The sequence below is a fragment of the Phoca vitulina genome, unplaced genomic scaffold (genome assembly GCF_004348235.1).
Source record: "Phoca vitulina isolate PV1807 unplaced genomic scaffold, GSC_HSeal_1.0 scaffold12, whole genome shotgun sequence".
Taxonomy (NCBI): domain Eukaryota; kingdom Metazoa; phylum Chordata; class Mammalia; order Carnivora; family Phocidae; genus Phoca; species Phoca vitulina.
In genome coordinates this window covers 22,351,266-22,494,920 of record NW_022589715.1, presented here as the reverse complement: position 1 = coordinate 22,494,920, position 143,655 = coordinate 22,351,266, and the positions used below count along the sequence as shown (strand labels likewise).

General features: G+C 47.2%; 1 protein-coding gene and 1 pseudogene across 1 annotated transcript; one reads left to right on the top strand and one right to left on the bottom strand.

Moving 5' to 3' along the window:
• Positions 1-25,096: 25,096 nt before the first annotated feature.
• Positions 25,097-25,194, bottom strand: LOC116636485 (annotated as a pseudogene).
• A 38,870-nt stretch (positions 25,195-64,064) lies between these two features.
• HK2 (hexokinase 2) lies at positions 64,065-126,101 on the top strand. The gene is made up of 18 exons (XM_032410606.1): positions 64,065-64,557; positions 82,896-83,058; positions 98,898-99,046; positions 104,038-104,157; positions 104,800-104,895; positions 105,766-105,865; positions 106,186-106,369; positions 108,934-109,089; positions 110,320-110,553; positions 111,771-112,075; positions 113,828-113,976; positions 114,235-114,354; positions 118,106-118,201; positions 118,677-118,776; positions 118,873-119,056; positions 120,342-120,497; positions 121,880-122,113; positions 123,931-126,101. Exons 1-18 carry the CDS (start codon positions 64,495-64,497, stop codon positions 124,073-124,075), a joined length of 2,754 nt encoding a protein of 917 aa, XP_032266497.1. The 5' UTR covers positions 64,065-64,494; the 3' UTR covers positions 124,076-126,101.
• The last annotated feature ends 17,554 nt before the right edge of the window (positions 126,102-143,655 follow it).

Here is a 143,655-nt window from a genome sequence, read left to right as displayed (position 1 = left end):
ATATGTATATCTTTATATATATGTGTGTATATATATATATATATATATATATGTATAAAGATCATCTATAAAAATCCAGGGTTCGCAGGATCTTAGGGCATGTATATCTTCAGTTTAGTAGATAAACATTTCCAAATGGATTTTCCAAAATGAGTACCAAATGGAACCCTAAAGGGCAATAGCTGGAGCAAAAGTTTCTATTAACCGAAATACATTGCAAGGCCGAGCTTAGTTAGAAATTCTGAGATCAGAGGAGAGCAACTAGAGAAGACCCGGAAAACACCAGAAAGATGAGCGTGGCAGAGCGTAAGATAGGAAGGAGGAAATTAATGCAGTGAAATGGAAATAAAAGTTAAAAAGGATTAAAGAGAAAATAGTAAATGTAAGAAACAGTCAAAACAGATCCAGCAGAGGCATAATTGATTTCCCTGAAAAAGGAAATCAAAATAGTGTGAAAGAAAAAAAAACTTTAACTATAATAGAAGAAAAATAGGTGGTTTCTTATAAAGTTAAATGTACACTTACTATATGACCCAGCAATCCCATCCACTCTTAGATAATAATCAAGATAAATAAAAACACCTGCACCCCAATGTTTATAGCAGCAATGTCCACAACAGCTAAACTATGGAAAGAGCCCAGATGTCCATGGACAGATGAATGGATAAAGAAGGTGTGTATATATATATATGAATATTACTCAGCCATCAAAAAATGAAATCTTGCCATTTGCAATGACGTGGATGGAACTAGAGGGTATTATGCTAAGCGAAATAAGTCAATTAGAGAAAGACAATTATCATATGATTTCACTGACATGAGGAATTTAAGAAACAAAAAGGAGGATCATAGGGGAAGAGAAGAAAAAATAAAACAAAATGAAACCAGAGAGGGAGACAAACCATAAGAGACTCTTAATCTCAGGAAACAAACTGAGGGTTGCTGGAGGGGAGGGGGGGTGGGGGGATGGGGTAACTGGGTGATGGATATTAAGGAGAGCACGTGATATAATGAGCACTGGGTATTACATAAGACTGATGAATTACTGACCTCTACCTCTGAAACCAATGATACATTATATGTTAATTAATTGAATTTAAATTTAAAAAGATAAATAAAAACATATGTCCACATAAGGACTTGTATATGAATGCTCATATAGGATATGAATGCAGATATAGGAATTTTACAAAATGATTCTATACTTAATTCAAAAGAATAGATTTAAGATGGTCAATAACCTTTTTCCCTGCGGCCTCTGCTCCGGCAGGAGTGCCCTGGCGGAGCTCCAGACACGTGCGGAGGGAACAGCTGTGGGCTTTGGACAGAGGCAGCCCCAGGATGACTTGAAAGTGGGGCATCCTGGGTCCTCCTAAAGAGAGAAAATTAGTGGCTGGTGAACAGTCTGTATGGCATTCTCAGATGCCTTTACCCGAGTGGGAAATCTGCCTCCATCAGGGCCTCAGATGTCTGACAGCCCTATGTGACATCAGGATAGGAGTGTGGCACTCTACAACACTGACAGCATTTACTGCATGTTGATGTGCCAGAATTGAGAAAGAGAATGCAGGGTGGAGAGGGAGAGAATCTTAAGCAGGCTCTAGGCCCCTACAGAGCCTGATGCTGGGTCCCATCTCACGACTCTGAGATCATGACTTCAGTGAAAATCAAGAGTCGGACGCTCAACCGACTGATCCAACCAGGTGCCCCAAAGATTTACTTTATTATTATTATTTTTTAAAGATTTTATTTATTTATTTGACAGAGAGAGACAGCGAGAGAGGGAACACAAGCAGGGGGAGTGGGAGAGGGAGAAGCAGGCTTCCTGCTGAGCAGAGAGCCCGATGTGGGGCTCGATCCCAGGACCCTGGGACCATGACCTGAGCTGAAGGCAGACGCTTAACGACTGAGCCACCCAGGCACCCCAAAGATTTACTTTATTAAAGGATGGAGTAGAGTAGCATTCCCATTTTAGTTTTACATATATACTAGTACAACTGCTAAATTAGGGACATAAAAATGTTATAGATACATATAATAAACAGTTACATAATAATACAACACAGAAAAGTCATTCTGAGATTATTTCAATATATCAAGAATAATCTCCCTAGGGGCGCCTGGGTGGCTCAGTTATTAAGCCTCTGCCTTCAGCTCAGGTCATGACCCCAGGGTCTTGGAATCTAGCCCTGCATTGGGCTCCCTGCTTGGCGGGAGGCCAGCTTCTCCCTCTCCCACTCCCCCTGCTTGTGTTCCCTCTCTCGCTGTCTCTCTCCCTGTCAAATAAATAAATAAAATCTTAAAAAAAAAAAAGATGGTCAATAAGATTTTCACAGTGAAACTGGAAGAACTTTCACTCTCAGCACTTTAAACATATTTAAAATGTATGACACCATTGTAGAAACAGGGAGCAGATTAATAGAACAAAGTAGACAGCCTTTATATGGTGTGTGTATGTTTTGTATCTAGTAAGTGTGACAAATCAGTGGGAAAAAGCACTGGCTATTTAATATATAGACTAGAATAAGTATTAATGCCATATACCCGAAGCTGACAAAACTTTCCCTGTAAAGGGCCAGATAATAAATATTTTAGCCTTTGTGAGCTATATCATCTCTGTCATAACTATTTAACTGCCACTGTAGTGTGAAAGCAGGCAAAAGGACAATACATAAACAAATGAGTGTGCCTGTGTCTTGATAAAACTTTATTTACAAAAATAGGGGCGCCTGGGTGGCTCAGTCGTTTGGGCGACTGCCTTCGGCTCAGGTCATGATCCTGGAGTCCCGGGATCGAGCCCCGCATCGGGCTCCCTGCTCGGTGGGGAGTCTGCTTCTCCCTCTGACCCTCCCCACTCTCATGCTCTCTCTATCTCATTCTCTCTCTCAAATAAATAAATAAAATCTTTAAAAAAAAAAAAACTTTATTTACAAAAATAGGCGGCAGGCTGGATTTAGCCTGAGGGCTGTAATTTGTTGACCTATGTCATATACAAATGTAAATAAAACCACAAACACACTAGGAGAAAATTAAATGGATAACTTCATTATCTTGGGATGAAGAAGACTATCATAAGGCAAAAAAAACCCCCAAAAACGAAGAAAAATATTGATAATCTAATCATTTAAGAAAAATAAACTTTCCCACATTAAAAAATCGTTAACAAACATAAATAGCAAATGAAAAACTGGAGAAACATTTGTATATAGAAAGAGCTTTTATAAATCAATAAGATAAAGGTCCACTAATTGAGTAGAAAACTGAACATAAGCATTTTATAAAAGAAAAAATATAATTGACTTCAAATTCATTCTAACACCTTGGAAACAATAGAACACAGAGAATTGTATGAAATTTGAAATTAATACACTAACAAATATGGCCGCTTGCTTTTATTCAACTGACACCTGATAGTAGAATTAAATTGACCAAGAGAGATCACCAAAAACAGATTTTACCCGATTATTTAACATGGGTTAGGGTTGGGGTCAGGGTTAAGATGTGAAGCAAAGAAACAGAAATTGTGCTTTGGGCTGAGAATTTAAAAACTGTATAAAGAGACATTTTCTTTTTTTTCTTTATTTTTTTTTAAAGATTATTTATTTGACAGAGAGATAGAGAGAGAGCACAAGTAGGCAGGGCGGCAGGCAGAGGGAGAGGGAGAAGCAGGCTTCCTGCTGAGCAGGGAGCCTGATGCGGGGCTTGACCCCAAGACTCTGGGATCATGACCTGAGCTGAAGGCAGATGCTTAACCGACTGAGCCACCCAGGCGCCCTAAAGAGACATTTTCAATTAGGATTCTAACCCATAGCAAATGGAAATTTTCTGAAAGAGCTCATTCTTGTCTCTGGCTGCCTGAAGAGCTGTTCCCCCACTGAATGATCGCAAACAAGTGCCTTGGGGGCGCCTGGGTGGCTCAGTCGTTAAGCGTCTGCCTTCAGCTCAGGTCATGACCCCAGGGTCCTGGGATCGAGCCCCACATCGGGCTCCCTGCTCCGCGGGAAGCCTGCTTCTCCCTCTCCCACTCCCCCTGCTTGTGTTCCCTCTCTCGCTGTCTCTCTCTGTCAAATAAATAAATAAATCTTAAACAAACAAACAAACAAAGAAAAAACAAACAAGTGCCTTGTGGTGAGGTGCAGGTCTCAGGGATCCAGGTCACAATCTCTGATCTAGAATGTAAGAGTAAGAATATATGAAAATTGCTTTTGAGAGGAGCTGCTGAAGAAGTAACAGTTGGAAATCTGATTGTCCTTAATTACAATCTGTCAGCTTTATGTTAATAGCGTGCTCTAATCTCTAGGAAGAGCCAGTGAACCTTTCTGCCAAACCTTTTCACATACATACTGGAGGAGGAAAAGGAAGACCAGGAGGAAGAGAAAGAAGCAGAAGAAAAGAGAAACTTTGATATGGGTCAAAGCCAAGGAAACATTTGGGCCACAGTGGTAAAATCAATAAGGGATTAAAAGCTTTTCCGCATTAGTTCCTTTTTCCTGTTGATATTTCTTTAGGTTCTTTCTTTTGAGACCTCCTAGCTCTTGGCCCTTTTCCTCTATAGTAGCTGGATTAATGAAAAACTCTCTGCCTTGGGGTGAGCCCTGGTTGGCTCTGCTCTAGAATTTTAGAGAAAAACACTCTTACTTGGGTCAAGATTAAGTTTAGGCCAGGAATTAAGTTTGGGTCTGGAGTTAGTCCGAGCTTTGGGGTAAGGTGTCTAAAGATTCATGTATGGCCTGGCTGAGCTCACAAAATTTAGGAAATTCAAGTGGGGATTTAGGGCCAAAGTTCTCTTGTGAACTATATGTTTGCTTATTTTGTCAGGAATTTATGGAAGAGAAATGAGCAGCTGACCATAAATTTGGAGATTTGGTATTATAGGAATCTCTCTCTCACTTTCTGCTGGGGAAGAATTACACTATATGACCATAATAGTTTGCTGACTGTTGTCTTTGTTGTTGCCAAAAACAGATGGAGAGAATTATTTGAGAGAAAGGATCAAGAAAATGGATCCTCTTGAAGAAATATAAGAGAAGGAAGTCAATCCTTATTGACAACACACTTGACAGTTAAATTGACTTTGAGAATACACAAGTGAGTCTAGATAGTAGAAAAATACCAAAACCTATATGAAAATAATTGATACATGGGCAAATAATGCTCTCATGCATAACTTTCTTTGGGAAGCTGATGGACATAGTGTATATGATGGAAAACAGCCCTGAAAGCAGAGAGAAGCTGATGACCACAGACTACAAAGGGATCAATTGGAGAGAGAAAAACTAATCTGCTCTGGTGAATGAAGGTTGTGTAGAAAAGAAAGGGACATCCAAGGAGTTCCTATAATTATTCCTTCTCTCTCCTGAATAATCAGTTTCTCTTTCCATGCATCAATTCTCCCAATGTCATATGAGCATGCCATAGTGTATCTCTCATCTTAAAAACAAACAATAGCAAAATCCTCTTCCAGTCACTCTTTATGACATTGGTATACCATTTCTCCAAGCACTTGTTACTTGAAATGTTCTTATGTATGTAATTGTTTATATATTATTTGCTTCCCTGTTTTAGGAAATAATGTCTATGAGGACAGGGATCTTGTCTTTCTTGTTCACTGTTACATTGTCAGGGTCCTAGAATAGTATTTGGCACATAGCTGGGGCTCAATAAATATCTCTTGACTGAATATAAGAAGTTGAGTGGCATGGGTGTCCCTGGGTGACCTCTTGTCGCGTGGCCGCCTAGAGAGCACCCACGTCGGCATAACCCAGAAAGCAGCCCGAAAACTGGCAGAACAGACTCTCCGCAGCCCGGCACAGACAAGAGGCCACAGCGAAGCAGATCCATCCCCTCCGATCGCTCTTGGCAAGATCCCGTCAAAGCAGTGCCACAAGCCTGGCAGTGTGCGCGCGGCCCAGACAAGGGTCAGCACCACTCCAAAGAGACGGAGCTGACTTTCCTAACACAGAGAAACAGACAACACAAGAGACAGAATGAGGAGACAGAGGAATATGTCCCAAATCAAAGAACAGGACAAAATCAGAGTAGGAGACCTAAGCGAAACGGAGATAAGTAATATGTCTGATAGCGAATTTAAAGTAACGCTCATAAAGATGCTCGCTAGAATTGAGGAAGGACTGCAGGACCTCCATGAGACCCTCCACCAAGAGCTAGAAGACGTAAAAAAGAACCAATTAGAGCTATTGGACTCACTAAATGGAAATAAAAATAGAGCATCTGGAATAAATAGCAAGCAAGAGGAAGTAGAAAGGATCAGCCACCTGGGGGACAGAGTCATGGAAAGCAATCAAGCTGAGCAGATGAGAGGGGGGAAAAATACGCAAAATGAAAATAGACCCAGGGAACTCAGCAACACTGTCAGGCATAACAGTCGCATGATAGGGATCCCAGAAGGAGAAGAGCAAGGAAAGGGGGCAGAAGATTTGTCTGAAGAAATAAAAGCTGAAAACTTCCTGAATCTGGGGAAGGAAAGAGAAATCCAGATCCAGGAGGCACAGAGAGCCCCCAACACAACCAACCCAAAGAGGTCTGCGCCGAGACACAAAGTAAATAAGATGGCCAAAAGTAGTGATAAAGAGAGAATTTTAAAAGCAGCAAGAGAAAGGAAAGCAGGTACATACAAGGGAAACCCCATACAGCTATCAGTGGGTTTTTCAGCAGAAACTCTGCAGGCCAGAAGGAAACAGCATGATAAATTCCAACTGCTAAAAGGAAAAAATCTACAGCCAAGAATACTCTATCCAGCAAGGCTTTCATTTAGAATAGAGGGAGAGATCAAGTTTCCCAGAAAAACAAAAATTAAGAGCAAAATCAGCCACGTCCCTGTCACACATGATGCCATCGGCCTGTGGGTCCCAAATTCACGGTCCACCCGCCCTCCTGCCCGAGTCAGCGTGCACAGCCTGCCACCTGCTAAATGCCACATCAACATGCCTTCACCTCAGATTGCCAAGGGCTCAAATTGACACTGTTCCCCTCAAATTTCAGCCCCTGTGCCCAAGTTTGTGCACAAAAGTGGGAATAATTATAACAGCAGAATGAAGCAACCCAAACATCTATTTCTGTGGAATATAGAATGGATAAAAGGAGTGTGCTAGGCTGAGAACATCTCCAAAAAGCACATGGACAATACATACAGCATGATTCTGGTTAGTAAAAAAAAAAAAACCTGGGAAGAATAAAACAAGATGAAACCAGAGAGGGAGAAAAACCGTAAGAGACTTCTTAAGCATAGGAAAGAAACTGAGGCTTGCTGGAGGGGAGGTGGGGGGGGATGGGGTGACTAGGTGGTGGGCATGAAGGAGGGCACGTGATGGAATGAGCACTGGGTGTTGTATGCAATTGATGAATCACTGAACTCTACCTCTAAAACTAATAATACACTATATTGTTAATTAATTGAACTTAAAATTAAAAAAAAGGAAACCCAAAGAAGTTGAGTGGCATGAAGATATGGGATATAATTACCAGCTAAAAACAGATTTCTTTCAAAGGTAATTATTAGGTTCCAGGAAGAGAAACAATGGACTGAACTGTGACCCTAAAAATAATAAGAAAAGCAATTCCATAATATAGTTGGTTACAGACCAAGGATGACGAACACAGGGCATACCTGTTGCTACTTCTCATTCTGCTTTTAAGACAGACATTACTAATCTGTCACAACTCTTTTACTATAGAGTGTTTACTGCCTCTTGGATGATTGAATTCATAGTACAAATGGAAGGTGAGATTTTGCATAGAAAGATAGGTTTGGGGCAAGACCTCATCAATATGAAAGGCCAAGGTCCTTCTATAAGTAATGTTGCCTCACCATCAACTCTAGAGTGTGAATAAAGAAAAAAAAGAATAGTTGCACGTCTTAACTTTTTTCCTTCCTAAACAAACCAAACAGCACCACAATCTAATTACCCCACATACCCTGATCAAGGGGACCAATTGGAGAGCTCAGGATTTGGCTAAGGACAGATGCCAAAACCAAACCAGGAAAACCTGCCTGGTGACATCCAAAAGCACAAGACAGAGGTATTCCTCACTGGTCATGACTGGCAGCTGTAACTCATCTTCTTGGCGAGAAGCTGGCTCCAGAAAAATACCTGGATAGAGTAGAGAGAATGAAAGGAAAGCATGGGGGAGACTAAGAATGGGACAACTCTTACCCAGTTTCTGAATATTTTTATTTAGGGAAGGAGACAAAGGGGGGAGGGGACAGCAGCTGGGATGTTTCCTTTTATTAAAGTATCCATGAAACCAACCCTTGAACTGTAGAACTAGGACTTCCTACAACAAGCAAGAAGAGCCAACAAGTATTTATGAAGTCTACAGTGCCTACTGGGGATAAATGCCAAGAAGCAGAGAGTCTTTCCCATGGTTCTACGTCCTCTCTCTACCATACACCTAAAGCACTACTCTATATTTTGCAACTGTCACACGAGTTACCTCCAGAACATGAGAACAGTGTTCATGGTCATTGGGGGAAATATTTGGCTAAGAGACAGACTTCTGCCCAATAGAAGTGCCAAAAGGAACTTTGCAGAAATCTTGTCAAGATAGTTAACATGTCAAGCAAACAAATGAATAAGCAAAACCATAGAGAGTAGAAGCAAACTCCTTCTATTCTTTGCTTAGACTTCCTGCTGTTGTCCCTACTCCTGACCTCACAAAACACTGATGGGGTCCTGAGATGACTTGCCAAGAGAGGCTAGGCCAAAGGGCTTAGTTAGATCTTGTCTAGACACTGCCTTATCCGCCAGTGGGCCGTTCTGTGGGTGAATCATCTGAGGCAGGACCACATGAGACCAAGAGAATGGTTTGTATGTCTCCTCTGGGAGTGGCACTGGATACACAAAGGAGATGAAGGGTAGAAGTAGAGTGAGTATCAGGAGGGACCTATTTGCTCAGGAGATTCTGTGTGAGAGATGAATCACTCCTTGGATGTGCAAGGGACTGGGGAGAACATCTTCCAGGTGTGTCTTCTGGCCTGGATCATTTCCCCCCTTTGTCCTCCAGCCTCACCTGCTGGGTCTTCCTCTCCCCTTCTCATTCCTTTGTGCCCTTTCATACTTCAGGTGTCCTTATTCTTCAAGGAGCCATCCACTGTCCCCAATTCTTTCTCCATACATCACATCATCCTTTTCCACACCCAAACTGCTTCGGCTACATTGTCTATACTGGCCACCTCTTTTTAACATCTAGATTTCCAGGCAATTTATAGACATCACTGCCTTTCATCCTCTCAAAAACCCAACAATACCTCAATGAGTTAGCTATTATTTACTTTATGTTAGGAAGCTCAGAGACATTAAGTAGCTTTATCATAGTCTAAACTAGTAACTGGTTAGAGTTGGGATTCAAACCTAGTAGTGCTTTCCAAAGTGTGTCACTTAGAAGACAAGCATTCAGTGAGATTTAAATAGGAACACTGTGAAGGAATTTGAAAAATGTATACTTTGAAAATAAACATTATGTTCTTGCTCTTGTTATTTTGAAAAAAATCTGCCTCTAAAAATGATGTGTCATCTCTTGTACAACCAGTATTTCCCGATGGGGGTGCTGTTGGCCTTCAGTCGGAGTACGCACAGTGTAGCAGGTTAGCATCTCTGGTCCCCTCCAGGTAAATGCCAGTGAGGTCCTTGGTCAATGTGCAACCAAGAGTGTCCCCCTATGTCCACATGTCCCTTGAGGATATAGTTGTTACTGCCTCCAGCTGAAGATAACTAATCCTAAAGCATAATTATCATGAAGTCAGGGACCGTGTCTTTCTTGCTCATCCCTGCATCCCCAGCATCTGGCTCATAGCAGGCCCTTAGTAGGTGTCAGGGTCATCTAATGCACAGATGTATGACAATAGATGGGCAGCATTTAACCATCATGTAGGATGTTATCTCATCTGATCTCACTGGGCATATTGTCTATATAATCTCAATCATGCCTGTGATAGTATTCAATGTTTATTATGTATTAGACACATGAGTAAACTCTTTGTCATTTTTTGCAGCATTTAAGTTATCTATTTTATTTTATTTTAAAGATTTTATTTATTTATTTGAGAGAGAGAGGGAGAAAGCATGAGCGGGGGCGGGGGCAGAGAGAGAGGGAGAGGCAGATTCCCTGGTGAGCAGGGAGCCCGATGCGGGACTCGATCCCAGGACCCCGGGATCGTGACCTGAGCTGAAGCCAGACGCCCAACCTAGTGAGCCACCCAGGTGCACCTATCTGACTATTTCACTCCAAGCATGAAGTTTTCTATTGCGTGAGCTCTGGTTGCTGCCCATCCTACACTCTAAATTACAATAGTGTCTGACTTTTAAATGTTTGGGTCTGGCTATTTTATTCAGTCCTGCCTATTGACAGTTGCTAATCAGCAAAAAGCATCCAGTCTCTCTCACCCTCATGACCCCCTTTCATGAACAGTTCTGAGAACCCCATTGTCCTCTTGCTCTTCTCTTTATTCCTAATAGTGGTGTTTCCCCTACTTGCTTCCTCAGATAGTCCCCCTTCTCACGTTGAACTCTTCCTTCAGGAAAGCTCTTCTTCTCAAATCTAAGGACACAGCCTGAACAGAAGCACAGGTATGGATTAATAGTGGCCACTCATGTGCCCATGTGTTGCCAGTGGTTCATTTTTAATTTTGAATGATGACATCAACCAGCCTGTGGCTGGAGTTTCTTCTGGCCATTTCTTTGTCTCCCAAGATTCTGTTCTCCTGGTCTTTTCATTTTCTCACCCTCTCACTGGTTTTGATGTCTCTGGAAGACACAGGAATAGGCATTTCTGGAGGAACAGGTGGGAAAAGTGTGCAGTGCTAGCTCTAGAACTAGCCTGTGGGGAGGAACAGGCTTCAGGAGGATGGATTCAGCCAGAGAAGCTAGAGCAGAGCAGCAGGCTGCCAGACAAACTAAACTTACAGGCTAGGTGATCCAGGCAGGCTCGATGCCAAAAGGGAGTCTGATTGAAGGTGAGACATTGTGATGGCGGGGCTGAGATGAAGGAACTTGGAAACACAGACACAAAGCCAGCCACAGAGGCTATCCCAACTAGAGTAATCTGGGAAGGCTTTCAGAAGGAGTTGGGACTGGATTTGGGGCTTGAGGAAAGGGTAGGATTTCTAGAGTGGAGAAGGAGTATGATGAGCCACTTCCTGTGATGTGTGAGGTGAGGTCACACATCACTGGGTGATTTACACCTAAGCAGGGCATTTCCATGCTCTGATTGGCTGTACTCATCAATGGGCTAATGGGCCCGCCACCAGGCCAGGATGCTGACTCACCAGGGCAGCTGAGGCAACTTCTCCTGCAGGAATGTCACCTTGTACCTGATTTACACTTTGTGGGGGCTGTAATGGTTCCTATTTGTTCTAAACAAATCGACCAAATCCAATTCAGCAAGGGAGATGATCCCAAGCACAAAGTTTCTCTTTAAAAATGGTTGAAGGCACATGGGTACATATAGTGTTTACAAAGTCTAAGTACATTATACTTTAAATGAAGAGGGATTATGTCTGCATTCCATGGCCAAGTGTTAAATAAGAGGGGGATTTATTAGTCTGGAGCCATAAAAGCTATTGCCTATGGGAAACCTGAAATCAGAGGTCACAGCCTCAAGGAAGATAACATAAGGAATGAAACAAGACAAGTGTGATGCAATCGGAAATGGGGGCAGCATGGCTAACGGAGGGCACACACCCCATTTGGAGGACAGATGCTATTTTCTTTCCTGCTCTTTGGCTGTGTACGGAGAGCCCACTGTGGTTAGATTTTCTAATTCCTCAAGAGAAGCTGGAAATGCTGACTTTTTGTAAGAAATATCCCGATCTAAGGAATATTGCATGGGGTGTCTTCTGCCGTGGACTGCCAGTTTTCAATCTCTGCTCTAGAGGCCACCTACTTACAAAAGTCATTCATACCGTCCTCGTTCGTCCTGCAAGGAAGGGTAGACACCTGTAGGAAAAAGTCCAGTCCCTAGTCTGACATGAAAGACCCTTGCCTGTTTCTCCAGACTTATCCTTCCCTGGGCTCCCCTCATACTTTATGCTTCAGCCCTGCTGAGCTAACTGTAACTGTCTAATGTGCAAGGAACAGAGAGCCAATGTTAACCTTAACCTAAATCCTTGAGGAAAATGGAGTTTCAGGGGCGCCTGGGTGGCTCAGTCGGTTAAGTGACTGCCTTCAGCTCAGGTCATAATCCCAGAGTCCTGGGATCGAATCCCGCACCAGGCTCCCTGCTCAGCGGAAAGCCTGCTTCTCCCTCTCCCTCTGCCTGCCTCTCTGCCTACTTGTGCTCTCTCTCTCTCGGTCAAATAAATAAACAAAATCTTGAAAAAAAAAAAATGGAGTTTCACTGTAAGGCTGAGCTGAGCCTGTGTGGAAATTCCAACATATGTTGACAACCTTTTTCTATATTCCTTCCATTAGGTAGGGGGCTTGAAAATGGGTTGGGCTTTTGTGACACGTTCAATCAAGAGAGAATGTGACAGTAACACTAGGGGACTTCTGAGGCTAGGTCATAAAAGGTGATTCAGCTTCCGGAAATCTCCCTCTTGACTCCTTCAGTGGCCATGTAAACAGCTGACTGCCCTGGAGCTGCCATGATGTGGGGAAGCCCAAACTAGCTCATGCGGAGAGACACCATAGAGATATTCTGAGGTGATATAAAGAGAGCCAGGTGCCCAGCCAGTCCCTGGGTCATCCAGCTCCTTGCTGTTCTACCTCTTCTTGACCTGACTACAACTGCTGGAGACACTTTGAGCCAGAACCATTCAGTTGAGCCCTTCCCAGATTCCTGCCTCATGAAAATTGTGAGATAAAATGATGATGATTACAATAAGCCACTAGGTTGGGGGGGATGATTTATTATGCAGAACAGACTTGAAATGGAACTCAAAGTTTGGGCAGGAGCAGGGGCAGCGCTAGCTTGCCATGCCTAATCTAGTGTGGTGTCTTGCTTTTCTGAACTCGACTCTGTTCGCTTACTGGCCAAATACTTGCTATTCTTCTTTTTGAAATTGCAGAGGGAGCCAGGGCGACTGGCTGATTTAATTAATGTCACCTATAGTGAATACCTCACAGGACACTCCGGCCAGCCTGAGCCTTTGGGTCAGGTGCATACCCATCTGATCTTGTTGAAGACCAGCTATCACAGTTGGCCAGTTGAGGGGCTTGTGGGCATGGCACTTTCAGTCTGGAGAGGAAGTTAGAGTGGCAGGTGTCCGTGGACCTGTGTGGCATCTGGGCCTTCCTATCTTGCTATACTGTGCTCCATGCTTTAGAATCACCCCACTCCCAGGACCTTCTACTCATCTTTTGAGTCTCAGCCCAGCGTTCCTTTCCCCACAAAGTTTGGCCATTCTCCTTGGAGGCCCCGTCTGTGTCTTTGAGTTCCTGCCCCATTTGAGAGAACTCCTAGCTTCCCTATCCATTTCTCTCATGTGGCTAATTGCTCCTGGAAGGCTGGGCCCAGGGCTTGTTTATCTCAGCATCCCCAGCACTGACCTCTGCTGCCGGCTCGTAGCAGGGGCTGGTTGAATCCTTGTCCAATGAATAGATGCATTTAGTTAAGAGAGGGGGAAAGAAGCCATAATATTAGCTACTCTTGAACTTGGAATGCTTTTGATGTCTGGATTGAGAGGCCAGGTCCTGTGTCAATGCCCCTTGCAGCATTTGGACCCTGGCTCATTGGTTATGGTATTGTTACTTGCGGAAGGAACAGGTTGTGTCCTAAGTGTGTGGTCTGGAACTTAAAGCACATTCTCTTTCACAGAAATGATGTTGCAAGTCAGTGGTTTTCAAGTTAAAAATAAAACAAGCAAAAAGTCATGAAGCTCTCTTCAAAAGAAATTGTTCCTCATTGCCACCCTTGCTCACCACACCCATTTCCCCTACCCTGCCCCCAGCAGATCCCCAGGGGACTCCTAGAAGCTCAGATTTGAAGCATGGATGCGTGTTGGGCCCTAGTCCACCCTAGGAAGCGCAGTGAGCACCCAAAATAAAGGGCTGCAGCCACTGTAAACTGCCCCAAGCTTGCTGGAGGGAGAAGTGCCTCTGAAGTCCTACCCTGCCTGGGGGGTGGGAACATGGCCAGAGGTGGCAAAAGGGGTCGGTGGGAGTGGGGGCAATGAAATGGATTTCCCATTTCTTCAGTGCTCACTTCAGGTGCATTCCTTTGTTTAGTTCTCACAACAGCTCTAGAAATTAGTGCTACTTCTAATCCCCATTCTAGAGATGAGGAAACTGACCTCAGAGAGGTTAAGGGACGTACCAGGGTCCTGCAGCCTGCAAATCGCAAAACCAGGACTCAAACCTCAAAAACACTCATTTGCACCACACCGTGAGGCTGAGGTAATTCGGTGTGGCTGGGCGGAAGTGGATGCTCCTTTAGAGCCGTCCCATCACCCCGTGGGACAAATGCGGGAGGGGGAGAGGCTCCCCTCCCCCGAGGGCCAGCGTGGCGCGTGGCGCGTGGCTCCCTGGGTGGCAGGTGGTACTGAATGCCTAGGAGGGGGACACCCAAGGCATGATAATGCTTTCCATGCACTTAACACTTTCTGAGCGATACTCTCTTCATCTATAAAGTAAGGGAAATGATAAAAATCTACCTCGCAGGATATTGGGGATTAGAGATAACGCATGTAAAATGCTTGTGGGGTTGATTGTGTGGCTTTGTCCCCAGTCTGCCAAGACAGCGCACTCAGCCTGGGAGGGTTTTTCCTCTGGATTGCCGCGTGCTCATGGGGTTGGGGTCTCTAGCCGCAGGGCAGGCGGTGGGTGCCAGAGGGGTCCCGTTGATCAGTGGTCCAGTGTGAATGACTGTCCAGAAGGCATTTCTGAGCGGTTGTGGGGGAAAGATGACCGAACATCTGCTCTAGTGAGGGATGGCCAACTGAGGTCTGTAGTGTGGGGTGAAGCATGCCAACGGAGGAGCCAAAACTCTTGGGTCCAAATCTTGGCTTTTTCAATGACTATCTGTGCGCATCAGTGTCCTCGTCTGCTAGCAGATGATGCTGATGGTGGTGGAGCTGTTGTTTACGGTGACGACTGTGCTGACACCCACCTCCTCGGCTTCATGGAAGACTAAATGAAGCGATGCGCATAAAAAGAGAGCACAGTGGAACCATCCACAAATGTTAGATGGTGTTGTTACGCTTTTCCCTTTTGCTTTTTCTGCAGTGAGTGATGGAAGCATCAGGCCCTCCCACAAGAGTGCCTCTCACCCTTTCCTTTCCGTTTCTTAGCCGTCAGATGTTTTGCACCCCAGACCTACTGAAGCAGAGAGCCTGGGAAGGGGGCTGGCAATGAGACACCACATTAAAGATAGCATTATTTAAAATGTCTCTGGACCGCTTGTAAAAAGAACTTTGGGTCATATTACCTACTTCCCTTCTAAATTCTAAAACAGAAAGTACTTTCCTATAGTTGCCACTTACCATATCCAGTTTGTGCAGCCTGCTGCTCACCCATTCAGCTCTCTTAAGTATTGATTTGTCATCTGTCAGCTTATAGCGGTCCTTTGTGCATTAGGAAAGGATGGATCTGATTTTGTTTTCAGATTTTAAAAGAAGATTTATTTATTTGAGAGAGAGAGTGAGCGCACAGAGGGAGAAGGAGAAGCAGACTCCCCGCTGAACAGAGAGCCCAATGAGGGGGTTCCATCCCAGGACCCTGGGATCATGACCTGAACTGAAGGCGGACGCTTAACCGACTGAGCCACCCAGGCACCCCCAGATTTTTTTTTTTTAAAGATTTTATTTATTTATTTGACAGAGAGAGACACAGTGAGAGAGGGAACACAAGCAGGGGGAGTGGGAGAGGGAGAAGCAGGCTTCCCATGGAGCAGGGATCCTGATGTGGGGCTTGATCCCAGGACCCTGGGATCATGACCTGAGCCGAAGGCAGACGCTTAATGACTGAGCCACCCAGGCGCCCCCCCAGATTTTTTTTTTTAAGGGTAAGTATTTTTGATGACATTCGGAAGTTGATACTTGTAAAGAATTTGAGTGAGGTGGGAGAAATTTTCTCTAGCACTTTAAAAGTGTCTGGAGTCCCCTTGACCCTTTCTTCCATACTAGTGCCAAAGACAAGGGACAAGTTTCTAGGATTTTCCTGCTCTTTTTGTGTCTTAGACTCTGGGTGCAAAGGCATTATACCCCAGTTTCTGGGAGGTTTGCAGGATAGAGGGATGGCCCCAGTGATGCTCTTTGAGTTATTTTAGGGCAATGAGAGAAGTCGTGGAGGAAGAGGGTTAAATAAGTCATTTGGATGTTCAAGGGGGAAGAATGCTGCTTGCTCAAATACTGCTGGCCGAATTTGGCTTCAGTCCTACACAGGGTTCTAGACTAGATTATTTAAAATAAGTAGTAGTAGTAGTAAAGTTTAGAGGACTTTGGAAAAGCAACAATCACTGGCATACAGCCTGAGATTTTTAAAAACAAAATATGTCAGCTTGACCTTTTTTGTTCCTTAATATTATATCTATAATAAGATATCTATTAAGGAAATAGACACAGTCCTAATCATAATAGGGACTTAATCCATATCTGTTGACTGAACAAATGCAGGCTTTTGCAAGGCTTTTGATAAGGTCTTTCTGACCTGGTTGATAAAGTGCTAGCACAATGCAGACTGGAGGCAAGGGCTGAATTAGAATAACCCAGAAAATGCTCTTCATACCAGCCTGGAGGCAGAGTTCTAATCTGAGCCATCACCCCCCAGAAAGCTCTCCATGACATGGATGCAACATAGAGAACAGGCTCTTTGACCCACGCTGGGCAGGGCAACATATGTGCTGGGGGATGGAATCCGGAGCAGCCAACCGTACTTAGCAATTTTTTAAAACCTCCTTTGCCACCGCCCCATCCCTGAGTATAAGCAATACCTGCTCACTGTAGGCGATTTGAAAAATATAAGAAAGGCTAAGGAAGAATGAAAAAGGATTCGTGATCTCCCGAGGTCCCTAAATATAACCACTGCTAACACGTTAGTGCATTTCTTTGCAGTGCTTGTTCAATGCATACAGAGATTTAATCTAGATGAGTTAATTTTTATATCCTCTTTTTATTTAGCCTAAACATATATATATACATATATATATATATGTATATATATATATATTTTCCATCATCTCTCTTGGCTCTGCATGTGTTTATTTGTTGAATGGAAACAAATAATAGCAGCAAATATTAATACACTATTTTACTAAGGTCCAGGTAACTGTTCTAAGGACTTTATAAGCCTTTTTAATCCTCAAAACAATTCTATGAGGTGTTATTATTACTCCTATTGTACAGATGAAGAAACTGAGGTATAGAGAGTTTGAATAATTGCCTGAAATCACCCAAATACTAAGTGGTAGGGGCAGGAATTTTTCTTCTGAAGTATGTTTTGGTAGATTACATTCACTAAATGGTATTGGAATAATTAAATAGCCAATCTAGAAAAAAAAATGAGGTTGGCTTTCACTTCACACTTTACCTTAGTATAAATTCCAGATGAGTCAAAGACTTAAATATTTTTATATTTTATCTTATATAAAATATTTTATAATTTATCTTTTGATAAAATTGTAAATATGCAAAAACAATGGTTCTCCATGCCCCTTGAGCTTTAGAATCACTGGGGGTATTTATTTAGAATTACCAATGTTTGGGCTTCACTCCAAATTTAAATCAGAATCTCTGCAGGTAAGACCTGGACACCTGTATTTTTTTAAATTTATTTTATTTTTATTTATTTTTTTAAAAGATTTTATTTATTTGACAGAGAGAGAGAGAGAGAGAACACAAGCAGGGGAGTGGCAGAGGGAGAGGGAGAAGCAGACTCCCTGCTGAGCAGGGAGCCTGTGGCGGGGCTGGATCCCAGGACCCCCAGAATCATGACCTGAGCTGAAGGCAGACCCTTAACTGACTGAGCCACCCAGGCGCCCCTAGACCTGTATTTTTAAAAGCTCCCCTGGTGGTTAGAATGTAGCCATGGCTGAGAAGCACTGACCAAAATAAAAATGTAGAGATTTAAAAAAAAAAAAGAATCTGGGAAAAGAGAAACTCCAAAGTTCTAAAACAAAATGATGATAATTCAATAGAGGGGAGTTAGTTATTGTTTAATGGGTATGGCATTTCAGTTTGGGAAGATGCAAAGTTCTGGAGATAGATGGTTGCGCAACAGTGTGAATGAGTTTAATGCCATTGAGCTGTATACTTGGATTAAAATAATAAATGTTATGATATATATATTTTACCACAATAAAAAATTGCATTACAAAAAACATAGCACAATCAAAATATAAACCATAGGTTGAAAAAAATAAGGTAACCTACCATAAAAAGGGATTTATATATAAAGAGCTTCTGCAAATCAATAACAAAAAGAGAAGCCCACTGTAAAAATGGGTAAAAGATATGAACAGTTTACAAGAAAGAAAATATAAATGGTTCTTAAACACATGAAAAAAGACTATTCTCACTAATTGTAAGAGAAAATAAAATTAAAGCTACAATAAAATATAATTATCACTTAGACTGTGAAAAAAAAAAAAAGATTGGATAACTCATTTGTCGGTCAGGACCATAGGAAAAAGTCATCCTTGCTGGTGGGAATAAGATAAAATATAAAGTGGTATTTTACTGTGGTGGGCCTGTTTTTTGCATGATCAGTTGAAATTCCCAATGTTCACGCAATTTGATCCAGTAATTCCACACCTAAGAATTTATTCTATAGAAATATTGATATGTAGGGGCATCTGGATGGCTCAGTCGTTTAAGCGTCTGCCTTTGGCTCAGGTCATGATCCCAGGATCCTGGTATCAGACTCCACTCCCTGCTCAGTGGGGAGTCTGCTTCTCCCTCTCCCTCTGCCTCTTCACCTTGCTCATGCTCTGTCTCTCTCAAATAAATAAAATTAAATTAAATCTTAAAAAAAAGAAATATTCATATGCAAAATGATGTATGTACAAGATTATTAACTGTAATATTATTTGAAATAGCAAAAGATAGATCCAAACATCTGTCAATAGAAAACTTGTCACATTTTGACATGTCCATTATGTGTACTTTGGAGTACTCTGTGGCGTGTTCAAAAAAAATAAGGCCAATCCATATATGCTAATATGGAATGACTGTCCCCATGTGGAAACAGCAAGTGTAAAACAAGAGAAGGGGTATAAAACAGACCTCGTTCTGGGCAGGGAAGAGGCTGGTAGGAAAGGTGGCCCCTGGGAAGAGGACGGGCATAGAAAGAAGACATTTTTCACCACGTGCTTTTTAAATATTGATTTAGAAAAAAAAACCCCTGTGAATATTTAACCTCTCCAGAAGAATTCCTTCTTCTTTTAAAGTTTCTTTTTCGTGGGGAGGGAAAGAGCGATGTAAAATGGCATCAGGAAGGGTCAGAGGGTCAAGGATTTGTTGTTGTCTGCCCTGTGTTTTCACATAGCTGAGCAAGGGCTTGGCGAGTCCCTGTGACCAGGATAAGTGGCAGAAAGGAAAGGCTGCTGGGGCCAGTTATCAAAGGAGTGAACTCGGGATCAAGAGGGAGACCCCAGTTTTGGGCAGGAGCAAACACACCTCCTTGCTCGGACGGACACGATAAGGGGAGGATTGGTCCCTGGAGAGAAGAAACCAGGAGCATGGGGTTGGGCGAGAGAGCTCCAGCCTCAGGGCCTCTATATTCTCTGGAAAATAGGAGATAAGTTATCTGCTGCTCCTAAGGGAGCAGATGGTGGCCCAGGGGCAGGAGGACGGTGCTTAAAACTTAAAGTAGCTCTTGTGGGGAAAGCAGGCGAACATCGGGGAGGCCCTGAGGGTAGCGGGGTGGGCCGCTCTGAGGGTCCCATAGGCCCTCGGCGATGGCGGTCTGCAGGGCTGAGTCTTCAGCAGTTTTCAGCAACCCGGGCCCCTGAGCACAGGGCCTGCAGCAAGTGAAGGAGGATGAGGCCTGAGGCCACATGGGGAGAGGGTGAGCAGTTGTAGCCCCAGGCTGCCTTGCGTCTCCGCTGTCACTGGGACCCCCTTGCGCCCATGGGCAGGAGTCCCAGCCCAGCTCAGGCCTGCGGCTCCTGGGCCTGAGAGAAGGGGTTGGGGGGGTGCTAATCAGGGGACACACCCCGGAATATTTCCTCAATTATTCATTGACTCTGCAGAAACCAAAACAAACAAACAAACCCAAGTCTTTATCACTTTCTTACGGCCGAAAGGCGTCTTTTATCCCAAAAAGGTCTTAACCAGCTTATTTACCTACCTGGTTTACCAGACTTGTTTGCTGTTGTCAAATACGAAAACTACTCTCAAAGGAAGATATTTAAGATATGTGTTTTTAAATACACTCCAGGCTGTGATTATGATGGCAAATCACTTATTTGCATGACTTCAAGTCTTTCCTCCCCTTTCCTAAAAACATTTTCGTCACTAGTGCTCGAAACTCCACTCTCCGTGATCCACTGCCAGACACCTCTCTCCCAAAGTGCGTGTGTGTGTGTTTTGGGGGGTGGGGGAGGTGGTATGGGAATAAGGTTCTACAGAAGGAGGGGGGCCACAGGCCCCTGGGAGGGGTAACACTTGGTTACTATCTCCTTAGAACTGGTGGCTGGCAGCTCGGGGTGTAGGGCACAGCTGACGCTCAGTGTGTGGAGACTCTTAGAAGCCATTTGGAGACCAGCGTGTGCCCTCCATACCTGGGAAGGGCCGACCCTTCCTCCCCTCTGTGCTCTGCTGCATGCCCTGCTCTGGTTTTTTCTTTCTTTCTTTCTTTCTTTCTTTTTTTTTTTTTAACGATTTTATTTATTTATTCATGAAAGACAGAGAGAGAGGCAGAGGGAGAAGCAGGCTCCCTGCAGAACAGGGAGCCCGATGCAGGACTTGATCCCAGCATCCTGGGATCATGACCTGAGCCGAAGGCAGACGCTTAACCGACTGAGCCACCCAGGCGCCCTGCTCTGGTTTTTTCTAATCACAATGAGCAGAAGAGCTTCCCGAAGCCTCGAAGAAACTCACTGGTTCGGCCATTTAGCCAACAGTGTTTAAGCACCTGCTGCGTGCCAAGACCTGTAGCCGGAGGAGGAATGTAAAGGTGTCCACGTTCTGGACCTCTCCCTGGATGGTCTGCAGACAAGTGCCTTCAGCTCCCGCTGGTTCCAGGTCCCATAAATGCCTTGTATATTATTATCTGAATACCAGAATTAAAAACTCACTTTTGAACCCTGAGCGAGCAAGGGACAGCCGTGCCCTCCAGGGACCCGGCAGAGTGCACATGCCAGACAGCACGTAGCTGTCAGGGCAGGGATGGAGGCGTTGCTATGGAAACTGCCCAGGCAGCCTTTCCACTCAAAACCTCTAGGTTCCCTTTTTAGTGCCATTCCTTCCAAGGGACACACGCAGAGCTGTCTCTCCTCTTTTTTCTTATCTCTAGGAAGCTACAGAGTTGAGGGGGGGTTGTTGGCAAGCAGGGTGGGGAGAGGTTGAGCAGAGCCTGGTAGGAAAAGAGCTGCTGGGTGATGGGGCTCCCAGCAGACCTGTGGGGCAGGGCATGTTCGCAGCTCTACGCCGAGACTGGTGGCTGGTGAAGCCCCCTTACCTCTGAAGGCATTACACCACACCCACCGCCGCCCCTCTCCCTGCCCCCACAGGCTGCAAGACGTTTCAGGACAGGGCCAGGGATAGCCGGATTGCTGTAATTCAGCCTTGCTCGGTTTCCCTGAAGTCAGGAGCAATGGTGTGGGTCTCTGAGACCGTGCACTACAGCGGAGAGAGCGCTGGGATTGGAGTCAGCCGGCCTGGATTCTGGCCCTAATTCTGGCATGGTATGACTGTAGGCAAGTCATGTTTACCCTTCGGCCTCATGTTTGCTCATCTGGAAAACGAGAGGACTGGAATAGAGCAATGATTCCCAAGGGCTGCATCAGAATTATCTGAGATCTTTATTTAAAAATGCAGATTTTGGGGCGGCTGGGTGGTTCAGTCGGTTAAGTGTCTGCCTTCGGCTCAGGTCATGACCCCAGGGTCCTGGGATTGGGCCCTGAGTCAGGCCCCCTGCTCAGCAGGGGAGTCTGTTTCTCCCTCTCCCTTCCCTCGCTCGTGCTTTCTCTCTTGCTCGCTCGCTCTCTCAAATAAATGGGTAAAATCTTTAAAAAAAATAATAAAAGTGCAGATTTCCAAGCCCAATCCATAGATCCCTGTTCAATATGTCTGGGGTGGGCCCCGGGAATCTGTATTAAGGTGAATGTAAATTCATTTCATTTAGAGAGTCTGTTGATGTACTTGGGGTAGTTACAGGCACCTTGAGGGCAGTCACACCAGACGGTGCATCACTGAATTAGATGTAGGATGTCAAGTACACTCAGATATTGCAGAGAATATCCTAAGAGTATGTTATTTGATTAGCCCCAGGCCTTTATGGCGATGATGCCACTTACCTCATATGTAGTGCCTTTTAGTACAAAAAAGAAAGTGACCTTTACTGAAACCCTCTTACGTAAGCATAACTTGAAGGTGTACTTTAGAATCAGGAATGGACAGACATTCATACAGCCTCTCTTGGGTGACTGTCACCTACCAATTGCCACACCAATGCTGCAAGAGGTGTGGGGGGAAGCAAAAAATAGGATTCCTCATGCTTTCCTGAAACTTTCCTTCCTTCACTTTAGTAAATCCATTCCCTTGGTCTTTTCTGACTCTTTGATTTTTCATTTATTTATTCAACAAATACCGATCGAATGCATATATGCAGCCAGACTCTGTTCCGCATCGGGGCTACAAGAGAGGACAGGGTTATAGGCCAGTTACAGTATGGAGTCATGAGTCCTCATAGCAGGTGCTATAGGAGGACCTGGGGGGTACTCAACCAAGGCTGGCTCCATATATCTTCTTGCCCTTCTCCTGCTTCTACATATGGGCATTTTCAAATCTCACTTATACACAGACAGAATGGCATTTATTGGCAAAAGACTGGAGCAAAACAAGGTTGGCCATGACCAGCAGACCGGATGGATTGAGGAAAAGAAGGTTTCCTTGGCAGGAATAATCTCACAGTTAGTGATGAGATGTTTAGACTAGCAATCAATCAGCATCAAGAAGATGTGAATAGCTCAGACAAGATGAATATCCTGGTAGGTAGGTGAAAATTAAACACGTAGGTATGTATTCCATGAATTTGGCAATGGTTGTGTGGACTCACCCTTAGGATTCTGTGGCATAACTAGGGAGGTGCCTTGTCCTGAGGAAGTGGGAGACTGGGCAGGGCACCCAGGCATGGACAAAGACATGGGGCATGATGGCAGGTGGGAGGAGAAGGGGGAACAGCAATGAGAAATTGTCCGAAGAAATTATATTTGTGTTGAGATCTGAAGAATGAGTAAGAATTAAGCACACAAAGAGAGGAGGAAATTATTTTAAGAAGAGGAAGCAGAATGCAAGGGCCCTGCAGAAAAGAGGCTATCAATGCCTGCTACCTGAATAGAATCAACAGCTTCCCCTTCTGTGGAGAATGAACGAGAGCTCAAGAACCTTACATACCTGCAGAGATTGACCAGGCCCTGGAAGACTGGAGGATGCCTGCAAAGGGGACAGAATCTGAGAAGGAAGCTCCTTCCTAACTACAGAGAATATTAATGATGACCGTGTAGTTGATCTGAGGGTCTTGAGGTGGCCAGTTTGAAGGGAAGTTCTTCACCCCTTACGGACTGCTAGCTGGTGAGAAAGGAGACAGGAGGTGCTTGGATGTAATTAGATATTTTACTTCCACAAAGGTACACATCTAATAACGGATTATTATTTTTGCTTTGAACAATCAATTGTCTTTTAAAAGTTTAAGGGATGATAGAAAAAGTAGATTAAAAATATTTCCCCACTTATTTACCATTTTTTATGTTCTTTATAACTTTCTGTAGATTTGAATTTTCATATGGTATCATATCCCTTCAGCCTGAAGGGCTTCCTTGAATATTCCTCATATGTGGATTTACTGATGATAAATGCAGTTTTCGTTTACCTGAAATATCCTTATTTCGCTTTCAATTTTAAAGAATATTTTCACTGGGTACAGATTTCCAGTTTAACGGGGTTATTTTTTTTTTTTTTAAGATTTTATTTATTTATTTGACAGAGAGCTGAAGGCAGATGCCTAACAACTGAGCCACCCAGGAACCCCTAATGGGGTTATTCTTTCAACACTTTATAGATATCACCCTATTGTCTTCTGGTTTCTATTGTCTCTGGTGAGAAATTAGTTGTCATTCTTAACACTGGTCATCTATATGTAATGATTCTCCCCGTCTTGTGGCTTTTAAGATTTTCTCTTTCTTTGATTTTCCAAATTTAAATGATAATGTGGTTTTCTTTTATTTGTCCTACTCAAGTATTGCTGAACTTCTTAGGTCTATAATGTGATATTTTCAATAATAATTGGAAACAATTTTGGTCCATATTTCTTTAAAGTACATTCTTTCTGCTCAATTCTCTCTCTTGTCTCTTTCTGGGATTCCAGCCTGTGTGTTAGACTTCTTACTATTTCACAAATCATTAGGTTATTTTCATTTCTTTTAATCTTTTTTCTCTTTGTGATTCAGTTTGGATAATTGTTATTGATCTATTATTAGATTCACCAATTTTTTCTTCTACATTGTCTAATCTACTGTTAATCTTATTCAATACATTTTTAAAAGATTGTAAATATTAGAATTTTTAGTTTTATAATCCCCACTTGGTTATTTTTTAGGATTTTTATACCTCTCCTGAAACTTCCTATCCTTTCATCCATTGTATCCATCCAGAGATGCTTTAACATATTTATCATAGTGATTTAAAAGTCTTGTCTGCTAATTACAACATATGGATTGCTAATATGACTCTTTCTACTGACTGTTTTCTCATTTTCTCTTGATTATGGGCTATAATTTCCTGCTTTTTCATAAGTCTAATAATTTTTTTATTGTACATTCAGTATTGTGGATGTTACATTGTGGAGACTTTGAGTTTAGTTATTTTACTCCAAAGAGGGTTGAGTTTTGTTCTAGATGGCAGTTAAATTGCTGGTGGATGACTTTGTTCCCATGGAGACTTCATTCAGTCTCTGTTATAGCAAGGCTATTTTTCTCTTAATCCTAGGATTTAGCTTTAAGTCTTGGACAGAGGATATAGAGATATTAAACTGATAAGAACAGATACTACACTTGATCTTAGCCAGAAGGCTGAGAAGTGATGGCTCTTAGTCTCAGGATAGAATTCTTACTACTAAGATATGGCCCTTCAGGGGTTTTATTGGAAAACTAGCGTTCTCTAAATTGGTGGTATTAAACTTCAGACTCTGTTTCCTCAGTATCAGACAGCTGTTGAAAACTCTGCATGGACTTTCAGTCTTTAAGTTGTTGCTTTCAGCTGGATTTCTTGGATTCTTTCCCTGAACATATCCAGTTCAGAGTTGTCCAAGGGTTTGAAGGGAATTTTTACACAGATTTTGGGATTCCTCCTCTGTGACTCCCTCCTTTCCAAGATTTCCCCTCTTAAATGTCCAGCTGCTTTGGTAGCCCCAAACTCTGACCTCTGACTTAGCTAAGTAGGACTGATGCTTTCTGTTTGAGCTCTATTTCCATTCACCACACCACACCATCCTTAAGGAGAAGATTGGGTAAATACCAATCTAATCCAGTGTGTTTTCCTTCTTTTAAAAGTCAAATCCACTCCAGTTTCTGCCTGTCCAAAACTGATCTCCAGTGCCTTCAAACAGTTGTTTTTTTTTAAAAAATTTTTTTTCTAGGATCTTTAATTATCAACAGGAGGATTAATCCAATATCCCAACATATCACTGGGATAGGGATTGGTGGAAAGTGAGTTCATTCTCTGCATCTGACTTAAAAAGTTGTGAATCCAAAGGAGAAATGATAAGAATGACTCAGATGACTTATTTGGATCTAAGGGGAGTTTAAGAACCAAATATGAACTTTTCATAGAACCTAGAGTCAGCACTCAGAATTATGCTGATGGAGACCAGTTAGGAGGCTGAGATTTTTATGTAGGCATGCATTGAAGGCTCATTATACAGGGGTGGCAATGGAAACAAGAGTGGAGTTGGAAGACTTAGCTGGGCAAGTGGGAAGGAGGCAGAGGCAAAGGAGAGGGAGAAGTGTTGAACTTGGAAGATAAAAGAATGGCACTGCTCTTAAGAAAGGCAAGGTAATTGGGATGGGTTGTTATAGATGACAATACCTGTGAATAGTTCACTGGCAAGAGACATTGTTGGGGTTAGTTAGGGTAGAGTGGTGGTTCTTTGAGGGAGAAGTTGTAGAGAGAGACAAATGGAGATCCAGGGACTGGTCCTTGGCAAACACTGGCATTTAAAGGATGGGAAGAAAGAGTGGAGCCTTCAACAGATCCAGGGGAGGGATCAGAGAAGTGGAAAGGGATCTCCAAGAGAACCTGTTAAGGAGGGAAGTTTAAGAATAAGGGGGCTTAAAAAAAAGAATAAGGGGGCTTAGAAAGTGGTAAAAGCTCAGGAGGTGAGGCAAGGAAAGAGCATCATAAACGAGCTGGTGGTCAATGGTGACTTGGTAAGGATAGTTTCTGGAGAGTAGTGGGAACAGAAGACATCATGGGAGGTTACAGAGAAGTGAACTTAACTACTTAACAATGAAAAAGTTCTCTACCTTTAATACAGTCTTATTCCTCATCTTCCACTCTTCCAATCCCAGGTCAGGCCCTTAGTTGCCTCTGGTCTTCCCAGAGGTGGTTGCCGCTCTTCCCAAGTGGCTTTTAGTGGGTAGTTTCAGCCCTCTGGGGATTGACCATCCAGAAGGGGACTTGACTCTGAGGAGAGAGGGATGAGCACACTAGGTGAGCAGCCTAGCTTTCTCCTGTTTGGTAGATAAATGTATCCCATCCCAGAATTTTAATTTGGGCTTTCCAAACATTTAGCTAAGATGTTGGATAACACCTAATTGTACACCTGTCTTCCTCAAAGCGTTTGAACAAGGTTCTCCTGGGATCCAGATTGGCTGGAGATAAGACAGAAGGGAGCCTTTGTTCCTTAAGCACCATTTTGCCTTTTACAATCTTGGCACCAGCTTTTGGACCTGGTCTCAGGTGGAGTTAGCCTAGAGCTAGATGTGGACACAGCAGACTCTGGGCACTGATTAGTGTACCCCTCTCAAATGGATAGGCTAAAACATGGGTTAACTGTGGAAAGAAGATGGGTAGACAAGGGTGAGGAGGAGTTGAGGATGCTCCTTGGGGTCTGGTTTGATGAATGGAGAGTCCATTAAGCAAGATGCAGAATATAGGAGAAATAACGTGTTTGGGGAAGAAGATTTTGACCTCAGTTCTGAACTGTTTGTTTCGAGAGTCCTGTGAGATATCAGGTGCTGTCCAATAGTCATCGAGCTCTATAAGTCTAGGGTTCAGAAGAGAGTTCAAGGGTGGGAGTAAAGAGTGAAGAGCAACCGGGGTATAGGCCTTTGGGCACGGCACCCCTGGATGCTTGGTGGATTTGCTCTAGTTTTTCCAAAGTTCTTCCCACAGATTAAGGTATGCCCTAAAGAGACCTAGGTGGAGAACTACTCAGAGCAAAACTTTCCAGCATAGTATCACGATACCTCGCTTCCAATTCCAGTTCCACAGTAATTCTCTGGACAACCTGAGGCAAAGAGCTTGCTGTTTCTGGGACTCAGTTTTCTCAGTGTGAACTGAAGGGATTAGCTCTTGCTGTCTTCCTCCACTGGCACCTATGTTTCCATAGCAGTATCTTAAGTGGTCCTCCAGATGAGGTAGGTTAGGAGGAATGGGGACACCTTGACAAGATACAGTCAGGCCTCAGAGTTCTAGAAAGAAACTTGGATGGCCTCCTTGACAGCCATGGAAGGGAATAATCATTTTTACCAATTCACCAGGCACAGAGGAAAGCACTCTGCTTCACTCAGGTTGCTTGATCCTCACAGCACTCCCATTCCCATTTTCAGATGAGAAGCTGAAGCCTTGAGAGGTGAGACACTTCCCTGAGCTCTTATGCCTTACAGAGTGAAGGAATCAGAACTCAAATCCAGGGCTCCCTAATTCTGTACTGATGCCTGCTAACAACAGGTGTGAGTGAGTGCAAGGCTAAGAGGGGTAGTGGGGCAAAGGGGGAATTTGAGATAAAAACTTCTCTTTTACTCTGAGTTTTGTAAGCATGTTTTGATGTTGTGCAGGTAACTAGTGATAACAGAAACAAGATTTTTAAAAAGTCTTCTCAAAGATGTGCTCAGTAAATATTTAAAAATCCTTCTTGGGGCACCTGGGTGGCTCAGTCGTTAAGCGTCTGCCTTCGGCTCAGGTCATGATCCCAGGGTCCTGGGATCGAGCCCCGCATCGGACTCCCTGCTCCGTGGGAAGCCTGCTTCTCCCTCTCCCACTCCCCTTGCTTGTGTTCCCTCTCTCACTGTGTCTCTCTCTGTCAAATAAATAAAATCTTTAAAAAAAAAATCCTTCTTAAAAAAATTCCAGCTTTTTTCAGTTAAAGGAAAGGATCACTCGACTTAATTCCAGTATAATGACAGCTTCCAACTTCTAGGACCAATAGGGGTCCTGCCCTAATCCCTCTCCTCCCTCCTAGCCAAGCATAAGACAGCACAGAAATTAGGGTGGGTCTGAGCTGGTCCTGGGCAGGAAGGTGGTTAAATGCCCCAGTGGTGGACTGTGGAGGGCTGACTCAAGCATGACAGGGTGGGGTAGTTGGTGTTCCTGCGTGGGGAACTAGGCAGGTCCTTGCAGAAACAAATGCAAGATCCAGCACATAGTATGCACTTAATAAATGGTAGTTATTATTACTATTTGTACATTATTATTTTCAAAGTATTCTGCAGGCTAGAAATCCCAGACAATGCAAATGCTAATGAATATGAGAATGCAAATGGGTCTAGGATAGTAGGGACCACATCCATGGTGTCAAGGTGGGGAAGGGGAGGGGAGGGTACTTTTACCACCATATCCACAGGCCTGGCAAACTACCTAGCACATACTAAGTGCTCAATAAATATTTATTGGCTAAATCAATGAATAAATAAAATCAAGCCAAATCCACTTCTCAAATATAAAATCAACATGCTGGTTAAATACACAGACTTCAGAGCCAGACTGCTGGGGTTCCTGTCCTGGTCCTGACTGGCTGGGAGAGGTTGGGCAAGCTACTTAACTATTCCATGCCTTGGTTTCCTTACCTGAAAAAAAGGGGATGATTATAAAACTAACTCCTTCAGATAGTTGTGGTGAGGCTTAGATGAGCTAGTCTCTGGAAAGTGTCCAGAACATCCTCTGGCACATAGGGAGAACTAGATGGTGGTTTGCTATTATCTCTTGGAGAAGCATTTGTATTTTATTTTTAAGATTGTATTTATTTACTTGAGAGAGAGAGAGAGCGTACCAGCAGGGGTGCGACAGAGGGAGAGGGAGATATAGGCTCCCCGCTGAGCAGGGAACCCAAAACGGGGCTTGATCCCAGGACCCTGAAATCACGACCTGAGCTGAAGGCAGATGCTTAACCAACTGAGCCACCCAGGTGCTTGAGAAGCATTTGTATTTTTAACGGACTCTAAAAGCAGATGTATTAATGATTGCCTATAGCCCCAAAGAATGAATCATTAATGACTGAATTCCAACATCTCTCAAAATACACAAGAAAGGCAATGTTATCCAAGACCCTATTCAGGTTCTATTTTGCTGGGACAGAGAGGAGATTTAGGAATATTGCATCAGCAGGGTGGTTTTTGGTCCCAAGCAGCAATTGGAATCACTAACTTCTGTCTCCTGAGAGGAGAACCTCGGGGGCTGGCCACACCACCTCTCTGGGGAGGAAGGAAGGAGGTGGCTCAAAGGGGCTCAGAGCCCACCCACCCTTAACACAGCCTGCATCTTCCTGTTGGCCCAAGGCTTGAGAACTTTTCACAGCCCCAGAAACTTGCATAATTAGAGATGTTTCTTCCGCAGGTCAGAATCTAGAAATGAGGACAATTTTACTTAATAAAAATATTGCAGGCAGCCAATATCAGAAGTTAGGAGGTCCGGTTGAGAAGTGTTCTTTACTACTAACCCTACTTGCAGTGAAACGTGTTCCATCATTTGTACTGGTCTGAGCTCAATCAGGGAAGTTGAACGCAAGGAAGATTGTGGAGCAAGGAGCTTGGAGGAAGTAGATGGGTTCACAATTGCGGGAGAGACTGGGAGAGCACCAGCCTGAAAAGGAGATTTGAAAGCTCACAGAACAGTCACTAACCAGCCCTAGTGCTGGTAGATGAGTTGAAACTTGCAGGGAAACCTCAAAGTCTCAGTGGCTTACCATAAGGGTATTTCTGCTACTAGCAGTCCAAGCAGGTGATCTTAATGAGTGGGTGGCTCTCCTCCACAGGGTGACTCAGGGACCTGAGCTCTATTCCACCTGGTGGCTCCACTCCCAGTCAGCAGATGGGGGAAGACGAGGTGATGATGTGCTTGCTTCTCAACCACATCAGCCCAGAAGTGGTGCACACAGCTGGACCACATTTAGACATCAAGGGGTGTGTGGCTCTGTTGTGGAAGAGAGTGCCAGTCTGTGTTGGGTTCTCAACAACCCCTGCCACATACATGTTCTTGGGCAAGAACTTGGGTGTGGATAGGGATGCTGATTAAGGGTGACTCTGTGAACCAAGTTGAGAACAGAGAGGACATTCTTCTATGAAAATTAAAGCTACTAATCAGGCCATATGCTGGGCATATGGGGAGGGCCAAGATTTCCCTCTGGAAAGTATGCTGTGGATGTCAAATAGAAGCTCCACATGTAGATGGTGAAGGCCTCAATGTTCTTCACACAAATGCATGACTGTAACATAGTTTATCTGGAAAAGCTTCAAAGAATTTCGACCAATAGCATTAAAAAACCATTAACGAAGAACTCAGGGAACTTATAATATTAAGTAATGTAATCTCCTGTTGAACCTTCCAAAATACAATCATCTTAAAATGTATTTCCAGGTAACTCAAGGATTTTCACCTTTGTCACTCTTTCCATTTGGGGCCAAATAATTCTCTGTTGTGGGGGCTATCCTGGGCATTGTACATGTTAGTAGCTTTCCTGGTCTCTCCATACTAGATGCCAGTAGCATCCTCTGCCCCTCTCCCCACCTGTGACAATGAAAAATGTCTCCGGACATTGCCAAGAGTCTCCCGGGGCCAAACTGCCCTGGGATGAGAATCACTGAGGAACTGAATGAAAGAACTTACTGAATATGACTACTGAAAATGAGCCAACTAAATGTTGTAGGAGCAAACATAAATGACAATGTTGATCCTAGAAGGGTAGGTCTTGGGTCATGCTTTCTGACAACAATTAGGAACGGGGCTGATCTGTGAAGACCTCTTGGTAAAAGATGACACTTGATCAGCAGCATAGATTAGCATAGAATAGCTGCCTCCAATATGTTCCCTTCAATTCCCAGTAGGAGGAGGGCACTCAGCTACACATTCCAAAGTGGTTTCAGGTCAATAATTTAAAGTAAATAAAATATAGGGTAAGGGATTGAGGCTAAAATATGCCATAATTAACTTGCTTGAAACTATGTTCCAATCTGTCAATTTTTTCCTACCAACTTTGACCCTGGAAGGTGGTCACAGGTTCCAAATATACGAATACTGCCCAGAGCCCCCACCTTTACTGTTTTCTGGCTGCCATCTCAAAGGCCAAGATATGATTACTAAAGGCTGAAAGCTGAATCCATTTCTGAGTGCATGCTCTACAGAAGGATGGAGAATGCACTTAGCCTCACAGCTGAAACAAACAAATAAAAATGGTTAGTTATCTTTGTTGTTATTATTACTATCATTATTATGATAACAATGGGCAATGGCAGAGTAGCTTTGCCGAAAGCTATGCAAGCTGAACGTGTAGAATATCTCCCGCATCTTGTCCCGCTCTTCCCCTGGCTCACAGAACTCCACCCCCTGGGCTTTTTAAAGTTCTCCCATCTCTGCTGATCTGGCTTCAGGAGGTCTGAGGTGGGTCCAGGAACAGGTACTTTTTTAGGTCTCCCCTCCCTGCCCAGCCTTGGTTCTGATGGGGCCAACAGATTTGCAAGTTGGTACCATGAGTCGCATTTGGCTCACACCTCACCTGGCTCCAAAGCCCAGCAGTTGCCAGAAGAGGTAAAAAGAAGGTGCTCTTTGAGGCCAGGATGGGGAGGCTGGCATTTAGTAGCAACCTGGGCTAAGACTGGACTTGCTGAGTGAGGGGCAGAGGGGACAAGCCCCGGAAAGGCAGAGCCTAGTGGGCAAAGTGAAAAATGCAGTTTCCGCTCAGGTCATCCTTCTCCTAATTGTGAGCTCCAGGCACCAGCTCAGAACCAGACACTCCAAGGGAGGAGTGGAGTCTCATGGCAGGGAGTGGTGCTGTCAGCACTTAAGGTAAAACCTTCCTGTTGTCAAAACACCCCGATAAGGTTGTTGCAGGGATTAAAGAGAGAGTTAATAAATGCCAGGCTCTTAGAACTCTGCCTGACACATAGTCACCTCTTTATGTGTGTCTTTTGGATTAAAATCCTTTACCCCGTTTGACCCCCTCGTTCCTTCTATAACCTCCTGGTGTCACTGGTCCCCATCACAAACTCTCTTCCAGTTCTCTTTGTGGGTTGCTTCCATCCCTCCCCTGCTTCTCCTACCCCAGAACCTTGAGCCTTCGCTGGCACTGGGCGCTGGGAAGGTGCTGTCCCATCGGCCTCCCTCCAGCCTCCCGCTGCTTTAGTGGAGCTGACATGGAACCCACTGCTGAGATCAGGGAATCTTGCACTTGCTTCTGGACTTGAGCTAGCCATGCACCTGGAGAGCGATGGGCAAACCCATGGTAGTGATGAAAGCACAACTGAGTGACTGAAAAGCCATGGGGAGGGGAGGAAAGGGAAGGAAGGAAAGCAGGAGGAAGGAAGGGATGAATTAGGAGTGTCGCTGAGGCTGTGGAAGAGGCTGGTGACAGTGGCAGAGGGTCTGAGAGCCAGCTCGGCCAGAGCTAAAGCAGGTCGTTGCCACCCCAAGGCCTCTGGGGCCTTCTTGGGCATGTCAAGGAAAGCTCAAGTGGGAGTCTAAGGTGGGGTGGGGGGGAAACCCGTTCTGCAGCGAGAATGATGAAAGGTGCCCTGGGCTGGAAATACTATACCAGACCACTAGTCACTGCTGCCCAGTGGGACTTGAGCCTGGCTTGCTCCTGATCTAGACCCTTGTACCACAGTGTGGTCTTGGGATTGGCACCTGGGAGGCTCAGCAGAGCCGAAGCTCAGGCCCTGCTCAGACCTGTGGAATCAGAAACTCTGGGGTGGGGCTCAGGAACCTGTTCTAACACACCCTCCAGTGATTCTGATGCTGCCCATGTCTGAGTGTTTCTTTTTTTTTTTTTAAGATTTTATTTATTTATTTGACAGAGAGAGACACAGGGAGAGAGGGAACACAAGCAGGGGGAGTGGGAGAGGGAGAAGCAGGCTTCCCACTGAGCAGGGAGCCTGATGTGGGGCTCGATCCCAGGACCCCAGAGATCATGACTTGAGCCGAAGGCAGATGCTTAACGACTGAGACACCCAGGCGCCCCGTCTGAGTGCTTCTTAAAAAGCAAGTGAGCTGTAGGGAGATGTGGGGCCATCCCTCAACCTCCTGATTCTTAGCTGATGCTTGCTGATAGCCAAATACAGAAAGACCAGTCGGGGAATGAATGAGTGGCCGAACAAAAATCCCTGTGTTACTTATTCCTCTATTTACCAGATGGTTATTGGTTTGGGCATTGTTTTAGCCGGGTGGAAGAACTGTGAACCAAAAAGACAAGAATTCTTGCCCTGATAGAGCTTCCATTCTTGGAAGGGAACTTAGTAATTAAGATGAGATATAAATTACGTAGTATTGCTAAGGAGAAATGGAGAGCAGGGGAGGGAAACGGGCAGTGTATGGGGGAGGGGGGCAGCAAGAGCATTTGCAGTTTTATTTATTTATTTAAGATTTTATTTATTTATTTGACAAAGAGAGAGATATGGAGAGCAGGAACACAAGCAGGGGGAGTGGGAGAGGGAGAAGCAGGCTTCCTGCTGAGCAGGGAGCCCGATGTGGGGCTCGATCCCAGGACCCTGAGATCATGACCTGAGCCGAAGGCAGACGCTTAACGACTGAGCCATCCAGGCGCCCCACATTTACCGTTTTAGACAAAGTGGTCAGAGAAGACCGAAGCCCAAGGGAGCAGTGGAATCAAGTCCTGCAGGAAGTGAGCGAGGAGCCCTGTGCACACCTGGGGGAAGATCATTTCGGGCAAACGGCAGGTACTTTGGGCGCACGCAGGAGCTGCTAGGTGGTGACTGTGTGCGGGGAGGAGGCTGTGGGAAGGGGGCAAAGACATCAGATAAGTAGAACAGGGAGAAGAACCTATGAGATTGTGACACCCTCAGGTCACCTGGGCCCAAACGGCCTTGGGAGCGCCCAGGGCTTGTTGATAATCAGTTATCTTTGGCTCTGACTACCTTCGCCACCATTTTTTCCCCTGTGACTCCAAAGCCTCTCCCCCGTCACAAGCTCATCCCTTCTCCTTGGGCTGTTAAAGTATTAATGAGAGTTGCTTAAATCTATTGCACACTTCCTCAATGCCACACCCTTACTATCATCCACATTTGACAGATAAAGAAACAGGTTTCTTGTCCCAGATCACCCAGTGAGTGGGGGGACGGCTTCCGGGCCTCTAGCTCCAGGGTCCCCCCGGGGCCGGATGGCGCCCATATTTGCCCACTACCCCTCGCCATCTGGTCGTCTAATTGTGACCACCTTTCAGGGTGAGGAGGAAAATGGTGGGAAGGAGAGGGGGACTGGCAACAGGGCATAGAGGTGACAAGGAGAGAATGTCTTGAAGGTGAGGATTTTGAGCTCCCTGCAGTTTCTGTCCCAGGGTATTTGGCAGGGGACAGTGGAGACAGAGTGGGGCAGGGTACACCTCTACTAGAGAAAAAGCTGCTAGAAATGGCAGACAGTGTGACTGTTATTGACAAGTGACCACCACCTCAGGAAATGGCCAACCATGCTGTGGTCACAACTGTGAGGCCATGTCACCATGTGGGAAAAGTAGGTGCTGGAGCCAGAAGATCAGAATTTCAGTCTTAACTTCTGTTTATTAAACCTTGAGCAAGGGGTGCCTGGTTGGCTCGGTCAGTTAAGCGTCTGCCTTTGGCTCAGGTCATGATCCCAGGGTCTTGGGATCGAGCCCCGCATTGGGCTCCTTGCTTAGTGGGGAGTTTACTTCTCCTGCCTGCCGCTCTCCCTACTTGTGCTCTCTCTCTCTGACAAAAAATAAATAGTAAAATAAAATGTCACTCGAGAACAAGATATTATTGCAAAAATTGGCGAACCTTCATTAGAAGGTCAATCCTGACATGAGAGAATGTCGTGTGCCACTTTTCCTGAGGCAATGGTGCTACTGCTTTATCCTTGAGCACTTACAAGCAGGCACTCGAGAGATTTATTTGCAAAGTTTGCTCCAAAGTAACTTGATGGCAACTCAATTTTTTCTTACCAGGCATACCCAAACATCCGTGGCAGTTACCTCTGGATAGCAGATTTAGAGTTGATTCTTACTTTATTTTTATATGGTTCTGCATTTAAAAAAAAACAAAGGCATGGACATTTGAAAGAGTGAGGAGTGTTTGGGTAACCACAAGAGGCCAGGTGTGGCTGGAAGGTGGGGTATGTGGGGAGGTCGCGGGTGGCGCGGGAGAGATTGTGTTCGTGGAGTCATTTTTTCAAAGGCCCTATACTGCTCTGCTCCCAGCTTAAAGCTGTCAGTCTCAAAGTGGGCTCCCAGACCAGCAGCATTGGCCTCGCTTGGGAACTTGTTAGAAATGTGAATTCTGGGATGCCTGGGTGGCTCAGTCAGTTAAGCGTCTGCCTTCGGCTCAGGTCATAATCCCATGATCCCATGATCCCCTGGGATCGAGCCCCGCATCAGGTTCCTTACTCAGCGTGGAGTCTGCTTGTCCCTCTACCTGCCGCTCCCTTTACTTGTGCTCTCTCTCTCTGACAATTAAATAAAATCTTAAAAAAAAAGAAATGCAAATTCTCAGGCCCCATCCCAGACATATTGCATCAAACTCTGGGGATAAAGCCCAACTCTGTTTTAATAAGGCACCAGGTGATTTTGGTACATGTCGAAGCCTGAAAACCACAGGTGTAAAGTATTCCCAAGTTGGGACAAGGTTCTCTGCCCCTAGTGAGCTAGCAAAAAAGAGCCAGTTGCCTCGATTATCTATTAGCCTCTTGTGCGGGTCCCCTGGGTTGGTTCTCCAAGCTGCAGAGAAGTCCTTTTCCTTGCCATAACAGCAGTGAGGTGAGGACTTACCTCTGAATGATTAGTTGGGATTTTATTTATTGGCAGAGAAGCAGCTGGGATGGACAGACTTCACAGTGCTTTCTCAAATGAGTTGCTTCTCTCTTTGAGGTATAAAGATCTAGAAGTAACCCAAAAGAGGTCCTCAGAAGGCATTGGGTCATCTAGTTCTGAGGTGTTACAATGTGTTCCCTGACGGTTCGCCAGACCCTGTGGCTGTTCCTTGCTTGTTCCCATTATCCGAGGACGGAGTCTCCCACCTGGCCTCCCATAGAACAAGGGGGTCAGGGGTACACTGAATTGCCATGAATCCCTCAGAGACAGCCCCAAACTTCGGACTCTCAGTTGCCTCACCTGGAAGCCATCTCTGCTTCATCTCTACCTACTCTACTCCCAAACTACCTGGTATTAGAACCATCTCTGTATGTCTTGTCTTCCTCATAGTCTGAAGTGCTTAGCAAATAGCAAAGAACTCAGTAAATAATGGTAACTTTTATTATTATTATTATTATTATTTTGTATTAAACAGGAGAAGAGGGGAAGGGCACCCCAGGTAGAGAGAACGGTGGGGTCTGTAACATAATTTTCGGGTCCTGGAGCAAAGTGAGAATGTGAGGTCTGGCGAGGGAGCTGGGAATTCAGTCTCCCCTTCCCGTCGGCCCACTGCCCCAACCCATGTGTGATGATGACCCCCAAGAGATTGCAATCTCTACACAGGGACACGTTCAGATCCTGGATCAAGGTTGGGGGAGAGGTCCCCACTGAGTTACCTGCCAAAACCCACCACCAGAGCACTGCCAGCCCAGGGCAGGGATGGCTGCGACCATGTCCTGCCGAGATTATGCCCAAACCTGACCCTCCCCACTCATGCACCTGGGCCCTGGCTGGCGCTGGAGGGCAATGGAGGACTGACTCAGTCATCATCCAGGCAGAGCAGCAGCTCTCACGGAGTGGGAAGGGGGATATCGGACTCCAGGGGCAGGGAGCAGGGGGCCAAGAGGTGGGACCACATATAAGCAGAGGCTCTAAGTGCCTGGCATACCTTTCATTGCCCCATTGGACTTCACCTAGAAATTCAAAGGAGGGCACGTATTGCATGGAGCACTGGGTGTTACACGAAAACAGTGAATCGTGGATCACCACATCAAAAACTAATGATGTGTTGTATGGTGACTAACATAACATAATAAAATAAAATTAAAAAAAAATTCAGAGAGACAATTAAGAATTTCCAGACAGCCCTTACAGAGCATTATACTCCAAGCACAGAGCCCTCTGAGTGTGGAGACTTGGGTGACTGCACCGGCCATGTGCTCGTGAAGACAGTCCTGTGGGCCAGAATATGTGAAGACATGGCATGTTAGGGGAACTGCAAAGTGACACATTGTAAGAAAAAAGTTTTTTTCTCTTTCCAAAATTTTATTTAAATTCTAGTTAGTTAAATAGAGTGTAATGTTGGTTTCAGGAATAGAATTTAGTGATTCATCACTTACATACAACACCCAGTGCTTATCACGACCAGTGTCCTCCTTAAGGCCCAGCACCCATTTAGCCCACCCCCCCAACCTCCCTCCATCAACCCTCAGTTTGTTCTCTGTTGTTAAGAGTCTCTTATGGTTTGCTTCCCTCTCTCTAAGAAAAGAGTAAGAGTTAATTCTGAGGTAAGAAGGGGTAGGAGGTGAGGCTAGAAAGGCAGATTAGAACATAATATTTAATAGGTAGACAAAGGGAGAGCCATAAAACTTATATTTTCTGATGAAAAGATATAGTAATAGAGAATCGATACAAAAACATTTGAAAGGTAGGCCTATATTAGTTTCCCAAGACTGCTGTTACAAATTACCACAAACTGGGTCGCCTAAAGCAATAGAAATTTATTCTCATAGTTCAGGAAGCCAGAAATGCAAAATCAAGGTGTTGGCAGGTTTGGCTTTTTCTGGAGTCTCTGAGGAAGAAATTGACTGATGTCTCTCTCCTAGCTTCTCCCAGCCTCCTAGTTGCCCACAAGCCTTGGCGTTCCTTGGCTTGTAGACCCATCACTCCACAATCTCTGCTTCCATCTTAACACGACCTTTGAGTTTGTCTCTGTCTCCACCTCTTCTTGTAAGAATACCAGTCACTGGATTTCGGACCTACGCTAAATCCAGGGTGATTTAATCTCAAGATCCTTAACTATACACCTGCAAAGACTCTTTTTCCAAATAAGGGCACATTCTGAGGTTCTAGATGGACATGAATGAGGAGGGGCGGAGCATTATTCAAATCAAAAAGGAATAAAATCACCAGTGCTTCTGCTACCTAGAGCTGCCAATGGTGAATACTTTAGGGTATATCCTTCCAGGGCATTCTATGTATAGATTTAGCTTGTATAATATTTTACTTAATGCTGATCCAGTATGTAGAGTTTGCTGAAAGGAATTTTTAAGCAAGGAAGGTGATCTGCTCAGGGACAGTGGTGTGTTGGAGCGGTTCATCCTGGCTCCCAAGAAAAGACTATGCCCATCTCATCTCAATTTCCTGTTCAGTAACCTCAAGTCAGTAGCTTGCACTCAGCCATGGTGGGAGTACTTATACCACAGTAAATCAGCGAAGGCTACAAATCTGGGCTTATTTTTAGGAGATCCTATTTACTAGCACATCAGTGGATTCTTACCTGGCAGAGGAGAGAGAAGAACATTCTAGGCAGGAATTATAAGAGACAAGGCAGGCAGGTATGGAGGCACTGGCGTGTTTGGGAACACCAACCAGAAGGGGGTGACTGTCCCAGAAGGGGCTGACTGGGCAGTGGTAGGCAGAGGCTGGATAGAGGATGGGCGGCTGCATTGGGATGGGCCTTGGGAACCATGCAAAGTACTAGGGACTGTATTTTAGGAAGACAATAATTGGTAGCAAAGTAGTTGGTGGATGAGTGTGCAGTGGGACTGGTGGTTAGGAGGCACCTATAAGAGGAGAAGGGACAGCCATGAGAGTCAACAGAGTATCACCTAGTCTCTGCTTGCACTGGTCAAGGCAAGTCCAACAGCAAGATTTCCTTCTGGACTCGAGCCCAGCTAGTCCAACCAAACCTCAAATGTCTCTTACACTCAGAATTCAAGTCCCATTCCAACATGTCTCTGGAACCCTTGGTTATGGTAAACAAACCTCCTCATAGCTTGAATCTCTTTAAAAACAAACAAACAAACAAACAAAACCTTCCCTTGCTTCCCTGATATTTGATTCTTTCTGGAGAGCCTTGGGCTCTTCATTGACTAACTCCCATTTAGGGGGTGGAGGCAGGTTATCAGAATTCTTCTAGCATTTTGTTGCTCCTCCCCAAACATTTTCCTCCACCTTTCTAAAACTCTCTGCCCTTGGAAGCAGTACCAGCCTACTTTGTTAGTGTGCTTTGTAGATGTTCCTAGTCCTTGAGGTCCTAGGGACCCAGGTCACAGTGTTTTTACCCAGCTCAAGTTCTGTGTCATCCTGGAAAACTTAAACCATGCGGTTGATCCCCCTGTATCTGGACTCTAAGTTCCCTGATCTTATGATTTATTTAACTGATCTATGTTAAATTTTCTATCTTACAGAGAATATACTGTATTTTCTGGCATTCCTGGGATATTTACCAGGAAGCAGAAGTTGTCACTGTTCTCCACACTCTCCTAACATATCACTCCTCCACTGTCTCCTTTGTTTTTCAGAAACCAACTACTTACCTATTTATTTATTTATTTTTATTTAAAAGAATGTTTTTAATGAATCTCTGCACCTAATGTGGGGCTCGAACTCATGACCCCAAGATCAAGAGTCACATGCTCTACTGACTGAGCCAGCCGGGTGCTCCAGAAACCAACTCTTTTGAGGACCATGCCATCTGACTCTGCCACTTCATCTCATCATGGACAGGGTGGTCCCAGGGTTCCACACTCAGAAGGGTCCCACACTTGGTTTAATGCTCCCCTGTTGCCATCTGGAAGGGTTTCTTTTGTTGTTGTTGTTTTAAGTAGGCTCTACACCCAATGTGGGGCTTGAATTCACTGACTGATCTAGCAAGGTGCCCCATCTTGAAGTTCTTAATAATTTTGTCTTTGAACTTGTGTTTTGCAAGTGAAATCCAATAGGACAATGGAGCAGGCTTGTGAACAGAGGAGATATGTGCAACATGTGGGTCTGCCATTCCTTGCTGCCCCTGTGTATTGTATTCATGATGCCCCACAAGAAAGTAATCCTGGTGGACACATGATGTGTGGGAGTTCAGTGAGACATAAAATGAATACTAGGTAAGTGTGTTATTTCTATGACTGAATAAGTGGGATTTTTATAGCCCTAGAGGCCACACTTCCTGTTTCAACTAGAACTTGCTTCAAATGTAGGAAGAAGGCACTTCAAGAAACAAAAACAATCAAAGAACCCTATCATATCCTTTCTTATTGTATCATAAGCAGCCACTTACTCTGTAAATGATGACGCAGAAGGAAAGGGAAAGACTGGGGGACCCACAGTTCCTTCCTTACTCATCGGTAAGCCTATGGTAGAGAGTGTTGGTAGATTGGTATGTACATCAAGAAGTAAAATAAAAACAGGTGAGTTAATTTAACTCTGGTAAGAATGAAACACACGTGCACGTACCAGCTATAAAATACAAATTCTGACATTGCAGTGATTCTGCATATGAGTCAAGTGTTCTTACGTTTGCATTTAAAACTGGCATTGCACAATGTAAAGATGAACAGTAAAATTCAGGCTAATAATTTAAAATTTTAATTTTTCTCTACTGAGAAAAACATTAAACAGCAAGTGAAAAACACGACAACAAGAGAAAGAATGTGGAAGAAAGAAAAAAATGTTTTACCGACTCATGTTCATGGCCACAGGTTTCCTCTCCACCCTAAAACCTGGCATCATGCTGTGCAATTTCCACATTCACTTGGTTGATCTGCAGTCCAGAAATACATGTTTTAGAAAAAGCGGTGTACTGGGTACCTGGGTGGCTCAGTTGGTTGAGCGACTGCTTTCAGCTCAGGTCATGATCCTGGAGTTCCAGGATCGAGTCCTGCATCGGGCTCCCTGCTCAGCGGGGAGTCTGCTTCTCCCTTGGGCCCTCCCCGCCCCTCGTGTTCTCTCTCTCGCTCTCTCTCTCTCTCAAATAAATAAATTAAATTAAAAAAAAAAGAAAAGCGATGTACTGTCTTAAGATACAAAGTTGTATACACATGAAATACTTAGAAAAATTGATGCTACTTTAGACAAGGATGTTTATTCCAATACTTCTTACAACAGTAAAATTTGAAACAATAAATGTGGAATATAATGGAATGCAATTATCAACTCTTCCCCGGGCCTCCAGCCTGCTGGCTCCCCCTGCAGATTGTGGACTTGCCAGCCCCCACAATTGTGTGAGCTAATTTCTTCAAATAAATCCCCCTCTATATACATACATGTCCTATTGGTTCTCCTTCTCTGGAGTTTAACACAAGGTCCTTCCTATATTTTTCTTCCCTTGTCCATTTCTATAACCATATCTGGACTGTGTCATGATCAGAACCTGCACCACCTCTGAAGTCTTACCCCGACTCGGAACCTCAGATGCTACTGACTGTTACCCCTGTGTGTAGATCTGTTTCTGCCGTCTCATTTGGTCCTGTCATCCTTCTATTTCCTCACCATCCACCAGCCCTCTTCTGGATGACTCCTCTGTCCTTACTCAGCTTAAGCTTCCCCATCCCATTAGCTCAGTCACTCTCCTGCCCAAACTTTCTACTCCCTTCTCTGTCCTTCTGCTCCAGCTGGCCTGCCAGTTTCCAACTCGGGATCAGCCTCACCAGCTGCTGCCTTCACTTCTGGACCCACATGACTGACATATTAGTCAGGGTTCTTCAGGGAGGCAGGATTCCTTCTTCCTCTGCGGGATGGCACTATTTTTCTCTTAAGGACTTCAATTAATTGGATGATTATGGAACATAATCTGCTTTACTCGAAGTTTACTCTGCATTATGGAGAGTAATTTGCTTTACTAAAAATCTACTGATTTCCCTGTAATTATATCTAAAAAAGAATCGGACCAAACATCTGGAGATCAGAACCTAATCAAGTTGACACATAAAATTAACTATCACAGCTGAGTCACTGGAAAAACTCACGTTTTCATTTAGTGTATATTTATTGAGCACAAAGAATGTGCTATGTGTTGAGAACATAAAGATGGATAAGACCCAATCTTTTTCCCCTCAAGGAGCTCATCATCTCTTGGAGTGAGGTGGACACAGAAGCAGATATTTATAATACAAGGTGATGTGGTACGCAGTGTGTTATCTGCTTGTGGGATAGAAAATTTGACCTGGTTCTATTAAATAAATCATAAGATCAAGGAACTTTGAATCCATAGAATAAATCAACCTCCTGGTTGAAGTTGTACAAGTTGACACAGGACTTGGGTTGGACAAAGAGGTGACAACGGAACTGTATCATAAAGAGTAAGTAGGAATTGAGTAGGTGAGGAAGGAAGAAAAGAACAGGGCATTTCAGATTGGATTGTGGGGTGATAGCAGGACATATAGCACAAGTTAGGAATCAGAGGTAATGTTGTGCAACAGGAATTTGTGTTACTCGAGTGGAAAGATGGGGAAAGCAGAAGGAAAGATTCTTGAGTTCAGTGAAGCAACATGTATTTACTGGGAGTCTGCTTTTGCCAGGTACTAAGCATGTATATGAGTGTCGGGGGAGAGAGGATACTGGGGTGGAGTGAGGTGTTCCTGATGTCAGAGTTAATAGGTCGGGGACACACATATATACTCACTCACACACACACTGGGGTTTTCCATGGAGTGATCAGAGATGGCTTTGTCCATTGTAGTTACATGTGTCTTGTGTTTGCAGTGCTGGAGGATGGGGAGCCCAGAGTGGAGGGGAAGGACAGCAGAAAGAAAGGTGCAGTCATAATGTAAACAGACAGACGTTCAAGGAAGGCTCATAGGAACCCGGTTTCCACTGTACTAGGAAGAGACCAAATTTGCTGGTGGGGAGATTTTGTGTCAGGAAGGACACATGGCAGAACAGGGAGATCGATGAATACAAACTTAAGTAGTTTGGGCCTGATCTTGTGGACAGGGAGGCTTGATCAAAATAGTGGTATGGTGAAAACAAAACAAAACACAAAACTATAGGTGATATGGGTATGGGAACAGTGGCTCAAGTGAGGTCTTCTGAGGGTGGGGGGAGGATTGGGCTGGGGCACTATCATGAAGGGCTTTGAGTGATAAGCTAAAGGTGTGAAGTGTTATCTTTCAGGCTAGCATTTTTTTTTTTTCAAAAAGTTGTAAAGCAGTGGAAACCTTTTTTCAAAATAATCTTAGCAGAAGTCCAATGTATGAAGCAGACACAAGCAGCCACCAGGTTTGGCTGGCTTGGAAGCCCCTGTCTGAAGGTGATGGGGATCTAAGGAAGTTGAAACTCTGATGGCAGTGTGGGACCCAGCCTGGAGTGGAAGAAGGTGGAAGCTGGGGTCAGGGTTAGAAAGAGATGATGAGAGTGTAGCTTATGGAGGAAGCAGCAGAGATGAAAGGAATAAGGTGACCTTGAAGAACTTAGAGGGGAGAAGCAACAGGCAAGAGAGGGAAGAATGTCAGGCAGGGGGGAGGAAGGAGAGCTTTAGGTGTGGTTGTGGGTGAGGCTCTTGGCTGTCACCACCACCGGGGAGGAAAACTTAGAAAACATCTGGTCCAGCTGTGTGGCCACTGACACAGATGGTCATTCCTGCCTGCCCCACTTTGTTCAGTGCTGGGACTTTTTGGAAGAACTTCTGGAATAAGCTTTCGAATGTAGAGTCTTATGGAAATTGCAATAGTATGCACTTGTTCATGCAGTCTGACAATCTGCAGGAGTAAGGGAATCCCTCCACCTGGGCTGTCAAGGGAGTTTTGTTTGGAAGATCCAACACTGGCCTTGAGTCCTGGGCCAAGATTACACAGACAGTTGCTTGACTGTCAAGAATTATGAAGCGTTTGAGAATTTACCTTACCTGAAAGCGAATAAGCCTACTTCATGGATGCTGGCAGAAGATATAAGACTCCTGGGTCAGAGATAAAGCACAGCTTATTACTTACAGCAATAGCAGTAACTGAAGTAACATCATGTTGGCGTTTCTTCCTCAAACCTCAATTTCCACAGGATAATACATGAAAGGGCCAGGTAATGCTTGCACAAGGAGGGGGCTACATTAGAAGAGAGGAACCCCAAGTTTGGGGAACTTGAATCTTTTATAATGGGCAGTAAGCCTACCTGAAATTTGCCCTGGAGGGAGACACTATCTTTGTTATTACACCAAACAGTAAACTTGCCAGTGCTCTGGAGGGAGATGTTATCTGTCTTCCAAGGCTGTTTGCCAACATCCTTGAGAAGATAGTCTCAAAATCAAGTAGTCTTGTGATCCCCAAGATATTCAGAAATGCCAGGAAACTGTGGAGAGCTGTCTCCTAAAATGACAAGGCTCTGATATTGATGCCCTGGAGGGTTGACAAAAACCCTTCACTCCCTATCTCTTTCCTCCATTGGGCCCACAAAACATAGGTGACTTTTCTGGTTGACCTCAAAGGTGGAAACTTCTATTACACTGGCATTCTTTAAAATGTCTCAAAGATCTGAGTTTTGTATCTGAAGTTCAACCCTAAAGGGAAGTTCCGCTTGTCTGTATGTGGTTAGTCTAATGATCCTTCACCGATCAGGTCTTCAAGCTACTTTGTTTTAACCTCAAAGCTCTCTGGTTCCTGACTAGCTTGAAATTTTGTGAAACTGGATCAGTCTTATTTACTTGGACCCAGAGGCTGAGCCCATAATTAAGAGGTGTATGAGGAATGTTCAGAAACTTTCCTAAAGAGTTTTCTCAAATTTGAGAGAAACAAAATGCATATAGAACTTGGCAGATAGGAAGTTGTAAAATAGAGCAACTACATACCCCAGGGAAAGATTTTATGAGGCCGTTGAAGGTCCTTCTAAACCACCAGTCTTGTTGTTGCAGGATTTTTTTCTCTGTCAGTTGCCATGGTTCTTGGTCATGCCACTTCGAAGAATGTACAGGCAGACTGGACTGAGTGGTGGGCAGCAACGCAAGGTTTATTGAGCGATAGCAAAGTGATAGTACAAAGCTCCCAAGGAAGGAGGGGACCCGAAGGGGTTGCCACTGGAGTGTCTATGGCTAGGGGTTTTTATGGGCTTATAAGGATGAACCCTCCCTGCGCCCATCATCCAGTCAGATTTTTGCCACCTATCTATCAAATGGGAAAGGGTGGAGGGCTCCTTCCAAGGCGGTGTAAAATCCTTTTAAGGGCAGTTTTCCTCTTGGGGGCAGGGGGCTTGTCCCTGTCTGCCTGCCTTCCAGTGACCCTTCATCATTGTCACTTGACAGACTGAAGATTCACACTTCGGCACGTTCAGATGAGGATGAATTGTAGCAACAGCCATGAAGATGGGACCAGGAACTGTAGTTACTTTAAGCCAATGCTCGAAAAGGGTCTGAATCCTCAGCCCCTTCAGAGACCAGAGGGCTCAGATGGAGGCTGCATTTGTTGTAGTGGTCCAGGCCTGTACCGTGAGGGAAACGAACCTCATTTCCATCACAGTGACTGACTGAAATGGGGATCATCATCCATACTAAAGGCAACCAGGTATAGATTGGATATCATGGAGCTCAACCCATGGGAGGTGGCCCGGTGAAAAACTTAACTCAGTACAGGGACCCATGTTGGTTGGGACAAACAAGCCCAAACAAATCCTCTCTATTGAAGAGTATGAACATCAGATCCACAGAGAGATGCTGGCATACGCTTAGTAAGCAAAGCTAGGGGTGTTTCAGTTCTCCCTGAGGCCTGCTGGTCATCCCAGTCCAGGATACATTGGAACCTGGGAAAAATAAAGAGTTAAGGATGAACAGATCCTGCATGCCCTCACATTCCCTTGTACCCTCATCACTGTTTCTGATCCACCCTTGAAACTTTGCACTGTAACATGATTGTGTCCTAAGAAAGACAATTAAGAGATCTTTTAATCAGTGTGTGACTAGACTGAGAATCCAAGGTAGAGAATAAATGAAGGATTCCCACTTGTGAGTGAGCAGAGATGCTGGGAAGTGAGGCATTATGCTCGAGCTGTCTGCACTTTTAAAGGCAAAGGTAAAGATTTGTTCCCAGCCGCTCCCGAAAAACTTTACGGGGCGTGGTCCGTAATGTACGAGAGACCCTGAAAAACCTTCCAGCACATTAGAAAATAAAGCTTCTTTGTGCACACTCCCTCACTAGAGGATTCACTCTTTCACAAGGCTTTCAGTACAACCTTATGCTGCCCATATTGTATCTCCAACCAGATCTCTGATACGAACACAAACTCATAAAACCAGCTGTCTCCTTGCCATCTCTACTTAATTATCGTAAGCATTTCAGCTTATGGAACTCTGGATCTACCCACTAATCCATTCTTCCCCAGGTTCCCCTGTCTCAATAAATGGGACTACCCATTTACTTAAGCCAGAAACCTGGAGTCATTCAACCTACCAGCAAGTGTTCTGACTTCTAGCTCCAAAACTTGTCTTGACTCCATCTACTGGTCTCTCTTTCTGCAGCTGTCATCTTTTGCTGAGCCACCTTCATTTCTGGCCTGGTTGACTCAATGGCCTCCAAACTGGTTACCCACTTCTGCTCTTTTCCAACCCATGCGTCAAATGGGAGCCAGAGTGGCTTATAAATATTTATACATTGAACCATGTCACTCATCTTAGATGATTTAGAGTCTTCCCACTCAATTTAGAATAAAAATCCCACTTTCCTCTCATGGTCTCCCATATTCTCCATGAATTGGAGCCTCATCTCATGCCTCCCTTCCTCTACGCTGCCCTTCCTTTGTACTTCTTGCAGTGGCTTGTCCTTCCCACAATGTTTGCTATTCTGGTGCCTGTGAGCATGCCTTTCCCTCTCCTGGAAGGCTTGTTGGCCCCACTCTGCCAGGCTGACATCTGGGCATGCCATGCACACTGTGTTTTCTGTGGGCAATGTCCCCTAGGGCTGTACGTTGAGGCAGCCCTCTTTCCTGACCACACAATCTAAACTGGGCTGCCAGCTTCCCACTCTCAGAGCACATTTTTTTTTCCCTCATAGCATGTGTCATAATTTATATTACATGCTGATTTGGGTTTTGCTTTTCAACTGTTTCCTCCCTAAACTGTAAGCTCCATGAAGGTAGGGATCATGTTTGTCATGTTAACCACTGTGTTTCTGGGCTTGACACAATGCTTGGTGTAGTAGGTCCTGTTGAATGAATGAATGAATGAATGAATGCAAGCCTATAGGGCAAGGGAAGCAGGGTGATAGAGGGCTGGGTAAAGATGACCCAGGCAGCAACATGGTACCAGTACTGAGAGAAGCTTGAAGCTTGAGGGTATGGTACGCTGGGTGCTGCTCTTAGAGTCCCATCTGTGAAAGCTCTTAGAACTGTGTGCTGATCAGGTTCGAAGTGGGGCTAAATATTAACCCACGATCATTACCCTGAGTGTGAGCTCAAGCCATGCAGTGCTAGGGGAAGGCCTCATCTCCCGACATGATCACCAGACACAGAAAATGAAGAGAGATCGGGAGTTCCTGCCTCAGCCACATTGAGCCCCTGCCTCTCCCCCAGTCTTTATGTCCCTACTTCAAACCCTGATATTCTTTGCCCTTTCAAGCCCCTGGGTTCTGCCTCTGCTATTTATCTATCTCTTTATTTCTTCTGTGCTCCCTTCTCCATGCCCAGAAGGCTGCACTTTCTTTTCGGTCAACTGCGTTCCAAAGGGGACCCAGGCATTCTGGCCCTTGACATGTTGCTGAATCAACAGCCTGTAGGCTCCCGTCTTTCCCTTTGGTCCAGAGAGCCCCTAGTGCCTGCCTCCCCCACTGATCAGCCCCGGCTCTCACTGATCAGTCCGTCATGTTTGCAACCGGGCACCCACTCCCTGGGGCTGCACACAGCCACCTCTCGGGAGAGAGGGAGAGCCACGTCTCATGCTCCCGTGGTTTGAGAAAGCAGGCATTACTCCATCACCAAATACCTAGAAAAACCAAACTTCAGAGTAAAAACAGACCCTCTCTCTACCGTGTCTTTCTACTTCTTTTTTAAGCTTCCTTTTTTATTTGTTTGTGTATATAGTCAACAGAACTGAGAACCAAAACTCAGTGGGCACCAAGGTTTCTGCTGGAAAAACCGGTAGCATTTGATATATTTATTATTCTTTAAATTTTTATTACATTTCATAATGATGCCTGGGCTATAAAGTTCAGTTCGTATGAAAGGTAAACATGAAACGTGAAGTTTCGCTCCCATGCTGGCTGCTCCGATTTCCCCTCAAAGTTGCTTTCATAACCTTCTGAAGATTTCCTATGCACTTACAAGCAGGGATGTGTTCTCACTCTCTTCCTCCCCCTACTCGACATTGTTCTGCATCTTGCTCTTTTCTCTCTATGACATATTCTGCGTCAGTAATCCAAAAGCTTTGCAACTTTTTATAGCTGTATGGTATTCCATTACTTGGACAAATCATAATTTACAGTAATAAAATGACAAATGTAGTTTCACACATATTCAAGTATGTTTGTGAATGCATTCCTAAAAGTCAAAGGCTATGTTCATTTTTAATTTTTTAAAAAGATTTATTTATTTATTTGGCAGAGAGAGAGAGAGAGCACGCACCCACCCGTGGTGGGGGGGCGGGGAAGGGCGGGGCAGAGGGAGGGGGAGAGAGAGAGAATCCCAAGCAGATTCCCTGCTGAGCGTGTGACCTCGATGTCACAACCCTGAGATCACAACCTGAGCTGAAACCAAGAGTGGGGAACTTAACAGACACCGGCCACCCAGGCGCCCCTCATTTTTACTTTGATAGAGATTGTCAAATTATCCTCTGGAGAAATTTATGAGAGTGGCTATTTTCATACATCTTTGTCAGCTTGGTTTCTAAATCTTTCAATGTTGTCAATCTGTGAGCTGAAAAATGCATTTTCATTGTAATTTTAATTAGCTTTTTTCATTTTATAAGTGATCTCAGGTATTTTTTTCATATATTTAGAGCATTAAAATTTTTTTCTATGAACTCTTTATATTCTTGCCCATTTTTTTTTTTTTCAAATGGGACAATGGTCTTTTTCTTATTGATTTGAATAGGTTACTTATGTTTTAAGGAAGTTTGTTTATGGTGGATTTGTCTTGAGGAATTAAAATTTTTTTTAATGTACCTAAATTCATCTTTCTTTTGAGGTATCTGGGTTTTTGTGTGATGCTTAGAAAAGCTTTAATTGGAGATTATTTCAAAAACTCTCCTAAAGATTTTTTTCTAATAATTTAATTTTTTAACATCTAAATTTCTGCTTCATCTGGAATTTATTTTGCTATAAGCAGTACAATAAGAATCCAAGTTAATTTGTCTTCCCAGATGGCCGCCCTGATGTTCCAACATTTACTAGTTAATCCATCTTTTCCTTGCTAATTTGAAAAACCACTTTTAGCGTATACTAAATCCTTATATGTCTCTGGGTCTGTTTCTGGACTTTTTACTTTGCCCACTAGTCTGTCTGTCTAATCAAGTTTGGCTGCATGTTTTAAACCTTTTTACTTCTATCTTTATGTCAAAGGGGCTGCAACAACATTTTAGGCTAGTGTTAGGGGTGCTCTTGGTAGCTGGCAAAGCTAACTGGGCCATATGGAGACTGAATCCTTAATCCAGGCCTAAATCACTCTTCATTCAGCCTGTTGCCAACTACAAGAAAAGAGGTTCTGACATTAAGGAGCAATGGGCCATGGGAAGTCCAGACACCACATCCTGCTCTCAGTTAAGCCTCACAACCACCCCTATGAAGTAGGGTGTTCCTTAGGTTATTTTGGTTGCAAGAAACAGAGACTCACCAGGGCTGGTTCAAATAATAAGGGGTGCATTGTTTTCCTCTATAAGTAAGGGGGACATAAATGTCAGCCACCTCGTCGGGAGGAGCCATACAACAAGACGGCATAGGAAGGTCTCTTATGTTTTTTTTTCTTTTTAAATTGCTCATCATTTATGTAATTTAAAAACGGAAACATACAAAACCCATTTTACAAGGTTGAAGGCAGGCATATTTAAGGACCTATATCCAACATACTAGAGTGCTGACGTATGACAAGGGCTGGGGAGGAAAGAGGTACAGGTGTCAGGGTTGAAGGGTTGCAAAAAATGAAAATGCAAAGAAACCACGAGTAGAGGGGCATTTCATGGGCTGATGAAAGTGTGCTATGCAGTGAAGATCAGTGAACCATTTGCATCTGAGATCCTTTAAAAAAGTAAAAGTCAAAATATAAGACCGCGGGCAAGAACTCACCGTCCCATGGACTCCTTGAGACAGGTCTCCGGGTGTTGGGTGGGTTCCATGGCAACTGATGACAGCTCAAAGAGGCAGTGGCGGGCTCTTCTCAAGGAAGACTTGGAAGCATTGGGCAGGCCCATCTCATGGATACTTGACTCCCTGTGACTCTAAGTGAGGTCCGGAGGCATGGCCGTGACCTGGAAGCTGGTTAGAAATGCAGACACTCAGGGCTCACACCAGATCTGCTTCATCAGAGTCTGACTTTTAACAAGATTCCCAGGTGGTTAGAATAAACCATTAAAATTTGAGAACCACTGCTCTAGAACACGGTTTGGAAAGTGGAAGTTTGCTTAGGATCCAGTGCAGCTTAACCTACTGAGCCATCTCATTGTCCCTGCATGGTGGGTCATCATAGCTTCCACTGCAGAAGGGAAGCCATTCTGAGTGGTGACAGGGTTTAGGGTGTAACCTCAGAGAGTGTGGCCAGAGCACAAAGAGGGTGGAGACTATTGCACTTGGAAAAGTCAGGAAGCTATGAGGCTAGGGTGTTTGGTAGTTGTCCATAGGGTCACCGAAGCCTCCCAGGATTCTGCAGGACTTGGAGAAGAGAGGACAACTATGATCCAGGTGCCCAAGAGGGCAGTGGAAGAGGAGGAGTGACCAGGATGTCTATCAAATGTGAAAAGGCCAGGGGTGACCCAGCTGGAGACCATGAGTCCGAAAGAAGTGGAACTTTTATTCCAGGAGAAAAGCAGCATTGGCATCGGAACTGCCAATGTCACCTCCCAACCCTCGGGTCTGAGATGCGTGAGAGGAGAAGCCTCTAGAGGAGAGCCAGGGTTCGGGGAAAGGCCCAGAGGTGAAGGACACATTCTATGGAGAAGCCAAGAATGCAAGGGAATTTGTTTGGTGCAAAATTGGGGCTCCAGAAGACACACTGTGTTGGGATGTGAAAAGAGAAGTAGAAAATGAGACTGGAGAAATACAGGGAGGGGACGGAGGGCACGAATGACTGGAGGGGAGTCAGCATTTTGGGAACTGTATCCGTCAGGAGACAATGGGCTCTACTACTGCAACAGGTGACCCCAAATCTAAGTGGCTTAAAAGGGGGGTTTCTTGCTTATGCTACTTGTCCATTACAGGTTGTTGGGGACCCTGCTCCATGTCATCCTCACTTAGGAATGTAGGATGATGGAGACTGTGTCTCTATGCTTCCATGACCCAAAGCTCAAAATTTTTTAAAGATTTTATTTATTTATTTGAGAGAAAGAGAGCAAGCGAGCACAAGCTGGGGGAAGGGCAGAGGCAGAGGGAGAAGCAGACTCTCTGCTGAGCAGGGAGCCCCATGCGGGACTCCATCCCAGGACCCTGGGATCATGACCTGAGCCGAAGGCAGACACTTAACCGACTGAGCCACCCAGGCGCCCCTAAAGCTCAATTTTTTTGTGTGCACTTGCTGGAGTTTTCATTAACCAAAGCCATTCACATGACCACATCTAAATTTAAAGTGACAGGATGTGCAATCCTACCATGAACTTGAGGAAGAACTAGAAATATTTGGTGACTAGATCTAATGATTACCACAGGTAGTGACGAACTTATAGGGGTGTAAGTGAATGAACCTGACTTTAAGTTTCAGAAGAGAACTTTGGGACAGTTCTGTTGGCATGCAAGCCTCCTGCCATCCACTGGAGGGTGGCTGAGTCCCGATACACCAGAAATCCGTGCCTATTCTTTTTTGTTTATTATTATGTTAATCATCGTACATTACATCATTAGTTTTTGATGTAGTGTTCCATGATTCATTGTTTTCGTATAACACCCAGTGCTCCATGCAGAACGTGCCCTCTTTAATACCCATCCCCAAGGCTAACCCATCCCCCCACCCCCTTCCCTCTAGAACCCTCAGTTGTTTCTCAGAGTCCATGGTCTCTCATGGTTCGTCTCCCCCCACTTCATTTTTCCCTTCCTACTATCTTCTCTCTCTCTCTTTTTTAAACATATAATATATTATTTGTTTCAGAGGTACAGGTCTGTGGTTCATCAATCTTGCACAATTCACAGCGCTCACCATAGCACATACCCTCCCCAATGTCTATCACCTAGCCACCCCATCCCTCCCACCCCCACCACTCCAGCAACCTTCAGTTTGTTTCCTGAGATTAAGAATTCCTCATATCAGTGAGGTCATATGATACCATGGGCATGAGTTAGTTCTCAAGATATTTCCAGAGGCATAGGAATCAGAAATCTACACAGACATACACAGTTGTTGGGATGGCATGTTAACCCTGCTCTTTGCTCTAAAAAGTTAGTCTTTGTAATTAATGGTTTTGTTTTTAGGCCAAAGAGATATTGGATAAATAACTGTCTCAGCAAAAACTAAGAACAGGGATATATTGTTCTTCTGGGTATTTTAGCTGATACTTTAATCTTGACTCCCTGAACTCCCATGTCTCCTTGAGATACCAAACAATGTTGCAAGCGGGAGCAGCCAACCTCACATTTTCCCCACTGCTAAAATTCTACCAATAGTAAAGTCATACCTCCCTCTCTGAAAAGATTTAGAGAAGCACATTTGTAATGTTCTTCGGTTGACCAATGAGCAAATGTCCTGTGGTCATCTTGAGTGTCTAGCCTTCTAGTTCTGCAGAAATATGCATATTAAATCAAGAATGTGAGGGAGTGTGGAGGTGAATGAAATGGGTGAAGGAATTCAAAAGGTACAAACTTCCAGTAATAAAATAAATATCATGGGACGTAATATATAGCATGGTAAGTATAGTTAATAATATTGGATATTTGAAGGTTGCTAAGAGAATAGATACTAAAAGTTCTCATCACAAGGGAAAAAGTTGTATATGGTGATGGATGTTAACTAGACTTACTGGGGTGATTTTTTTTTTTTTTTTTTTTGCAATGTACACAAGTATTGAATCATTATGTTGTATACCTGAAGCTAATATAATGTTTTATGTCAATTATATCTCAATAAAAAAAATTAAAAAAAAGAATATTAGCCTCATTGGTTTCTAGAACTGTAGATCCATATAATCCATTGTGATTAGAACACTGATTTCTAAGTTCTCCATTTGGATTACTCTGCAGGAAATTTTTTTTTTTTTAAGATTTTATTTATTTATTTGACAGAGACACAGCGAGAGAGGAAACACAAGCAGGGGGAGTGGGACAGGGAGAAGCAGGCCTCCCACGGAGCAGGGAGCCCGATGTGGGGCTCAATCCCAGGACCCTGGGACCATGACCTGAGCCAAAGGCAGACGCCCAACGACTGAGCCACCGAGGCGTCCCCAACTCTGCAGGAAATTGATATAGGAGCCCAACACCTATGAAGCAGTGATGTAGGGAAGATTGGTGGCTGCCTACCACATCATTTCTTCCCCGTGTAAAAACCCTGATATTGTTTGTGAGCCATCACATGACTAAGGGAAGGTGATCCTGTCCTCAGCTCTAGGGTGGGCGCTGATTAGTCTCAGCCAGGGTGTCTCAGTCCTGACACTATTGATGTTGAGCCTGGATAATTCTTTGCTGTCAGTGCTATTGTGTGTTTGATAGGATATCGAGCAGCATTTCTGCCAGTAGCACCCCAACTACAGTTGAAACAAAAGTGTCTCCAGATATTGTCAAATGTCTCCTGGGAGGAAAAACCACCCCCAGCTGAGAACCGCTGGTGTGAGCCAACCATGATAATCCTATTCTTCTTTCTAGATAGCTAGCATAAGAATGGGTAAGTGACAATTTGGCTAATGAGATTAGGGGGAAGGAAAGCTGCTGAGGGGGTTGAGGAAATGTTTTCTTCCTTATAAAAAAGAGACCCAGGGAGAGCCTGGGTGGCTCAGTCAGTTAAGCATCTGCCTTCTGCTTGGGTCATGATCCCAGGGTCCTGGGATAGAGCCCTAACCCCCCTTTCGGGCTCCCCGCTCAGCGGAAAACCTGCTTCTCCCTCTCCCTCTGCCCTTCCCCCTACTAGTACTCTCTCTCAAGTAAATAAAATCTTTAAAAAAAAAAGAGAGAGACCCAGGAGGAGGCAGTTCCTTTCCCTTTCTCTGGATCTTGTAGTTTGTGGCTGAAACCTGGACATGTTGCATCCATCTCACTACCAGCATGAAGATGAAGCCAACTCAGGAAGCGCCGCAGAGCCAAGAGATCCTCAGAGAAGGAAGGCCAGAGCCCTGACACACCCAGCCAGAAGCTCAGCCCACCATCGGGTGGCTTTTTATTTGAAACAACAAATATCTTTTTGTTGGAGCCAGAGTGTTCCGTTCCTTGCACCTGAAACCATTAAACTGGCAGACAGAGGCAGTGCCCTCGCCCATTCTAACCAGGACAAGGACCCTCTTAATTAAAGGTAATACATTTCCCATCACCGAAGTGACAGGAGGTTAGGAATTTACTTGGGTTTTTGGCAAGTTGATCAGAAGAAAACTGAGCACCTACTGTCTAGAGGGGAAGAATGAGGCAGCTACAAAGATAAGGACTAGATAGCCCTGGCCAGGAATGGATACAAAGATCAGAAAAGTAAGTGCAAACAGATAGGGCTTAGTGGGTGGAGGAGTCACATTTAGATGCAAAACTGACACGGGTTCAGGAGCTATCCCACGCACGGAGACTAAAGTACCCAGAGTCATTCTACAACCATGTTTTTTTTTTTTTTTTTTTTTTTTTTTTTTTTTTTTACCATTGGCTGCACGTTGGAATCACCTGCGGAGCTTTAAAAGTACGGGTGCCTGGGTCCCACCCCCGCACATCCTGCTGTAATTGGACTGGGGTGTGGCCTGGGCATCCTTTTTTTTTTCTTGTAACTTAAAATTTTAAATTTTTTGGTGGATTCAGGTGTCTCACCCCATGTCCTTTTTACTCTATTGTGTTGCCTCTGATGCAGGCCGGCTGGGTCCGAGGACCCAGATCGGCGCCCCCCCCCCCGCCCGCCGCAGCACCAGCCAAGAGGATTGGTCCTTGGCTTCATGCAGGATAAAAATCAAACTGAGCCAAGAGGAAGTGAGAGCGGAGTTTACTGAACACAGAGCAGATACGGACAGAGCATCTGGGACACTCAGAAAGGGAAGAAGAGTGTGTCTAGTCTTTGCTTGGGCTCTGGGCTTTTTATTGAGGATTGTAGTCTGGTGCACGTGCCTTCTCAGGCATCCAGGAACACAGACGAGTGTTGAGGTATACTCCATAAGTCACTTATGCCCCGGAACCAGGGGTCTCGGTGAATCAGTGGTCTTGGAAAATGTTCCTGACGACCCTGCCTGGTCACCGCTTAGATGTTATGGCTTGTGCTGGAAGACTCCAAAGAGACCATTAACTCCTTAACCTTTACAAGGAGGACCTACATTACCTGTTTCATAAGGCGTGTGTAAAGCTGGGAGTGGGGGGGTGTAGGTCCTAGCAAGAACAGAATCAGGAAAAGGAGCAGAAAAGCAGTTTTTCACGAGGTCCCTTTAGTTTCCCTGCCTCCCCTACCTTTACACCAGTAGATTCTTTTAATTTCATCCCGTTTTTTTGTGAATAGATAATACTCATACCTGGTACAGAAGACACACAATAAAGCCTTCTCTCATGTCTGTCTTCCAGTCGCTCAGTTCCTCTACCTAGAGGATAGTTTATAACTCTACGTGGGTATATGTTTATTTTATTTTCAGTTCCTTTTTATTTGACAAGACTTTGTATGTATACTTTTCTGCATCTTACATTTTTGACTTAACTGTACCTTACAGATTATTCCATGTTAATACTTTGAGAGCTTCTTCTTCTTCTTTTTTTTTATATGCAGCCAAGTTATTCCATTGTATGGATATGCTTTACTCTGCCTAACCTGTCCCCAAATGATAGGATTTAAATTGGTCCCAGCCTTGCTTTGACAAACGATGCCCCAGTGAATAATCTCACACAGCATGTGTAGGTATACCTGTAAGAAAAATGGGCTCTCAGGGCCAATGGGCAGGTGTACTTGTAATTGATGGACAGTGTCATGCAGACCTTATGGAGGCTGTGTTTTCCCATCAATAACACACTAGGAGGGGCACCTGGGTGGCTCAGCTGGTTAAGCGTCTGCCTTCGGCTCAGGTCATGATCCTGGGGTCCTGGGATCGAGGTTCGCGTTGGGGCTCCCTGCTCAGCGGGGAGTCTGCTTCTCCCTCTCCCTCTGTGCTTGCTCTCTCGCTCTCTCTCAAGTAAATAAATAAAAAGTTTTAAAAAAACAATGTCCTGGGAGAAAGAGCACCTCCTTCGTCATGGTAAGGTGTATTATCACTATTTGATTTGTGCCAACCTGATGTATGAGAAATGGTCTATTAGTGTATTTTAAAGGTGCATTTTCACCATTCTGAGTGACATTAATAATTGTTTTTATATATCAGATAGCCATTTGTTCCCTTCCTGTGAACTCTGTGTTCTTTACCCAAGGGTTTTTTATTTCCTTTTCTTATTAATTTGAAGAAGCTCTTTATATAGTAGAAAAATGAGCCTTTTGTATCTGATCTGTATTTTTGTCTAGGTTGTCTTTTGATTTTACATAATAGATACTGTTTTAAGGGTCTTTCTCTCTCTCTCTCTCTTTTTTAAAGATTTTATTTATTAGAGAGAGAGAGAGAGCACTCGAGAGAGCACGCATGTGCGCATGAGGGGAGGAGGGGCAGAAGGAGAAGCAGACTCCCCGCTGAGCAGGGATGTATGGGTCTTTTATGACATTTAGATTTTTAGTCTCTCTCAGAAAAGACTTCACCACTCTGACATTAAAAAAAGCAAATGAACAAGCTTCTTCCTGTGGTTTCCAGAATTTGGGAGGAAAGTCTTGTTTACGTTTCCATATGAATGTTACAATCAGCCTGTTTATTTTTTTAAAAAATCCCTTATTTTCAGTTGGATCACATTTAAAGTTAACAAGTTTAAATAAGAGGAAATGAAGTTCAGTGAAGCAATGGTAAGGCTCCCTACTTGTTCTAGTTGGCATCCTGAGTTCCTTGTACGTTTATTTAAATTCCTAGACATTTTGTCTTTTTGTTCACTATTACAATGGAAGAAAAGATACCGTTAACATCTGTTGATTGTTTATATGGCATCAGGATTTGTAAAAGCTCTCCAGATGATTTTTTTTTAAGATTTTATTTATTTATTTGACACAGAGAGAGAGCACAAGCAGGGGGAACAGCAGAGGGGAAGGGAGAGGCAGACTCCCTGCGGAGCAGGGAGCCTGATTGTGGGACTCAATCCCAGGACCCTGGGGTCATGACCTGAGCCAATCCCAGGACCCTGGGGTCATGACCTGAGCCGAAGGCAGATGCTTAACCAGCTGAGCCACCGAGGCACCTTCTCCAGATGATTCGAATGGGGTGGCTATAGCAGGGCAGGAAGTGGGGATGCAGGGAGGGCCCATAGCTGTAATCCAGGAAAGCATACTTTGTCACCAACGTTATTTAGAATTGCCAGCCCATGATGATAATAAAAACCCAGACTGACTAAAGGTTTTACTATTATTTATACATTCTCTATGGCAAGGTACCCCTTGTTGTCTGTACCCAGGGCCAATAGCCTCCACGCCTCAGCACACCACTCTTCCAAAGAGCTGCCAAGGGTGAGAATCATTGTCTTAGAGTCTTTCCTGTCCCCACCCCTCACATTTAATCATCTTTTTTTTTTTTTTTAAGATTTTATTTATTTATTTGTCAGAGAAAGAGAGAGAGTGAGCACGAACAAGCAGGGGGAGTGGCAAAGGCAGAGGGAGAAGCAGACTCCCCACTGAGCAGGGAGCCCGATGCGAGACTCGATCCAGGGCCCTGAGATCATGACCTGAGCCGAAGGGAGCTGCTTAACCAACTGAGCCACCCCGGCGTCCCCATATTTAATCATCTATCATGTTCTGTTTGAGCTACCTCTTACTTTTCTCACTTCTTTCACTTCTCTGACCTTTTGCCTCGTAGAATCTTTCCCCAGGACTCTGGTCTCAACCTCCCCCCCCCCCCCCCCAATCTGTCCTCCACACTGCTTCTTCTAGCCCAGGTGCTGATGGGATGCTAATACTTCCCTTTTTGTTGAACCCTCTTGCCTACCTGTCCAACCTTCCTCCTGCCATTCCCCACTGACATTGGCTCTCTAGACCAGAGAACTGCATGTCATGTGGAACAAACTAATCCCTCCCACGTCCCTGAGACTCTGCATTCACTATTCCTGACATCTGGAATTTTTAAAAATCACTGAGTTCCTATTGCATAGAAGACTTGATATTATGAGTGATGTGTTTAGGAAACTGGTATTCGGGATCTACTATGTACCAGGTTCTGAACTAGAGTCTTTGAATATTCCATCTCATGATTTCCACTTTGCAGATGAGGAAACTGGAGCTCACGGAGGCCCAAACCACATGGTGTTCTCATGTGAGCCTCAGCGTGCCACCATGCTCTTTTTAATGCTTTTGATATATTTTGAATTTTTAGGAAGCCAATTTGTCTAAGGGCCCTTTAAACTTTACAAGGTAGCATATTCAGTGACTGCTGGGTGTGGGGGGTGTTTATCAAGCTTTGGGCTCATCTAGCCCCTTTCTCCAAGTTACAACTCCTGACTCCTGGGGTTGCTTTCCCAGCTTCCCTTGCAGCTAGGGCATGGGCATGTGGCTTAAGCTCCGGCAACCAGGTGCAAGATGTCAGTTTGGATGCAAGCACCATAAAGGAGGTGCTGTGCAGAATTCCTTCTAGGAAGGATCCTGAGAGACAGATATCCAGTTGTCAAAGGTGGCTGTGGCCTGTCCTGGCTACTCTTGTGTCCAGCATCAGGAGTGTGGGCAGAGATACCTGAGCCCAGTGGCCAGAGCAATAGCATCTCCACTGGCGGAGTCTGATAGGATAACTTGGGCATCACACAGGGCAAGCCTGTCAGCCTGATTCTCTGGCTCTCCTGAAGATCTTGAAAGAGACTAAATATTCCTCCATTAACTCTTTTTCTGCTTAAACTAGCTTGAATAGGTTCTTTTTGCAAATCTGACAGGTAAAATGAGGTTGTTGTGTATCTTGTGGCTTCCATTTTTCTATTTTAACTACTTTCAATACGTCCCCCTCCCAATTTCCCAAATTCATACATTATAATTGAACTGTGAAACACAAGAGATCACAGAGATCATTAGGGCCCAGTGTTAAAGATAACACAGTGCAAGGAGTCTTAAGTATTTACATTCAGGGAAGGCCCACCCTCCGTCTTAAAATCTACATAATCCCATCACTTATAACTCGCTTCAAACTTGATAAATCCTATTTAGAAAAAGGAATGTGTCTTTTGGTCAAGTGGTCTCTTCCCAGGACAACTCCCTACAAGCTGATGGCCAGGTTCAGGTCAGTCCTATGTAAGGCCAGAGCCAGCCTGGTGCAAAGCTGACATTTGTATTCATCAGACCACCCTTGGCTGACTCTGGCCTGCGGCTCTGTCTCTTCCTCCTCTGAAACTCCATCACATAGAAACACACACACTTCGGCTCTCAGTGATAGACTTTTCCATTCTGCCATAATTGTTTTATGTGTTGGCTTTGTAGCTCTGATTAAACAATTAATCCCTCAGGGGGCAAGAACCACATCTTGTTTCTTTTATAATTTTTACAGCACTGAACAGACTGTCATGAACATTGTAAGGGTCTGTTTAATAAATATTTGCTGATTAATTTCTCTCTTGGGGCTGTTAAGTATAAATTACACGGGTGTCTCATTATTCTTCAACGTGTGTGTGTGTGTGTGAGAGAGATCTGAGAGTCAATAAATCATATACTCCAGGCATGGACTTTAGAGCTAGAAAAGTCAAAGACACAAGACACAAGTCTCAGCCTTGTGAGACTACCCTTAGTTTTTTATGTATAAATTGGGGCTTATAACAATACCTACTCTAACTACTTCCTGGGACTGGGGCCTTCAGAAGAGATTATGTGTACTTAAGGTGCCTTGTGATTATTATCCAGTCCATATGAAATGGGACCAGAGAGGGGAGTGGAGAAGAGGCTCTAAAGTCAGTGTATAGAGAAGGGATCATAGCCGACAGGACCTATGGGGTTTGGTCCCACCTGCCTGGGGCCAACAGGTTTTTGGTTTGTTTTTTTTTTTAAAGATTTCATTTATTTATTTGTCAGGGGCGGGGGGAGAGAGAGAGAGCAAGCACACAAGCAGGGGGAGTGGCAGGCAGAGGGAGAAGCAGGCTCCCCGCTGAGCAAGGAGCCCGATGTGGGACTCGATTCCAGGACCCAGGACCCCGGGATCGTGACCTGAGCCGACCGGCAGATGCTTAACCGACTGAGCTGTGGGGCCAACAGGTTTTATAGCGCTGGACTTCCAAGTATTTCCAGGTAGCAGGCATCCTCCTCTTTATCCCCCACTCCTAGCCCAAGGCGTCAATTCTACCTCAGACTTTAAAAACCTCTAAACCTGTAGCCTGACACCTTGTCTCTCCCCAACCTTGGTTCAGGCTTTGGTCCTACCTTACAGCTTAGGCCTCTTTCTGCCTCTGGTCTCTAATCCCCCTCCCCCCACTCCCCAACCCCAGGGCAGCTATTGACCTAAAAAAACAAATCTGATCACATCCCTTCTCTAAGAAGCTCTGTTGGATATCTAAACCTATATATCTTATCTAAAGAGGGAAGCCCAGTTATGAGGCTGTTTCAGTCACGTGAGAGATGTTGGGTGTGTGAACTAGGGAAGATCTAGAGGTGGAAAAGATTAGAGAAATAATATATAAAACTATAAACTGTGTGTGTGTGTATTGTTATACAAAAACATGAACAATAGTTATTTCTTCTTTTTTTTTTTTTAGATTTTATGTATTTATTTGTCAGAGAGAGAGAGCACAAGCAGGGGGGAGCGGCAGGTAGAGGGAGAAGCAGACTCCCCGCGAGCAGGGAGCCTGATGTGGGGCTCGATCCCAGGACCCTGGGATCATGACCTGAGCCAAAGGCAGACACTTAACCAACTGAGTCACCCAGGCATCCCGAACAATAGTTATTTCTAAAATTTCTTCTACTCATTTAGATATTCAACAGATATTTATTGTGTGCCTACCGTGTGCTGGGCACCATTCTAAGCACCGCAGATATGAGGAAACAAAACAGATGCAGATCCTGCCTTCTTAGAGCTCACAGTCTAGCAAGGAGAGAAAGAACAATAGGAAAATCAGTAGGGAATCAATCAGGGCCACATGAGAGTGACTGGGGGAACCACTTGAGATAAACTGATCAGAAGAAAGTCCTCTGAAGAAGAGTTGATATTTAAGCTGAGCCTCAATGAGGAACAAGAGTCAGCTGGACACAGAGCTGGAGAAGGATATTCCAGACAGAAGGATTTTGAATTTTATTCTAGGATTAGAAATCATTAGACAGATGGCTTGGAATGAGGGAGGGAGAGACATAGAATGGTTTATCTTTTCAACAGGTCACTGTGGTCCCTGAGGGAGAAGACTGTGCAGGGGTCAGGAGGGAGGCAAGCATGAATGGAAGCAGGGACAGGGTAGGCTGAGGTGGTATTGGCTCTGGCCGAGTTGTTGGCGGCTTGTGTCCAAGGTGTCCAAGGACATGAAGAGAAGTGGTCAGTTACAGGATTTATTTTATGGGTCAAATAGACTGCTTGCTGATGGACTGACTGGATATGAGGGTGAGTGGCAGGAAGGAATTATGGATGACTTAGGGTGGATGGTGATGTCATTTGCTGAGACAACTGGGAAAGGAATAGATTAGGGAAGAAAAGTTACGTTTGGCTTTGGACATGTTGAGTGTGAGATGCTAGTCATTCACTGGAGATGACAAATGGTTGCTGGAGAAGTAAGTCCGGAGCTCCTAGAGAGGTCCTTGGTATAGATTTACATCTGCGAGTTACCAGCACGTAGATGATACAACAGTCATGAGGCTGGAGGGATCACCCAGGGAGAGAGCATAACCAGATCAGAGGGTGAAGGACAGCCTCTGGAATACTCCAGCATTCACTGGTAGAGAAAACAGGGTCTGAGGAGCCTGAGGGACATCAGAAGGGTGGAGCTTCCCCAGCTCCCACAGAGGAAGGTGTGTCAAGATGCAGGATGCGGTCAACTGTGTGCGGGTATCACAAGAAGTGGAGTAAGACAAGGGTGGAAAAGGGATAAGAACACAGGATTTGGCAACAGGTTAGTCATTATGGTGTCTGTGACAAAAGCAGTTTGGGACCCGGGCCTGACTGGAGTATGGGGAAGGAGAGGTGTGAATGTATAATTGGCAAGAAGTTTTGCGGAGAGGATGGATCATGGATGTTTTTATTTCTGTCTGTATATTGCAACCATGAACATTTGTTACTTACATAATGCTATAATAATGTATACATTGCAGATAGCACCCAACTGTTTATGAGAGGAGAAACTCCTCAGTAGAACACAGCAGCCCTTCAGCGACCTCTCCAACCCCAGGCTCGCTCTTCTCCACAAGCATCCGTCCCCTGTCTGCATCAGTCTGCATTTCATTCTTGCCGGCTGCCACCGCATATGTAAACTCAGAGTCTGGCGCTAGGCATTAGCTGTGGCTGGGCCTCCCACTCCTCTCAGCATCCCTCAGCCACCCCACCCCACACACGTCCAGGATCATTCGGGTACACACTAAGCACCCACCAGTTTCACCCACGCGTGCGTCCGTTCCGCAGCTGCAGATATAGCTCCTTTCCTGCCCTTTACTCCCCTGGGCTCTTAGACCAATAGGATAGGAAAATAGGGAAAAGAATTGGGCCTCCAAGTCAGACGGGCGTGGGTTCTTTCCTCCATCTGCCACATAGCTGTGTGATTCTGGACAAGTCTCTTAACGGCCCGTGCCTCAGGTTCCTCATCTGTAAAACGAGGTTAGCAAAACCCACACCCTATCCGTTTTGTGATGCCTGGCATGAAGTAAGCAGCAGCTAAGGCGGCGCCTCAGTTTTGCTTCAGCGTAGCGCCCTGTTGAGCCACAACAGGTGAGGACTAAGATGTTTCAGAAATGTGACCCAGCAGTGGGGGCCCCTCACATGACCCCGAGATACCAGACGGTGTCCCTCTCCCCGCACAAGGCACATGCTGGTCGGGTGACCCGTCTTTCCAGTCGTCCCACACGCTGGGTCTGTGATCACGCGCCCCCCACCCATAGCTGAGCCTGACGCGGCGGTGGCTCATGCGCCTTTCCGCCCCAGCCTCTAGCCACGGACCACACGTCCCATCCCTGCCGCCCGGCCCCGCCCCCTGCCCCGGGCGCGCCCCTCCAGTTTCCCGGCTCGGGTGTCGGAGGGGCCGCGCCCGCGGGCCGTGCGCACGGATTGGCTGCGCCGCGGCGGCGGGCGGCCCGTGGGCGCACACACCCTCCCCGTGCAGCCAATGGGCGTGCGCGCGTCACTGACCGGGAGGCCCGCGAGCCGGCAGCCCCTCAATAAGCCACATTGTTGCACGAAACTCCAGAGCAGGAGTCCCGAGCCGCCGCTAGGGCCGCCGTGTCATCAAGCGGAGGAGATCCGTGGGCAAGGCAGCGCGCGTGTGAGCCGTAGAGGTCCGCTCGCCCAAGTGAGACCGGACCGAGATTCTTCCCAAGTTGAGCCTTTAGTGATCCTGTGGTGAAGTTAGCACCTTGGCGGTGGGGCAACCCGACACGTCGCCAGCAGTGATTTTTGGGCGCCTTCTAGCAATCGGGACTCCCAAAACCTGCTTCCAGAGACCCTACACTCTCAAGCTGAGCGTGCCATCACCTTCTTTTTGTGCCGTCCGGATTCACTGCTCCCGGCCGGGCCGCCAAGCCCCGATACAAAGCGGTCGGACCGCGCTGTCCTCCTCCCCCGCACGCGCTCCAACCTCGGTTTCCCAACTCGGCGCCGTCGGGCCGCGGCAGGATGATCGCCTCGCATCTGCTCGCCTATTTCTTCACGGAGCTCAACCATGACCAAGTGCAGAAGGTAAGTAAGCGCGTGCAGGGGCGGCTGGCTCGCCTTTGACAAAGTTGTGTGGTCCCCGGCCCTCACTTTGGAGTCCCGGCCGGCCGGGACTCTCCTCCTTGACCCTGCGGGGAACCACTTCCTCCTCATTCGGGGTCGAGGACACGGAAAAAGTCAGGGCTGCCGGGAAACTCCTGGGCGCGAGGAGCCACGTCCGCTAGGCACGGGCAGGCGTGTGCGCGCGTGCGAGGCGCCTGGGCTCGCGCACCGCGCGGCTCTCTGCCTTCCTGCCACCCTGCGCGCGCTCGCGCTTTTTTTTTTTTCCTTCCCGCTGGAGGGGCGGGTCACCCGGCACGTAGTCTGAGACTGTGGGGCCCACGTGGGAGGAGCCCCCCTCTCGCAGCCGGAGTTCCGGCGAGAGCACGTGGGGGGAGAATCGTGGCTGGTGGGGGGAGGCTCCGCTGCCACGTGGGACTGCCGGGGGACTCCGGTGCCAAAGGATCGCGTTCTGGGGACATGCGGTTCCCCTCGGCGTTCCTCAGGGCCTCGCGGAGGTGCGCTTGGGGAGAGGCCGATCCGGGAAGGAGCCGAGAAACTCCGCCCGCCGCGCCCCCTCCCCGGAACTGAGGCGCCCGGAACTGAGGCCCCGCGAGGGGCGTACATTCCCCCACAGATGTGCCTCGGGACGGCCGGGCCTTGAGTCCGCGGCCCCCGCCTCCAAGTAGGGGAAGAACTTTGGTTGATATTTCTAGTGCTACTAAAAGTTACACGAACTGTTCCCCCCCCGCCCCCCCAGCTTTCTTGTCTTCTTTGAAAAGTTTTCGTTAGGTAGACGAGCTTTTTCCTGCCCGAGACTCCGACAGGTCTGCCCACTTCGGGGTCGGCAGCCCTCCGAGCTCTCGGGCTAGGTCATTTACATAAGAAAGAGCTTCTGGCCCCGCCGGGAGCCAAGCTCTAGGTGCCTCCGGGTATGGGGTTGGGGGTGGGGCTGGGCCCGAGGCGCTCTCACTCTCGGTAGCATTGAGTTTCTGAAATACTCGGGATTTCAGGATTGGCACCTGACCCTGGACCTCACTAGGACTTGAGAAGAAGGGATGGGTGGTGGGGTTGTCCCGAGCTGTGAGGCAGTGACAGCGTTGCTTAATTACATACTTGAAATTTCTGTGTCTTAGAGGGAACACATTTGGGATAGTGTCTTGACATAATTGTTCGGTGCCGCGACCTGCTCGTATTGTACTCCCATTCTGGGGATTCTGAGAGCAAAGGAGAGGATGGTGGGTTACCCTCATGGTGTTTTCAGAGCCGGGGAAGATGAACCCCCAAATAAAACATGGCAATACTTAGCCTCAGACTGGAGTAGGGAGGAGAGGGCGGCTGGCTGAGTGGACGACTGCTGCCCTCTCCTTCCTGGGATGTGGCTCTGCTCTGCACTGAATTCAGTTTAAGAATGTGTCTGTGAGCCGGCAGGATCTTGGCAACTTCTATGGGCTTCTCTGCCCAAGAAGTGAGTTAACCCTTGGGGAAGACTCATCCCTTGACAAATCCTAAAGTAGGAAACTGGAGGATCCTTAATCCAGGGGAGGTCTCAGTTGTGTGAATGTCACTCCAGGGCATTGTAATTCCTTCACCAGTTTACTCTCCCTTAATCCAGAGGAAGGAGGCTAAGACTCAAACTGTCTTGGTATGGATTCCGAGTCCTCTCTTTGGTCCCAGAGCGGAGAGAGACTAAGCCAGTTCTAATCTTTGTTTTGTGATTTATTAAACACAGGACCCTGAGCAAGTCACTTTGCCTCTTTGGACTGTTGGTTTCTTCTTGTAAAACAGGAGTCACAGCAGCAGCCTTGCCCACTTTAGGGAGTTGTGATGATTCAACACAGTAATGTAGACATGTCTTTTTTGTAGGTGACTCTTACCTACACTCGCAGCTTCCTTTTAGCCTGTGAAGTGTCTGGGTGGACACTGGGTGTATTTCCTCTAAATTACCAATGGGGGCAGAATAGAGTCAGGCCTTTAATTTACCAGGTGTCGGAACCTGGGACTTGGCCTCCAGGCTTAGGTGAGCAAAGCTGTTTGATTCCAGGGGCCATTCGATAGGAAGTAGGAGGAGACTCAGAATTTTTGGAAGCAGCTTTTCTTTTTAAGTAGACTCCACTGCACACCCAGTGTGGAGCCCAATGTGGGGCTTGAACTCATGACCCTGAGATGAAGACACTTAACCGAGTGAGCCACCCAGGTGTCCCTAGAAGCCTGTTTTCCAGTTGCTGCTACAAGGATGAATTCGGGGAGAAGGATGAAGTTTGAGTTTAATTTTAGAGTCTTTTGAAAAGGTCTTGATTTGGACTCTTCTGAAATCCCCATTATCTTATATATTCTGGATTGTAGTCTGAGGCATGGAAAACTTGGATTCACCTACCCAGAACTAGCCCCCCACCCCCCACCATCTCCTGATGGACAAGTCCAGTGTTTTGTACCATTAGGAGGAGACTGACACTTTGAAACTCGAGAGCAAACAAATGTGGCATTTACTGTGAACCAGGAACTGGTTTAAGCTCTTTACATATGTTAGCTCATTAACGTTCGCAACAGTCTCACAAAGCAGATGCAGTTATTATCAGCATCCCCCTTTTACTGGCAAGGAACAAAGGCACAGTAACTTGTCCAAGGTCACTAGCATTTTTGTAAGAGCTGGGAATTAAAGCCATGCAGTTGGGCTCCAGAGCTGCATGCTCTTGACCACACTCACCTGATTCTGGGAACAATAGTGGACTCCATCCTGGCCCCTGTCTGCATCCACTCGGGGATGCTGGCAGCACCATCACCCAGCATGCCCAGAAATGCAACTAGCTCTTCTCTTGGTTACATTAATGGCACCAGTACCCTCTGGCTATTCTGGCTGGGAGCTCTGGACTCCTTTCATTGACTTTCCTTTCCGATCGCTACGCATTTGTCAACCTGTCTCTGGCTTATTTCAGAGGGCTCCTAGGGTTTCTCTGTTTCCAGTCTGTTTCTGGAGTGAGACTGGAACATTTCAGAAGCCTCTTAACACTGCATTCTGAATGCCCCTTGGCCCCTCCATGTTCTCTACCTTCACTCCCCGAGGACTTGCATCACCATTCCTTTGAATGCCATGCTCTTCACACTAGGCACCTTTGCCCTATCATGGCACTTTTTTCTGTTTCCTGTCTTCCAGCAATCAAGGCTCTATGTCCTCTGGGTGGAGAGATAGTAGAGTCTTTTTATTGATTGAGGTATAATTAACGTTCAAGATAGAGGATTTTTGCTGCTTAAGGAGAATCAGTTTTAACCATAGAAGTGAAATGAGGTATGCATGCCTTCCTTTAGCCACTGGCCGAATTTTTTTTAACATGCATCGACTGGTGACATATTTTCACTCCTATTATGGAATATAGATAGCTCGCTTGGGCTCTTTTCTGTGTGAGTGAGGAGTGGCTTTCAACTCTGGACTTACGAGAGGAGGGAGTATCTTGGAAGCAGAAAATTCAGCAGAGCCCCCAAGAGTCAAGAAAGACAAGAGTTTTAATGTTTTTTGAGAACTTATTGTGGGTACCAGTTCTCTGGCTATGATGTGGGAAACTGAAACTAAGATACCTTTCAGTCGTCTGGTGAGATAAGGCAGCAGTCAAGAGAGGGTGCCTTACCACGGGGTGAGGAGTTGGAGACCTCAAGGGAGCCTTGACTAGTATGCCTTGTGTACCTACTCTGTGCCCTTATATCTTCTGACAAGGGGTTAAAGTACCAGGAGTCAACTACTGATCACAACCTTACTAAGATTATTTTTGATTGACTTAACTGACATTGGCAGGTACAGTTTCTCATTTGTTCAATGTGTACATGATACTTAGCATCCTAATACTGTCCCTTCCCTGCTCGGAAGGAGTTGATGGTAGTAGCTTTTGCTAATCATCCATTTTTTGTATCACCAAATTTCTATTTCAGAGCGTGCTAGGAAGCACTTTTCTTTACCACTGAATTAATTAAAATTCCCTCTGAGGCTCCTCAGACAAAGCCAACTTTTTTTTTTTTAAACATCACTTTTCAAAGATGAATGTTTCCAGCACCCTGAGGAATTTGAGGGCAGTTAGGGGCCCTTTTCCAGGGGAAATCAAAACAACGCAAACCACAACAGTTTTCTCAAAGCCTGGCAGCCAGAGTAAGGAGATCTGATGTACTGAAAGACCTCAGGAACCCCAGAAAACTGACTTCCTTTGTTCAGATATTTCTTTAAAAGACACCTCTTGATAATGGGTTTCTCATTATCATTGTTGAATTTTGAAGTCAGCAAGTTTGGTTTGTTTTCCAACACTGTGTCGTCTGTCTTTCCCTTTCCAAAGCAGTGGGGGGCTGGGGGTGAGTGGGGAGGGGTTGAGCAGATCAGATCCCAGAGTTCATTGCCTGAGTCTTAATATTGCACGCCATGGATCACAGGCCATGCTTCCTTGCGCTGGAGGGGCTGTTTCTGCTTACTCCCAAAGCAGGTCTTTCGACCTCAGCGCCGTTGGCATTTTGGGCCACGCAATCTTTTGTGAGGGCCTATCTGTATCCCAACCTATAACAAAGAGCAGGAATTCCCACCCTACCCGAAGTTTGTAGGGGCAAAGCCTGTATTCTGTTTGTTTTGTTTTGTTTTTGTTACCACTTCTTTTGAGCCGTAGTTTTCAGCTGCTAGCAATTTTGCCCTCCAGTAGGCTTCGATCATGTCTGGAGACATTTTTGTCTGTCGCCAGTTAGTGGGTGAGGATGTGCTGCTATATCTAGTAGGTGGAGGCTAAGGAGATACGCAATCTTACAGTGCCCAGGACAGCCCCCTTGCAACAAAGACCTTTGTTGAGAAACCGTGTTGGAAGGAAGAACATAATTCGTCCCCTCCTTCAGTTTTATAGTGCGTTGTTCACGATCACACAGCTTGTTAATAGTAGCCAGCTGCACTATTGGACCTTGGCTCCCACCTCGCAGTGTAACTAGGACCTTGGCTCCCACCTCGCAGTGTGCCAGGTCCTGGGACGGTCATGGTGGCAAGTGGTCTTTTACAAAAGATGAATTTGAGGTGAAGTCTGCAGACCACAGCAGTCAGCAGATGTCCGTGCCTCCCTGGCTGAAGGGTGGGTTACCTGGGTTACTGTTCTTCTGTCTCAGTCAGAAAAATGCCTGCAGTGTCAGCACGGTGGGAAGCAAGTGGGACAGAAGTCTGCTCAGTTGTCCGCAGGAGAATCTTCCCCTGGTTGTTGCTGGGATTTCCAGGGAGGCCAGGCATCCCGTCAGACTTCTGAACAAAGCAGGTGGGTGAGCTGGCAGATCATGAGCCCAGGAGCTTCTGTAGCTGGGACCAGAGGAGAGGGGCTAGTGATAACCCACTGAGGGCCAGTCCCACAGTCCTACTGGGAGAGGCTGTACGGTGAGTGATAGAGCCGGTCTCCCAGGATTGAATCCTGGTTTACGTAACCAGCTCTGTGAACGTGGGTCAGTTCATTTAACCTTTCTAGCCCTTGGAGAGTTTTTGGATAACACCTTAATAGGGTTACTGTAGGGATTAAAGAGAGTTAATATACGTGAAGCTCTTAGAGCTGTGCCTGACACATAGTCAACTCTTTGTGTTAAATATAGTACATACAGAACTACATATGTATAGTACTACGCCCTTAGATACCTACTGTGCTATCCATCTGGGCAGGAGCAAAAGAGGCCCTGCTTCTCTTTTCCCAAGGGCTTGTGGGACATAAGGGTTCTGGAACATTGTTGCTGTCTGCCTGATGTCGGATTAGAGTAGAAGACAGGGAGGGCAGAAGGATGGAAAGTTCCTGAAGCTGAGGAATAAGGAAGCATCCTCACTGCCGTCTCCGCCTTCTAAAACACTCTCTTTCCTAGGCATAGGAGAACCATCCTTGAGTTCTTTCTCTAACTTGCTTTCCTTTGGGTCCCCTGGGAAGTAGCCTCCCCACTGGGGGTGGGGGAGGGGGGTTGGTGTCTCTGGGACGCCGTGATCATTGTACCGCAGGTTGAAGCATCCTCAGTGGAAGGCATGACTGATCACAGCGTTCATTCCACCCTTGTGACTGTAGAAACCTAGTCCCCCCGCCCTCGGTCCCTCCCCCAAAGGGCAGAGGCTCCCAGGGCAGTTGCTGAGCCCGCTTATGCTGCAGCTGGCCAGTGACATGCTTTCTTAGCCTTCCTCACATCTGCCCCAGATTCTGGCTTTCCATTTGGGAAGCTGCTTGGGGCAGGGGGTGCCCTGGGCTGTTGAGTCATAGGACCAGGTGTAGGTTTTGGTCCCACTGACCCCTGGAGTTTCACTGAAGGTAGCCATCATTCCCACAGTCTTTTGGCAGATCAGGAGGAGGATCCCTGGCTGTCTTGGGTGTCAGCAGAGAGCTCTTTGCCCCTCATACAGACTCTGGGCTGTCCAGTGTGGCCCCTCCTGACACTCAGGTGCCCAGGGCTCTTGACAAAGCCCAAGGCAACCCTCTGTGTGGAACACACATTCTCCTCCCCCCATCCCTGTGCAGGCTATGTCTTGTCCAAACCCAGTTGGGAGGCCTTGTTTCCCTGAAATGCTGCCCTCTTTTAGGGGTGGCCATGCTTTTTGCACTTTTGTCTGTGGGTCTCTGAGCATTTCCCTGATGTTCCTCACTTGGAGGGACCTTGGTTAAAACTTATCTTGGAGTTAACTAAGAGAGTGAGTCAGGGCCGAGAACCTGGCCCTTGGTGCTCACCCAGCCAGCCTTCCCGACTCTCCTCACCCTTAGCTCAGTGGTTCTACCCTGGAGGTGTGGTCCATGTTCTTGAAAGGCCTTATTCCTACCCTCTTCCTTCTGGCATCTCCATATTGTCTGATAAAGGAATGAAGCCAGATAAGCCATCAGGGTTAAATGAGGGCATACGAAGCTGCCACTTCTTTTTCCCATTTGAGAGACTTCCTTCTCCTGCTTCCTGCTTCCTTCCACATTTTTCTGTCTCAACCCCTTGCAATGAAGCCTTCTAGCCATGTCTCATCAGTTCCCTCCCCCCGTACCGCCAATTTCTAAAGCTTTTAAAATAACAAATACTACTGTAAGTGCTAGGCTCTGTCTAGGCACTCTAACTTAGGTCATCCTTAAGCAGCCCTCCCTGGTAGACATTATTAGTTATTATTCAGATGAAGACACCAAGGCACAGAAAGGGACAGTACCTTGCTCAAGGGAAAGCCTGAATTCAGTCTGACCCCAGAACCTAGGCCCCTAACCCCGGCATGGGGCTGCCTGGGACAACTGGAGGTAGGCCACTTGTGTTTCATTTTCATGGGGCTATGAGTCAGGTGTCAGTTGGGAAGGGACCTTTGGATCATCTAGTTCCGGTCCTTCATTTTATCGATGAGGAAACCAGGTGCGGTGTACTAAGTGACCAGCCCAAGTTTATATAGGACAAGCCCCAGAGCAGGAACCCAGTTTCTCGGTCCCTATTTCCTTTTTGGCACCAATGTGCAGCATGAGCTCTTCTCATCAGTCAGGTGTGGGCTCCCCAAGAACAAAGGCAGGATTTGCTTTGTGGCCTGTACCTAGAGTAACCGGGCCACTTTTGAGAATAAAAGGGGACACTGTTAATACTTAGGCTGCTACCTCAGCGTAAACTGAGATTGTCCTGGGCAAACTGGGATGTATGGGTTGCCCCGCCTTTGGTGGGGGTGATTGTGGGGTGGGGGTGGGGCCGACTGGGAAGGTCTCGGGCTGGATGTGGTACAGAGGGCCAGATCCACAGGCGTTTGGGCCAGCGGCTGAACGCTTGGAGTGGGGAGTTCAGATGTCCCTGTGAGGCAAGAGGCTCAGGGCTAGACTCCGGTCCCCTGGTATGGGGCTGTCCAGGGGAGGCAGAGTCTGACCCTTAGGGGACCTGGGCGACTGAACAGGGCAGCCAGGTAGCTGGAGAAAGAACCATGCTGCTGCCAGGCTCACGTGCAGTGAGGGCTCAGGGCTGAAGAACAGGGTCAGGCTCTGAGCTCCTGGGCATTCTGGAATGACCAGCTCTCCCCTTCACCCAGGTTACTCTCCCACCCACCCCTTCGGCACCCCCATAGCCCCTTGTGCGTGACCATGGCCTATGATGTGAGTACCTGCTCTGTCTCAGGACTGAGGTGGCTGCTGACATCACAGATGTGAAGTTGGGAGCATGTAGTTGGTGCCTTTAGTCCTCTGGGACCAGCGAGGGCAGGAGACACAAGGTGTCAAAAGTGTGTTGGCGGCTGGGAATTTGGGGAGAGGCCATTTGTGCTGGGCCCTGAAAGGCAAAGTGGGAGTTTTTTGTTAGGCCAGAGGAGGAGAACATTCTAGGTGTGGGGTCAACATATACACATTTCTCACCTTCCTGAGACACTCCTTAGAATTGTATTGATGCGTGCATGATTTCAGGGATTCTAAATCTGTATTTTATTACAGGGAGAGAAACTGCCTACTCTCTGCCCTTCCCCTCAGTTTGTAATTACTTTTGACATATTTGCCTCCCACCAATAGACTGAGCCCCTTGCAGGTGGAGACTGGGCTCTCCTTTCCCCTGGTGCCCTCAGCCCCTGGCCCGGGCCCACTCCATTTAGGACTCAGTCAGTTTTGTGTAAATGGACTGTGCCGGGGTCATGTATATCTGGGACATATTATTGCACAGCTGCCCCCCCAGCTGGCCCAGAATGTCTGAGGACAGGAGGCTCCCAACACCCGTGTCCCAAGTGCCCATCTCCGGGACCCCAGACGGCTGCCACTACCTGAAGTCAGTCTGGCTATAACTCCAGGCAGCTGAGGCAAGAACTGGAAGAACTGGAAAGCCTGTGACTCACCAAGGTGCAACAGGATCCTGGGGGAGTGGCCTATAAGCCTCCTAGGTCAGCTCCACACTTACTCAGGTGCCCCAGGCTTGTGAGTGCGTGGCACGTCAGCCGGAATCTCCCTGAGGTCCCCTGGTGGCCCCAGCGAGGTTCTGCCTGGTCCCATCTGAAGAAAGTGTTGTGGCAGATCTGTTACTTTTGGGTAGCTGCCTTTCAGAGGAAGGAGCCTTAAAGCATCGAGGATCTGCTGCGTCTTTCCCTCCTCAGTTTATCCTTTTCTTTTTTTCTTTCTTTCTTTCTTTCTTTCTTTCTTTCTTTCTTTCTTTCTTTCTTTCTTTCTTTCTTTTTCTTTCTTCTTTCTTTTTCTTTCTTTCTTTCTATCAGAAACATCTGGCCTTGGCTTGGCACCATTACAGGATAAACTTGCTGCTCTTTGCACAGCCGTGGTCCTCCCAGGAGAAGTCTGTGAAGGCATTATTATTAATGAGGTCACTGATGGTAGTTACCTGGCTTTCCCAGGACGGGCACACCTGTGCCCCAGGTTAGGGCACTCAGCTGACCACCATATGTAGTGGGTCCTGCCAGGGACTCAGCCCGTGGTTTGGGGAAGCTTCTCCAAGGCTTAATTTCCTCATCGAAGACTTGAGGTGACACTGGCAAAGGAATAATGCAAAAATAAGAAATTCTTTTGAAACGAAGTTGTAAGCCCGTGTCAGCACATAGGGCCACTGGGAGGCTGTGTGTGTGGCTACGTTTAGATGATGGCTCTTCCCTCTGGTTTGACCTGTTACAGACTTCTTTGAGCTTCTTGGGCCCTCTGACCATGTGTAGTGGGTAGACCAGGGCCTAGTTAGGGCCTTGCCCTTTTTTCTTCCTATGTTTTAAAATGGAAGTATAATATACACAGGAAACTGAAAACACCCGGTAACCAGCACCCAGATCCAGTAACAGATCATTAGCAACACAAAGTGTAATCCCTATGCCACCTTCTGTCAGTAGAAATCTGTTTCTGTGCTTCATATGAATGGACTCATGAGGTATGTCCCCTTTTGTGTCTGGCTTCTTTTGCCCAACTTTATATTGTGAGATTCATCTATGTATGAATGGCTGTATGTGGTGGTAGGTGGTGCCTTCCTCCTTCCTTTTTTTTTTTTTTTCTAAAGATTTTATTTATTTGTGAGAGAGAGAGAGAGCACAAGCAGGGGGAGCAGCAGGGGGAGTGGTAGAGGGAGAAGCAGGCTCCCCGCTGAGCAAGGAGACCGATGTGGGGCTCCATCCCAGGACCCTGGGATCATGACCTGAGTGGAAAGCAGACACTTAACCGACTGAGCCACCCAGGCATCCCTAGGTGGTGCCTTCTTAATTGCTGTAGAGAGTATCCCTGCCCCTGTACCCCAGCCCTGTTTTGACTGGTCGGATTAAAGCACACGAGACCAGTCAAAGCCCTTCAAGAGGGTATGGTCTTTCCTAAAATTTCTTTTGAGGAAGTTAGGTTGGAGCCCTGGAGCCTTTGCCTAATGTCTGTATACATGACCTGATTATATCTTTGGGACAAGGACCCAAGCTCTAGGAAACCTGAAATTCAGTCAACTGGTCTGCTCGGGGTCAGGAAGAAGCTAAAAGGTAGGAATTAGCTACTGTGCATCCAGCACCTTCTGGAGAGAAGGTTCTGGGTCTTTGATAAGAAATACACAAAGCCTGGGGAAAGAGTCCAGCAGCGCTTCAGGGTGTCCCTGTGTCCTTGGCCCTGACGCTTACATGCTTGTGGAGTTGCTTTCTTACCCGATTTGTTCGCTTGAATTCCATCTTCTGTTCAGGATGATGTGTCCTGTAGGGATGACTGATGAGCATTTGCTTGATCCTGTATTAGTTCTTTTGTCACCTTACTAAAAGGATTAGGTGATAGAGCTCCGCTTTCAGTGAAAGGGACAGACACGAACACACTTAGACTAGGGATAGTTCACTGGAGCTGAGAGCCAAGCTCTGAGCTCCCTGACAGTCCTGGCAAAAAGGACAGCTGTCCTAGAGTCAGGGGTTTGACTTTCATTGGCCCGTAGCAGGAAACAGTGACTCTGGGCAGCCAGACTCTCTCCTGGCGCCAAACCCTACAGGGAATTAACGGGTCAGTAAACAACACAGCAACTTTACATAGTGAGGTGATCTTGATGATCCTTCCTTCCCATGATCCCGTGATGATAAGTGGTCAGTTGAAATCAGACGAATCTGAAGACATTGCAGTCTTCTGAATTCTGGTCCTGGAATTCGTAATGTCTTTCCAAGATCTCGGCCCACATCTTCTGAGCCCTTTCACACAATACCCCTACTCTTTAGGTCACCGTGTATCCACTGACATGTATGTTGGATGTATATGTTCTTAGCCCAGAACACAGTCTCCCCTGCCTGCCAGTCTCATGGGCCATGTACCCCTGTAACTCTTCCATGGACCGCCTCGCATTGTGTTTGCCTTTGTTATCTACTGAGATCCATCCCTCCATTCAATTTAGAGACATTCATTGGGTCTATAGTATGAGTTGAGTTCTGTGCTATCTTGTAAAGTCCTAGAGAACAAGAATCTTGAGTTCTTAAAAAAATTATTTCTGTGTGTGTGTGTGTATAATGTACAATTCAGTGGTGTTAAGTACATTTACATTGTTGTACAGCCATCATTACTATCCATTTCTAGAAGTGATTTATTTATTATTTATATGAGAGCAAGAGAGCAAGAGCAAACGCAAAGCACGAACGGTGAGTGGAGGAGGAGCAGAGAGAGAGAGAGACTCTTAAGCAGGCTCCGTGCACAGTGCGGAGCCTGACAAGGGGCTCAGTCTCACGACCCTGAGACCATGACCTGAACTGAAATGAAGAGTCAGGTGCTTAACTGACTGAGCCACCCAGGAGCCCCCAGAATTGATTTCTTTTAAAATCATGTTCCTGTTCACTGTAGTGCTTTGCATATAATTGGTTTTCGATGAAGGCTCTACAATGGGAGAAGCTGGGGTTGCAGCAATGGCAGAGATTCTGGGGTTGAATGCTACAAATCTTACAGGTGTTGAAATTTGAAGTTTCCTCCACACTTTTCTTTGAAACCCCTTAAAGTATTCAAGGTAGGATTTGTAGTACTTTATATAACCAACTGTCAAAATTGGAACATTGTTCTCTTCTGGATCTGAATAGTTTGATCAGGACCATTTTCCCTCTCGGACTGGACAGGGTGGCCTTAGGATCTAGGCAGTGGCCACCAGCCATTCAGTTGGGATTGGCCTGTAAGATGACATGGGTCCTTGTGGACCAGCAGGAGGACTGTCCTTTCTTGTTTTTGACAGTATGGGAAGGTGTCTGGGGGATCCAGATTGTAGCCTCAACTGTGTGACCTTGGTTTAGGCTGCACCCTGGCCTCGGTTTTTCTGAGGTCCCTTTCTGGTTACTTCCAGGCCTTTGTTTTCAGGGCTTCCCCATCCATGCCTGGCTGGGGCTGTGTCTGCCCCACCCCAGGCCGCTGCACACTTAGCCTAATGTCCCAGGATCCTCAAAGTCCCACTTTGAGGTGGATCCTCTGTGAGGGTGACCTGCTGTCTCCATTCTTTGCATAACTTCCCTCCTTCTAATGCTAGTCTGGGGGAAAATGTGGACACTTAAATGTGGGCATGGACTTCTCATTTTATTCCATAAAGAGGATGGGGTTGATTTCTCTTTCAAACTTCTCCTGCCTGTACTCACAGTTCTGTAGAGGAAATAGGCTTGTTGGGCTGGTGTGTTATGGGAAGAAAGAAACTGACCAAAATTGCCCAATGAGGAAGTTCTAATCTCGAGATTGCTAAAGAGATGTCATTTAAAACTGCTATCTCTTTCTCTTTCATACACATGCTTGCCTCCAGGCAGGCAAGTGGACTTCTAATACCTCAGCCCGGCTTTGCTTCCAGCCTGCCTGTTTCCCAGCTTGGAAAGTGCCCCCCCCCTTTCTCCCTGATGGGGTTTTATTTTTTTTTTTTTTTTAAAGATTTTATTCATTTATCTGACAGAGACACAGCGAGAGAGGGAACACAAGCAGGGGGAGTGGGAGAGGGAGAAGCAGGCTTCCCGCCGAGCAGGGAGCCCGATGCGGGGCTCGATCCCAGGACCCTGGGACCATGACCCGAGCCAAAGGCAGACGCCCAACGACTGAGCCACCCAGGTGCCCCTCCCTGATGGGGTTTTAAAGAGAAACATCCCAGTATGATAGGCCACACACCCACCACAGAAAGAGAAGGAGCAATTTGGGGAAACAGGCTCCGTTTTGTTAACCCTGGATGTGACTAGAATAGGATTAAGAAATGTCCTTGACCCTCTGAGGGTGCCGCTAGGAGACAAAGAGAAGGGGTCGAGAGAGCTTTATGTTCCCCAGTTATGCCGGTGACTGCTGTGTGGGGCTATTTATCCCGTTTTACAGCGAGGAGACTGGATCTCAGTCAGAGTCACTCAATGCGGTGCCACACACCTGTGCAGGTGTTACAGCCAGGATTCCGACACCGATTTCCTGATGCCACCGTCTGCATCGGACTGTCACTAGCTGTAAAACGAGGGTTGGCCTGAACCTGCTTTGATAGTTTCCGATGACCTAAATGTTTCCAACAAGGACAGGGTTTAATCTTTTTAATTCCCAGCCCCCCCGGATCAACACAGGATTATTTCACACTTAGCCTAATGTCTTAACTGCTGACTTTCAGAGACTCCAGGTAGAAAAGTGGTAAAAGTGACCTTAGGCAATGTTGACCAGAGCCTAGCCCACCATTATCCCATTTACTGGCATGGGGGATACCAGGTCCAGGAGAGGGGAATATGTTTGAGCACCCAGGGCTAAAGGTATCAAGTTGGTCAGTCTGGAATGGCTCTTTGGGATTCTTCGTGTTTTTTTAAAAAGCTCCTCATGTCAGTCATGGTGATGTGCAGCCAAGTTCGGGAACTCTTATCCCACATGGCAGAATGGAGACTAGACGGAAGTTACCAGAAAGTAGATTTATCTCAGATTGAGGACAAATTTTCTAACAACTAGAGCTGACCAATGGTAATAGTTAACCAACTTCAGAGTACTGAGCATGGGCGCCTGGGTGGCTCAGTAGGTTAAGCGACTGCCTTCAGCTCAGGTCATGATCCTGGAGTCCCAGGATCGAGTCCTACATCGGACTCCCTGCTCAGTGGGGAGTCTGCTTCTCCCTCTGACCCTCTCCCCTCTCATGCTCTCTCTCTCTCTCAAATAAATAAATAAAATCTTTAAAAAAAAAAAAAAGAGTACTGAGTGTGTCATGGTTAGAAGCATTCAGACCTAGGGCTGATGGACCGTTGGGGTGAGAGAGGCAAACTGGACATACTCGAATGCTATCTGTAGTGGGATTTTGAACGTGATATTCCAAGGGCATTTTTAAGGGTATTTATTAGTTGCAGTCGTACTCCCTTGCCTACATTTGATATCTCTTAAATGACTTTGTCCCATGACTTTGGGTCTAGCGCTCCCTCCCTCTGGCTGCACCATGGGTGAAAGTTGGCAAGATTCTGCGAAGTGCATTCACTTCCTTCCCAGTCTAGGAAAATCGTCTTTGCACAGAGGCTGCTTCTTGTTTCTGGCTTCTGCTTCCCTTGGCCACCCTTCACCCAACACAGCAGTGCCAGCCAAGGCTGGGTGGGCCCTGCGGTGTGTTTAGGAAGCCGTGACATTAGGTGATTAAACAGTCCTTCCCTAATAAACTCAGGGTGGCCACATCATACTGTGAAAGAAGGGAAGTTTGGGCCAAGGTGCTCTGGTTGCATTTTTCAAAGCTGTCCCATATCCTTTCTCTTAGTCTCATGTGTTAGAGAGGAAATCAAGGCGCTGAGTATTCATCCAAGAAACTATAGGGCAGAGAGTGCCCACCCACACCAGGAGGGCCCACGGGACAGGTGAAGGGAAGGTTGTGGTCCCAAGCGCCCAGTTTGAATCCCAGCTCTGCCCCTCCCCATCAAGTGGCTTGTAAAGTAGGGATCTAGAAGTTTTACAAAAGGACAATGGAGATGAAGTCAATAAAGTCATAGGATGGCGTCTGGCAGGTAAGAAATATTTAGCTACTGTAACAATCACCATGATTGTTTTCATCTGTCACTGAACACTAAAAGATGATTGTACTCTATTGGGGAAAAGGCGACATGACTTGAAATAAGGCTGTGTACTTGTTAGAGTCTCTGCGGGTTAAGGATGAGAAGTATCGACTGGAATTCTAACCAGCCTGTTGAAGCTTAAGCATCAGAGTTGAACTAGGAATGGCCGCCGTGGAATTGTGGCCAGTGCACCTTTGCTCCTTGGTGTACGTGACCTCACAGTCCAAGAAGTGGCCAGGCGTCCTGTTAATAACGCAGTACAGGTGCTGTTCTCCTGGCCTCCTTTGTAACAACACCCAGAGCCATCCGTGGTGATGGTGGGGGTGGTGGTGGGGCCGGGAGTGGGTGGCCAGGAGGCTTCTGGCACTCGACTTCTCTCTCTGGGAAAGTAGTAATACGGGAGCTCCAACTTGATCATGTGTCGAACTCATGACAACGTTCAGAGACGTGTCTGCTGCCCCTGCCGCCCTCTGATCTGCCAGACAAGCCCCAAGGGCCACACACTCTGCTCTTGGCCCTTCGTGTCGACATCGGGGGATGACTGGAATAGAAGATGGCTTTTTAGTGGGCATAGCCAGCCTGAATGCACTGCGGTGCCATTTGGCCTGTTGTCGAGCCGAAGAGGGGCATTCATCTAGCAGAGTGGATGAGCCGGGACTGCTGCCCAATCCAGTCCAGTCCCAGCTTGGCCCTTTACATCTCTGGGCATGTCGCCTTCCCCCTCTCAGTAGAATGGAGATAACACTACCTGCCTCATAGGATTGTTGTGAGGATTCAACGAATTAATGGATGTAAGACCTTGAGAACAGTGTCCGTGCCACGTAAGGGCTTACTGTTATTACTGTTGCCCACCAGGGCATCTCAGGCTGTTCTCGGACATGGCCTGGCCTTGGTCTCTGTTCTGGGGGCCCTGGATTTTGTACATTAGCATCATAAGCCATGAGGCAGTGTTCCTGGGCCAACCCAGCTGTCAGTGGATCGGGAGCCAAGAGGCTTCTGGGGTGATTAAAGTTGCCCTGGGCTCAGGGTCGCCAGAGATTGGCCTCCCACCAATAGGGAGGGGCCTTGTCTGGTGTTGGGCTGAAGCTGTACCCTTTTACCCCCTGGGGAGCCTCAAACCTCATTGTGAGGGAGGCCAGGCCTCCTCAGGAGCACTCTAGCTCTCCAGTGTTCTAGGAGACCCAACTCGTGGTGGGGGCTGGTGTCCACACAGCCCTGAGAGGCTGGGGCAGATGATGTGCTCAAAGCAGGTGAGCTGCCCGCGGCCCAAGGTCAGGAAACAGAATGGATTGGGTTCTTCCTGATTTGTTTTTAGTAAACACTGGCCACAGACGAGTTCTGGGAAATCGACACTTATGCAAATTTGAAACCCCGCATGACAAACCACAAACCGGGTCCCTCTGTTGGCTGGGTCCAGACAGGAGAAGTGGCCAAAGGCCTTTACCATTCTCCACGCCCACCCTGTTCTTTCCCACGCTGTGCGTGCGAGGGTCGCGTCTCAGTGTTGTGTTTGAACCACATGGCAGTTGTGGAGTCGGTGGGGGGTGGGGGGGCTGACTGACCAGGGACTCTCCTTTGCCTCCTTTGCAGCTGTTTTCAGCATTTTACTCCAGACTCCGATCTTTGACCTTTGGGGAATCTAGAAGAATGATCAAAGATGAGTCCTGAGCAGGATATTTGAAATGACCCAAGGAAGGCCAATCTCCTTATTCTACAGGGGCAGAAAGAGGCCCAAAGAGGAGGATGTGCCCTAGATCCCAAAGGGAGTTAGGCTACAGCCTGGAATAGAGGAAAACGTGAGTGAGGGGACCGTCTCTGTTGACCAAATTGGGTTTGTTCTTTTCTTAAAGAATTAAGCACCTTGTGCCCTTCCTCTGGTTAAAAAAAAAAAAAAAAAATTCAAGAAGCCCTGTCAAAAAAGGCCGGAAAATATAACAGGCTATACTACTAACGAGCACATTTGTCTGGGAACTCTAATTATTAAAAAACGTGTGCTTCTTTGTCAAAGTTGAGCAAGGGTAGGGGGCAGGCAGGAACTTCCTTGCTTCCCACAGGAATAGGAGGGGCGGTGGTCATCAGCCAGGCTTTGGCCCTGGGGACCTGGCCGTTGCAGCGCTGGGAAGAGCAGGGCTGCTTGAAGTCCCGCAGCTGCGAGGACCGTGACCCTCACCCCTTGAGGGGATAGCTGGGGCCTGGCCCGACATTCCTGATTCTGTCTCCACCCCTACCCTTCCGTGGCCAGCAGTGTCACCTGTCCTGGACAGCGCTGCCGAGAACGGGGATGTTGTGGAAACTCGTGTGCCTCCTGGGAGGCATTTCTGTCAGGCCTCCTCCTGAGAGGAGAAAACTGGGAATATCCACAGCCACGGCAGACGGGGGCTTCCAAGAAGGAAACTGTGTGAGAGGGACTCCTGGTGCTTCTTTGGTGGTGAATCTGGGGAAAGTTCGTGTAAATTTATGTTGGAAACAAGGTCAGTGAACTAACTAGGGAGAGCTAGCTCTGCCTCTGAGGAGAGGCGAGCTTGCATGCGGTTTACGTGGAGGCCCTCTTCTGTGGCGGCACATGCCAGGGATGCAGGGGTGAACAGATACACACGGTTCTTCTTGCCCTCGGTGCTTATTATAATTTGGACACTAAGAGATACATATTGTGGGTGGTGTTGGGAAGGGAAAAGTCTGAGTTCTTGGAATAATGGGAGGCCTGACTGTTTTAATAGAAGGCTGAGAGGTCTGGAGAGGGCTGAAGAGATGGGCAGATGGGATAAAGGCTGTAGGACCCATGTATGGGTTCCAGGGCAGGGAAGGACTGAACCAAGGGTAGGGTTTGCGCGAGGGAGTCCAGAGGCGTCCAGTGAGCTTAGGAGGTGGGGAGAGGCCAGATTTTGTGGGGCCTTGGAAGTATTTTAGGTTTGGTTCTAATGGGAAGCCGCTGAAAGGTTTCTTTAAGCAGGGGAATGGTTAGAGTCTGGCTGGGGGAAGAAAATGGATGGAACAGGTAAAGGCAGAATTGGGGATTGTGTAAGTGAGGCAAGAGGTGCTGGCTGCTTGGCCCAGGGTGGGGGATAATAGGATTGCCATGACTGGCCTCAAGGTGTGTGGGGAACAAGGAGGGTCGGTAATGAATGCCAGTTCCCAGAATGTTGTCAGAGACCCTTAAACTCAACCTTTCTGGAAAGAACTCTTCCTCTTCCCTAATGTGCCTTTCCCCTCATCTTTACCACTCTTCAGAAATAAAGTTAAACCTATTTTTCTCATTTTATCTTGCAGTTTAGTTTTTTTTTTTTTAATATCTTGTCAAATAGATTCCAGTTACATGGTCCTTAATAATAACCTTCTGTACATAACAGGTTTTATTCTTTTGAAGGGCTGAGGGATGTTCCATGACATAGATGCGTACCACACTGATTTACTGCCGGTCTCTAACTCTTGTTTTCCCCCCACCCTTTTGCAGGTTGACCAGTATCTCTACCACATGCGTCTTTCTGATGAGAACCTTCTGGAGATCTCTAAGCGGTTCCGCAAGGAGATGGAGAAAGGGCTTGGAGCCACCACCCACCCCACTGCTTCAGTGAAAATGCTGCCCACCTTTGTGAGGTCTACTCCGGATGGGACAGGTGCTGCCCCTGGGCGGGGGGGTGCGGCTCAGGGTGCCCCATTGCCTGGGGGAGATTTGGGTGGCTTTTTGTTCAGGGACTGTAAGAACAATGTATCAGCAAAGGTTCTTTGGTTTCACGCCTCAGAAACCAGCCCTGGCTAGGTGAAGCATACAGGAAATTTAACAAAGTCGACAGGGAGGGGTAGACAGGAAAACTGGGAGGCAGGCAGCCATGGCAATCAAGGTTGAAGCAAGTGTTTGTCAGCCCTACCAAGGCATTGCTGCCGGCCATTTGTTATCCGTCCCTGTGCTGAGGCAGGCTGATCGGCTGAGTTTGGGAGCTCACAGTCCCACTGAGATTGCACACAGTCATGGTGATGAAGAACAACTGTGTTTGAGATGGTCACAGCCAGAGGCCGGGCAGTCACTCTACGTGGCACATTCCACAGCCTTGCTGGAGAAACAGCATGGTACAGATTGTCCTGTGTGTTTCTGGAACTCCGTGAAAAAAAAGAGTACTTGAAGTCCACATACGCTTGGGAGAACGTGAAGAGCCACAGTGCATGTCTAGGGATTAAAGGCTCTGAGGGTGCACACAAGAACCTGTCACGCTTTGTTTCATCCCCTTATTTGGATACAGACCCTGTATTTCACGATGCACCACCCAGCAGGTGATTTAATCAAACCAGAGTAAAGGGTGGTGGTGGAGATGGAAGTGGGAAGGTAGGTTGGGCTAGAGGGCCTTGCACGCACACCTAAAACAGCGGGTCTGTCTTCAGTAAGCGCAGGGGAGTAACAGAGTTTTCAAGGAGTGTGGGCAGAACTGTCTGGGTAACGCACATCAGCAGCAGCGTCTGCCCTGTGGGACGGAGTGATGGGGCAGCTGGTAGAGACAGGGCGAGGCCCAGTGGGATGTGCTGGGCAGCGACAGGAGTCAGAGGGGATGCTAGGATGTTGAGCCCTGCTGCCGAGGGGTGGCGGCATCCTCCGAGAAGGGACGGAACGCAGTTGTGTCAGCACATTCACATCCTTGTGTCATTTAACCCTCGCAGTAACTGTTCACTGGTAGACGTGAGGTACCTGTGGGGGCCGGGAGGGGCGAGCAGTGTGGGACAGCCACCCGCATGTGGATGGTGGGGCAAGAGCCCCAGGGGCAGCCGCCCAGGCAGGGGAGGAGCCAGCAAGCACAGACTCCCTGACCCGAGGGAGGAGAGAGCACCAAGATACCGCTGGGGAGGGCACAGGGTGAGGGCTTGTTCATGCGCCCTGTGCCTTCAGAGGTCCCATCACATCTGGCTCCTTGAGGCTAACCCGCCTGAGAGCCTCCGGGGACCTGCTTTGTCTAAGGAGACTTTGGACCTTCCTACAATTTGGAAAATAAGTATGTTTGCCTTGGGACTCAGCCTGGACCCAGCACCGAGCGTGTGGCCTGGTTCAGGATTGCTCTGTGTGTGTGTCTCAGCCCTGCAGTGAGTTCCCTGAGGCGAGCGGCCGCCTCCGATCGCTGGGTATCCCTCATATGCCCTCCACATTGGCACTGTTTACTGTACCCACCACTCCCTCTGACTGGCGGCCACACCCGCTTCTATTGTTTTTATTTGACATTCTCATAAATTTACTAGCTCCTTAAGGCCAGGGACATTGTTTTATTTCAGGCATCAGCACCAGGCAAGTACCCCAAGTGTCTACTACATTTTTATGGTCTAAGAGCTTTTCTGAGCACCTATGTGCAGTAACTCATTTACTTTTCATAAAACCCTATAAGGGAAGTACCAATTTTATCCACATTTTTAAAAAAAAATTTTTTTTTAAGAGGAGGAATTTGAAGCTTGGATGGTCAAATTCTTGCCTAAGGTCACACAGCTAATGAGAGGCTGAGTCAGGATTCAAACTCATATATGCCAAAGGTCAGGCGTCAAGGCCGCACCCGACCCATTATGTGTGTGCGTGCACGCGTGAGCCTGTGCACTCAGCACCAGGGCACATGGTCTGAGCGCAGCTGCAAGCGTTTGAAATGTGGGGCTGGCTGTCTGGCTTCAGTAGGTGAATAAATTTGTTGAGAACTAGGTATGGGGCCAGCTTTTAACATTCTCACTGCTTTCCTGAGATTGGAGCCCTGGACGCCCCCCTTTGCCTCTTAGAGTTTGCACTGATTACTGTGCTATGTGGTCATTGAATTTTCTTCTGTGACCTCAGGCTGGGGTCCTGGGATCCTGTCTACGTCCCAGGGTGGAGCCACAAGGAGCATTTAGCCTCTGTGAATGTGAGTTGCCTGGACTGAGGTGGAAGCCGGAGGCTGACTCCTGCAGCCTTCTGGGGCAGAAGGGTCCGGGGCAAGACTTTTTGCTTGATCTCCTTTGCACACAGACACAGGGAGATTTTACATGACTTTGGTGATACACAGAGTACCTCTTTATAATGTCAAATCCTAGAGGGTAACTGGGGATGGTATGTGAAAGGAATAATGTGTGCTGGAATGCTTTATTCCCTTAAGCAGAGCAAGTGCCCCAAGTGTAGGAACCCCAGCCCTCAGCCCCTTCATTTCTCCCTTGCTGGGGTCCTTGGGCCAGCAACTCACCCTAGCTCTCTGGGACGCAGTGTGTTCTCCTTTGTACAATGAAGAGGTGGGTCTGGGAGTCCCAATCTGTTCTGCATGTGTACTAGAACCAGTGTGCTGCTTATTTATGCACAAAAAAAATTCTTTGAAATACTGTGATGGGGGCATAGTCCTTAATGTCCATCAGTTGGGCACCGGTCAATTCATGCAGAAAACGGTCCTCTGCAACCCATTATAAAGCACGAGATAGATTTACCTATATTTACTCTGTAAACTCATGTATATATATGTAGCTCAAGGTATATAAAGTCTCAAGGACACACACTGAACTATTAGTAGTAGTTTTCCTGGTACATGAGGTTGGCAATGACTAGTAAAGTGGAAGGTGTACGTATATGGCAACTCGGTAATACTACCTCGGGCTATATTGTAACTAGAGCAGATTCCCTTATGAACCAAGGAGGCCTGTTCAAGAATGTTCATAACATTGTTGCTTATAATGACAGAATATTGGAAACTGTTTATGGACTATCCCTGTGGAGGGATACTATGCAGCGTGTTACATGAATGTGTGTATATTAATATGGATACATCTAAAAAACAATGTGTGAAACATTGGGGAAGGACTGGTACCTCCTAGTAGCTGGATGTAACTTAAAATCACTCAAACAATGCTGTGTATTGCTTATGGGCATACACACATCGTAAAATTTATTAGGATCTAAACTGGAATATATATCCAAGATGAATGATAGGAATTGCTCTTGGAAAATTAAGAAAGGAAACTGAACTTGGGGAGGGGAGTATGAGGGGATGTAATTTAAAATGGTCAATGTCAAGGCTTTCAATTTTATATTTTGTTAGTTGTTAGCCTGGGTTCTTTGCTGCTACTGGGGGTTATGTGTCTCTCCCACAGAAGGCTAGGGGTCTTTGCTCAAGTGATGCCTTTTCCACGAGTACCTTCCTCAGCCCATTCCTTTCCAGCATTTCTTCTTGAATCTGGGAAATTAAAGCTCGGATCTAAATCTCTGATATAGAGGGACTTAATCTTTAAATCAGTGGCTTTCTGACTTTTCTGGACTGCATGCTTACACCAAGAAACAGCCATGTATAAATATTTATATACAGCTGAAACAAGTTTCAGGGACCAGTGTCTATTCTGGCATGTGGTGCAGTCAGGTATATTGCTGTCTGTTCATTTTCAGAAGCTGCTGGTCAAGAGCCACTGAGTTTTTTTCCAGCTTGCCCTGTGAACGCTGCTGCCTTAAAAGCTCCTCACCCAGTTTTGTCCTAGATGGGCGTTTGTAAAATCGGCTTCTTCTTGGTGGGGATGGGAGGTGGTTTCAGGGCAGTGTCGGGAGGGGTGAGGATCAGAATGCTAGGTTAAATGGGGTTGAATTCACACTGTGTGCTTAGGAGCAGTTCATGTATGCCCTGATCCTCAGTTTCCCCATTTGTAAAAAGAGGAACCATTAAGTGGCTGGAGGCCCAAGAATTAAGGGAAAAGCAAATATGTGCCCTTCTCATGTGTTCTGTAAACACAGTCCTGCGATAACCACCAGTCACCTCTGCAAGAGCCACGGCCAGCACCAAGCTCACTGAGAGAGGGCGAGTGAGCCTTCCAGGTCCTTCCTTTTGGAGGGAGTGGCTGTGAGGGTTCATCCCCATCCCCAGAGGCCCTGCGTTTTGGAGCGAGGACCAGGTTCCAACTCTTGTTTCGATGGGTTCCAGCTGTCTAATGGTAATGAAAATCCTGGTAGAAAGTGTGGGAGGGACTTCAGGAAGCTTCAGGCCGTCCATTTATGATGGAGGCCTCCATTACACTGAAGGAAAATGAACCTTCAAATCTTGGTTTGCGGTCTATGAGCAGGAAGGGAATGTCAGTGGACACAGAGCCCATGGCCGCTGATTCTAAAACAGCCACACTTCATAGATTGTGTGGACCATCTGTGCACAGAAATGTAGTCGGCACAGATAAAAATGAAATATATGTAGATGGGCCAAGAATATCAGACTGCTGGGGCACCTGCCTGGCTCCGTCGGTTGAGCGTCTGCCTTTGGCTCGGGTGGTGATCTCAGGGTCCTGGGATCGAGCCCTGCGTCGGGCTCCTTGCTCGGTGGGGAGTCTGCTTCTCCCTCTCCCCCACCTGCTGGTGCTCTGTCGCTCTCCCCCCCTCAAATAAATAAATAACATCTTAAAAAATATACCATTAAGAATATCAGATGGCTGTCATTCGGAGTATATAAAAAAAATCTTCCCCCTTTCTCTGCCTCCCCCACCCCCTCAGTTTCAAAAAGTTGAAAGAATTGTATAACGGACGTCCACGTACAGACTATCCAGATTCTTCTACATTGATATGTTACTAAATTTGCTTTACCACACTCCTCCATCCTTCTACCCATCAGTGCATCTTGTTTTATTTGATGCATTTGCAAAGTAAATTACAGAAATCAGTTTATTTCAACCCCAAAATTTCAGTATGCACATTACTAACTAGATTTCAATATTTGTTTTCTTTTTAATATAAAATTGACATACAGTGAGATGACAAATTATAAGTATCATCCGATGAGTTGACAAATAACGTACAGTTTTAATACAGTGTATATATTTAATACAACCCCCATCAAGAGAGAACGCATTACCACCAGCCCAGAAAGTTCCCTTGTGCCCCTTCCCAGGCAATCCCTGACCGCCAGAAGCAATCACTTTTAAATTTTCCATGTGTATGAGTTTTGCCTGTTGAACAACGTTCCACAAATCTAGTCATAGGGTATTTACTCTTTATGCAAGGCTTCATCTATCCATTATACGGTGAGCTTTATCCAGGTTGTGTATATCGGTAGTTCGTTCCTTTTGGTTGCTGATTTCATGGTATGTTTGGAAGCCTATATGAGGTGCATATTGATGGACACCTGGGCTGTTTCCAGTTTTCACCCATTAGGACTAAAGCTGCTTTAGACATTTTTGCACAAGCCTCTTCATGGACTCATGCATTCATTTTCTTGGGTAAACAACTAGGAGTGGAATTTCTAGGTCATAAAGTTTGGTGTGTATTTTATTATAAGAAACTGCCAGACTTTTTTCCAAAGTGATTGAACCATTCTGTTTTATATTTTACACTCCCACTAACAGTGTGAGAGTGCCACTTGCCCCTTATCCTCACCGATATTTTTGTCTGTACCCTTCCCCTACCTTCTTCTGGGTTTTTGTGGTGCAGAGTTGAATAAAGAAAGCATTTGTTTCTATCTGCCAGGAACCCCTCCTTCTCTGACCTCTCCGTAGGCAGCCCTGCCCTAAGGCATGGCTGTGTGTCTGATCGTGGTGCCCGCTCCAGCCACAGTCCCATCAGTGGGCCTACCACATATGTCACAGGGACCCATCCGGCTCTCAGAGGACAGAACAGTTCTATCCGAAGAGTAAACGCAGGAATAATTGGCGCTATTTAATGAGCACCCACGATGTCTATGCTAGGCGATTTACATAAATAATCTGTTTTTTTCCCCACGCAAACTTTTTTTTTTTTAAGATTTTATTTATTTATTTGACACAGACAGATAGTGAGAGCAGGAACACAAGCAGGGGGAGTGGGAGAAGGAGAAGCAGGCTTCCTGCCGAGCAGGGAGCCTGATACGGGGCTCGATCCCAGGACCCTGGGGTTATGACCTGAGCCGAAGGCAGACGCTTAATGACTGAGCCACCTAGGCGCCCCCCCCCCCGCCCCCCACGCAAACTCTTTAAGAGAGACATTCCAGTGTAAAAGTAAGGCAGCTGAGGCCAAAGGAAGTGGGTGATTGCCAAGGTCACACAAGGCCAGTGAATGGCAGAGGCGAAGAGTTGAAGAGTTTAAGGATTTAAGCAGAGGGAGTCCTAACTCCATGGCTATAACATTCATAATTTACATCCACTTGTGTTGCTGAATGAAAGTTTCTAGAGCAAATTGGATTATCACCTTTTAAATACATCACAGATAGGGGTTTGCCTGGTACCATTAAAATAAGAAGCTCAAGTACAACACAACTGAGAATCTACTAATATTCCAGTTGCAATTTCCACTTTACAAATAAAGTATCTTTGTGGTGTCTTTATCTCAACAAGATTGTTTAGATATAAAGATGCCTATTGTAAGGCCCAGTGAGTTGAAGGCTTTGCTGTATTGATCATTTGATACTTCCCCACTTCTCTTGAATTGTGGATTATTTTCACAGGTGAGTATATCTCTACCATCTAGGCAGGCTGAACTCCCGAGAGAGCAGGGGATGATGATGATGATGATGATGATGATGATGATGATGATGATAATGACAAACTGTAGGTTTATTAAATGCCAACTGCCGTGCTGAGCACTGTCTTTGAGCAATGTCATTAATTCTGACAGTGACCCAGTGGTAGGCACTATGAACCCCATTTTACAGAAAAACTAGATTTGTTTGATTAGGCATCTTGCCGGAAGTCACATGGTGAGCCAATGGACGTGCTTGATTTTAAGCCCACCTGCTGGGTGTCTGCCTGGGTGCTTAGCCATACCACGAAAGGTGCATTTTGGGTTTCTCTGCCACCCGCTCAGCCCCTCTGCCCCCTGTTAGCACAGTGCATTCATTCTTCGGCTAGTAACTCAGGCCTGTCTCTTCAGTTTGGTTCCACAGAGTCCCCACCAAGGCTGGTCCTCTGTGGGGAAGCAGTATGCTTAAAAATGCCTTGTGCCCCACCTTGGAAGAATGAAAATTGTCCTGGGGGAGATAAGGCTTTACACAGATCAGATGATTACAGAATGGTACCCAATCATATCATGTAAGCACACAATGTAAAGAGAGACTAGGCTGCTAGGGTTGCACAGAGGCTAGTAAAACCCGAAAGGAGCCCTTATTTTGGTTGCTCAGCATTATATCTGTTAACAGGCACGCAGTGGAGACAGATCAATAACCAGCACACGAGCAAGTTAGTGGATTTATATGACACCGACAGTATAAACCAAAGATTGTATTGATAAGTGGCTTCCTTATAGTAGTAGCTAGAGTTTATTAAACATTTACATGTACCCGGCATTGTGCCAAACACCTTACACATTCATTGCATTGAATCTTGGCCGGACACTGTGTGTGTGTGTGTGTGCGTGCGTGCACACTCGTGTTTGTGTCCCCGAGCCATGGGGAGTGGAGGGGAGGTGCTGGCTAGAGAGGTCATTACTATCCCCTTTTAACAGATGATGAAACTGGACATTTCTAGTAACTTACCTGAAATGGTACGGCTGATTCATACTGAAACAGGATTTGAACTCCTGGTAGGCCTGCCTGAAAATCTGAACACACCCAACGGATTGAAACACGTTTTAATCCTTTGAAGAGTGGTTTCACATCTGTGGAGCGAATGTAAACACTTCTGTGATTGGCACATATTTTGAGCTTAAACACTTCTTGAGTATCAAAACACTGGGATGGTGCTTTCCGATGGTGTTCTGGGAGCTTTGGGGGCACTTAACAATGTGTTAATTGTGCTCCAGCCCCCTTCTTTCAGTGGGAGCAGCTCTGTTTTTCTCTAGTTTTATATTTTGGCATTTGGCATCCTATTGCTTAAAGTGATTAGAAGGCCAACGTCGTAGAAGATCCAATTACCCCGTTCCTTGACTGTACTAGACACTAGCATTAACTGTGATTTGATACCTTTAATGACATGGAGTTACTTTATTTCTGAGCTACTGAGTGGAGACCAGCATTGTATTCTAATGGAGTAGCTGGGATCTTGGAGCTTAAAAAGAGGCCCCCAGACGTGGCGGTGGTGAGCGATTCCAAGTACACGGGAAATACGTGCCTCAAAGCCTGTGTCTGCCAAAGGTAGTTTTGCTGGATTACCTATCCAGGACCTGCAGATTTCTCTTTTGAGTCCTCTTAATTGGAGTCCATGCCATACAATCTTAGAGCAGTCTCTTGCAGTGTGCTAGCTAGCACGCATTGGAAAACTAAAGGATAAACAAGGTCTCCAACCCAGAGCTACTCTGGGGAGGTAGATTGGAATGTTCGGTGCAGTCATCTGGGGCCCCTGGAAATGTTCCTGCTGTGGCAGGGCAGGCAGGAGCTAGTCCCTTTGGGGGCATTGAATTATTAAAGGGCCACTTAGGAACTGGATGTGATAGTACGGGTGTGTGTCTTTGACCTACCTCAAAGTTCAAGGCTCCATGCCTCTGGCATTAGGTGATGAGCGGTGATGTCCTTATGGTTGGATCTAACATGGCCCTGGGGTGACCAGCCATCCTGGTGTGCCTGGGACTCTCTAACTTTAAAGCACTGAAAGTCCCATGTTGGTCTTGGGCAAACTGGGGTGGCTGACCACCATACATGGCCCTAGAACCCAGGGCTTCATCACTGCTTGGCCCGACTATCTCGCAGCGTCCTCCTCACCAGCGTCCCTGGCACTAGACTTATCATCCACAGTGCTACTAAAGCCCTCTTGAAAACAAAGCTGACCCTGTGCTTAAAATCCAGAGTCCTTGGCATTGACATTTGCTACATGCAGGTAGCCGTGTTGTAGGAGCCCTACGTTGCAGCCACTCCTGAACACGCCATGAACTTCCATACCCGTGTATATGTCCCCTTTTCCCTGTCTGGCAACTTCATACCAGCATTCAGACCTGGCTAGAACTCTTCCTTGTCCGAGCAAAACCAGTCATTCCTTCTATCATGGGCTCGCCACTGTGCATCTAAGTGCTCCCTTTCTCACCGTCTGGTCAGGGACTGGGTTTGCATACAGCACCAGTTAGCCGAGAAGCTCTTAGTACTATGTTCGGTGCTCAGTGTTGAAATAGCTGATTGCAGAATGCGAAATATTTTGTTGGCAGGTCCTAGAATAGATTCTGTGTTTGACTCTTTAAAATAGTGATTTTTGGGCGCCTGGGTGGCTCAGTTGGTTAAGCGACTGCCTTCGGCTCAGGTCATGATCCTGGAGTCCCAGGATCGAGTCCCGCATCGGGCTCCCTGCTCAGCAGGGAGTCTGCTTCTCCCTCTGACCCTCCCCCCTCTCATGTGCTCTCTCTCATTCTCTCTCTCAAATAAATAAATAAAATCTTTAAAAAAAAAAAAAAAGTGATTTTTAAAAAAAACATTTTCTTTAGTAGTGGACCCCATTCCCAACTTTAAACAGAAGGAAATCTTATGTAGAACCCCATTATCTAAGACAGTAACAGTAAGGGAAAGATATAAAATTGGAAGTTAGGAGGTGGGAGGTGAGGTTGTGCCTTAACTGGCCTTCCTTAACTCGAGAAAAGCAGACCTTGCCACCTGCAAGGATCCCCAGAACTCCGGGAACACTGAGTAAAAGCCTCTTGTTCAAAAAGAGGCTCCTAGAGCCTGTTCTGAAAAAGTTCTGGGGTGGGGGGGCCGGGCCCTGGCTCCAACCTTGAACAGGCAGGGCGCTGCCCCTTTTGAAAGTAGTTGCCTTTGACGAAGGGCGCTGCTGCTTCAAAACACAAAACCAGACCCAACCTGTTTGTAAGTCACTCTTTGAGCTCCAAGTACCGGATGGAAGGAACAGGTGGTGAGCTATTTTAATTAGTGGCAAGTACCTAATGATTGAAAATAGATCCTGCTAGAAAATCCAACTGGCCCTTGCCTCTCCTTCCTCAAAAATTGCGTGGACCTTGCCAGGTGCAGGCCACTTACTTCTGCGTTATTAACAATGCTGAAGTTACGGCCTGCTCAGCCCCATTACTGATGTCTCATCGACGAACCTTATGGTGACTGTCATGTTCAGACGGCCAGTCTAATGCCATTCTAGTCCTCCTCAGCCTTTCCCAGAGACAGGTGAATTCCCAGAAGAAATTGAAACCCTTTTATCTTGCTGACCTTAGTATTTGATAAGAGCCTCACCAAAAGTGGGCAGAATGGTAGTCCAGGATGGGAAATGAGTCAGCAAACACACTCCGCCAGACAGAACAACTTGGATCTTAACTGTTGGGCAATTTGATGGAGGGTAGCACGACCTAATGCTCCTCTTGCCTGTTCCTCTTAACTGTGGGCCAGCAGTGCTGGGTTGAGTCATTGCTTTCTTGTAGAAGAGGGTTGGTACCCCTTCTCTTGTCTGGTTTTGGGGGGGATGCTTTTAATGAGGAGGACCTTTGGCAGAGAGGGCTTGGTGGGAACAGAGGTTCCATGTGATTGTGGGAGATGGCAGCGATTTGTGGCTACCAAAAAAGACTATCAACAAGCTTTAAAGGTCCTGGGCTCCTGGGGGAGAAGGGCATGTCACCTCCATCCAGTGGATGTGTGTCTGCCACCACCCACTCATGTCTCAGAGCGCTTGGCCATCCAGTAGGCCTGGGGGAGGGAGGGACGGACTGCAGTTACTGATAAAGATTAGGGCGTCTTTGCTTTCTTTTTCAGCACTTCATGCCTTATTTGCCTCATTCTAGATTCTGTGCCAGGCCCTCCTTAGCTTCCAGGAACAAGAGACATGGGTGTGGTGCTGTGGGATAAGCATGGGCTTTGGGGTCAGATGTACTTGGTTCAAACCCAGCAGTCATTTACCCCTGTGTGACCTTAAACCAGATGACTGAACTTCTAAACCTCAGTGTCACTTCCTCTGCCACCCAGGCCAGCTTGGAGCCTGCTGGTGACCTCTGCGCTTTATGCTCTTGGCATTGTTAATGAAGAATTCCTTATTTGAGGATTTACAACTTTCCCATGAGGAGCCTCCTTGCTCATCACAGTAGAAAACTTTGCTGGAGAACCAGACCTAAATTTGAATCTTGGTTTCAATTACTTGACCTGAGTCTTGGATTTTTTCATCTGGAAAATTGGTATTATGATGCCCCATATGGTTGCTAAAGATTGATGAGATAATGCTTATGAACAAAGTGACCATCACTTAACAAATGCTTTTCTTCCAATAAAAACACCTACGTGTTGGGCCCTCAAAAACTAAACCTCCCCACACCTGCCTCTTTCCATTGTTTTATTACCACAGTAATCCAGATGCCAGTGATGAAGTCGGAACTCTGTCCCAGGGACGAGAGAGATGAAGACAGGGTTTTGGGCTTCGTTTTCCAAAAAAAGTCCCATTAAAAAATCTAGAAAATGGGAGCTGGGGAATTAGCTCAAATGGTAGAGCGCTTGCTTAGTGTGTGAGAGCTAGTGGGATCGATTTCTGCATTCTCCACAGCTGAATTTTATGCAGGGAGGGGCCCGCCCATCTGGGCCAATTTACCCCAAAATGGCGGCCGTGCAGTGAGTAGCTGGGTGCCCTTAGTGGGGTGGCTTCCCCAAGGGAGAGGCGGGGTGGGGGTGGGGCCTTAAACAACAACAACAAAAAAGAAAATAGATGGAATTTGGTCTTTTCATTACACTTTGAAACTTTGCTTCCTTCATTTTAGCAGTGGTGGTGGCCACATTCAGGAGGAATTGGGGAGAGTTAGGAAAGGTGGCAAACTCATGTAATCTTTAGAATTTGTACAGATACAACCTAAAATCCAGAAACCATAAATATTTTGACAACATAAAAATTAAATGTTTCTGCATGGCAAAAATACCACAAAGTAAAAAGACAGACATTCAACTGGAAAAAAATGATAGTAAATATATAACCAATAAGACTATTTTCTTTAATATGCAAAGAGCTCTTTTAGGTAATTAAAGTAATGAATGTGTGTTTTTTTAAAAAAGATTTTATTTATCTGTCAGAGAGAGCACAAGCAGGGGGAGCGGCAGAGGCAGAGGGAGAAGCAGGCTCCCTGCTGAGCTGAAGGCAGACGCTTAACCGACTGAGCCACCCAGGTGTCCCTGAATGTATTATTTAAAAAGGCAAAAGATGTGAATAGGAAGTTCACAGAACAAGGAATTCAAAAGGCCAGTCAACAATTCAAAATGTGTAACCTTACACAATAGAAGGAAATCCAGTGTAAAAAATGAGATACCACTTTGAGCAAGGGGGTTGGCAAAGATTAATTGCCACATAACATGAGACCTCGGTGAGAACAAAACTCAGCTGTTGGTTTGTGGGGAAATCGTTGAGAACTTTCAGGCATGAACTTTTAGGCAACGTCTTCCAAATTAAAAGCATACATCCTAGGAACCAGCAATTCCAACTCCTTTCTCTGGATGTGTCTGTTAAGAGCCTCTGCTGTCTTTATAAAATAAATGTGCCTAAGGACACCCAAGAAACATTAATAATGATTACTTTTGGTGTGTGGAGAAGAAAAGAGAGATTTGCTTTTAATTTTTCCCACTTTTGTATTGTTTGAGCTTTTTAAGGAATCCGATGTTTATATTTTACTACTTTTAGAAAGTTAAATTGTGTTCCAGACATAACAGCATACTCAACAATGAAAGAGACCTTACCTCTGATCTGATGGTCTCATATTATAAATTGGTTGGTACTCAAACATTGTAACAAATGAACCATCAATGAGCAAATGCAATAGGAGGTGTTTTCTTAAAATGTTGCCTCAGATAGCAGCCATAATTCAGCAGAATGATCTCTCTGGACCTTACTGGGTCCTCTGTCACATGGCTGTGCACTTTCTTAAGAAACCTACCGTAAGCACGTTTTCCTGCCCCAGAGCCTTTCTCCCACCAGTCCAGTTTGATAGTCCCAGGCCCAGAGATGTGATGATCCTTCACGCCCCATCACACACTCCCACGCTGTCTGCCCTGGGCTTCTGGAATGTCCTGGAAGGTTCACAGTAGAGGTGGGACTTGCACAACAAGTAGGTGTAGGTGGGGATTGGAGGGTCTGAGAAGAACTACCAAAGGGGAAAGAGTGGACAGTAGCCGTTTATTGACGGCTTACTATGAGCCTACATATTCACACATAATATGTTCTGTATTTCGTGTCAGCCTCATGACCCCTGGGAGAAGTCAGTATTATGGGCCCTGTTCTACAGGGGAGGTGACATGCTCAGAGGCCACATAGGTAGTGAAGCAGCTGAGCTGGAATTCAAATCAAAGCCTGTGTGCCCATCACTGAAGGCCCAGCTCTTCACCCCTGCTCTACAGGGGCCTCTCATGCACGATGTGGAGCTGGGCACCAGGAGAAGGGTCTGTCCACTGTCCCAAGGAGGGTCACCTTAGGATTTAGCTCTAGGAGTCATGGTGCTGGGCCTGCCCCAGAGATACTAGACCCTGGAAAGCATCCAGTCCTAGGCTGTGGTAATTGTGATCTTGTGTGTTTGCAGATGGGGGTGCCGGGGAGGAGGGATGCCGAGAGAAATGTCTGTTCCGGTGGAGTCTGAAAAGAAAGCAAGGGATGATATTCCTTCCTGGGAACGGAGACCGGGCTGGCCTTGAATCATGACCCCTGTGGTCGCCGATTCAGCGCATTGCGTGTGTCCTAGGCTGCAGAGTGCTGAGGCAGGCAGTTCGTCTTTGATTTTCCTTTTCATCCCCCATGACAACCACCACATAGCTTTTCCTGCAGTCTGGCTGGGTTCCCACTACCAGGAGAGGCTCAGAACTGGAGTGCCTGGAAAAGTTGCCCATGGCCACGAGAAGGGCCGAGTCACCCCCTGTGGGGTTGAGGTTACTCCAACTATCGAGCACCTGTAGCTAGTGGGGTTGGGAGGCTCTCCAGATGTCAGGGAGGGGACAGGGAATTAGCGCCCCTGAGGAGGAACGCTGAAGTCACTGGGGCAGATGCCAATGACTTTTCTTGGACAGGTTCCTTCAGTCCCCGCTGGTGAGGGTGATTTTGCTTTTCAGTCTGAGAGGCGGCCCTGACTGTGAGCCCAGAGGACTCCAGTGTGGGGACTGGGCCGTGAGTGGATGCCTGGATGGATCGTTTCTAGTACTTACGGAGTATGTCCTAAGTTCTTGGCACTGTGTTGGGTAGTTGAGGCACATTATCTAGTTTTTTGCCTCACAACAACCACCTGAGTTAATGATGTTCCCATTTCAGAGGTGAGGCGGCCGAGCCTCAGGAACTTGCCACGGCCAAAATGTGGCCAGATATCTGACAAAGGTAATGTGGGCTCCAGAGCCAGGCTGTATATGTCGCCACTACCAGACCACGGTGTGTGGAGGCAAGTCCCACAGAATCTTGGCTGGATGACACCCCTCTCCCCCAAGTTGCCCCTTCGGACTGTAGAGGCTGTGGGTAGTGCCCTCAGGGAGCTGGGCGGAAGTGGCTTTTCTCAGGGCCAAACAGTTACTGCTGCTCAGAGGGCCTGGGCGCAGAATGGACCCTTGTTGGCTCATTCGGTCAGAGCGTTTCCCTGCCCCGCTGGTCCATGCTGTCTTAGCTTCAGTGGCCGGTTACCCAGTGGGAAACGGGCTGAGTGCTGACAAACGTGCCAATAAGTGAATTCCCCAGGAAATAACACCGTATCCTTCTGAGACATTGTGTGGCAGGGCTGTGGAAAACTGGTGGAGCTTTGCTGGTAGGGGAAGACTGCTGAGAGGGTGAGTCCACCTCCCCGAGCCCTTGCCAGCCCCGCCAGCCCCCAGCCCTGGCCTGGCCTCTGTGCCTCTTCAGCACTTCTATTCCGTGCCATACAATGGAGCATGTCCCTGCAGCCAGCTGTATTATTGTCTAGAAGCTGGATGTTTCTTGTCTACACTGCTTGTTTCCTGGGGAGAAGGGACAGTGCCTTCCTGGTGACACCTGAAGATCTTCACCCACTTGTGTTTGTGGACTCTCCCTGTCCCCCCTCTACCCCAGCTCTGGGGCCTGTCTGAGTGGAACAGCTGAGTGGATACCTTTGGGTCAGCATTCTCTCACATTCTAATAAGCCTGGGATCTTTTTGGGGGGCACCTGATTGGCTGGTTTGCTAGGCCTCTTAATTTATAGCTATTTGGACCTCGTTCACTTCATCACATGACCCTCTTATCCTGCCACAAGACATTGCCATCATTGTATGCAGACATTATTAAAAAGTAAATTCTGTATGGGGACCACTATTTGGCTGAAAGCCCAGGGGCCCACAGGCCTATAGCCGTGCGCTGGGTGTCCCTGGGGGCATGAAGAACAAAATTGAGGTGTGGACTCCTGGGATAGGGCCTGAAGGGCCCCTTGAGCTTGATGGGGACTTGGCTGAAAGCCCTGAAATACTTAGCTCTTGTGAGGGGGCGGGCACCTCATAATTGGGTGTAGGACTGTGTCATTGTTTGTGTGAATTCTAAAAGTAATATAAAAGTGCTCAGCATGAAGAAATAGAATCAGACCATACATAAATGTCTGTGGTAAAAAGTAAGAACCACTGGCCACCCCATCACTGGGAGGTGACTGGTGTTTATGGAGGGACTCATGGGTTTTAAGTCTTGGCCTCTGGGAGGATCTTCTCTTTCCTGAACTCATAGCAGTCCCTTGTCTCTGCAGAACACGGAGAGTTCCTGGCTCTGGACCTCGGAGGGACAAACTTCCGTGTGCTTCGGGTAAGAGTAACAGACAATGGGCTCCAGAAGGTCGAGATGGAGAACCAGATCTATGCCATCCCCGAGGACCTCATGAGAGGCAGCGGCACTCAGGTAGGACCCTCCTCAGAGTGGCCACTGGGGCTCTGGGCCCCACAGGCACAGATGCGGCCCTTTCTCTGGTCTGGAGGGGGGAGACCCTGACTGAGGCTCAGATTTTCTGTCCTCTCCCTGCCTGGTGATCCCTTTCTATGCCTGGAGGTTGAGTGAGGCACCTCCATCAGGAGAGGTGCACACGGACCAGAGAGCGGGGAGCATGTGTGTGAGACCCCAGGGTCTGGATGGGCCGCAGCGGGTGGTGTTTTGGTTTGCCGTGTCTTTGGAGGTCTGCTTGCACGGGCTGATTAGTGACGAAAGCCTGCTGTCGGGAGGTCGGACCCACCCTGCTGGACACCTGTGGTGGTTAGTGGTGCCCTCAAACGGCAGGTCAGAACACATGGTTGTGGTCTGATATTTCCGCCTGCTGCTGTGGTCGTTCTGCAGCCCTCTGTCTCACACTTGTTACCACAGCATCGTAGGAAGATGGAACTTGGCCCTTTAGCTTTGTGGTTATTTGCTCTTTCTCTTCTTGCCTATCTAAAACAGAAGAGGCATTGCGCACAGGGGTGGAAGCTTATTGAGAAAACATCAAAATCCAGCTTTGGGGATCTGGCACCGTGTGCTTCCACATTGCCCCGAATCCTGCTTAGTCATCCCCATATGTCTGTGGCCTCTAGAGCATCTAGACAATAAAAGGAGTGGATAGAGAAGAAATATGAAATCCAAGTAAGAATCCTGTCTGTAATAGCCAGGAAAAAAGGAGAAAGGAGGGAATTGCACTGTGGTAATCTCCAAACATGTATTGAGCTTCTCCTGTGCGTGGGGCAGTGACCCTTGCTGGGAATCAAAGATTCCCGGCTTGTCCCCTCCCGGGCTTACCGCACAGCTGGACCACCAGGACACGCAGAAAATAATAACGTGTTGAAGTGGATGAGTGACCCTCAGGAGGTGCTGACACACGATGACCTGTTGTGTGACAGGCTGAGCAAAGGCTTTTTGCCTGCATTTCTTCTTTTTATCGTCACACTGGCCCTATGAGGCTGAGTGCCTCTGTTATCTCACTTTATAGATGTCGAATTGGGTTTTCAAAGACTGAGTGACTTGGCCTTAGATCATAGGGGTGGGAAGGGCCAGAGTCACAACACGAAGCCAGATTGATGTGTTTGCACAATTCCCTGGGTCTCCGTCCACTAGGTAGGCTGTGTGATGTGGTCCATGTGAGTGGTACATCCTGGAATTAGGCAACATGGTGGTCCTGGATCCCGACTCCCTGCCTGCTTCCAGAGTAGTAGGCCCTCCCCGAAGGCACTGGTGCCCCTGCACACATGAAGTCCTGTGGTGCAGGCCCTTCGGGGGCTCTCGCTCTCTCAAGAGTTCCCCCAGGAGAGCCCCCCTACAGAGGGGACTCTTCCTGCCACTGCTCCAGAAGTATCCGGCCAGTTGGTGGGTGACAGCCACTGGTCTGGCATGATTCTCTGCTCTTGGGTGTCCAGGGAGACTGGTCTCCCCTTTCAGCTGCTCTGCAAAAACCTTCCTTGGGATGTTCTTCCGGTTCCTTCTTCAGCTGCTTATCCGTCCATGGGTTGGAATCACTGAAGACATTCCTGGATGATGGCACTTCTGTAGGGATGACTCCCAGCTTGTGTGCTGGGCTAGCCTTGCTGATTTTCTCTCCAGCATGTACTCAATAAAAGAGCGAATAGAGGACATGAAATCCAATAAGATGCCGTGCCAAAGTGGTCACCTTTTAGGCCTTAGGGTTTAGAAGGGTGGAACCTTCTTACTCCTGGTGTACTATTCTTCTCACCATACTGGGCCCCCTCTTCAAAAGGGAATTTCAGACCAAGAGGAGAACATGTGGGGGAGAGACTGCCGTTAGAGTCTTTATTTGTCCCTGGGGACAGCTCTGAGGGTAAGCCTGCTTTCCTTGTTTTCATGCTGCGGTTGAACAAGGGAGGTGAAGTCCCTGAGACTGTGGGATTTTAGCTCTATGGGGGTGGTCACATAGCTCCAGTATACATAAACAATGTGTTAGTCCAAATTAAAAAAAAAAAAAAGTGAGACCCACCTGGAAGAAACTATAAAGCTATTGTGATATTTTACAAGTTTTGAATAAATGGAAAATTGCTATATAAAAATGAAACATAAAGAAAACTAGAAGAAAGTATAGGTGTTTATTTCACCCTAAGGAAGGGAAAGAATACTGTGCTTAAAAGCAGAAAGCAATTGGTCAAAAGACTGGAAGGAAATTCACAGTGGCCCTTTTAAAGATTTTTTTTTTTTTAAGATTTTATTTACTTATTGAGAGAGAGAGCGAGCATGAGTGGGATGGAGGGGCAGAGGCAGAGGGAGAGGGAGAAGTAGACTCTGTGCTGAGCAGAGAGCCTGACATGGGGCTTGATCCCAGGACCCGGAGATCCTGACCTGAGCTGAAGGCAGATGCCAACCGACTGAGCCACCCAGGCGCCCCTATAGTGGCTATTTTAGTGGTGGAATTACTTTTTCCCTATATTTTCCTTTTCTTTTGGATCATAGGTGTCAATCTTTTAATTGGAGGAAAACAAATGGATTTTAAACATAAAATTTAGTTCAGACCAAGACCAAATCACCAAGCCCTAAGCTTGCAAAGATTTCTGAAGATCTGTGAACTTGGGCAGTATGGATCCCTGGATAAAATCTGTCTTCTAGCACACGAACTTCCACTTGAGCAATGAATTACGGATTGTAATAGCAGCCACTTTAGATGTTTAAAGTGTATCTTGTGGGAAGGGGAGTGAGCAGTCTCAGACCAATAAGGAAAAGGAATCCTTTTCTAACCTCATGAAATGGTGCCCTTTGAGCCTTTTTATGGCAGGAAGGTGTTAGCTCTTTCTCCCAGTATCTTATCCTTGGATCATCAGCTAATAGAAGAGGACATAGTCTTCCAATTAAGGGAGCAGATGGTCACCTCTTCCCTGCTTTTAAAGAGGCGTAGGTTCTCCTAACTGAGCACTGTCCAGTAGAACTTTTCCCAATGTATCTGCCCCTTCCAAATATGTTAGCTACTAGCTACTGGTGGCATTGAACACTTGAGATACGGCTAGTGTGATTGAGGGAGTGACTATTACATTTTTTAAGATTCCAAGTGATTAAGATAACCACAGATGGCCAGTGGCTACTGTATAAGTGAGTACCCCTTCACTGCCTCTTCTTGTTGGCAGCACAATTGGAAAGGGAGCAGTGGATCGGGGCTGGATGAGGGAAACCGTTTTGCTTTTCCCCCTTCCTAAGCTCCCCCTCCCTTCATCCCTGATGATTGGCCTTCTCTCTTTACACAGCTTCTGCAACTTCCTTTTTTTGGATAAAGACTATTTTTACTGAACATCATTTTGACTAGACTACCAGGAAGAAGGTGCTGGGAATTTGGTCATACTGTAAATTTTGTCTCTGGTCAGCTTCCCAACCGAAGAACAGAACTTGTTGAGTATCTATCTAGAAACCTTATATACATATTAAAATACTTGGCGTCTTCTCATGGTAGTTGGCACTTATGTATTGGTGATCCTCTTTGCAACAGAGCCTTGTCGTTGCCTAGTCTTTGCTCTTGAGAATGTTTTGTTTTGGAGATTGAGGGTTTCAGCATCAGCTGAGGTTAATTTTGCATGTGACCAGACTGGGACAGGATCAATGCAGGAAGTTGTTAGAGCTGGCCCCCTTCTAGATGGGGGTGGCCTTGTCTTCCTGGATTGCTCCCAGGAAGCATACCGCAGACATCTGGGGAGCCAGTGGGCCTGTCAGCCTACTCTGCCACCCCCAACCTTTCAGTTCCTTTGTAAATGCAAATACTTTTTGTTAGTGCAGTGGTTCTCAAAGCACTGCTTCAGGATCACTGGAGGGCCCCACCCCTACAGTTTCTGATTCAGCAGGTTTGGGTTTGGACCCTAGAATTTACATTTATAACATGATGGTGGTGATGTTGCTGGTCCAGGACCAGCAACCCCTGGGAACCCCTGGTTTAGTGGAATCTTCCTTGCTTCTGTCCAGAGAGGAAAACGTATATTCTCATCTACCCCCCTTGGCTTTTAGATTTTGCCATCTGGTCAACCTGGCTCTTGGCATCTACTTGGTCTCTTTGGCCTCTGCTTACTTTTTGTACCAGAATGCCCCTGGCCTCAGCCTGTAAGCATCTGGAGGGGGTCACTGCCTCTCTTTGGGAATGCTGAGTGGGAAAGAAGGAAGCCATGGGCCTGTGGGCCTTGGGACTGACTGAAAGCCTGGATAATTGTAAATACAGCTTTTTCTTAGGAGCTGTGGGTCCTGCTTGGCATGGTCATAGTTGTAAGGCTGCCCATCCACAAAACCCTATTTATTCTTCAGTGCTCTTCATGGATTCACTTGGTGTTTCATTTTGAAGTTAGAAAACAAAGATAACTTCTTTGAAATGTTCCTGGGAAATGACTTTTCCAGAATGGAAGAAAAATATAAGAGTTACTTATTTTTGTTAAGTTCATTCATAGAATGCTAACAGAGAATGTCCCATTCCCTCCCTAATCACAAGAGACAGGGATGCTAGAATACTTCTTGGCAGTGAGATGGGCTGCCCCCCCTGGCAAGACAGTCAGCTGTGCACCCATGTCAAGGGGGGTTCTGACAGAGCCACCAAGGGATGTTCTGTTCCCAGGATATGTGATGACTTTCTGATCAGCTTTACCTATGATTTCTCCTGCCTCTCACAGGGTTTTGACAGTGGTTTGGATAAGTGGTTTGAGTGGAAGACAGTATTTAATAAGCACTAACTAGTTAGTGTTAAGCCCTTCTATGTATTCACTCATTTAATCCTTTTGGTAACTCTGAGGGCAGGTATAGTTTTCACCCCCATTTTATAGATGAGCAAATTAAGACTTCAGAGGGGATACACATCTTGTACACGTTCAGCTAGTTCCTTTCTGAGCTTAAAGTCTAGGTATGTTCTTAATTTCCATGCTCTTCTCCCTCCTCACTCATCTTCTTGTGTTGTGTGCTCTTAGCTGTTTGACCACATTGCAGAATGCCTGGCTAACTTCATGGATAAGCTACAAATCAAAGACAAGAAGCTCCCGTTGGGTTTTACTTTCTCATTCCCCTGCGTCCAAACAAAACTAGATGAGGTAAGATGAGGTCTTTAGACACTTTTGTTGTTCATTCTTAGGGCTGGGAGGTCCGGGGTGAACTTTGAGCCAGCTGCTTCTGTGGTTTTAGAGGCAGCTCTGATGGTTATATGAATGAGGCTGGAGTATTGAGAGTTCTGTCCTTGTGGGTGGGTGGGTGTGCGTAGGTGTGGGGGGATGGTGAAGAAGTATCAGAAGTGGGGGGAGGGTCTTTATCACTCATCCCTCAAAGGACAATATGCAACCCCCCATATGTTGTACATTATCCTCATCCCTTGTAGGGAACCAGGAATGGGAAATTAGGAACTCCTTTGATGTAGCGTTATCATGATAAAGGTCCTTGGAAGAAAGATGTCTGGGGAGTTAATGATGAGAGTCTCTTATTTTGGCATTTCTAAAGCCTGTTCTTTCCACTTTTGGGGGCAGTAGATCATGAAGGAATCATTCATTTAATCTTTCTGGGGCTTCGAATGGGTCCCAATTTCTCTTTCCTAGGCTAATAAGGAAGCAGAATGAATATTTAAGCACGGTTGGAGTTTAGCTTAGCTCCGTGGCAGAGGTCTCCATTTACTAATGGTTGTTTGAGTAGTGTGGTCTGGGTTTTGTGAGGAATCAGTGTTCATTCCTTGGTCATTTTTTCAGAGTTTCCTGGTCTCCTGGACCAAGGGGTTCAAGTCCAGTGGTGTGGAAGGGAAAGACGTGGTTACTCTGATCCGGAAGGCCATCCAGAGGAGAGGGGTGAGTAGGGGAGGCAGGGATGGGGAGAAGGGAGGTGGAGTCTGGAGGCTCTTTACATTCTTTAGGGTCTACTCTGAAATCTTTCCCAGTCTGTCTTCAAATCAGCATGAGAACCTTTTTGTAGTTCTTAAGGGGAGATTTTCTTTTCCTTCCCTGCTAGGTGTACCCAATAATATTAAATTTTTTTCTAGTTTTATTGAGATATAGTTGACATACAGCTAAGTTTAAGGCATGCTTCATATTGACTTGGCATCCATTTACTGTGAAATGTTTGCCACACTGATAATCTTACATAATAAGCAGGTGCCTCTTGGGTCTTCAGATTAGCATGATGGATAATAACCAGATGCCTTTGGGGTCTTCAGATTAGCGTGATGGATAAATAATCTTAGCCTTGGTACAAGAAAAACCCTTCAGTCTCTAATCTGAAGAAGACTTGATTATCATTTTCAAGTAAGAAGGTTGGGATGATGTTGGCATCAGGATGGAATAGGGTAGAGAGAGTACAAGATAAAGGTCTGGTCATAGGAGTTACAGGGAAAGAGGGAGAGAAAAAGAAAAGAAGAAAGAGAAGCAGAAGGGGACAGTGATGACAAGATGGGCTCTTGTGAATGCAGTGATGTCTATAAACTAGATCGCAGGGCTGGTGGCCTCCATGGAGAGGACAGGCAGGGTGGGGAGTGAGTCACTGCTGTCAGACTGGATCTGGACCCAATTCCTAGCTCTAACCTTCTTTGGCTCCAAGTAGGGTTAGTAAGCGGGCAGCCCTAATGTACCTGAGCTGGGGGTCTTGCTGCTCTTTCTCTCCACCTTCACAATCATAACCTTTGTGTGATGGTGAAGATCAGAGCCCCACTTTTATCCCTGCAGGACTTTGATATTGATATCGTGGCTGTGGTGAACGACACAGTTGGGACCATGATGACCTGTGGTTATGATGACCAGAATTGCGAGATTGGTCTCATTGTAGGTGAGTGAACACTGGGTGTGGGGGGCTGGTGCTGGCTAATGGATGGGGGATGTGGGCTGGAAAGGGAGGAGGGCTCCATGGCCTGGATAATTCTTTGTACTTCATATTAGAAGATGATGGTACAGTCACTTTGGAGGGCTGAGCCAGAACTTACAGGTTGGGGGTTGTGGATTGGATCATGTTGGGGTACTCCAGGAGCCTGCACTGAGCAATCCCAGCCTCTCTAGCTGGTCTCAGGATGCTGGAGTAAGAGGGAGATGGGGGCTGGGGAGAGGCCGGTTGGTGCAGGTGGGTGTTGAGCAGTCCCTTGTTTTGGCCAGGCACGGGCAGCAATGCCTGCTACATGGAAGAGATGCGCCACATTGACATGGTGGAGGGCGACGAGGGGCGGATGTGTATCAACATGGAGTGGGGGGCCTTCGGGGACGATGGCATACTCGATGACTTCCGCACTGAGTTTGATCAGGAGATCGACATGGGCTCCCTGAACCCCGGGAAACAACTGTGAGCAGCAAGCCTTTGTGCGGTGGGCTCGTGGGGGTGGACTCAGGAGCTGAGCTGGGGGTTGACCAGAGCTGGGGGGTGGTTCTCACTTTTGCGTTATAGTGTTATATCCCCGAAAGGTTGGTTACGGGAGTGGTGTGCTCATCATGACTAAATTGCTGAGAGGGCTCTGAAAACGAATAAACAAGCGGACAAACCAGATTATAGATAATTTGGCTTTGTCCTTCAGAGCCATCATTTTAGAATGTCATTTCCTGAGTGTTGGCCCTGCTCTTTCTTCCACCTTCAATGTGTAAGCTGTCCATAGAAACAGTTTGTGAGACACGGAAGAGTCATCTTGACATGGCCAAGCTTAGGGTCCCTGAAAGCTGTCTTCGTAGGTCCCACCCCTGCCACTGCTCAGGGGATGAGGCTTATGACACTTGCCTCCTGCACACTGGCTGAGGCCCCGACTCTGACCTCTGGTAGAGCTGCCTGCGAGCTGAGCTGGAGCCGGCTGTAGGCAGACCCGGGGCCTCTGGAAAAGCTGGTTTAGGAGCCTCCTTGGCCACTTCCCTGAATGTGTGGCCCAGGACCACGAGGGTCTCCAATGTTTTGCACCCTGAATGTTATATTCTCCAGCCTGGCTAAACTTGGTTTTTAGGTACTTTTGACGGTTACAAAACATTATTTCGCTGTCGTTATTACACCAACATTGACCCAATGTCCCTATTAAAGATATTGAAACAGGGATTGCTCTAAGCTCTGAAGGCAATTACAAAATGTTTTGAGCAATTCAGGCCCCCTCTGGTCTTCTTGTTGCTATGACTGTTGCAGGAAAGCTTCTGGCATAGATCTCTGCTCAGAGAGGAAAACCCGACTCTATAAGCCAGCTTAGCAATGGGCTGTCTTTTTCTGTACAGGGAGAGTCCTTGCTTTCTCAAGGCATGGTTATTTAAGTCACAGGCTTCTCCCACATATTGAAGCATGAGTCCACTTGTAACTTTCATAGGAACGCACTGGCTGTGTCTGCCATGGCTGATGAGAATTTATGAACTGAAAAGTCACTCAATCAATGTCTGCCTCCAAGAATGAGGCACACCCAAGCCATTCAGAGGAGCTGTATGCCCTTCAAAGTGTCCGATGACAGAATTGCCAGCCCGGCCTTGGCAACACACCACTGGCTCAGCCTGAGACAAATCAAAGGCTGGGAGGATATCGACTACAAAGTGTCAGCCATGGTAGCCCAGAAGTCATTATTGGGCCCCAGGAGGAACTTTTTCCCACTCTTGATGTATTTCTAAATATTTTCCTAAATGTTGACTGAAACAAAGTTTGAATTAAAAAAAAACTGGAATAAAAGCTTTTATAAGTCACCCACACTTCAGAGCCCCACTGGACCTGTCCGTTGTCTGCCGTCGAACTAGCTATTTTGGAGAAGGTGGAGAGGCCGACATGAGTTGCTTACAGATAAAGCCAGGCAGCCTCCCACACAGTGTACCTGTGCTGGTGCTTGAACAATTTACATGCACCCTCTGTTCAGGCAATTTTGCAAGCTCTGCACTGAGCTCCAGTTCCGCCATACCTGGCCCTGGGTCTCGGGTGAGTCACTTCCTGAGGGCCTGGTTTTCCTGTCTTGTAGATTGTACCAGCTGACGTCATAATCCCGTAAACACCCCCTGCTCTGGGTTTCTTCGCTGAAGCCCAGCCTAGGTAGTGTCCGCTGGCCCTGGGGGGCCTCCTCTCTAGACCCCAGATGCTTAGATACCCAGAAAGGGCCTTCTTGCTGCAAATAACTGCAAACAATGGTGAAGGTTCGATTTCTCCTATCACACCATTTGAGCCAGAAAGACTGGCTTCCAAAGAAAACAGCATCACCTAGTGTTGAAAAAATAAATCAGCTGATTGCTCTCAGCTTGGGGGCAGCCCTCTGCCTTTCTAGAACATGCCTTTATCTCGTCACCTGCCTGCTCAGAAACTTCCAACGTGTCGCACTCCCAGATTCCCACGGCAATCTGACGTTTAGAGCTTCTTCGCATCTGTCCCAACCTGCTCTTCTAATCCTGCCCATTACCCCACCCCCAACCCCGGGGTTCTTTTCACCCTGTTTCCTAGAAATCCACAAATGACCTTCCAAGGGGAGGGCAGTGTGAGATGTTGCTGGGCCCATGCCACTAATTGGATCAGATTGGCCTTCTTCTCTTGTATATAAATATTGAGGCTCCTCAAAAGGTTTCATTTTAAAAAAGTATTTCCTTGCTAGAGAAAAAAAATTTAAAAGTCACTACCCTACATGTAACTTACTTTCCCTAAAATCCAGGCTGTTCCACTATGTTCCATATGCCCTTTCCCTCCATAGTTGAAGGCCCAGCCTGCCTGCAGAGATGGAGCAGACGCCCCAGACCCTGCAGCCTCCCCTGCGCTGTCACCTCTCTGCACATCTTATTCCCAGCAATGCCACACAAGTTAGCACTCTGTTGTGCACCAGCTTGCGTGGCGCGCATGTTGCCTCCACGTCCGCGGGGAAGTTGTGAGTTCACTGACAGCCAGGACTGTTCTTTATTGTCTGGTCTGTATCCCTGCAGATTCGAGAAGATGATCAGTGGGATGTACATGGGAGAACTGGTGAGGCTTATCCTGGTGAAGATGGCCAAGGAAGAGCTGCTTTTCGGGGGGAAGCTCAGCCCAGGGCTCCTTGCCACTGGCCAGTTTGAGACCAAAGATGTTTCAGATATCGAAGGGTAAGCTTCCGGGTCCCTCTCTGTTCACTGGGTCTCCGGAAGGGTGGACAGGCCATTGGGGAATGAGGAACGGGAACCAGCCCTTGACCCTTCAGATTTGGACAGCAAGATGGTCTTGCGCAACGTGGGCCATGGCAGGCCTCTGTCTTGACTTGAACTTTTCAGATAGTCTCCACCCTTGTCCCAAGTGGCTCCTGGTGCTGCATGGGTGGGGGTGGGGCTTGGCTTAATGCCCGAGGCTCCAGTGGGCCCCTTGGGGACTCATGCATCTACTTTCTTTCCCATTTCCTGAAGCTCTGACATTTCTTTCTCAGTTGATGATTCTCCAAAAGGGCTCTGTCCTGACCCCTGCTTCCCTAACAGAAGAATAGGTCTTCGGATGGCCCTAAGATTTACCCATTTAGTTCCAGTACGTATGGCTGAGGCCTGCATTTCACAGAGCGGCATGGATGGGAGTGAGGATGACCTGAATCTTGTTTTTCAGTTAACAGTATCCAAAGAGTTGGGCCCAGTTTCCCGTTCTTGAGAGTTCCACTTGTCGCTTGAGGAGGCCCTGTTGTTTCAGGGACCAGATGGTGGAGAGGAGGGGAATTCGGTGCTAAAGGAGCAGTGAAACCGTTCCAGTGACCTCAAGTGGAAACTCTTGAGGGAATTGTGCCTGCTTGTTAAACCCCAAGGGGATGGAAGAGTGCGTACTTGTGAGGTGCTTAGCTCTGCTGAGAAGACTGTGAAGTTCACGGCAGCATACACTAGCACAGCTTCTAGCATAGGTTAAAGCAGTGCCCGCACCGTCGTGAAAGGCAGTGAGCTGGCTGCTTCCCAGAGAGGGAATGGGGTGGGCTCTGCCGCTGGGTGGTTGGTGGCAGGGACACTGTTCCCTCTACCCCCAGATAAGCAAGCATAGCTCATTCTCTCTCTCTCTCTCTCTCTCTCTCACACACACACACACTGACACACACAACTTGGTGTGTAAAGCCTTAAGAACAGTGTCTTGTCCTTACTTAGTATGTGCATAAAAAATACTGCTTTTCCCATTGGAAAAAGAAGCACCTGAACCCTGTGTGTGTGTGTCTGGGCGAGGAGCCTCCTGTTGGCTCTGTTGTGTTTTCCCCTTGTTCTACCTTCCCATCAATGGGCAGAGCCGTGGAGGGGGTGTCTGTCCTCAATGGGAGATGGCGTTGGCCCCACTGGGTTGGACACGTGCCCACATGCTGTCCTTTTCTTTCCCAGGGAGAAGGACGGCACCCGGAAGGCCCGTGAGGTGCTGGTGCGGCTGGGCATAGACCCGACACAGGAGGACTGCGTGGCCACTCACCGGATCTGCCAGATTGTGTCTACGCGCTCAGCCAGCCTGTGTGCGGCCACCCTGGCGGCCGTGCTGCGGCGCATCAAGGAGAACAAGGGCGAGGAGCGGCTGCGCTCCACCATTGGGGTGGACGGCTCTGTCTACAAGAAGCACCCACAGTGAGTCAGTGCGCCCAGACCCCCCAGTGCCGTGGCCCCCAGAGCACTCGAGGACCCCTGACAGGCCTGCGAGAGACCCTAGTGACTCCACGGCCAGCTCTGTTTTGCCTTCTGGGGCGGTGGAGGTGGACCGTAGCTTGAGGGACTTTGTAGGATAAGCTCCCAGCTGGGCGTGTGGGGGTCGGAAGGGTGGCATCCTTGGCAGGGGTGGAGGCGATTTCTGAGGGCTCCTGATGACTGGAGCTCTAGCCAGGGCTCTGCTGGCCACGGGGCTCTGTCTGCCACCCTCTTGTTGAGGAGTTCGGGTTTCTCTGTACTTGTTTCCTTGACTCTCATGTTTGTGGATGGTCCGTTCAGGTGGTGTGTCCTCTGACAGAGGACACCCTGGCACAGCCTCTCTGGCTGACCTGGGCATTGAACTGATCCTGCACTTCCCTCCATGGTTGGTCCCTTGGGTCCTAAGTGCCAAAATATTCAAATTTCAGTTGGCATCTGGCCGATCTCTTGTGCCCACTTACTATTTCATTTTTGCTGGATTCGAGCGCCAGTTCCGTGTGCCTTCATTAACTGAATCAAGGTCTCCGCCCTGGTCTTCTAGTCCAGGGCTTCAGAAACACGAAAGTGCATGTGAATCACCGGGGGATCTTGTTAAGAGGCAGAGTCTGATTCGGGGGGTCCAGGCCGAGACCCTGCCTCTGGGCCCCCAGGGGTGCTGTTGCCCACAGACCGCACCGGGGACGGTGAGGCCCCGGAGACCGTGGCTCAGCACAGCCACCACCCGAGGAGTTCTTGTTGAACACACCTGTGGTCTTGAGCTGTTCAGACGGCCTTGGGATTTTGGGCAGAAATTGGCCAAAGAGACCAAAGTCCAGAAGAGCGTTTCTCCTTTTTCTGTTCTGGGTTTTTCACAGGCAGCGTCTAATGAAAGGGGCACTGCTGGTGTCCGAATCCCCCGATTCCGAGGCTGATGTATTGGGAGGAGCCTCGGCTGTGGGATGGGGAGGTCTTAATGTGACTGTGTGTGAGGGTAGGGGCCTCCTACAGCGGCCCTTTTCCCTTCCCTCTGCTGGGGTGGTCACAGATGACTCTCCGAGCTTGAACGGTGTTGACCGAGAACCTGGGGGTGCCTCCCGGCCTTGCGGCTGAGGCAGCGAGCCCTTTGCACCCTTGACCCTCACCGTGGACCCCCGTCTCTTCCCCTCTCATGGCGACTGCAGCTTTGCCAAGCGTCTTCACAAGACGGTGCGGCGCCTGGTGCCCGACTGCGACGTCCGCTTCCTGCGTTCCGAGGATGGCAGCGGCAAGGGGGCCGCCATGGTGACGGCAGTGGCCTACCGGCTGGCTGACCAACACCGAGCCCGCCAGAATACCCTGGAGTCTCTGAAGCTGAGCCGCGAGCAGCTGCTGGAGGTCAAGAGGAGGATGAACGTAGAGATGGAGCGAGGTCTGAGCAAGGAGACTCACGCCATTGCCCCCGTCAAGATGCTGCCCACCTACGTGTGTGCCACGCCTGATGGCACAGGTAGGCGACAGGGCTGCCACTCAGCTCACCGCGGTGGGCCTTTGTCCTGGTGTCGATGTCCCGGCAGGACTCCCTCCGCCTTAGCATTGGGTACTGGGACCAGTACTAGAAAATGCTAGCATTCAAGAAGTTCAACCCAGCCATTCCTCTGCTATAATTTTTTTTTTTTAAGATTTTATTTATTTATTTGAGAGAGAGAATGAGAGACAGATAGCACGAGAGGGAGGAGGGCCAGAGGGAGAAGCAGACCCCCGCTGAGCAGGGAGCCCGATGTGGGACTCTATCCCAGGACTCCAGGATCATGACCGGAGCCGAAGGCAGTCGCCTAACCAACTGAGCCACCCAGGCGCCCCCTTCTGCTGTAAACTGAGTGATAATAATGATAAACACTTACTGAATGCCTACAATGGGTCAAACGCTTCTGTAAGCATTTTACACAAAATTTAATTCATTTAATCTTGAACTATTAACAGAGGTTAGTACTTAATTTTGTTAACAAACTAATATGTTTGTCATAAAATTGAGGCACAGAGAAATGAAGAAACCTGCCCAAGTTCCCACGGCTGGAAAACAGCAGAGCTGGGATTCGAACCCAGGAATTTTGGTTCCAGGGCCAGTTCTTATAAGCCCTGGGTCAGGGAGTTGGCACACGAAGGCCCATGAGCTCGACCTGGCCTGCTGCCTATTTTTTTTAAATAAAGTTTGACCAATACGCAGCCATGCCCCTTTGTCTACGCGTTGTTTGTGGCCACTTGGCGCTACCATGACAGAGTGGTGTGGTTATAGCAGGGACTGGCTCACAAGACCTCAAAAGTTTCCTGCCCGACCCTTCACGGGAGAAGATTGCTGACCATGGTCTGGGTCTTGCACATTAAGAAATGGTGGTCTTTCCCCAATGCAGAGAGAACTAACATGGAGCAGGCCGGCGCTGTTCGGTTGGCACAGGACCTGGGCCGTGATGCCTGCTCCACCCGCCCCTGACCTGTGGGCCCGAGGGAGAGACTCCGCCTGGCTCAGCCAGGTCCCCTTCCTCATCAGAGGGAAAGGCAGTGCCTCCTCCTCATGGCTGCGTGAGCAGTGTGTTTGAGGCATGTAGCACAGTATTACGATCACCCAACAGAGGAGGCTTTTCTCACGTAAAAAGGTTTCCCTTCGATTTCCTTTAAAGAGTTGAACTCTGCTGTTTCTTCTCTATTCTAGAAGCTAAGATAAGGTGGCCTTTGATTTAGCACGAACGACACGTTTAGATTTTTTTTTTTAAGATTTTATTTATTTATTTGACACAGAGAGAGAGAGAGAGAGCACGCGCACGTGTGAGAGAGCACAAGCAGGGAGGAGGGGCAGAGGGAGAGGGAGAAGCAGACTCCCTGCTGAGCAGGGAGCCGATCCCAGGACCCTGGGATCATGACCTGAGCCGAAGGCAGACACTTAACTGACTGAGCCCCCCGCCAGCGCCCCTAGATATTTGAGTGTACTGTATCACGTATCACAGTTTCTGGTGTCACGCAGAGCTCATTGTGACTTCTGGCCCACCTGAACTCATCTGAGGACCACTAGGGAGGCAGCAAGGCTCTGGTCCCAGGGATCTTATTTTCTTTCCTATTCGGTGGAGCACACAGTCCATCTCCCCTGAGGGTGCTGAGGGCTGCCAGAAGAGGTCTCCCTCAGGAGAAGGACTTTATAGACCATCACTCTCTGCGGTGCTGATGTGGTGACGCTCCAGTCCATCACCTTCCCGGGTTTATTTTTCAGAGAAAGGTGACTTCCTGGCCTTGGACCTTGGGGGTACCAATTTCCGGGTCCTGCTGGTGCGAGTGAGGAATGGAAAGCGGCGTGGAGTAGAGATGCACAACAAGATCTACTCTATCCCGCAGGAGGTCATGCACGGCACAGGGGACGAGGTAAGGCAGGGTGGCGCCTCTGGGAGGGGACCCCAGTAGATACCCGAGTCTCGCCCGGGAGGACAGTGCTTTCTCTGCTCAGCCACGGTCCCAGGGAAGGCCAGGTGGGCTGGGGCCCTGGCCTGGTCTTCCCCCAGGTTTGTGCCTGAGCGTGCATTTCTCCTGAGTGCAGCCCCCGAGCTCGTGGCCAGATCCTGGTGGGGGGGCACCCTGCCCTGGGCCGGGGCCCCTTCCTCAGAGCCTAACTTCTCCCCGCAGCTCTTTGACCACATCGTCCAGTGCATCGCCGACTTCCTTGAGTACATGGGCATGAAGGGTGTGTCCCTGCCTCTGGGTTTCACCTTCTCCTTCCCCTGCCAGCAGAACAGCCTGGATGAGGTAACAGACTCCCTGGGGGGCCTTGCCTCTGGGCTTTATTGACCCTACCCCAGCCAGGGTTTGGAGCAAGGGAGAAAGTTGAGTTGAGAGAAGGAAAAGGGCATGAGTAAGCAGTCGTGACAAGGGGCCTGTTGATGGGCGTGATTCCGTTGGAGCTGGTGGAGGTTAAGAAGGTCACAATCTTTGGGAAGACGATGATGACGCTTATCAAAATACTAACAGTGAACATTTTTATAGTACTTTATGCCAGGCACAGTGCTAGGCTTATGTGTGTTAGCTCATTTAACCCTCACAGTGACCATAGAAGGTAGGTAGGTGTTTGTATGCCCATTTTGCAGAAAGGAAAACAAAGTCTGTAGAGATGCCAAGTATCTTGTGCCAGATCAGAAGGCTTGGGAGTGGCAAGCCAAGAACTGAATTCTGGTTTCCTGAGACCTGAGCCCATGTTCTCAGGGATGCTCACCAGCTCCTGCAGGACATTTTCATTCACCTCCTGTTGTTTAGGTGCCCCAGTGCTTCTCTAGTCTTAGCTTCGCTTTTCATTCCTTTTCAACGTGCCTTGCGTGAGTGAAGCAGGTGTGCTGAGAGCTGGTGTGCTCAGCTATTCCGGCCATGGTGTGTTGAGAACGGAGGAGAGCGGAGTACCATGCTTGGGCTTGTTCTGGGTTGACAGTCGGCATACCAGATGTTAGGATACTATTGTCTAGGCAGTTGTTCTCTGTCTCCATCGGTCCTCTAGAAGCGTACACGCACGTTTACAAATGGACAGTGTGCGGTGGACAGAGTGGCCAGGGTACACAAGTCGTGGCTCCTGCTTTGGGGTCTCACACACGAACTGTGCTGATGGCAAGTAAGCAAGCGCAGGAAGGCATGAGTTGCTGGTGGGAACGGGGCACCAGTGGGGTACCAGAGTGATGTTAACCTGAGCACACGCCCAGAGAGCATGAACGAGACTTGGATCGGCTTCCAAGTCCAAAGAAGGAGTGGACGGGGAAGAAGGGCAGGCAGGCAGGCCTGGCTGTGTATGGGGGAGCACGGAGGCGGGAAACGTCCCAGGTACAGGGAGCCCGGTCCAGCGGGGAGGAAAGGCCAGCATTTGCCACAGGGTCCCGGAACAGCAGCCTGCATGTTGCTCAGCTGAGTTTTGTAGATGTTTCCTCCTCTTCCCCTCGGAGCTGAATTCATCATGCGCACCAGTTCAGCGGAGGTTTTGGGGTGTCCTGCAATGAAAACCCTTGCCTAATGCAGTATTTCCCAACACCTGTCACCGTGTGTCCGCTGTTACTAGGGCAGTGTTGCATCTCGCTTTTCTGTTCTTTTCCAATTTTATTGAGATGGTAACATGCACGCCGTAGAAGCTGAAGGAGCCCAGCACCATGATTTGACTTACATATATTGTGAACTGATCGCCATAAGTTTAGTTAACATTTGTCATCTCCTATAGAGACAAAACAAGAAAAAGAATGAAAAAGTGTGTTTTTTTCCTTGTAATGAGAACTCTTAGGATTTACTCTTTCATGATTTTCAAATACACTGTACAGTAGTGTTTGCTGTGTTCATCCCGTCCTGAGCACTTAACTTACCTTATCACTGGAAGCTTGTACGTTTGACCACCTTCCTCTGATTCCCTCTCCCCAGCCTTTCTCATTCCTTTGTCTCGACACATGTTTTTTCTCATGATTTTCAATGCACTGGGTTTTCAAAGCCTTCTCCATTTGCATCAGTTTACCAAAGGGAACATGAAGATCCATATTTATGTGATACTTAATGAAACATTGCTTATTATAATGAAAACATCAGGGACAAACCCATTGTTCAACACCTGGGAAATAGTTAATAAATTCTGAGCAACCTGCTGCCTCGTAAAATATGGATAAAATTCTGAGCAACCTGAGCAACCTGGAAGAAATTTCAATGATAGGGGAAAAAACCGATGGTAAGACTCAAACATTTTTTAAGAAAAAGATAGTCTCTGCAGTACAGAAACCCGAAAAAAACACAATTCATAAGAAGATGGAACATAGCACTCCAGTACACGTTTCCAGGCTTTTCCTACTGAAATATTTTTCAATAGACACACCTCACTTTTCATGCCAACACGTATATATCGTGAATTATTTATCCGGTGGCCCAAGAACACCTTCACTATTTCTACCTGAATGATGAGATTCCAGGTTCATTGTATTAGATTTCATTCTGTATGTTCTAAGTTTCTGCAGGGAGCACACATATAGTCTAGCATTGTAAAAATTAAGAGCAGATGCGGGGCGCCTGGGTGGCTCAGTCATTAAGCTTCTGCCTTCGGCTCAGGTCATGATCCCAGCGTCCTGAGATCGAGCCCCGCATCGGACTCCCTGCACAGCAGAAAGCCTGCTTCTCCCTCTCCCACTCTCCCTGCTTGTGTTCCCTCTCTCGCTGTGTCTCTCTCTGTCAAATAGATAAATAAAATCTTTGAAAAAAAAAATTAAGAGCAGATGAAGCAGAAGCTGGGTTCTGTCATTCCATCTGTCTGTAAGCTGGATTCTGCTTTGCTAAGATCATCCTGTTGTGTGGAAAATCAGCAGGTGCCAAGGCCCAGAGACCCCGAGCTGCCTCGACCACCTGGCGGCCTGGGGCACGTCTCCCCAGCAGCAGGGGCCTCTGCATGTGTCATTATTAAGGACCACCTGAAATAATGTCATTTGATCATTCTGTAAACTTGAAAGTGCCAAATACAAAATTTCATTAGAGGTGTGAAGCTAATCTGTAGGCAAGACAGTTAGGTGGAGATGAGCATGCCTTTGTTAGGATGTAGGTATGTAAAGCCGGATGCGGCTGGGATTGTATCTTGTTTTTCCAAATCTCCTGGGATCTGAGCACAGTGTGACACATCCAGGTTGACTTGTGGTTCCAAACTCACCTGGGCCATAAAATGCCAAGCTCGTGGCGAGGCCAGGCAAGGCCTGGAGAGACCATGGATATGGGTGGATAGTGAGCATACAGCCCATTTATGGATTCTGGCCTTGCAGGAAGGGGCCCATGAGCCCTTGGTGCTGGTTTCCTGCTGGGCTGCAGCAGCAGAGAGGGACCAGGGGACAGTACATGAATCAGTTCTCCTACATGTAAAACCACCACATATCTTTCTGTTCCCCAGAGGGCCCCGTGACACGGCAGCTGGCCACATTAAAGATGAGTGGCTTAGGGCGGTCTGTGAGGAGACGAGAACGCTTCCCTCACTGGGGTGGTGTGAAGCTTAGTGTCACCCACCTATGGTCAGCGCACTTGTTCATGCCCGACTGGAGTTTGACAATTAAGAGACACACTCTGACTTCTGATGTAAATAGAGGATAGGACAGAGCAAACTGCTTTTCCCAGTGAATGAAACACTTCGCTCCATGGCAGGGGCACTGGTGTGGTGCTTAGGGGCCCATGGAGTCGGCGGGCCTGGGGGGTGGGGGGGGCGGGGAAGTCCTGCTCCTCTCCTCCAAGCTTCAGGCCTTGAGCAGATTATCCCAGAGCTGCAGTTAGTGAAAAGGGGCATTATAATGACATTTCACCAGTTTGCTGTGAGGATTAAATGATGGAACGGACACCTAACGAACTTGGGGGTCTCAAGGTCTCAAATGATGCTCCCCATCACGTGTGGGAGAGACGGTTGGTTATTGAAGGGGGCTGTACGACTTGGTGGTGAGGTTGGGGACTGGAGGCACAGCAGGGCCACGGGGATGACACAGGAGCCCTCCTCTGATATCCTCCTCTGATTTTTTTTTAGAGCATCCTCCTCAAGTGGACTAAAGGCTTCAAGGCATCAGGCTGTGAGGGAGAGGACGTGGTTACGCTGCTGAAGGAGGCCATCCACCGGCGAGAGGTGGGACAGGCGTGCCACGAGGCCTGGGATGACCCGTGGTCACAAAGTGGGGAAATGCTGGGTGCAGGTGCATGGGTCAGGGAGAGAATTAACGTGATCCTTCGGCGATGATTGAGTGTCCCCTGTGTGTCAAGCTCTGCTCTTGGCACTGTGGATTCAGGAATGACCACAACAAACTCTGGTGCTATAAACAAACCCATGAGCTAGTGTCAGGTGCTGTCGCACTGGGAAGAAAAAGGAAGTCGGGTGAGGACAGGGTGAGTGGGCTAGAGAAGGGCACTTTTAAATAGCCCAACCAGGGAACCTCCCTGAGGAGGTGACATTTGAGCAGGGACCTGAATGAAAAGAGAGAATGAGCCATGCTGTATAAAAAACACTTATATAAATTATATACATACAAATCTCCCTTGTAAGTGTCTGAAAGAAAAATGTTGGGGTTCATTGGTGGACTGGGGATCTGCTTTTGCCCTCTCAGGAGTTTGACCTGGACGTGGTCGCTGTGGTGAACGACACCGTCGGGACTATGATGACCTGTGGCTATGAAGACCCTCACTGCGAAGTCGGCCTCATCGTTGGTAAGGCCCCGGCTGCCAGTCCTGCGTCGTGCCCCAGAGGCTCGGGTGGAGGGAGGACGGTCCCCGGCAAGGCGCTGACGTGTTTGTGATTGGCAGGCACGGGCAGCAACGCCTGCTACATGGAGGAGATGCGGAACGTGGAGCTGGTGGAGGGGGAGGAGGGCCGGATGTGTGTCAACATGGAGTGGGGGGCCTTCGGGGACAACGGATGCCTCGACGACTTCCGCACGGAATTTGATGTGGCTGTGGATGAGCTTTCCCTCAACCCTGGCAGACAGAGGTAGGTACCCCATTGCGGGTGGGTCCTGGTGCGGGTACCCCAAAACTGCATGGTGACGAGCGGTCAGATCCTCTATGACAACAGATCCCAGGACCCTCATTTTTGAGATGTGAAGAGAGGAAATGTCCTTGGAAAGGGTTTCTTGTCAAATACATCTGGAAAGTTCTCCCTGCTGGACTGTGATGCCTTCAAAGTTCATTTGGGAAAACAGGTCACAATATTTGTTTTGAGGAGCATTTCCTATAGGGAATCGGTCACATAGGTTTTAGACGAACAGGGGACACTGAGGAGCACAGAGCTAGAAAATTCAAGAAGCAGCCTGCCCATCCCTGCCTGTGAGAACGGGAGAGAGGGTGTTCAAACCTAGGCCTGGGATGGTGAGGAAAAGCAGACATCTGCTGATCGTACGGTAAAGAAGCTGGTGTGGCAGAGAGAGGAACAGGAAGCAGACAGGAATGCATCTCTTCCTCCATCCATCCAGTATGTAGCATCCTCTGTTGTCCGGCCTGGACAAGGGTCAGCCCCAGCCTCACAAAGCCCCCAGGATGGTGGGGAGGGGCTCTGAGCTGCGGGACGATAGTGTAAGATCCAGCACACTTGCCACTGGGAAGATGTGTGTAGTGTTTCCTAACTGGATATGGTCAGGGACCATAGTTCTGCAGAATAATACACTTTTGTCGAGAGAAGAAGTCACAGACTAAAATGCTTCTAGAGGCCGGACAGGTGTCATTAATGAAACAAAGGGTGAGACAAGATGGAGTGGTGCTGGGGAGTCTTGGTTGAAACTTGGGGGTCTCAACTTCTTTAAAGGCACTATGCAGGGCCACAAGACCCTCAAGCCACTGAGTAATCACATTCAATCCTAGTGGACAAGACGGGTTCTCCAGTTGCACTAGTTACTTGTGTGATAATGATGTCATGGTTTAGAGAGAAAGCCTGCTGAATGCCTGGTGAAGTTCACGGTTAAGACTCAGCATTCTGCCCTCTTCTTAGAAGTGGGCTTTGGGTGTGTTTTCCTCCTTGAGGAGTTGGGAGTAAGCATTGGAAGGTAATGAGCCCGGAAGATGGGGATGACCCCAGGAACCCCATGATCCTCAGGTGGACGCTGTGGTCAGTTTCACTGAAGGCCGTGGGTCTGTGTGTGCAGATACCAGGCATCCTGCCCAAGTGAATCAAGTAGCACTTCCTTTCCCACCCAGGGGAATCTGCATGCCCTCTCCTTGCTAATGCTCTGGGCATCACCCCTTCCTACATGCGTCCTCCATGAACGTCATCTGCATTGCAGGTTCGAGAAAATGATCAGCGGCATGTACTTGGGGGAGATTGTCCGTAACATCCTCATCGATTTCACCAAGCGTGGGCTGCTCTTCCGTGGCCGCATCTCAGAGCGGCTCAAGACAAGGGGAATCTTTGAAACCAAGTTCCTGTCTCAGATTGAGAGGTGAGAATTTGGGTCTGGGGTCGGGTGGGACCGCGTCCTCCCTCTCACGGACAGACAAGCTGAAGGATTTCCAGAGCTCAAGTAAGATCGGGGTATGGCTTATATACAAGTCAGTTTGGTCGCAGAGACACAGCTCTACTGTTTGTTTATTTATTTATTTATTTATTTATTTATTTTTTTAAGATTATATTTATTTATTTGACAGAGAGAGAGCAAGAGAGGGAACACAAGCAGGGGGAGTGGGAGAGGGAGAAGCAGGCTTCCCGCCGAGCAGGGAGCCTGATGTGGGGCTCGATCCCAGGACCCTGGGATCATGACCTGAGCCGAAGGCAGATGCTTAACGACTGAGCCACCCAGGTGCCCCTCTACTGTTTATTTAAAGTAACTCATGGATAGTTGGCATTTTAAGCATGAAAAGTCCTGCTGAGCTGCCAGGAGCCCATGCAAAGTAATATTGTTGGGTTTTAGGCCAGTTATCAAAGGTGGGAAGGTAACCTGTTCACAGGATGTAAATTGGAACGCACGGAGGGTGTAGCCTATTAAAGCCCTTGCGCTGGGCAGGAGGGCGCTTCGAACTGCGGCCGCGGTGAGAGGAGAAGCAGGATCGAGTGCAGGCGGGCATGCCAGGCAGTCAGAAATCCGTTAAAGCAAAACCTCCCTCCTCCCATCTAAGAATGGCAGCGAAGCCGGCTCCAGATTAGAACAGGGACTTCCAGAGCCCTTGACAAGTGGCTTCTGTGCGTCACTGTCAGGTGTGTGGGAGAACAGGAGGCGGCTGAGCGCCAGAGCGGGGGCACTAGGGCATCTGCACCAGCAAGAAAGAGGATGTTCGAGTTTGCGTGTCCGTTTGCGTGCAGGAAGCCGATTCCGGAGTCCTAAGACAGTTCCCTTGATATGATAAGATTTATATTCTTCTTACAATTTGATTCACATTTGTTTCATAAAGACTGCACGAGCCGCCATCAGACCACCCTGGGAGGGGGTAGAAATAGAGCAGGGGTCTATGCTGGGAGGTAGCGGAAGCCTGTCCCATTGACCCGGGAACAACACGGAGGAAACGGGTAGCAAAGAGCTTTGCAGCCGAAAATGCCAAGTACAGGCATCCTCACTGCCTTTGTTCTTTCCAAATGAGTGGAAAGCTAGACAGTGGCTGTCTTGTTCTCTTGAGTACCGGTTGTGGGGTAGCAGTGCCCCCCCTCACCCGGCCAGGTGGAAACAGGAGCTGTTTCTTTGCCCGTCACACTCAGGAGGGCGCTGCGGGGTCCAGTGGGATGAGCACTGCTTCCTGGACTGAGTTCAAGAACAGGAGCCACCTGGCGGGGGCTGCTGCCAGCGCCTCGTGTATGTGACTGACCTCTCGCTCTTGTGTGTCCCCCCTGCAGTGACTGCCTGGCCCTGCTGCAGGTCCGCGCCATCCTGCACCACCTGGGGCTCGAGAGCACCTGTGACGATAGCATCATTGTCAAAGAGGTGTGCACCGTGGTGGCGCGGCGGGCAGCCCAGCTCTGTGGCGCGGGCATGGCCGCCGTGGTGGACAAGATCCGAGAGAACCGGGGGCTGGACACCCTCAAAGTGACCGTGGGCGTGGATGGGACCCTCTACAAGCTACACCCTCAGTGAGTGCCTGACCTCCACTCTCCCTGCCCATCTTTCTCTCTCCATCTGTTCTTTCCTTGCCTTCTCTTTCTCTCTTTTTATTTTATAGCAAACCACCCGGCATTCCAAATGAGTGTATATAACATAGACGCTTTAGTTTAGAGGTTAAAAACCAGAAGTAGGGCTGTGTTTACCACCCAGCTTGGAGGACTCAGGGTTGCACCCCTGCCCCCTGCCAGGGACAGGTACTCTGGTGACTCGGTCCCTAGCTGCCTCTCCCTGTGTATCTGTGTTTGTATCGCTACTCTTTGGTTTTCCTTAGATTTGAAACTGCCGTCAGGGGAATCCTCTGGCATCTCTCCTTTGGGGACTGGCTTTTCCCACACAGCATGTACAGTTTTGAGATGCATCCACACTGGAGTATAGGATTGTAGTTTGTGAATTTTCAGGGCTGTGGAGCATACCTCTGAATGAGTATACTATAGTTCATTGTACTGCTAATGGATATTAGCTTATTTCTAGATTTTGTCTGTTACAAACAGTGCTCCTGTGAACATTCTCGGAATGTATGCTGGAACTCCGGAGTGGGGTATTTTCTGCAGTCCGGTGCGGGGGCTGGTGGACTTAGAGCCACGACTGTTTTTGTAAATAAAGTTTTATTGGAATGCGGCCATGCCCACTGATGTATGTGTTGTCTCTGGCTGCTTTCACTCTACAATGGCAATGTAGTTGCCCACAGAGCTGAAAGCCTATCTACTGTCTGGCTCTTTATAGAAAGTGTGTCTCTCGAACCCCCCCCCCCCCCCCAGTGTGGAAGCACTGAATTCCCTATTCTTTCTACACTTTTCCCTGTCTCTCCATCTCTCTTCTCTCATCAACCGTTGTTCCTCTCCCTTCGTCACTCATTTGCATATGTTTTGAGTAAATCATTTTGAATTCCGGAAGTGCCCCAATCCCTTTCCCCTGGAAGCTTCTCAGCTCAAAGTTAAAAGAATAGAGCTATTACCCTGGTCTGGGCAATAGGTGGGACAGTGAGGATAGAGAGACTCCTCAGTTGAAATGTTGCCTGCTCTCACCATGACCGTCTCGAGGAGTTGAGAGACTTGCCCAAAGTTTATACAGTTACTGGAAAGAGAGAAACTTGCAGTTCCTTCTCTTGATGATCAGTGCCTCATAAGTGGGAATCTTGGTCCCAGATGAGAGTGGGGAGGGGGACAGAAGTCAAGCCCCTGGCACTGCGGCTCGTTTCATAGATGAGGAGGGCATCCTGACCCTGTTATGTTGGGGGACATGGTGCCTATCTCTTTCTCTGATCCCATACTGAAAGGCTCTACAATCACCATAATGTGCCAACAGTAACCCCCCGAGCCTGCTCCTTGTATCTTTCATGACATTTTGGATTAGATGTGGGTCTACATGAGTCCACACCCCTGGAAAATAAAGTGTCACGTGCATGGGGCTTGGTCTTCCTTCCAGAGTTCGTGGACAGGCTGTGCACTTCCGCAGGGCACACCTGTGGTGCCCGTGACCCTTGACCCTCTCTTCCACTGATGAGTTTTAGGAACACAACCTTCAGAATCTCAGACAGTTGACTCCCAGTGGCTCTCAGCTCCCCACTTGCTTGCCGTGACATAGACTTTGGGCATGTTGCTAGCCTCTCGAAGCCTTGATACATAGTACATAGTGAGTGTTTAATACACAGTAGCTGTCATCCTTTTGCTCATCTTAATAATTCCTGGGCTTCCAGCATCACTTCCTAGGATCTCACCTCGGGGGACACAAATCAATCATGACTAAGGTGTTTTCTCCCCCTGTGTCTTCCTCCCAACGCTTGCAGCTTTGCCAAAGTCATGCATGAGACGGTGAAGGACCTGGCTCCGAAATGTGACGTGTCCTTCCTGGAGTCAGAGGACGGCAGCGGGAAGGGGGCGGCTCTCATCACTGCTGTGGCCTGCCGCATCCGCGAGGCTGGCCAGCGATAGAGTCCCTGAAATCCGGAAGGGACTTCCTCTCATTCCCCTTCTTCCCTGCTTTAAATTATAAGATGTCATCCTCTGTGTCAGAGACAGGCCCCTGGGCTTTTCCCTGGCAGAGAGGAGCCTGTGGGACTGGGTGTGGTCTCTGGATGCTCACTGTTGAGTTCAGTGCCCAAGCCTTGGCCCTCCCGAGATACATATGTTTTGAAGTAAGGACTTGTTCATACTTGTCCAACTATTCCTACTGGTTCTTTTAAAACTCAAGACAAATTTTAACCTTTAGTCACCCCTCTGGCCAAATTCCATGTCCCTGCATAATCCTACAGGATGGGGACACTAATGAAAAGATACAGTGGCTTCCCCATGGACCCTGAGCATGGTATTTCTAAGGTGAAGAGCATTCCCCAGCACGGAGGCCGATACTGTGTCTCCTCTGAATCTGGAGGGATCTCCACTAACTTGAGCCTGATTCTCCCACAGGCAGAGGGGCAGGGGCGGGAGGAGAGGCAGCATTGCGGGGGGGAGGAGTCTTTAACCTCCTTTACAAGCCTGGTGGGTTCCAGCGGAGGCTCGTCCTGGAATTAAAGCATCCTGAATCCGAGAAAGCAAAACCAAGGCAATGAGTGGGTTCCTGAGTCATCCATGAGCAATGGACCTCTGGGGCAGGGGAGACTTCCTGGTCTATTTTTAAGATTTTTCCTGCAGAAGTGGAAACAACTCTATTTTCATTTTAATTTATGTTTGAAATTTATTTAGTTCATGAAGTACATCCGCTCCTTTACCTTGATACTGTATGTAATGATTGGTTGTATGTAATGTATTTATATGTCAATGTGTTATGTACATAAATACACAGGGTCTTTTCAGACTTGGCCTCTGTAGTAGATTTGTGTAGTTACAGGATGGAAGGTGAAGATACTGACAGGTTACTAGAAATACCTCATTCGCCTGTGGGAAGAGAAGGGAAGCCTCTTCAGGGTGAGTGAATGGCTAAGTAGCTCCTTCCCGGCTCCTTTTTAACCTGCAGACTGGGAAACATGGAAAGCAGGGCACAGTGAGGGAAGCTGGGTCTGTGGATCGAAGAAACCACAGAAACAGGCTGCTCTGTCTAGACCTTCCTGGGGCAACAGTACACGGGCTCTTAACCAAAGCAAACAGGAATCCTTCCAGACAGATTCATTGCTTAAGAATGATCATTCTTAGGGTAGTCCGTAGTATTTTTAAGCTAAGAAGATAAAGGAAGCCACCAAGAGCACTTCTTTAAAAATTCTGTCTCACTGTTAACAGCAAACCAAAACCAAACAATGAAACAATCAAAATGAAGAAAACCTCAGGGACAACACTTTTAAAGGCGGATTTGTGCCCTCCTAGCCAAATTGGTCTGTTTTGTAAATGTTTTTCCAAGAAGCGTTGTCCGAGGGCTTCTTGAGGCTGAGCTGTTTTTATACACAGTATTTATTTCAAACTGTTGGTGGGGGTGGGGGGAGTAGGGTGGCATAAAATCTTCCACGCTCTACCTTTCAGGAGTGCAGTTAATTCTGAATCTGAACGCCACTTCCTCCCTAAAATATGCACACCCACACCCTGCAACTAATGACCCTAGAACACTATTGTGTGGGAAATCGAGGCTCACAAGGAAGCAAAGACAGGACTCGATAGCACCCAACTTGGCACACTGATCACACTTGTACTGAGAACAACGTCTAAATCTACAGATCACTAAAGAATGCCCAAGAAGTAGAGATGAATTTTCACTTTTAAACTTGAAAATTAGGCACTGTCTGTGAAATTGCACCTTTTTTTTTTTTTTTTTTTTAAAGGTAGAGCTGTGTGTGCGGCTATTCAAGATATGTTGTTGGTTTCCAAAAAGGAAAATGCATTTTGAATGTCTGTGTTCCCACAGTTAGGTGACAGTTCCTTGCTGATGCTGCTTTGCCTGATGTAAATACAGTGAATCTCAATCTTTGACTGGGATGTGTTGATTCTCAAATCTTTGAGCACTCAGTCTAGTAAAGATGTTGTCATGTATAATAAAGAGCTAGTTGAATTAACTATGTGATGTTAACTATTAATAAATTTTAACATTTTTCAAAATATCCAACGTGTGCTTCATGAGGATTTTTTTTTTAAGAGTGCAGTCTTTGGGGCATATTAGTACTTCCTGGCTGGGCTGAATAATTAATGAGTATCTCGATTTTGACTGTATGTACTTACTTGCCTGGCAGGAATGTGGCCAAGACTTGGTCTTGACCCCAGATATTATTTCTCTTCCCAGAAACTCAGTTCCAATGGAACTGGAGGATAGATGACCTTTCCTAGGCCATTTTTGAGCCCGTAGCTTTCAAGCATCAGTGAAGAAGCCTGGCTGGCTAAGGAGTTTAAGGAGTTTGCTGAGCTGTTAGCAGAGGCCTCAGGGGCTCTGGCTGGTCTCCGTAGGCATGTGATTCACATTCAGGATGGAAAGCCCCTACTTATGTGAACATCTAAAAAGCATGTACCTCTGTCTTCTCCTTACCTTTCCCCTCTCTCCAATAAACAAAATACAAACCTGGGCAATCCCTTCCTCACTAGACCCTACTGACCCCCCACAGACAGAGCCCTGTTTGACAATGAAATTATAGAAGCATCTCCTACACTATTGGGAGTGCAAGCTGGTACAACCATTTGGGGGGTGGGGAACAGGCAATATGCATCAAAAGCATGTTTTGTGTAATTTTCTAGAAATCTGTGCAGAGCAAACACAGATGGTTGGAGACCAAGATTCAACTTTGAGGGTATTGACTATTACATGATTTATAATAACAAAAAAGGAGCACCCCATCCAATGAGTCTGCCGGTCCTGTACCAGAGTCCGGTCAGGAAGACAATCCATGCCAGTTATTTCAGATTTTAGGACAGGGGCTTGGTTATTACAGGTGATAAAAGAGCTGAGAAGCCAGTGTGTGGAGATGCAATCCAGAGATTAGCAATGCCAAAAAAACAGCCTTTCTATCCCACTGGCTGGACCAGAGTCCAAAAGCTGGGGAGGGGGTGCAGGAGCCGGAACCACATATGCAGGGAGGAAGGGTGGTTAGAAGTAACCCTCCCATCTAGTTTTCTGCAGTGTCTCCGTTGGTGGAACCTGGCAGGGAACCAGCTGGAGAGGGAGACTGAACAGAGCAGAGGAGGGTGGGGCCCGGACCTGAGCAATAAGTAACTTGCACGGACCCCATAAAACCATGAGAGTGTTCTAGAAGAACATTTAATATCATTGGAAGTGTTGACAGCCTGCTGCTTCATGCTGAAAGTATGTTACACAACATTATATCTACCATCTGGTTTTGGTTAAGAAATTATATACGACATACGAGGATTACCGTGTTTCCCTGAATGTCCCCTCCGCCTTGCTGGACCGTGAGCACGAATGAGGCCTCCACCTGTGGTAACAGCCTCAGCATCCCCTCAGCTGACCCTCCCACCCCCGGGATTCGGGCACCGCCACTGGGAGACTCTCAGCAGCCCCCCACCCCCGCGCTCACCGGTTCCCCTCCCAGGGCCTCAGCCCAGCTCCTGACGCCTCCTCCGGAGTTGGGGGGGTGGGAGGGACCCCTGACCACTAGGAAAACCACTTCCTTCAAACAATTGGACAGTCTGCACCCAAGTTACCTGCAGCTGGGAAATAGCTTTTCCAGCTTCTGTCAAGCCCATTGCGCCTTTACCCCCCCTTGTTAACTTTTCTTTAGGCCTCGGGTGCAAGAGGCTAAATTACTCATACTCCTCAGTTCAGCGCATTTATTTTCTATCTTTGCATGGATCTTTCTTGCTCTTTTATCTTCTTACTCCCCTTTGTCTTCATTTCTCTTTCCCATTCTCCACTCACGATCAGCAATCATGCTATTGTGTTGTGACATGCAACTTATTTGTGTGTCTGAAGCATATATTGCTTAGTGGTCATGGTTTTTAATTTAAAGGTTTTTTCTATTAAGTATCACGCTTTTAAAGACCCATTGATGCCGCTGTGCATCCCTCTAATCCATTCCTTCCCGGTACTGCACAACCTCCCGTGTGCGCATGCAACGTGGTCCCACCCGCGCCCCAGTGATGCGCAGGCGTTGCGGCTCGGCCCGCTCTGGCTGCGCAAACGTGGCTGGGGGAGCGTCTTTGCACATGTGCCCTTAATCGTGTTCGGATGATCTCTCGGGGCACGTACGCAGGAGCAGGATAGCGGGATCGCAGACTGTGCGTTTGCCTGATCTGATCCGGTATAGCCGGGCTCTTCTTCTGAAGAAAGGCTGCCCCCAAACCCCCAAAGGCGAATCTCTGGCACTTCTTGGCATTATCCAGCTTCCTAATTTTTATTAATGTGCTGAGCGTAAAGTGAGACTGTATGGTTGTTCCAGTTTACATTTCTCTACAAGAAGTGTGAGCATCTCTTTATATGTTTCTTAGCCTTTAAGGTCTTCAGGTCACTGCCTGTTGATATTCTTTGCTGACTTTTTAACCAGGGTTCTTTTTCCTTGCTGATTTACCAGAGTCCCTTGTTTGATGTAGATATAGGTCTGTTGTTGCCTTAGGTAGGACTGTCTTCTCCCAGTCTGTTATTTGTGCCCACGGCATCCTTTGTTGACTAGGAGTCCTTTATTTTGGTGTAAGCAAATCCACCCCTACGGCTTGTACTTCTGACCTTTCTCATCCTTAGCCCACTGACACTGTCTTCTGTTAATGTTATGTATAGTTTTACTTTTCACTTAAAAGGGTTAATGTAAAACCCTCTGGGTGTGCATCTTCCATATAATAGGTAGGGTCCAGTTTTGTTTGGGTTTGGTTTTTCATGTCTTTAAGTGAGTTAGTCTGCCCTTCCCCACTGATTTGTGGCAGCGTTTCTGAAACATAAAGTTCGCAAGGGTCTGGCTCTGCTCCTTTCTGCCCGGTTGATCTCTTGTTTGTTCTTGAGCCAGTAACTGACTTTCTAACACCACGACTTTCTAGGGTGCCTTAATATCTAGCAAAGCACGTATCTCCTCTTTTCTTTTTCAGATTCGACTGTGCTAGTCATGGTCCATTATTACTCAGTGTAAATTTTTAGAAAAAGTTTACCAAATCTCTGAAGAAAAATCAGCTTAAAGTTTGATTAGAGTTACAATGAATGTAGCTATTTTCAGAGTAGAATCGACATTTTACATGTTCACAAGAGCATAGAATGTCTCTGTGTATTCATGTAACCTTTTCTGCATTTTCTCAGAGTTTCAGTTTTCTCTATAGAAATTTTGTGAATTCTTTTGTTAAATTAATCCCCAGACAGTTTATACTTGCTGTGCATGGTCCTTGATTTTTACTGGATTTTCTGGTTGGTTATCCCAGAGTGTTTCAGCCTGGGCACGACTGACATTTGGGGCTGGATGATCCTTCGTTGTGAGGGCTGTCCTGTGCACTGTAGGACACCACCAGACACCAGTAGCATCCCCTTCCCCAGTTGTGACAAAAGGTCTTCAGACATTGCCAAATGTCCTCTGGGCGTGGGGTTGTCACATAAAATACTGACCTAATATCTTTTCCCCAATATTGCATGGGACATGTTTGACCACATAAATATTTACTGCTTATCTGAAATTCAGATTTAACGGATGGTTCTTTTAAATTTTATTTGTTAAATTTATCAACACTACCTGGGAGGTATAATTGCTCCTAGTTGAGAACTACTGGTATAGAGAAACACTGGAAATTTGGCTAACTTGATCTTGTTTCTGATAACCTTGCTCAGTTTTATTATTAATTATGATAGGCTTTATTCTGTTGGTTTTTCTATGTAGATGATCATATATTTTATAAATAATTGAAGTTTTATCTTTCCCTTCAATTTGCTCTACCTCCTTTTTCCCCTTTTCTTGCCACATGGGTTAGGATCTCCAGCACTACTACACAGTAGTGGTCATAGTACGTGTTTGTCTCATTCCCAATCTTCAAAGGAATGTGCCTAAAGTTTCTCCGTTAAGAAAAGTGTTGGCTGTAGGTTTTGGGTACCAATTTAAGGAACTTTTTTTTCTATTCCTACTTTGCTAAGATTTTTAATTATAAAATCTTAAATAGCTGTTGTATTATGTTAAATGCTTTTTCTGCATCTGTTGAGAAAGATGCATGGTTTTTCTCCTTTGGTCTCTACTGTGATGAATAACATCAATGCATTCACTGGCAAATCTTTTATTGCTGGGATAAAGTCTATCTTTTTATATCATTGTTGGATTAGCTCAGTTATCTTATTTTCTGCATTCTCTTTCATAAGTGAAATAGGCCCGTCATTTTTTCCCCTTTGTATTGTCCTGATCTGGTTTTGAATCAAGATTACATTAATTTCACAAAGAAGGCTGGGCAGTTTTCTCTCTTTATTTCATTTACTGAAACAATCTGTGATGAGATAAAGATTATCTGTCTCTGGGAAGTTGGGTGGAACACATCTGGGAAGCCTACTGGGGCTGGCTGGGGCTTTGGGGATAACCACTTCAATTCCTTTGATGCTTATTGGTCTAGTCAAGTATTCTATATCTTCATATTTCCCAAGAAATTCATCAATAATATCTAGATTGTTACATCGCTTAGGGTACACTTGTCCATAGTACTTTGTTTTTTTTTTAAGATTTTATTTATTTGAGAGAGAGAGAGGGAGAGAGAGCGAGCACAAGTGGATGGAGGGGAAGAGGGAGAAGCAGACTCCCAGCTGAGCAGGGAGCCCAATGCGGGGTTCAATCCCGGGACCCTGGGATCATGACCTGAGCTGTAGGGCAGACGCTTTACCGACTGAGCCACCCAGGTGCCCCTGTCCATAACACTTTAAAACTTTTATTTTAGAAAATTTCAAGCATATCCTAAAGTAGACAGGATTACTGGCTCCCCTGTGCTTCAGTAGCTATCAAATCCTGGCCAACCTCGTTTCACCTGTTGCCCCTGCTCAGCCCCCCATATTAACGTGAAGCAAACCTCTGACACTGTATCATCACAACTGCAGATGCTCCCGTATAAATCTTCAAAAGACAAAGACTCTTTTTTTCAACTATCCACAATGCCATCACCTCCTCCCAGAAACTAGTAATTCCTCAACATTGAGAAACCACCAGTGTTTAAACTTCCAGTTGTCTCATAAATAAATATCATTTAAAAAATTTAAATCAGAATCAAAGCAAAGTCTATGCCTTGTGCTCAGTTGACCTGTCTTCTAATCTCTCCACAACCTTTTGCTCCCTCCACTCTGTTTTCCTCTCATCGGAAGGAATCATGTTATTTGTCTAGTTTCCCATGATCAAATCTCTAGTCTGTCATGTTCTCCTGTCCTCCGTATTCCTTGTAAATTGGTGGTGTAATTGCAACTCTCTCTTTTTTTTTAAGATTTTATTTATTTATTTGAGAGAGAGCACAAGCAGGGAGAGCAGCAGGCAGTGGGAGAAGCAGGCTTCCCGCTGAGCAGGGAGCCTGATGTGGGGCTCGATCCCAGGACCCTGGAATCATGACCTGAGCTGCAGGCAGACGCTTAACTGACTGAGCCACCCAGGCGCCCCTGTGTAATCTCAACTCTTGATCAGAAGTACATCTGATATTTTTTTAAAAGATTATATTTATTTATTTAGAGAGAGAGCGCAAGTCGGGGAAAGGGCAGAGGGAGAGAGAGAAAGGGAACTTGAGCAGACTCCATGATGAGTGCAGAGCGGGGCTCGATCTCAAGACCCTGAGATAGTGACTTGAGCCAAGATCAAGAGTGGGGTGCTTAACTGACGGAGCTGCCCAGGCGCCCCGTACATTTGATATTTTGGCAAGATGACTTCAAAGGGGTCATTGCATTATTTATTTTTGTTGTGTTTGTGCTTGTCCCTCCCCTCCATTGTATATTTGTATATTTCAATGTACAATCTCTCTTTCTCACCCCTGTTCTTGATCAGTCTTGCCAGAATTTTATTTCACTAATCTTTTTAAAGAATTAGCTTATGAGTTCTGTTAATTTTTTTTCTTTTTTCTTCCCCCCTTCATTAATGTTTGCCCTGATGTGCTTCTTCCTTGTTTCTTGAGCTTGCTTTATTGCACCTGTTCCAGCTTTTTCAGGGAGTTGGGTAGCTTGTCTTTGAAGTTACGTTTCCCTCTGTCCACTGTGGTAAGTCCCACACATTTTGATAACACTGCATTGGAATTCTAAGTAATTAGTAATTTGGCAAAAGTTTTCTTTTATTCCCTTTTCAAAAATTCAATATTCTCTTAGTTCCCAGTAATATGTTTTTGGCTCTATCACTCTGTTATTCGTTTCTGATTTTTTGGCATGATGGTCTGAGAATATGGTCTGTTTGATACTGAATCTTGAGAATTATTAAGTCATCCTTTGTGGCATACGACACGGGCAACGCTGTAACCCTCCTAGATGTGTCTGAAAAGTGTCTTCTCTGGTGTTGGACACAGAATTAGACAGCGAGAAAGGGAAAGGCAAACACAGAGGCAGAGTGACTGGACATATTCTACAGCTTTTCGGAGCTTCCTGACAGGGGAAGCCCAGGCAACCTCTATTTTCTTCTTCTTGGACAACAGTTGTTTTTGTTTGTGTTTCCAGATGTTCTTGAAATTGGCCAAGGTTTCACATGCGCCCCTCTCTTCCCCAGCGGGTAAGGGCACTGGTCTGGACAGAGGGTGACATTTGTCACTGCAGGTCCCGTGGGTAACTCACTCCTCCTTCCTGGCCCACCATCTTGCTCTGTAAAACGAGGGGATTTAAGCTCCCGCCCCGCTTGAATGTTTATGTGCTGTTCTTTGTAAGCTCCATCTGCTGCTGGCGTGGTTACGTGACCAGCCTGGCACCGCGGTCCAGGCTCGGATGCCAGCCTGGCTGAAAGCCTCAGAAACCCGGCCCTCGAGGGAGCGCATGCTCCCAACCATGTGCGGGGGATGAGGCCTTCCTTACTGCAATATCAACAGATGATGTGGCCTTTTCCCTTCTTTCACTTAGCAATAAACGTATTTCTTTCTGCATCATGTTCACTGTTTTCCAGGCTGCAAGCCCATTTCCAGGGAAAGCAGACATGAAGGGCACCGCTCGGGACGCTGAAATAAACAGGTATCCGTACCTTGGCAGGCCCAGGGCTTCAGGCCTGCTGAGGGACAAACGTGTGCTCTCTGTTTTATTAAATGTTTTCCTTCCGAATAAGCAGTGGGAAATGCCAGAACGGTCCGCAGCCGTCTGCTGATGCTGGGGACTGGGGAGGGCGTACCAGCAGGCCTCTGAGCTTCTATTTTTCTGTTTTACTCAGTCATGCCAGGAATGTCCTCACCTTGGGATTCCAGAATCGCCCCACGGGACCAGCGCGTTCTTTTGGCAAAGCCAAGTGACCCTTTCCTGGGCAAATTTCTGCACATCTCAAAGCCCCAGGTGCTGCCCCAAGGCCACTTCCCCATGCTCCAGAGACTGAACGTGCGGGGGAGAAGGCGCATGTGTATTATTCAGTTTACATACATTATACATGAAGGGAGTTATGAATTTGCTTCACAACGCTTGGATGCAAGAAATGTCACAGCGCAGAAATGAGCTCTGAGCCCTCCCTCACCAAGAGGATGATATGGCCAATATCGGGTATTATTGGGGTTTCCTTCCCCTTCCCAGTCCCTGGGGAGAACACAGTCCCAGAAGCACCTGAGAAAGGGCCTTCAGTTTGGAGCACATAGGGGACCCCCGCTTTCCGAGCCCGGATGACCTGGCAGCCTGCCGGGGCCCCTGAGCAAGTACCCACCTCACTTGGCCCCGGACGCTGGCCCAGACCCTGCTGAGGAGATGGCGCCTCTGGAGGCGGCCGCCGTCCCATTTGGCAAATGCCCATCCCTGCGCTGTCAGCAGCTCCGCCTCCGAGGCGCCCTCGTGTGGTCACGCGTGGGAACGACGCCACCCTTCTCCCCAGCAGGGCCCGCCCCAGCGTCGGCGCCCTGCTTCTCCTGGTCCCCAAACTCCTCTTTGGGTCTGCGATTCACCTTAAAGACTGGAGGCTGCTCCAGCCTCAGACACTGGATGGGTTTTTTTCATTTATATTCCCCCCAAACAAGCAGATTATTTTAAAACAGTGCGTGTTCCTTTGTTTCCTTATTGACAATATTTCAAAGGAGGAGGGGAAGGAAAAGGAAAGAGGAGGGAGAAATTGCTAAGACGGCTTGAACACCCCAGAGGATGGTCGGGGAGGCAGGGGTGAGGGTGGTGAGGTGTAGGTAGAACTGTCTGGTTTTGTCTGGTGTGTGCATTCAGGGCACTGTCCATCCCCACTTTGCTCCACCATTACCCCAGTTCCCCTGGGTCCCCATCTTGCAGGTCCTCACCCTGCAGAGGTGGCCTCAGAAGCACAAGGCTGTGACTAGAGAGAGCTGGTTGTCTTAAAGAGACAGACTTCCCAAGGCAAGTGGTCAACCCTGGACAGCCTAAAAGAAAAGTCAGTTCTTTACTGTAAATCAACAATGTAATAAATCAAAAGTCAGTTAGGTTTCTTGTAAATCAGTACTTTAAATTTCCCACCTGAATGCTGTGGTGGGAGCAGAGAGCAAGTTGGCTGTGGAGAAATGCACTCTGAGAAATTCGCGTCCACGTGACCCTGGGCCTCTCGCTGGGTTGCTTCCCAGGGCTTAACCAGCTTCGTTTGACATGTCGCCAACACAGAGACTTCTGGGTTCTCTTGCTCTCTTGTGTTTATGGAAACGCAGGAGTGCTTATTTTTCTCTGGCTTACACTGTTTCTTTTGTCTTTCTACTGCTGTTTCTTCCAGTTCCCTGGAATAAATTGTCTTGCTTACGGCTCAAGGCTGAATCCTGACTTGTCTGGAGGTTGAATGAGGGATACTTTTGTGGAAGACCATGAAGGGACGTTTTAATCAGAGAGTCTGGGACAGTTGAGAGCTGTATGTTTTTTCTCACTGGCAACACCTCACCAGGTAGAGTGAGATCAGGATGACACCGCTACCACCAAAGGCTAAAGGAGAGGTCCCCAGGCCCCTCTCTGCACAAGCTCACTGTCGCTGGGCAGAGACCCCCGAAACAGGCCAAATTTTCCCTCCATTAGCTCCAGCATCTTCTCCGCTTAGGGTCAGTGGGAAAGTGCCCCTCACGTGACATCCCAGATTTCATCGGTCGCTGGTGCTGCTAGTGTTCCCTCCTTGGAGGCCTTCCCTCGCCTGCAGCTCCAGCAGGTTTGCGGTTTCTTTCTCTGGTCTAACTCTTCGTTCATTCCAGCTTTCAACCCTTCTCCTAGGCCCCTGGAACTCCATAACCAGCAAATTACCCCAGAGGCCCAACCTCACCCCTAGATGTTCCCTCCTCTCTCTTGCCTTAATTCACTCATTCAACAAATACTGGTTGAACAATGACTAGGACCACTGTTTCAATGCTGAGAATACAGCAGTGGACAAAATAAATCAACTCTTACCTTACATCCTTATAGCGCGAGAGTGAGTACCTAACATCCATGATGTCCCACGCGGTTAGTGCTATGAAGAAAAATACGGCAGGGTTAGGGGATAAAGATTGGTGGTGTGGGCGCAGTGTGGCTATTTTCTACAGAGGAAAGAAGAAAACATTTCCAATAGAGGGGGAGCCACAAGTCTCTGTGGGGGAAGGGCTGCCCACACTGCGGCAAAGACAAGGGCTGCTGAGGAGACACAGAGGGGCCGGTGTGACTGGGCGAGAGGGGGGATGAGCTAGGAAGGCAGCTGGAAGCCAGGTCCTGTGAGGCCTTGCACACCATTGTAAGCCTGTTGGAATTTGCTCCAAGTGAAATGAGAAGTCACTGGAAATGGTTTTGAGCAAAGGGATGCCAAGACCTGAGTTACGTTTTCAGAAAGAGCACGTTAACCGCCCTGCAGAGAGTAGGCAGACACGGAAAAGCCAGGTAGGAGTCGATTGCTGTAAAACCAGGTGAGAGATGACAGACCAGGCAGGTAGCAGTGCCGGTGGTGAGAGCTCTCACACTGGGTATGTTTCGAAGATAAAGTCAATAGACTTGTTAACAGAATGGTTAGGGGGTGTGAAGGAAAGAGAAGATCCAAGGTTTGTGGCTTGAGTAACTCAAAGAATGGAGTTGTCCTCCAGTGACGTGGGTGAGAACTGGGACGGGGCAGGTTTGGAGGAGCAAAATCAAGAGATCTATTCTGAACCACCTCAGGAACAACAATCACCCCAGCACCCAGACTGTGGTCTTGAAATACCATTTCCCAGGTTTGCTGGTCCTAGGTCCGGGGCAGGAAATGCACCACGTGATCCTTGAGCATCTTAAAATACCAGATAGAAAGGCCCATCGAAGACAATTGGGGCCCTGTCCCTGTCAGAAGGACGAAGCCCCATGCTAAAGATGGGATAATGTGAGCACCAAGAGAGATAAGACTGTGATGGATTGAAACATTCTCAAAGATGTTCGAATCTATGAGTTTATGGTGATAGTAAATTTGGTCACTTAATTGGTCTCTGTTGGAGAATGGTAAGGAACCAACTCAGTATTTTGAAAACTGGTTAATATAGGAAAAAAAAGTTAAGCATTTATACTGTCTTTCCTATACAAACTACCTCGGGGTAACCAAATAGTAGATGAGGGGACATTTGTCTTTACAGAAGTATTTCAGCTAAGGAATAAAGAAGAATTACAGAATTTAAAAGTGACCATTTGACAACGCTAATAATGTAATGGACCCAGGCAGTGAGCATAAACTGCTTTGAGTATGATTAAAAGAGAGAGAAACAGACATTAGGTGCCTCCTGATGGAAGGCTACGCTAACACCCCTAGAATCTAAATACTGATTTGTAGGTAATACACAGGTGGGACATTCAGCAAAATCCCAAATTAAGGAAACTCTGTAGGACAAATGCTCTTGTTTCAACAAATACATTGAAAAGGAAAAAGAGAGGGAGGAGAGAACCTAGGGATTAAAAGAGACTTTAAAGGTGTATCAAACAACCATACTGTGTCCATCTCTTCTGCATCCTGATTCAAACAAACAAGCTTACCAAAACTTAATGAGACCATTGGAAATTGGAACACTGGGTATGAGGTCATATGAAGGAACTGTTATTTTCTGTGAGTGCAATAATGGTATGATGATCATGTTTAAATATGACGTCTTTTTTTAAAATTTATTTGAGAGAGAAAGAGAGAGTGAGATAGAGCATGAGAGTGGGGTGAGGGGCGGAGGGAGAAGCAGACTCTCCGCTGAGCAGGGAGCCGGATGTGGGACTGGATCCCGGGACTCTGATCCCGGGACTCTGATCACAACCTGAGCTGAAGGCAGACGCTTAACTGATTGAGCCACCCAGGTGCCATAAACATGAGGTCTATCTTTGAGAGACACACACTGAAATACACACAGATAAAGTGACACAGTGTGTATCTCTGGGACTAGCTTCAAAATGATATGGGCTTCAGGGGGAAGAGAAGAAAGATTGGCCATGAGTTGAATCTGTGTGATGGGTACATGGGCATTCATTAGACCAGTCTATTTTGTAGATGTTTGAAATTCCCCATTACAAGTAATAGAGCAAGAGAGGGAGAGGGAGAAAAGATTTAAGAAGAAAGAAAGGAATAGAGGAAGGGAGGGGTGAAGGGAAGGAGGGAGGGAGAAAGGAGAGGAAGGAGACAGTTTTGTTTAGGGCATGTGAAGTTGGAGCTGCTAATTGGATGTCCTGACAGAGACGCTGAGTCGGTAGTTGGGTATGGGGGCCTGAAGTTCGGCAGAATGTTAAGGTTGGAGACAAAAATCGAGGAGTCCTAAATTTATATATGTATTAAAATCATGGAACTGGATGAGATCACCTTAAAAGTGAATATAAATAAGGGAAAAGAGATGTTACAGACTAAATCTTGAGGATTTCTAAAATTGAGAGGTCTGGAAGATGAGGCAGAAAAGCAGGTGCGCCACTGATCATGGCATTTGGCATAGGGAGGCAATCCCTGACCTGGACCAGAGCAGCTGGGGGGAGGGTGGGGTGGATTCCAGAAGGCAAAGGACACCAGAGGCAGTGAGCATGGTTGAATCTTTAGAAGATTAGAGGGACAGAATCAGTAATGATGGGGGGAGAGCGGCGATTACCAGCAGGATGTTCTGGATCACCCCTGGGGGCCCGGAACAGGTTCATGAGCAGGTTAACTACGATGCATTTGGTGTTACGACACACACATTCCACTGTCTGAAGCCTGAATATCACCCATGGCCTTCCCAGGGGCTCCGTGAAAGTGCTGATGTAGCTTTGATGCTCATCTGGCCATTCCGGAGCTGAGTCCACGGTGAGGGCATGAGGATGGGCGTCCCCCGAGCAAAGGGTTCACGGATCAGCGCAGAGTGCCTTGTGAGGTGCTGCATCAGCCCAGGGTGGGCACATTTGGGATACGTTCTTGGGCAACGTGTAAGCATCCTTAGCTGAGTCCTCTCCTCCCACAAGCTGGGCGGCGCTGCGAAGCACTTGCCGACTTCCAAGTCCGACATGAGTGTGTGTGCACGGTTCCCAGCAGCAGCCGGACCACTCAGGCTGTGCGCTTGCTCTGGGGCTCCTTGTCGCTGTCCGTGACAGAGGACGCCGTGACGAGACCTGGCCAGACCCCATGCCGGGAGAGCCTGCTGGTCAGCACCAGGGCCCACGCTGAGGCCAGGCCGTGCTGGGGCAGGAAGTCTATATGCTGCTTCTGGGGCTGAGGAGGCCAGAGGGAAGGCTGGGGTTGGGACTGGGACCAGAGCAGGTGCTGGGGATGAAGGCGCTGGAGGAGCTCTGGCCCTGATGGGTTTTTTTGGTCAACACACCTTTCCCCCCATAAACACTTCTTGTATTAAGTCTCCGTTTATTTCCATTACATGAATAATAATAGGTCTGGTAGACCCTTAGGTGCCAATCATGAACGTTCCATCACCGCTGATGGAGTCTGCCTTCCTGGGTGTCTGCACGTGGCTCCCTACACAAAGGCCTCACCACCCGTGGCCGAGTGCAGAGTGGCTTCCCCCGTCCCCTGCACACACGCACCTCCCACAGGGATGCACAGGGAGATTTCGCATGCCCTGGTCTGAGTTCTGACTCGGGTAAATGAGCAGCTCTTCATTCCCCAGGGCAATCTGGGCCTTGAAAAGCATATGGCTTTTCAAGATGCTTCATGGTACATTGGGAAGAGCTGTGGATAGAAGGTCTGGAGAGTGACAGTTTATTTCAAGCTCTGCATTGACAAGCTTTGGGCCTCACCTCCTCAAGTTCAACTTGTTTTATGTTGCAGGCCCTGGAGAGGCAGCGGTGATAAAACAAAATTCTTGCTTGCATAAAACATATATTCTAGTTGGGGAGGCAGATATTAAGCAGATTAAACCAAATATATAATATGCCAAGCAGTGACAAGTTCTCTGAAGAGAAAGCAGTGTTGGGGGTGGGGCATGGGGAGTGCTGCTGCTGTGTGTGTGTGTGTATGTGTGTGTGTGAGATTGTGATTTTAAAGGTGATCAGGGAAGGCCTCTATGAATAGGAGACATTTGAGCGGAGATCTGAAGGAGAAAGACACATGGTTACCTGGTGAGAGCATTTTAGGTGCAAGGAGCAAGCACGTGTGAAGGTGTTGAGGCTGAACATGCTCCGTATCCCAGAAACCCCCGGGCCCAACGGGGCTGAACAGGAGGGATCAAAAGAGGCGGTTGTAGGAGATTAGGTTTGAGAAGTGGGAACAGGGTGGGCAGCTTACATAGCCGCATGAGTCATTGTAAGGACTCTATTACCCTCCTTCAGATGGGAAACATCGGAAAGGTCTGAGAAGAGGGGTGACACATTTAAAAGAATCACTAGGGTGCTGTGTGGAGAATCGGCCGAGGGGGCCAAGGGCAGAAGCAGAAAGTCCAGTAAAGAAGCTATTGCAACGACCCAAGTGAAAGATGTTGGTGCGGGGAGAGAGAGGGGTCGAGGATGGTCAGGGCTGTGCACGATATTTCAGTTGTTTTCTGCTTTTGGCACATAGGCTCGCATTTTCCACCCTCCTTTAAGTTAGGTGTGGCCATACTTGCTTTGGACAACAGAATACGAGCAGAAGAAATGTGCGTGGCATTTAAGCGTGAGAGCAAGACCTTACAACATGCCTTCTCCTGCCTCAAAGCACGTGGAAATATTTGGTCAGGTCCCTAAGTGAACATGATGCATAGAGCTCCTACCAGCTCAGGCTGGACACGAACAACAAAATAAACATTTGTGTGTGATGCCTCTGAGATTTGGGGGTTCTGTGTCACTGCAGCATAACCCAATTTATCCTGACAAATTCAGATCTCAGGATGAAAGGGTTGGTTCTGAGCAACTGGAATATTGGGCTTTTCATTGCTTGAGATGGGAAGGGGTGTGGGCGGAGTAGGGGGGAGGATTCAGAGCTTGTTTTTGGACACACTAAGTTTGAGATTCATATCAGGCATCAGGGTCCAAGTGCAGATGTTAAGTCAGCAGCTGGATATACGGGTCTGATTTCCTGGGAGAAGTCAGGCTGGAAATACACACTTGGGAGTTGTAAGCGGAAGGCCAAGTTAGATCCTTAGGAAGTGGGTGCAGGTAGAGAAAAGCGTAGAGAGCTTTCAGGCACCGAGTGAAGACACACAACAGTGTTGAATGCTGCTGACAGGTCACCAAGATGAGAACTCTCAACTGACTCGAGACTGTGCTGTGGAGTGATTAGTGACCTCCACGAGAGCAATTTGGGTGGCGTTACAGGAATGAAACTGATTGAAGTGGGTTCAAGAAAGGCTAAGAGGAGAGAAAGTGCAGTCTGAGTATAATTAACTCTTATGAAGAGGATTGATGTAATAGAATGGTGGCAGTGGGAGAGATCTGGGGTCAATGGGATTTTTTAAATTAAAAAAAAAATTTTAGATGGAAGAAATTATAGTACATCTGCATGTTTTGGGAACATGTCCATGTTTCCTTCAGTAGAAAGAAAGATAAAACAATTGTTTGGGGCAACTGGGTGGCTCCGTCAGTTAAGCGACCAACTCTTGATTTCGGCTCAGGTCATGATCTCAGGGTGGTGGGACTGAGCCACCCTCACGTGCATGTACTCTCTCTCTCTCTCTCTCTCTCTCAAAAAAAATGTTCAGGTAGTGTGAGAGGGGCCGATGGATGAAGTGGTGTCCATGAGTAGGCACAAGGCTGAGATCCAGCGGAGGCCTGCACTTGGGAACATGCAGGGCTCATGCTTTCCGGGGTCTGGGGCGGGAGGCAGAGATACGGTGCAGACTCACGTGGCTTGAATCAGTGCCCGAATTGACGGCAGAATGGGGTTGTTCTGGATGAGCCGTAAGGTTTTTTCCAGGTCTAACAATTGATTATCTCAAAAGTGAACTTTTCCTAATAATCTGGTTGTCAGCTCTTTCCTATTCTTCATCTTGCAGATCATTTCATACTGCTGATGGCCCCCACAAAGTGGGTCTTGGCTCTAGCCCCCGCTCCCCCCAACCGGCGCAGCTGGCTCTGCTGTCCGCAGAATTGCGCAGGCCTGCAGCTGGCCCACGAGTTTGAACCTAACTTCAGTGTAGCCGGCACTTGATGGCTGCCTGTTTTTTCCATTGGTTAAATTGGAATGATCATAGTAGCCCATAGGCTCATGTAGAGGGTGCCAAGTGCTCAGCTTGTCTCTGGCACCTAAGAGTTTGAGCTGCTAGTATTCTCACCTGTCCTCATTTCTGCATCTCAGGGCGAACACAGGTCTCTGCTGTGGATGGTGGGATGCTCCCTGCTGTCCTCCAGATCCGGTCCAGACTTCTTCACTCGTCAAACGGAGCCCTTCACGATCTGGCTCCAAACTCCTTTTCCAGCCCGGTGTCCCAGCCCCTCATTTCCATGTTCCTTGTATTTCAGACACAGAACTTGCCACTCTCCAACCCATATCTTTTTTTTTTTCTTCCACAATTTCACAAAAGATACCCCGCCCCCACCTCCCAACCTGCCCATTCTTTAAAATTCAACTCAAGGAATACATTTTCCTGGAGGATGTCCCTGACCTCCCTCTGGACACCTCTGATCCTGGGCTGGCTCATTCTTAACTCTGTCCCTTACCTCTAAGTTTGCCTGTCTGCCCTACCCGTGATGAGCTCCTCAGGGGCAGGAGCTTGTTTTGTTCCTTTCTTTATTTCTAGGGCTTTTAATGGCACCTGGCACCAATAAATGTCTTGGGTGGTTGGTTAACTCCCTCCTTTTTTTTTTTTTTTGAAAGAGTGACAGCGAGCGACCATGAGCAGGGGAAGGGGGAGAGAGAGAATCTTAAGCAGCCTCCACCCCCAATGTGGAGCCCTACCTGGGGCTTGATCCCAGAATCCTGAGATCATGACCTGAGCAGAGATCAAGAGTCCCGCTTCACTGACTGAGCCACCCAGGCGCTCTGGTTATTCCCTCCTTTGTATCCATCTCTTTCCCAGCCCTAGCGTTACACATTGAATTATTTGTCAAGGGTCTATCTTCTTCATCAAGCCATAGATGTCATGGGAGACCGGACGTGAGCTTTATTTCCACCCGTGTCACCAGAGCCTAAGACACAGCAATGGCTTAATAAAGGATAAAAGAGAATGAAAGGATTCTGCCACCTTCCCAAGGGCCTGCGGCATCCCCGCAGATCTTGAGGTGGCCTCCAGGTGGCGCCCGCCGCCCAGAGGTGTTGGCGCTTGGTGGGGGTGGGGGTGGGGGAGGGGTAGTCGCGGCCGCGCCAGGCCAGGTGCCTGTCGCGGGGTGGACCACCGCCTCTTCTTCTGAGTCAGGGGGGCGTTGGCTCCCTGCGCAGTTGGACCTCACAGATACTTTAGAAATGTTAACCAGGGAGGGAGGAGGGGGCTGCCGCCTTCTGGTGCCTCTTGCGTGATGTTTAAGCCTCCGGCGCCAGCAGGCCAAGGAGTCACGTCTCCGCTAGCGGCTGACGGCTGCAACGTGCACACACACAAGGTGTTATTTACCGGTCGTAATAATGATAAAAGCAAGTGCATGACTTGTCCAGCACACTTACTAGGTGTCAAGCACTGTTCTAAGTGCTTTACATATATTAATTCAAAAGGCACATTGTAAGATAAAAAAAATTCAAATTGACATTTCATAGCGAGGAACTCAGGTGCAGAGGTTAAATAACTGGGCCAAGATGGCTCATTTAACAAGTAGCAGAGGTAGGGTTAGAACCCAGGCCATCTGGTGCCAGAATCCGCAGGCTTTCCACTCTGCAACCCAGCTTCCCTCTGATTGCTGAGCTGCGTGGCCATCTACCTGTCCAACGAGCTAGTGCCCAGACTACATTTAGTCAGCCTTTTCACTGTCTTCCCAGGCAGCCCACCTGGCTTTTTTCTGGTGTCCCATTCCTGTTATTTGTCTTCCTTTTTTTTTTTTTGTCCATCAATCTTGGTGCTGGAAACCTGTTGGGGCTCAAGCGTCCCCCTCTCCAGTCTCGTCCTGCAACCCTTGCAGAGGGCTGGGACCTCCACTGCCCCCATTCTCCTCACATTTTCCCATCGCCATCTTGACCCCATCACCTACAGCTGCAGCTTGCCCGATCCTCCACTAAGCTCTGCTTTCCAAGGCCCCAGCCCGGCCACACCATGTGCTCTACCTGTGAAATCTTCAAGCCCCAGCTGGAGGGCTGGGTAGT

Bases quoted from the DNA above. Each gene is read 5' to 3' on its own strand.
- HK2 (XM_032410606.1), top strand. From the start codon at position 64,495: ATGATCGCCTCGCATCTGCTCGCCTATTTCTTCACGGAGCTCAACCAT. The intron at 99,047-104,037 runs GTAGGACCCTCC...GTGTGCTCTTAG, and splicing joins TGAGAGGCAGCGGCACTCAG to CTGTTTGACCACATTGCAGA. The intron at 104,896-105,765 runs GTGAGTAGGGGA...TTATCCCTGCAG, and splicing joins AGGCCATCCAGAGGAGAGGG to GACTTTGATATTGATATCGT.